This window comes from Prionailurus viverrinus, unplaced genomic scaffold (assembly GCF_022837055.1).
Source record: "Prionailurus viverrinus isolate Anna unplaced genomic scaffold, UM_Priviv_1.0 scaffold_42, whole genome shotgun sequence".
NCBI lineage: Eukaryota > Metazoa > Chordata > Mammalia > Carnivora > Felidae > Prionailurus > Prionailurus viverrinus.
In genome coordinates, this window is record NW_025927609.1 from 3,144,502 (window position 1) to 3,283,817 (window position 139,316).

At 56.1% G+C, this 139,316-nt stretch overlaps 4 protein-coding genes across 15 annotated transcripts in view; 2 read left to right on the top strand and 2 right to left on the bottom strand.

The window, feature by feature from the left end:
* Positions 1-8,324: 8,324 nt before the first annotated feature.
* Positions 8,325-36,778, top strand: CBS (cystathionine beta-synthase). 5 transcript variants are annotated; one of them, XM_047847024.1, is made up of 18 exons: positions 8,325-9,002; positions 10,314-10,551; positions 18,569-18,785; positions 21,023-21,129; positions 22,069-22,203; positions 22,553-22,632; positions 22,715-22,849; positions 23,383-23,452; positions 24,666-24,757; positions 25,532-25,657; positions 26,279-26,363; positions 27,729-27,834; positions 29,354-29,431; positions 29,578-29,712; positions 30,293-30,401; positions 34,138-34,222; positions 34,609-34,650; positions 35,954-36,778. In XM_047847024.1, exons 3-18 carry the CDS (start codon positions 18,577-18,579, stop codon positions 36,109-36,111), a joined length of 1,752 nt encoding a protein of 583 aa, XP_047702980.1. In that variant the 5' UTR covers positions 8,325-9,002; positions 10,314-10,551; positions 18,569-18,576; the 3' UTR covers positions 36,112-36,778. The 5 variants fall into 5 exon arrangements, 4 of the variants coding, with proteins under 4 accessions (XP_047702980.1, XP_047702979.1, XP_047702977.1 ...); XM_047847021.1 differs by lacking the exons at positions 8,325-9,002; positions 10,314-10,551 and adding exons at positions 14,337-14,477; positions 15,943-16,081; XM_047847023.1 differs by lacking the exons at positions 8,325-9,002; positions 10,314-10,551 and adding an exon at positions 14,327-14,477.
* A 10,628-nt stretch (positions 36,779-47,406) lies between these two features.
* PKNOX1 (PBX/knotted 1 homeobox 1) lies at positions 47,407-106,782 on the bottom strand. 7 transcript variants are annotated; one of them, XM_047846881.1, is made up of 13 exons: positions 84,036-84,836; positions 83,401-83,646; positions 81,653-81,720; positions 80,026-80,133; positions 76,744-76,871; positions 73,578-73,749; positions 71,644-71,814; positions 67,273-67,372; positions 66,239-66,336; positions 59,108-59,236; positions 55,370-55,446; positions 52,774-52,946; positions 47,407-50,542 (listed from the first exon to the last, which is right to left on the bottom strand). In XM_047846881.1, exons 4-13 carry the CDS (start codon positions 80,074-80,076, stop codon positions 50,331-50,333), a joined length of 1,311 nt encoding a protein of 436 aa, XP_047702837.1. In that variant the 5' UTR covers positions 80,077-80,133; positions 81,653-81,720; positions 83,401-83,646; positions 84,036-84,836; the 3' UTR covers positions 47,407-50,330. The 7 variants fall into 7 exon arrangements, with proteins under 7 accessions (XP_047702837.1, XP_047702836.1, XP_047702838.1 ...); XM_047846880.1 differs by lacking the exons at positions 83,401-83,646; positions 84,036-84,836 and adding an exon at positions 106,660-106,770; XM_047846882.1 differs by lacking the exon at positions 83,401-83,646.
* On the top strand, positions 82,567-84,633 carry LOC125159149 (vegetative cell wall protein gp1-like). Its single transcript, XM_047847107.1, has 3 exons — positions 82,567-82,629; positions 83,011-83,334; positions 84,064-84,633. Exons 1-3 carry the CDS (start codon positions 82,567-82,569, stop codon positions 84,631-84,633), a joined length of 957 nt encoding a protein of 318 aa, XP_047703063.1.
* Positions 106,783-137,065: 30,283 nt separating the features above from the next.
* NDUFV3 (NADH:ubiquinone oxidoreductase subunit V3) overlaps positions 137,066-139,316 on the bottom strand; it is an 11,230-nt gene continuing 8,979 nt past the window's right edge. The window contains exons 3-4 of one of the 2 annotated variants that reach the window (XM_047847067.1): positions 139,309-139,316; positions 137,066-137,296 (exon numbers count right to left, since the gene is read on the bottom strand). The exon at positions 139,309-139,316 is cut by the window's right edge and continues 1,084 nt beyond it. In XM_047847067.1, coding sequence (XP_047703023.1) covers positions 137,133-137,296; positions 139,309-139,316 — 172 coding nt within the window. In that variant the 3' untranslated portion in view covers positions 137,066-137,132. The remainder of the gene's footprint in view (positions 137,297-139,308) is intronic. The other variant, XM_047847068.1, reaches the window with a different exon arrangement.

A 139,316-nucleotide genomic window follows, 5' to 3' on the forward strand; every position in this document is an offset into this window, starting at 1 on the left:
GTGATAGACAGAACCACAGTGTTAAACTCGTAGGGTGTGAGATGAAGCGCCCCGTCCATTAAGGGAAAGAAAATTCACGCGCGCAACGGTCGTGCCCGTTCCCAGTGCCCGACGTGTGAGCGAGTAACGTGGCGTTTCTCCGCCGAGGCTGCCGGAGACCCTGCTGCGGGGAACCCGGGGTCCGCGCCCTGGACTTCCTGCAGGGTCAGTGAGTGACACTTGGACGGGACGGTGGCCGTGCCGGCGTCCGTAGGAGAGAGGGCTTTTAATCTGGTGCCGCCAGTGGCCCCGTCCGTGTCCCGTTTCTCTCACCCAGGAATCTTCTAGTCTCGTTCAAAGAGCCTCCGTGCTGTCCTGAAGCACAGGGCCTGTCCCGAGATGGGGCCTACACATGGATGTGCCCGGAGCTGCGCAAGAGCCGCCGGCCCCGTTCCCGTGTTCCACCCCAGCCACCGGCTTGTCACCAGCCTGCCAGAGTGGCTTGGGCACAGACGCCCTCTGGTGCAGGCCTGCGCCCATGTCACTGTCCCCGAACTGTAGTCACGATGCCAGCCGGCCGCCCGCATGCTGCATTTAACGTTGAGCGCCATCCGCTTGGTCTGGGTCCACCCACGCTGTGTCCTCCGAGGAGGTTGCCTCTCTGGCTCACCGCAGCTTGCTTCTCAGTGACTGTCGCCACCTCTGGGCGCCCGCGCACTGGGCTGGGAACCCGGCAGGGAGTGCGGGATGGTCCGCATGCTGGTCCGTCCGCCTGCTTGGTCTCCAGTTGCTGGGAGTGGCAGTTCGGGGAGCGAGGGACCGTCTCAGCCCTGCCCTTGGCCTAGGAGGAGACATCTTGCCACCGTGATGGCGCACGAGTATCGGAAGGAAATAGTTGACCGGCGTGGGCTTTTTTGTTTTGTTTTCCTTTTTCACGAAAGCCACTTTTTTTGTGATCAAATTTTTAATAGTGATTTTAATGATTAAACCCTAGTCTTGTTTAGGTTTGGTGTGAGTTTTCCTATTTTTTGCGTGGTAGTGAGCAGATGATTTGGGATGAATTCATGGCGGTTTTGAGTCGGCAATCCGGGAAGTTTTGTGTAAGTTCTCTCATTCTCCATACTTCCGGGCATCAGTACCAGCACTATAGTTATTCTGTCTAAATTTGGTCAATTTGTGAAGATTGTGGAGTAATTTCCACTGTATCTGAATGTGAAAATGTTTTACTTTGTATTTCTTAAATGTCAGACACCGCATGAGTGGGGAGGGACAGAGAGAGGGAGAGAGAAAATCCCAAGCAGGCTCCTGGCTGTCAGCACGGAGCCTGACGCGGGGCTTGATCTCATGACGTGTGATTTCAGGTCCTGAGCCGACATCAAGAGTCTGACGGTTAACCGAGCCACCAAGGTGCCCCTACGTTATAGTTCTTAACTGAGATTAGAATTCCCTTTTCCTGTGAAAGTGTCTGTTAAAAACACAGGAAAATCCCACCAAAGGAGCCTTTCAGTGTTGCCACTGACGTGAGAATGCTGAACTGACGGTGACCGGGAAGCCTGTACCTGTCCGTCCTCCGTGCCTGAGACTGGTCTGCAGTGGAGGGACATGGGGGGCTTCTGGTCCCGAACCCGCCGGTTCGGGTGTGCTGGGGCCGCGGTGGGCCGAGGGCAGCCCGGCACGGAGGCCTGAGCAGTCTCCCCGTGGCAGACCGCAGGTCCGTGGAGGTTTACGTGGGAAGTCATTGATCCCTTGTGATTTGTGATGAGCCCGGGCCCAGCACAGCATCACCGAGATGTTTCTTGTCCTCGACGGTCGATGCCGGATCTTCAGACTGAAGCCAGACGGGAAGCAAGAATGTAGGGGAGATAAGGTCTCACGAAAGGTGTCCACACCCCTAACTCGGCAGCTGATGGTCCGGGGGTCTGCTTGCCGTTTTGACACAGTGGGCCTAACAGACGAGGTGACTGTGCACCCGTGTTACAGTAGATAAAAGTCACTGTAAACATTTCTGACATTGGCGGCTGGGGGCAGCCGTGCCTGGTTAACTGGTGATGGTTCACTTTTCGTTTTCACACAATTCTTTGTTTTTTTTGTTTTAAGTTTATTTGAGAGAGAGTAGGGGAGGGGCAGAGAATCTCAAGCAGGCTCAGCACGGCGCAGCCCGACACAGGCCTCGAACTCACCAACTGTGAGACCGTGACCTGAGCCAAAGTCGGACGCTTGATCGACTGAGCCCCCAGGGCGCCCCGAGAGTTCACTTCTTTTGAACGAGCTCTTCTTGGAGAAATGATGGGTAACGTGGTAACTGAGGCAGCGTCCAAACCGAGTGATTAATTGTCCCTTTCAGTTCGGGATTCCTTACAAAAAGGGGCTAAAACTCCGGAGTGAGTTCTAAAAATTGGGAAAAGTCTCGATTTACAGCACACAACAATGGTATTCAAGTTGGTTTCTAGAGCCTTTGCAGCGGACAGCCTCTCGCCTGGGTGGTGCCAGGCTGTCGCTTGGCGCGCGGCTGACCCTGGTGAGGCTTCCTCGGGTCCGGGGCCCCCCGCACGCGTGGCTCCCCCCCAAGAAACAAGCCCGATCTGCGGTCTCCACTGCTGATCTGCCAGGCGGGGCTTGTACCGTCATCTCACGAGAGAGCATTTTCAGTTTTTATTATGGAAAATTTTAAACACGCAGAGAAGCCGACACTGTCGTGAGGCCCCAGGTACTTTAACCGCATATGCCTTAAAGTCTGCGTCCCTGACGTGTGGACTTGGCCACACTCCAGTCTCCGGAAAGGACGGCCCTTGGATAAGCTCACCTCTGGACAAGTCCCGCGGGGCCTTGTTTCTCGTGTTTGCTCGGGCCTGGGGTTTGGCAGCCACGGGCTTGGCCAGCACCACCTGGGTGTGCGGGCCAAGGTGAGCAAACCGGGATGGGTGCCTGGCACTGGGGAGACCGCTCTGGGCGGGAGGTAAATGGGCCAGGCTGGCCCAGTGGGAGCGGTGGGTGCTGTTCACAACTGGGAACGACGGATGGGCTGTGGAGTCAGGTGTGACCAGGCTCCTCTGGCCTCCGCCCCGCGTGGGTTCGCATCGGGCAGAGAGCGAGGCGGCAGCCTTGAGTTGGCCGTGAAGGACACCGCTGCCCCCAGAACGCCCAAGCGTCTGATGCCCCGGTGACCGGATCTGGTGCGACTTCTTTTTCTTTTTTTTTCTTGTCATGGTTCTCGTGGATGGGCCGCAGGGTGTGTACGGCAAAGCGCCAAAAACAAGGAGCAAGTGTCACCCAAGTGAGCTCCCCGCCAGCCCCCTGTCCCCCATGGGCCCTCGCGCACAAAGCTCTTCTCTTCCTAGAGGAAACCCGCTCTCGGTTGTTCTGTCGTTACGATCTCCGTAAGCTTCATCAAACATTGCTATTTTGCCAGTTTTTAAATTTTTCGCAAATGGAATCTTTATTTTTTTTTTAATGTTTATTTTTGAGAGAGAGACAGAGACAGAGCATGAGCAGGGGAGGGGCAGAGAGAGGGGGGGGACCCAGAATCCGAAGCAGGCTCCAGGCCCCGAGCTGTCAGCGCAGAGCCCGACGCGGGGCCCGAACTCACGGACCGCGAGATCATGACCTGAGCCCAAGTCGGACTCTTAGCTGACTGAGCCCCCAGGTGCCCCATGGACGGAATCTTTCTGTGTAACTTGTCCTGCCCCTGCTCGGCTCGTGTGCAGCGTTCCGTGTGTTTGGGACACAGCCGACTTGCAATTTGCAGCTTCAGGTGTCACCGCAGCGAGAAAGGGATAAAGTGGGGGCACCTCCGCCCACTTTACTGGCTGGGAGAGCAGGAGGAGGAAGGAGGGCGGTGGGAACAGCGCCTCCACGCAGAGGGAACGGTGGGGGCAGGTGCCCCCGTGGATGCTCCAGGGTCCCGTAGGCTGTAGGCTGTGCTGCTGAAACACGACCCTGACCTCTCGACTCGCCCTCCACTCACCGTCAAGTCTATCTGATAAAGCTGCCTAGAGGACACGGGTTTGGGTTTTCAGGCCCAGAGAACCTGTAACACCACCTCCCGCCATGGTGTGACCTTGGCACAGTCCCAGGACACCCAGTCTCCAGGATGGCCGCCTTCTGCCAGGCTGGCGAGGAGGGAAAAGAGGTCCCCAAGTTTGCACCTTTGAGACGGATCCGTGTTGTGTGCGGGGCCAGCACCAACAGGTCAGGGTCAGCCCGTCACCCACCGACCAGACACCGCCACGCTTCTCCCAGTAGAGGGAGGGCACAGTGAGCACAGGGGCAGGTGCGGCGGCATCCCCGGGGCTGGGGGGTGTTACTTCCCCGGGGAGACGAGATACTGGATTTTAAGGAATGTCACTCCTCCTCCCGGTATTCCTCTGTGTTCCCTCTCAGCCCACTGAGGAGGAGCCGTTGGTGGCCCAAAGTGGTCTGGGGAGGGACCAGCCCTCATCCCGGCTGCCCTTGTCTCATCCACTGCTCCCGGGGCTCCTCTTGGTTCCACAGACAGGTGGCTTCTGCCCCAAGAGGGTTTTGAACAGGCGAGCCCCGTGCAGTACTGGCCTCCAGGGCCACCCTGCAGGCAAGGCTGAGGCCACACACACACACACACACACACACACACACACAGTGTCACATGACACCCAGACCCCTGTCCAGGGGTCTTCTCTTCCTGGAGGAAGTGCCAGAGACCAAGTGAGAACAAAGCCAGGATCTAAAACTTCTGGAACCAGGAAAATACAACTCTCCTCCCACGTCAGATCCCCCAGAGAGGAATCATCCGGAGCCGAATCACCTTCCCCCTCAAAGTTCAGACACTGGAGCTCAAAGTCTCTTCCTGGCCCGGGATCCGGCAGCCCAGTTGCCCGTCCCTCGTGGTGGGTTCCGACAGGCCGGACGCCTCCTGGGCAGTGCAAGGTGGCTCTCGGGGAGGGGACCCACCGTTCGTCCCCTTGGGAGTTAACGTTACAGCACATAGAGCTCTCGTCCCCAGAACCGGGCCCCGTCCCAGGACGGACTGCATTCTTTTGCTCAGAAGATTCCAGGCACGTCCGGGTATACTTGGCTCCCTCACAGCTGGACCTTCCTTGGGGAGCACATGAGGCTCGGAACAGCCCCACCCACACCTGGGGGACAAATATTCAGGCACCTGTTTCAAATCCCACGTCTTTTTTTTTTTTTTCCAAATCACATGAAATTGCCATTGTTTATAGGTCAAATAAGATCAAACATCAGCAATTTCACGTGGTCCAGCCTGACACATCCCAAGGTCAGGTTGATTGCCGTCACATGGCCGGGGGGGGGGGGGGGCGGGCAACAAGTTCATTGGGGAAAAGCAGCAGAGATGCAAGTCCAAATCCTGGCTCTGCTTGCCACTGGAGCTAGATGTTGGGTAGGTCACTCGGCCTCTCTGTGCCTCACTTTTCTCCTCTGTGAGGTGACGATTACATTGTGAGGATTCCGTTTGTTGATTCAGGCAAAGTTCTCAAACAGTGCCCGGCACGTGCTCTGTAGGTGCTCCGTAACAGTTAGTCGTCGTTGGTTGCAATGCTGCCAGTTACCGAAGGTGGAACGCAGGTGAGTGGAGAGGACAAGTATGTGGGCCACTAGGAACCCAACCGGGTCTGCGTTACAAAGTGAAGAGCTGACAGGTGGTGTGAAAAACAGCGAGTGTAAAACTGAGACGCTGAACGTGACAGAACCTTGTGGCAAGAAGTAAGGTAGACCTAAATCGGCATCCCATGTTCATGGACCAGAAGACTTACTCCCCACATCAAAAGGAATGAAAGGATAAATTTAATCAAGGGACTACAAGACCCGTGTAGCGAAAATGACAAAACCCTGCCGAAAGGAACTAAACAAGACCCCAACGGTCTCATCCTGTGTTCACAGATTGGAATATTTAACGTTGTTAAGATGGCAATACGCCCCCATGGCAGCTGCAGATCCCCCGTAATCCCTATCACAGTCCCAACAGCCTTTTTGCAGAAATAGAAAAGCTGAGCCTAAAACTCAAAGGGAATTTTAACGGCCTCTAAATATCAGCCAAGAAAATCTCAAAGAACGAAGCTGGAAGACTTGTACTTCTTGATTTCAAAACTTAGTTACAGTAGTAAAAATGGTGTGGTGCTGGCACAAGGGGAGACATTGAAGATCGATGGAACAGAATTGAGGGCCCAGAAGGAAACCCTTACTTCTCTGGTCAGTTGATTTTGATGAGGGCACCGAGACTAGTCAACGGGAAAAGAACAGTCTTTTCAACAAATGGTGTTGGGACCACTGGTTATCTACATGCAAAAGGAGAAAGAAGTTGGATTCTTAGCCCACGCCGTCTACAAGATATTAACTCAAAATGGATCAGAAACCTACATATAAGAATTCAAATCATGGGGGCCCCCGGGTGGCTCAGTCGGTTGAGTGTCCAACTCTTGGTTTCAGCTCAGGTCAGGATCTCACGGTTGGTGAGTTCAAGCCCCACGTCGGGCAGCGTGGAGGCCTGCTTGGGATCTCTTTCTCCGTCTCTCTCTGCCCCTCCCCTTCTCTCTCTCTCTCAAAATAAATAAACTTTTAAAAAAATGGCTGATTTCTGGAGTGCCTGGGTGGCTCATCAGTTGAACGTCTGACTTTGGCTCAGGTCATGATTTCACGGTTCATGAATTCGAGCCCCACATCAGGCTCTGTGCTCACAGCACAGAGCCTGCTTCAGATTTTCTCTCTTCCTTCTCGCTCTGCCCCTACCCTGCTTGGGCACGCACGCACTCTCTCTCTAAATAAATAAACAAACTTTAGAATAAGTAAATAAATGAATAAATGGCTGATTTGTAAAAAAAAAAAAAAAAAAAAATCATGAAACCCCAAAGACAACTTAGGGAAGATCTTAATGACTTGAATCTGACCATGGTGTCTCACATATGACACCAAAAGCACGAGCAACAAAAGAAAAAACACGTGTGTATAAATTGCAGTTTATCAAAACAGATGAATCGATGCACTTTTGTGCATCAAAACACACTATCAAGAAAGTGAAAAGACACCCCACTTAATGGGAGGAAATATTTGCAAACCCTGACAAGGGCCCCAGAATATGTAAAGAACTCTTAACAACAAAAGACAACCCAGTTTAAAAGGGGGCAAAGGATGAGGTGCCTGGGTGGCTCAGTCGGTTAAGTGTCCGACTTCAGCTCAGGTCAGGATCTCATGGTTCGTAAGTTCAAGCCCCGCGTCGGGCTCTGTGCTGGCAGCTCAGAGCCTGGAGCCTGCTTCAGATTCTGTCTCCCCTCTCTCTGCCCCTCCCCTACTCGTGCTCTGTCTAATAATAAATAAACGTTAACAATTTTTTAATTAATAAAAAAACGGGGGCAAAGGATGCCAATAGACATTTCTCCAAGGAAGATGCACAAGTGGCCAATAAGGGCTTCTGCCCGTGGTGATATGAATGATCTAGAATTGACCGGTGACAGTCGCACAGCTCTGTGAATGTACCAAAAGTCACCAAACCGTACAGTTTCAATGGGTGATGACACAGTATTTGAATTGTTATCAATAAAACTTACAAATAAAAAGTTACTGGAACAACACATAGCATTTATTTTAATCGTTTAGATACCATACCCTAACCTCACGCGGCTATGGCGGAGGCGGACTGCCCAAGACGTGAAACTGGCCAAGTTTATTTTTTTTTAATTTTTAAAAATATTTTTATTTATTTTTGAGACAGGGGAGAGGCAGAGAAAGAGAGGGAGACACAGAATCTGAAGCAGGCTCCAGGCTCTGAGCTGTCAGCACAGAGCCTGATGTGGGGCTCGAACTCACAGAGTGTGAGATCATGACCTGAGCCGAAGTCGGACGCTCAACCGACTGAGCCACCCAGGCGCCCCTGGCCAAGTTTATTGAAAAAGCAGCTGCTTCTGTGTGAGCTCTTCCAAAATGCATGTCAGCCCCGGTGCACATGTTAGCTCATGTGTGTCGAAGGCAGTTCACATGACCAAATCGAGCTGTAAATTTAAGCCTTTTGGACCGTCTTGTACAATCAGCGCTGAATTACAAAATGATTACAAAATTTGAAAAAAGAAAGTACTGTCAAAAATGAAATTAAACAGGTATCATCTGAAGTTCATGACTCAAGGCAAAGAAGTGCAGGGTATTATCCACATTGTGGAGATGCACACCATAAACAAACTCAAATTTGGCCCTGAGACCTGGAACTGGGGGTGGGGAGAGGGAGACGCCGCTTCTGCCGCTGCCCTTTGCTTTGTCACCCTGGCGGGACATTTTCTCCCCGCCGCCCGGCAGGTGCCTGGAAGTCCCCGCCCCTTCCGTCCTGAATCTCCCGGAAGTGCTCACACCTTCCCTGGCGGGCCATCACCTGCCTCTTCCTGAGCTGCGAACCCTTCTGATGTCTTGTGGCCCTGCGGGACCCAGGAGCTTCCGCGGCAAACGCCCCCTCCGTGGACACCTATTCTCTCCCATTCTGGAAGTCTGAGGTCAAGGGTGTGGGCAGGGCTGGTTCCTCCGGAGCCTGTCTCCTGGGCGTGCAGACGCCGCCTTCTCCCTGTGTGAGCGAAGCCCTTTGTCTCTCCCACTTCTTAGAAGGACACCAGTCGGATTGTGCCATAGACTGAATGTTCGTGTCTCCCCCCCACCCCTGTCCCCCCAAAACCGTGTATGTTGAAGACCTGAGCCCCACCGCGAGGGTATTAGGAGGTGACGGGACGCGTGCCCTCGGAAGAAGAGACACAAAACAGTGTGTTCCCTACCCGCCCCCCACCATGTGCAGGAGGCAGGAAAAGAGCTCCTACCAGGCCTGGGCCTTATCTTGGGCCTCCGGCCTCCAGAACTATGAGACGCACATGCGTGTGGTTTGAGCCAGGGCCCCCTTCTTAAAGGAAACGATTTTTCTGACACTGGATCAAATGGGAAGAAAGGTTTCTTGTTTTTAATATTCAGTAATCTCTATGCCGAACATGGGGCTTGAACTCCCACTCGCCAGACCCCAAGATCAAGAGTCACTCTACCGACTGAGCCAGCCAGACGCCCTGGTAAGGAGGACTGTTCCTTCCAGACTCTTGCCGTGGGCATATTTCAGTAAGGAGAGAGTTGGGCCCGGTTGCAAATACAAGGACGGCTGGGGGCTGACAGCCAGGGAACAGGGGGTGTCCGTGCTGGGGCATCAGGGCTGGGGAGATGCTTGCTGGAGGCAGACCAAGGACTTGCACACAGAGGTCGGGGTGGGGGTGGCTGAGGCACCGGATCAAGTGCTGAGAGTGATTACCTGTGGGGAGGGGAGGTGTCTGTCTATAAACTGACTTAGCAGATTCCTGCTAAAACCTGCCTAGGCAGGCCCAAGCCAGGGGGCGGGGGGCTAGTGGAGAGGAGGCCCGGAGGAGCCTGACCAAAGGTTGGTCCCCCTAATGGCCTCATTTTTGCTTCGTCACCTTGTTAAAGACTACCTGCAAACACAGTTCCGTTCTTAGGTACGGGGGTTGGGACCCCAGCAGAAGAATTTGGGGAGGGTACTGTTCAGCCTGCAAAAGGAGCCCCTGGAGAAATGTCCCATCCCAGGGCTGGGGCGAAGACTCATCATGGGCCCGAAACGCCTCGTGGGACAGAAAATAGAGGCGGTGAAAGGCACAACGGGGAAACGACGAAAGGACACAGGGTCCAGCTTGATTCCTGATCTGGGGCCATTTCAGCATCAAAGCAATGATAGCGAAAGACGAATAGCCCGTGTGACAAGGCGAGGCTTCCCGAGTCCACCACCATTTCCCACCACAGTAGCCACCCAGTCGGTGGCTCAACCTGGGGCTGCCAGGCAGGTGCCAGGGGAGCGGCAGCCAGGGAGGGGCACAGGGTCTCTCTGGAGTGACACAAATGTGAAAACTGAATTGTGGGGGCGGCTGTACGGCTCTGAACGCCAAATATTAGTGCTTGGGTACTAAAAACGATTGGCTGTGCACTTTCCGTGGTAGAATGGACGCTTAAAAAAAAAAAAAAAAAAAAGGGTCCGTGAATCCAAACTGGAACAAATACATGAACAGGCACATGATATGCCGTAGTGGAATGCCACACGACAGATGCAGGAAGAGTCAGGGGTTAGAATTGCCCCTTGGCAACCATTTTCATAGAAACCGATTCAGGCAGACTATGCAGGGAAGCTTAAATCGGAGAGTGCGAGTTTGAGAAGTTTACCGGGTGTTTCCAAAGTATCTCCGTAGGGATTCTTACTAGTTGTGAAGGGGAAAAACCATTCGTTTAGAGTGGAGAATGCAAAGTGCACGTGGCCAGATGGGACACGCAGGCACCCACTCCGGCAGTCATGTCACTCACATCACTCGCTCTTGTCATTCCAGCGCCTTCCAGCAGGAGGCACCCCTCCCAACCCCCACTGGGGCCAATCCTGAGGAAACAACGTCTCACGAACCAGGGACATTCTATAAAACGTCTGGCCTGCACACTTCAAAGACACCCACGTCTCAGTCCAACAAATGGCTCTAGGGCACGGCCACTGGGTGCGGCGAGGTCCGGGATTTTGCTGTGACAGGCAAACTGAGTGAGGTCTGTTGATTAGGTCATGGATTTGTATCAATGGTAAGTTTTTTTTGGTTTTTGTTGTGTGGTTTTTGTTTGGTTGGTTGGTTGGTTTGGTTGTTTTTTAAAGACTTAATTTTTTTAGGGGTGCCTGGGTGGTTCAATCGTCGGTTGAGCATCCAACTTTGGCTCAGGTCATGATCTTGCGGTTCGTGAGTTCAGGCCCCACCTCAGGCTTACTGCTATCAGCACAGAGCCTGCTTCCTGCTTCCAATCCTCTGTCCCCCCCCCCCCCCGCCCCAGCCCCTCCCCTGCCTGCACTCTCTCTCTCTCAAAAATAAACATTTAAAAAAAACACTCAACATTCTAAAAAGACAATTTTTTTAAAGCAGTTTTAGCTTAACGTCTTGATTTTGGCAGTTGTACTATGGTTATGGAAAACAGTTCTTTGTTTTTCAGAAATAGACACAAGTCGCCAGGGGTAACGGGAAACTGTCTGCAGCTTAATCTTAACCATTCAGAAAAACCAGACAGTTAGATGATAGATAAGTGGCACAGACTTAGATTCATATTAGAGAGAGACAGGGACAGAGACAGAAGTATGAAGAAAATACAATAAAATTTTAATATTTGGGGGCACCCGACTGGCTCAGTCGGTAGAGCGGGCAACTCTTTTTTTTTTTTTTTTTTAAGTTTATTTGTTGGCGGGGGAGGGGCAGAGAGAGAGGAAGAGAGAGAATCCCAAGCAGACTCCCTGCCATCAGCGCAGAGCCTGATGTAGGGCTCCACCTCACGAACCATGAGATCATGACCTGAGCCAAAATCAAGCCAGACTCTTAACCAACTCTTAATCTTGGGGTCGTGAGTTCAAGCCCCATGTTGGGTGTAGAGATTATTTAAAAACAAATTTTTTTTTTAAAAGTTAAAATTTTGAAATCTGAATGAAGGACATCTGGGAATATTCTTATTTTTTTTTTTTTTAAAGTTTACTTATTTTTTGGGGGACAGAGAGAGACAGAGCATGAACGGGGGAGGGGCAGAGAGAGAGGGAGACACAGAATCGGAAACAGGCTCCAGGCTCTGAGCCGTCAGCCCAGAGCCTGACGCGGGGCTCGAACTCACGGACCGCGAGATTGTGACCTGGCCGAAGTCGGACGCTTAACTGACTGCGCCACCCAGGCGCCCCCATCTGGGAATATTCTTGCCACTTTTCTGACAGTCTAAAATTATGTCAAAATTAAAAAAAAATTTTTTTAATTAACTCTTTTTAATGTTTATTCTTTGAGAGAGAGAAAGAGAGAGAATGAGCAGGGAAGGGGCAGAGAGAGGGAGACACAGTATCCAAACCAGGCTCCAGGCTCCAATCTGTCAGCACAGAGCGCGTCGCGGGGCTCGAACCCACGAAATGCAAGATCATGACCTGAGCTGAAGTCGGATGCTCAACCGACTGAGCCACCCAGGTGCCCACCCCCCCAAATTTTTAGTACTTGGACCTCATAGCAAATGACCACAAACTCAGATGGCTTAAAACAACACAAATTTCTTGTCTCTCACTCCTGGAGGCTAGAAGTCTGAAATCAAGGTGCCCGAAAGCCCACGCTCTCTCTGCAGGCTCTGGGGGAGGGTCCTTCCTGCGGCCTTCAGCTCCTGGGGGCTGCACGGTCCCTCATCTTGTGCCAGAATGACTTTAATCTCTGCCTCTGTCTTCACAGAGCCTTCTGTCTGTGAATGTGCCCAAATTTCTCTCTTCTTACAAGGACACGGGTCATATTGGATTTAGCACGGCCCCTTCTCCTTATCCAGTACGACCTCTTAAGTTGGTTATATACTCAGAGAGCCTATTTCCAAATAAGATCATAGTTACAGATTGCAGGCGTTAGTAAAAGTTGAATGTTTGGGAATCTGGGCGAGTATCTGGGAATTCTTCTATTCTTGGCACTTTTATGACAGTCAGAAATTATGCCAAGATAAAATAATTCAGAGCATGATCAAAACTCCCTAGTTTGAAACCTTCCGAGGGCCCTGCAGCACGAGGCAGTAAGTTCCAGCAGAAAGTTCCGTCCTGGCCGGCCTGCAAGCCCTGGGACTCCGCCTCCCCTTCCACCCTCTGGCCACTCCTGTCCCTCGCTCTGGCCACTGCCCTTTCCTCCAGTTTTTCTCACCCCTGACTTGTTCCTGCCCCAGGCATTTGCAGTGGTTGTTTTCAGCCCAGAACATTCCTCCTTGAGAATAAGATGTGGCTCCTCGGGTCAAATGTCACCTGTCCAGAGAGACTCCACCCCCTGACCTAATGCTAGCTCCTGTTCCCGTCTTTATCCGTCTTCACTTTTGTTCTCACTAGTGGAAATCCTATTACAAAATGATGTCTCGTTGAGCCCCCTCCCCTAGAATAGAAACCCTCCAGGGACAGAGGCCCTATTGGAGTTTCCGGTTTTTTCCAGAGCCTGGCACAAAGGCCCGCCTGTGGGGAGAAGCACAAGGGTTTGCCCCAGGGTCCTCTAGGCTCTTTAAAAGCCAGGAGCACGCAAGTTTGAAATACTGATGACTGTGGCCCTCCCGGTGGCCCCAGGGTGCCCTGCTGGCCAGCAGCCTCCAGCTCCTGGATTTGGGGAGTGGGGGGAGTGGTCTGTGCAACACCTGTGTCTCTAAGCGGCTTTTGTGACTTCTGGCCGAGTGTCAGGTCTCAGGCGAGCTGTGGTTCTTTCCCAGTCTTGTGGGAGCCGTGGCCAGGCTCCGCGGAGGGGGTCTGGGAAGGTGAGCACTGTGTCTAGGGGGCACCTGCACAATGGGGGGCAGGAAGTAAATCCCGGGAAACCCCGCCGTGGGGAACCCAGAGCCAGGGTACTGGGTGCATGCTAGGTCCCCTGACCTGAGGCGGTGGGGACTGGGGGGGGGGGGGAAGGCTGGGAGGTGGGATATTTGTGGAGGGTCATCCTCACGGTCCTACAAGCCCTTCCCCGCTCCAGAGGGCACACTGTACAAGTCATCAACAAATATTCACTACACTCCCGCAGGGCTAGCAGTTAACCAAGTAAAACAGAATCGGGACATCAAGCACAGAGCTTCCGCACCCCTGGAGTCCGCGATCCTGGTGGGGGGACCTTGGGGGGCAGGGGGAGAGGAGGGCAGAGGGCCAGCGGATGCATCAAAGGGGAGTGGGAGCTGGTCCCGGGCCCGCGCGGTAGGGCAGTGGGGGCCAGGAGTTGGGGGACACGGGAACCCAGACCTGAGGCTGGGGAGTTGGATGGAGTTGGGTGGGGAGTGGGGGTGGGGGAGTTCGGGTGGGCGGGATCCGGGCGGGGCAGTGCGGGGTAGGGGGGGGGGAAGGGGGGGAGGGGGGAGGTCCTGACCTGAAGCCAGGCAGTGAGCGAGGAGTTGGTCGATGAGTGGAGGTGGGGGTGGGGAGGATGGGGGGCGGGCAGCACGGGAGGTGCGGGGTCCCCAGCCCGCGCACGCCGGGTGGGGGTGGGGGGTGGAGTTGGGTGGGATGGGGGAGGGGCAGCGCGGCAGGTCCGGGGTCCCCAGCCCGCGCGCGCCCGGGCAGCTAGCGCGGGGGTGGAGGGTGGAGGGTGGAGGGTGGAGGGTGGAGGGTGGGGGTGGGGGAGGGGCAGCGCGGGAGGTCCGGAGTCCCCAGCCCAAGCCAAGACAGCTAGCGCGGGGGTGGGGGGTGGAGGGTGGAGGGTGGAGTGGGGGAGGGGCAGCGCGGGAGGAGGGCGTCCCCAGGCCGCGCCGGGGCAGCGAGCACGGAGGTGGGGACGGGTGGGATGGGGGCGGGGACAAGCGCGGCGGCGGGCGGCACTCGGGATTGGCCGGGCGCCGGCCCCCCGCCCCCGCCTCTCGGCCAATCGCCTGCGCGCACTGTCGGCTGCCGGGTCCCGCAGGCCCCGCAGCTCCGGGGTTGCGGCTCCGAGTAGCAGCTGTCGGGGTCGCAGGTCGCGGCGCCCGGACGCGCGCAGCCCGCCGTTCTTTCCCGCGTCTCCGTCCAGGTGAGCGCCCGCCGGGCCGGGAACCGCCCCACCCCTGGGCGGCGGGGTCGGGCTGTGGTCGACCGCCTCCGGCGGGCCCCGGGTCGCCGCCACCCCTCCGCCGGAGTTGCATCATCTGCACCTGCGCGCGGCGGAGCAGGGCCGGCGTCTCGCGCCCCCCGCGCGTCCAGAAGGTTTTGAGGCCGGGGATTCAGCGCCCACGTGGCCCCGGGCCTCCCCCCGCAACCCCCGCGGCTGTGGAGCGGAGGGGGTGGGGGGGCGGGAGCCGGGGTGCGATCGTTGATTTTTCGATGTATTTTGGAGGGGAAACGGCTGTTTCGCAAATTGCTTTTTTCCGTCAACTATATGAGGTGGGAGTAAATATGTAGTTGCGCGGACGGCACGTGAGGTGGGTGCCCGCGGGGGGAGGGGCGCAGAGCACACGGGGGTCGTGCCCTGGGCACATACTCGGATGCCCGGCGACCCCCACTTCCCCGGACCCTAGGGGAAGCGGATGGTTGAGCTGAGGGGTGGGGCGGGGGGGGGGGGTGGAGGGGCGGGAACGCAAAAGTTTTAGCTTCGCCAGGATTACTTAGGGGTGTTTGTCCCGAACTGCGCCTCCCGGCCGGCCTCCAAATCTACTGTAGAATCTCGATATGCCACCTGAAAACTCACACCCTAAAACAGGAGTTTACTACCATTCGCACCCTTGACCCTGACCATCCCCGCTCCCCACACCGGGGCCAACTGGGGCGTGTGTCTGCAGGGTGCACGATGCCCTTGAGGGCGTCGTGACCCCAGGAGGGTCTTGCGCTTTAAGATGGGGGTTCAGGTGGAGCGGGAACCGGCAGGGCGGCGCCAGGTGAGCCCGTCTGCCCGGGACGCACGTGCTTGGCCCGCGGGGCGCGAGCTGAGTCTCGCGAGTGGGAACCCGCGGGTCCGGACCGGGTGCCAAGCGAGCGCCTGGCCCAGTGCTTTGGGGGTCCGCGGAGACTCGGTCGGCTTTGATCTTTGTACCCAGCGGCTCCTTACCTCGCCGGAGGCTATGCCAGGCTAGGCAAGTCGCAGAGAAGGAGGCGCGGGGTTGCCCGCGTCCTTAGAGGCCGCTTCCGCGAACGGTCAGCGATTCTGGCCGGTCCTGCGGCGGAGGAGGGTCTGTGACCCGGGCAGGGGGGGCGGTTCTTGCGCGGTGGAAGAATTACCGCCTGAGCGAGAAAAGGTGCTGGTCTCCTTAGGGCGGGGGGAGGGGGTGTTCCTAAAGTTAGAGAAGGGGTGGGGGGCATCCTGGAGTGGCCTCAGGGAAGACCTGAAGCTTCCAAAAGAAGCCGGTGATCCCAAGGCTTGAAAGAACCACCGCTCTAAGGCCGTTGGGCAGGACAGCTGGGAGGCTGGCTTCTCTGGAAAGGGGCCAGCCCCACCGGCCTGGTGAATTTCCAAAGGATGTGACTTGCAGAGTGTCCCCAGGTTTCTAACTCCCTGTTCGCAGGCTGCGGCCTGGGCGAATGTGGCCGGCCGCTGGGCACTGGGCTGCATCGGGCCACCTGCACTGGGGGAAATGGACCCAGCTGGGGCTGCCTCTGCCTTTGCTGATAACCAGCCTGGTTCTGCGTGCCCTGGAGGAGAAGGTCAGCAAGGGAACGCCCCGAAACTCTGGATTGACACCTCCGTGTGGGGAGCCCTTTACACCTCCGGCCCAGTCTGCTCGGCCACTCACCTTTTCACAGCAAAACTGCCTCACGAAGGTCTTGGGGAGCACAGATATCTGTGGGCTCAATCCCACGACCCTGGGATTATGACCTAGACCGAAATCAGTCAGACGCTCAACTGACTGAGCCACCCAGGTGCCCCAGAGCACCCCCCCCCTTTTTTTTTAAGAACTGTTTTAGTTTTAGGAAAAATTGGGAAGACGAGTTCCACATGCCTGCTTCCTAACACTTTCCCTGAGTAGCCGAGCCTGTTGCATTAGTAGGTCTTGGTTACCGTTAGTGAACGCAGCTGTTAACTGAAGTCCCTGCTGAACTCAGGTTCCCTCAGTTTCCCCTAACCCCCTTGAGCTCTTCCGGGATTCCTTGGAGGATATGCCTCGCTTGTGCTGTTGTACTGTCTCTTGTGGGCACTTGTCGGTCGTCAGTCTGTGGAGGGGTGGCCGTGTTGGAGCCGGGCTCTGTCGTCCCGGTCGCTGTGGAGACGGGAGAAGGGGGCAGAAGACAGGCTGAGTTCAGCCCCAGTCTTTCCGAAGATGAGGGTGGTCCCTGTTGGTTGTCACCCCAAAGGGGCGAGGCGGGTGTACAGCCCAGTGAGGCCTCACCTCTGATTGAGCCGGTCCCCGTCCGTCCATCTGTCCTTCCTTCCGTCAACTTGTCTTAATCTGTCTTAAGGTTATGTGTGATTTTTATTTATTTTTTTAAACTTTTTAATTTTTAAGTTCATTTATTTATTTTGAGAGTGAGAGTGAGCACAAGCAGGGGAGGGGCAGAGAGAGAGAGAGAGAGAGAGAGAGAGAGAGAGAGAATCCCAAGCAGGCTCCACATTGTCAGCACAGAGCCCGAGGCTCGAACTCACAAACTGCGTGATCATGACCTGAGCCCAAGTCGGATACGTAACCCACTGAGCCACCGAGGTGCTTAAATTCATGATATAGTTTTTGTGACATCCTCTTTATGGTTCTGCACACTCACAAGGGCACAGTTCCGTAGCATTAAGTACATTCACAGGTTGTGCAGCCATCACCAGGATCTGTATGCAAAACGTTCATCAGGTCAAACCAAAACTCCTCCCCATTCACCAGCGACGCCTCATAACCTCTGTCCTACCTGATGAGTTTCCTCTGTGAATCTGCGGATCGTAGGCTCCTCTTTCCCGCAGGTGCAGCCCTACGGGGGTTTTCCCTTCGTGTGGTTTGTTCACAAAGCGCAATGTGTCCGAGGCCCCCTCACCTCTCAGCATGTATCAAAACATCATTCCTTTTTTTTTAGGGTAAATACATCATTATCTCCATTTCTGATACCCGTCATATAAACGTAGTTTTTTCAAAACAACTCTGAGGTAACAAAAGCCATATATATAGTCGACCCTCGAGCAGTGTGGGGGCTAGGGGTGCCGACCCCACGCAGTCAAAAATCCATGTCACTTTTGACTCCCCCCAAATTTAATAGCTCACTATTGCCCGGAAGCCTTACTGATAACGTAAATAAATGGTCAGTTAACACTTGTTTTGTATATAGCATGTATTTATGCTGTACTTTCACAATAAGCTGGAGAAAAGTGTGTTAGGAAAATCGTAAGGGAGAGAAAATCCATTTACGATACTGTGTTGTATTTGTCAGAAAAATTTTTGTATAAAAAAATTTTTAACGTTTATTTATTATTGAGGAATAGAGACAGAGCATGAGCAGGGGAGGGGCAGAGAGAGAGGGAGACAGAATCGGAAGCAGGCTCCAGGCTCCGAGCTGTCAGCCCAGAGCCCGACGCGGGGCTCAGACTCACAGACCGTGACATCGTGACCTGAGCCCAAGTCGGACGCTTAACCGACTGAGCCACCCAGGGGCCCCGTTTTTGTTTTTGTTTTTCATGGAGTTGTCCTTACGTGTGATACTCACAACAGAAGCCCTTTTTACAACTTGCTGTTTTCATTTCACGTCTACGTTGTGCAAAGATTCCCCACTGTCAGATAAATTTGAAAACTTCATTACTGTTTTACGGCCAAGTAATATTCCGTCGTATGGCTGTGCCGCGTTTTGTGTGTCCCGCATCTGTGACAGGTGTCTGGTGTGTTTCCACGTTCTGCCTCTCGTGAGTCGTGTGGCTGTGAACGTGGTGCACAGATGTCTCCAGCTCTTTGGATGTGTGCCTAGGAGCGCCATGCTGGCTCCCGTGGTGGTTCTGTTTAACCTTTTGAGGAGCCGCCACACCGTGGCCACAGCAGCTGGGCCCGACATTTTTGTGCTTGTCCTTGTGCTGTTTGAATGTGTGGACGCCCCGCCCCCTGCCCTGCCCTGCCCCTGCAGAGGGACCCTGTGAGCGGGATTGCCCAGGTCCCCGGCAGCAAAGCAGACTCCTCGGCAGGTGTTTAGAGATGGCCTGAACCAAGTCTCTCCCCCTCCCTTTGCCAGATCCCAGCATGCCTTCCGAGACACCCCAAGCAGAAACGGGGTCCGCAGGGTGCCCCCACCTCTCAGGGGCACACCTAGGGAAAGGGAGCCTGGAGAAGGGACCTCCGGGGGACAAGGAAGCCAAGGAGCGCCTGTGGATCCGTCCCGATGCCCCAAGCAGGTGTTCCTGGCAGCTGGGCAGGCCGGTCACTGACTCCCCTCATCATCACACTGTCTTGTGAGTGCCGGTTTATGATTTATGATTATTATTATCATTATTATCATTATTATTATCATTATTATTATTATTATTTTAGGAGAGAGAGCATGTGCACAAGCTGGGGAGAGGGAGAAAGGGGCAGAGAGAGAGAGGGACGGAGAGAATCCCAAGCAGGCTTCTTGCTGTCAGCCTGGAGTCCGATGCGGGGCTCGATCCCACAAACCGCGAGATCATGACCTGAGCCGCAATCAAGAGTCGGACGCTTAACCGGCTGAGCCACCCAGACACCCCTGATTATGGGATTTAAAATCAGAACTCAGGGGTGGTAGGGAGGTGCAGGCCTCACTAGGGCTGGCAGAAATGAAAAACTTACAACTCCAGAATCCCCAAGCATTAAATGTGTCTGAGCACCGAGAGCTCAGGAGGCGATGAGCCCTCGCTGCCAGAACCCAGCCGAGCAGTGGGCGAAAAAAGGCCTGTGTGACCCTGAGCCCGTCACGCAGAAGGCCTGGGGCTTTTACCCGCCCCCCCCCGCCAAGCTCTCCCTTCGCCCTGCCTGCTGTGAGCTGCCCCTGGCCTGGCCGGGGGTGTCCCTTCCACTCCTTGGGAGGCTGCTGTTGGAGGCTGGATTCCAGCTTGTTCCAGGGGAGGCCTGTTTGGGCCCCCAGGGTGGACTGCAGCCTCCGGCCCCCCTGGGGAGCTGGGCGCGCTGGGCCTGAGGCCAGGAATCTGGTCTTGCCGGGTTCCTGGAGCAGAGGGCTCACTCAAGTTTGGGAACCACGGAATGTAAATTAGAAATCCGAGGGCGCAGGAAGCTAAACCCAGGTCTGTGCTGCACACCCCCGGGCGGGTGTTTGGTGAGCACATACTTGGCACGGACAGGAAGAAGGTATGCAGTTGGCATCGGGCCCTGAGGGTGAGGAGGGAACTGCCTGTGTCGTGACTGACACACCATCGGGCTGTCCGCACCCGACTGTCACCTGTCACCAGGTGGGAGAACGGGGAGAGGAAGCCAGTCTCTAGAATGCGAAGGGAGATAGCCGGTCGGTGATGAGGAATCCCACACTGAGCCTGGACGTCCACCTGGGAGTTCATGGTGACCTTGACCCCAGGGGCACCGGTGACTCCCCAAGGTCTTTGTTTTGTTTCGAGTAGGGTGCTTCAGTCACCTGTGCCTGATATTTTCTGAGTGATGCCCGGTGGCCGGTGCACCCCTTGTGGCCGCTGTCCATCCCTGGTGGACAGCCAGGTAGCCTGAGGGGGCTCAGCTCTGGAGGAGCTTTTTTCATCAGGGAAAAGCTTTTTTCCTTTTCTCATCAAGGAAAAGAAAAGGACAAGGAATCCCAGGGGTCGGGTGCCGAGAGATGGAAGGAAGTGAAGGTCCGCAGAAAAGATTTTCTGAACGGATGCACCAGGCAGGAGCTGTTGTTGAAGTCGCGTTGTCTACTCCAGCTTCCATACTTGGAAGTAATTTTTTTTTTTTCAACGTTTATTTATTTTTTGGGACAGAGAGAGACAGAGCATGAATGGGGGAGGGGCAGAGAGAGAGGGAGACACAGAATCGGAAACAGGCTCCAGGCTCCGAGCCATCGGCCCAGAGCCCGACGCGGGGCTCGAACTCACGGACCGCGAGATCGTGACCCGGCTGAAGTCGGACGCTCAACCGACTGCGCCACCCAGGCGCCCCAGAAGTAATTTTTTTTAACATTCACTCGTTTTTGAGAGAGAGAGCAAGGAGGGTAGGGCAGAGAGCGAGGGAGACACAGAATCCCAAGCAGGCTCCAGGCTCCGAGCTGTCAGCACAGAGCCCGACGTGGGGCTCGAACCCACGAACCGTGAGATCATGACCTGAGCCCAAGTCGGACGCTTAACTGACTGAGCCACCCAGGCACCCCTGTACTTGGAAATAATTTAACATAAAAAGTTGCAAAATAATACAGAGGGGTCTCACGTCCCTTCCCCAAGCTGCCCTCTGACCCCGGCCCCTGTTGCCCAGGAAACGACCTTGATGCGGCTCACCGTTAGCTACACCACAGACGGGGTTTCTGCCATCGGCTCACCCACCGGTGTCCTCACGTGTCATGTGTGCACACGTGAGCAGGAATGTGCCTGTGGCCTTTTACCCTGCGAGTAGGTTTGTGTAATTAACCACTCGGATCCCTCACCCAAGCCAGTTCTTGGATTTGTTTCTTGGTTTATGTAAAACAGCGTGCTGGTCTGCCAAGTCTGAGTGTTTGTGGACCTCCCTGTTTCAGGACCAAATCCCCCCAAATCTTGCCAGACATCCTGAAGAAAATCGGGGACACCCCCATGGTGAGAATCAATAAGATCGGAAAGAAATTTGGCCTCAAGTGCGAGCTCTGTGAGTACCTGGCCGCCTCCCTCTGTCCCGCGCCTGCCCCAGCAGCAGCTCGGTGGGCCTAGGGTTGTGGGCATAGACCCCTGGGGCCCTCTGGGGGGCAAGAGGGGCCAGGGAGTGAGCTGGCTAATGAATGTCCGGGACCCCATCGGGTAATAGCAGAAAGAAAGCACGGTAGGGGGACGTGCCGGGGTGGCGGGGCACAGCCGGCCGCTCTGGTCGGGGCCCGAATGAGGAGACAGAGTGTGGAGACCCGGGGAGCGTGTTCTGGGCCAACGTGGAAGGCAGGACCCAACCAGGAAGGAGCTTGACCTTCCCCAGACCTGAGGAGGAGGAGACGTCACAACGGGGTCCGTCTTTGTGATGCAGGGTCTCGGGCGTGGGCTGGGCAGGAAGCGGTTGTCTCTGTGTTCAGCTGGTTCTGTGGGGATAGACCGTCCGTTATGAGGCGGTGGGAATCGGGGGAGCCACGTCCGGCCTTGTCCTCGGTGAGCAGGGGGGCCACCCGCACGCAGAGCCCCGTGTCGCTGGGCGAGGGCCTCTCCCGGTGAGCAGGCTGATGGGAGGCAGGCGTGGAGCGCTGGGCAGGCCCCAGTTGGACGGGGCGAGCCGCCCTGCCTCACACCGGCCCCCTGCTGTGTGTCCGGCTCTTGGGCCCGTGCTGCCCCAAGGGGGGCTTTTCCTGGCCCACCCACCCAGCAGGGGGCTCCTCACTTCTCTCCGTCGCTCGGAGTTGCCACTCGGGCTGGACAGCGGGTGGCTGGACAGGGGGCAGTTTCCCGGTGGGCGAGCACGCTGCTCCGGGCGCAGGTGGGGGCGAGAACGGAGGGGGGTGGTTTACGGTCCCCACGTGCTGGGCGTGTCGCATAATAGGAGGTCGTGGGGATCAGCCAGGGGGCGGGGGGGAGCCTCCTCCTGTCCTGATTCGTCCTTGGCTCCCAGTGGCCAAGTGTGAGTTCTTCAACGCGGGCGGGAGCGTGAAGGACCGTATCAGCCTGCGCATGATTGAGGACGCCGAGCGGGCCGGGACCCTGAAGCCCGGGGACACCATCATTGAGCCTACGTCCGGGAACACAGGTGGGTCCCGGGACGGGCCGGGAGGGTCCCCTGGCCTGTCCGGCCGGCCTCCTCCCCCGACTCGCTTGGGCAGCACGTAATGCGTGCATTTGGAGGGCGGTCCCCAGGGGAAGCCGGAGGCGCCGGGTTCCACGTTTTCCCGCCTGCGTTGCTTCTCAGGGGGCACATCCCCTTTGCGTTTCTACCTCGGGCGTTCTCTGCCCCGACTCCCTCATTCGAGACAGAAGGGGGTGACCTCAGGCCTTTTTGGTATCTGAGTGCCCTCTCCCTGGGCCTTCCTGGCCGTGGGCACCCAGAGCGGGGTCTGTGGGGCGCCATGGCCCCCTCTCACCCCGTGCACTGTCCCCAGGGATCGGGCTGGCCCTGGCTGCCGCCGTGAAGGGTTACCGCTGCGTCATCGTGATGCCAGAGAAGATGAGCACGGAGAAGGTGGGGGCAGGGGTTGTCCCGAGGGGCCCGGGCCCGTGCACCGGGCCCGGGGGTAGACGCGGGCCTCCGTGTTCCTCCATAGGTGGATGTGTTGCGGGCCCTGGGGGCCGAGATTGTGAGGACGCCCACCACGGCCAGATTTGACTCCCCGGAGTCCCACGTGGGGGTGGCCTGGAGGCTACGGAACGAGATCCCCAATTCTCACATCCTGGACCAGGTGAGGCCGGGGTCTGGGGGCGAGCGTGCGCTCGGGGGTGTGGACCCACATCGGGGGCGCCCTGGGGGGCGTCCGTCGGGGTCGGGGGCTGCAGAGGCGGCTGGCGCGCGGTCGCCGGCCTCTCCAGGCCTGCCCGGCGCTCCGGCAGGTGGCGGCCAGGTCCGCCGAGCCTTTGGCGCCCCCGCCTCCCGGGCCGCCTCTGAAGGGCTGCGCTCAGCGCCTGGGCCGGAACGGTTTTGGCGGTGCACCCGGAAGCTGTTGTACAGGTGTAAGACACACGAAAACCTTTTCACCGGGGCTCTCGGCCTCCCCCGTCTCCCCTCTGGGTGAGTTCAGAAACCGCACCTCCCGGAGGGCCCGAGTCAACGTCTTGTGCTGGTCGAGCTTCCTAAAACCGCCCGCGCCGCCGGCCACTGGCTTGATCTGCCGGGATCCGCTCCGGCTCGCCCTGAGCCGGCGGCCTGACGCCCCGGGGCTGTTGCCCGTTCGGCGTTCCTGACCCCACTCAGCCCCTCCGCCGTCTCTCCACACAGTACCGCAACGCCAGCAACCCCCTCGCTCACTACGACACCACCGCCGAGGAGATCCTGCAGCAGTGTGACGGTGAGTCCTTGCGTCCCGCCCCTCCGTCCGCCTTCGCTGCATCTGTCCCTGCTGGCCTGGGAGCGCACGGGTCACTTACCCCCTCCTCGGTAAACTCCTGTCCGTCCTTCAAAACCCAGCCCAAGCGTCCCCTCTCCGTGAAGTGCTTTCCAGCGCATTTCCCCAGAGGGGTGTCCTTTCTCGGGCTTTGCCTGTGCGTCGCCTGGAACACCAAACGTATCACGTGGTTCTGCTCGTGCGCCCAGCAGTAGGTCCTTCCAGACCCGTGGGAGCTCCTGCGTGCGGGGAACGAAAGCGTGCCAGGCTGGTTGGTGCTGGAGCCCTCCCTGGGCTCCATGCCGTCGAAAGCCCCTGGCATCAGGCCCCGATCCGAGCGCTGAATCCAACACTTGGGTTTTCTCGTCTCCCGAGCCGGATGGTGGTGCCGGGGGTTGGTTTACTTCCTGTACGGACATGAGTGTCCCTGGAGCCTTTGCACACGTTGAGAGCCAAGTCCGGCGGGGGGGGGGGGTGGGTGGGTGGGGGCGTGTTTCCCTAAGAGGTTTCAGGGAGAAGGTGCCGGGCGATGGGCCTCGCCGCTTGGAACCTGGCGCTGGCACCGGCCCACACGCGACCTCGTTCCAGGCCTAGGAGCCAGGCGGCAAGGGTCCAAGGGTGTGCTCACCCGGGTTTTACGTGTGAGAATTCTCTCCTTTGGCAAAAACAGCCCTCTGCCTCGGCACGGGTGTCCGCACCGACTTGTCTGCAGGATGCCTGGGCCGGCCACGCGGCAGGCGGAGAGCCCAGTGACTTTCGGGCCGAGCCTGAGGGATTTATTTATTTCCTTTATAATTCAGTTCACTTAGTCCTACCTGAAGCGTAAGAGGGGCCCGGCAAAGGGCCTCCCCGGGCCCCGTCCCCGCTGCAGCCACCGCGCGGCGGGTCCTGGCAGCGCGTCCAGACGCCCTTCACGGCTTCGCACCAGATGGGGGCTGCGGTGGCCACGTGTCATCCAGCAAAGACTAAACAGAGCCCACTGGCTCGCTGTGGCTGCGGATGCTTCTTTCAAGCTCTAGAACTGTCATGAGAGGCTGTCGAAATGTGACAACAGCTTCTCTCTGAACTTCTTGAGAACCGGCCTGCGTTTTGGTTGCGTCTTTACTTACTGCTGAGCGTGGCGAGCCGGCTGAGCTGTGGCCGGAGGGTGGCCCCCTGACACAGCTTCTCCCATCAGGGAAGTTGGACATGCTGGTGGCTTCGGCGGGCACGGGTGGCACCATCACGGGCGTCGCCAGGAAGCTGAAGGAGAAATGCCCAGGGTGCAAAGTGAGTGAGCCAGGGGCTGCAGACGGGCGTCGGAGGCGGGTGGGCCCGGACGTGCGCACCTCTGTCACCTGTGGCCCCATCTGCGGTTGGAGGCGGGACCGTCGAGCTTCTGGGCCTTGGGTCCCCAGGGTGGCCTCTGCTTTAGAGCTGCAAGTTCCCCGTCCTGACATTTCTGCTTACAGCTTGTCTTGCACCTTGTGTGTCTGCCTCTTCTTGGGAGTGACCCATGACCTAGGCGCCCCGATGCTCTGGGGGTGGGACAGTCGACTTGGATGGCCTCTAAGGATCGTTCCAGAAGCTCTAAGCTCTTAGGGTCACGTCCCACATGTGCTGTGCTTGGCCGGGGGGGGGGGGGGGAAACATCTGGATTTGGAGTTAAGTGTGGACCCGGGGAGGGGCTTGTAGAAACTTCCAGCTGGGGGTCCTGAGCACTTTTCTCCTTCCGGCCATTTCTCTGCCATCCATCCCCAAAGGCTCCGGCTGCCCCCACAGGGGCAGTCAGGGCTTTCCTGGGGCGCCCTGCTCACCTGGTTCTCCCCTGGGAAGCTACCTTACCCCCACCGACCACATTGTGTCCTCTCGGAGTACCCCAGGTGAATGTGTACCTGGTAATGTCCCCAGCACTTGGGGCCTGAGGCCTGGGGACACGGCCACACCCCAGGGCAGGTCTTCTCCGGATGCTTGCTAGGGGTGGGATTGGCCACCCCCATAAAAAGCCAGGCACGGCCAGATGAGACTGTTGCCCAACTCGGGCCCTCATGCCGCCCCCTCTAGATCATCGGGGTGGATCCCGAGGGTTCCATCCTCGCAGAGCCCGAGGAGCTGAACCAGTCGGAGCAGACGGTCTACGAGGTGGAAGGGATCGGCTACGACTTCATCCCCACGGTGCTGGACCGGACGGTAGGCAGGGCCAGGGCACTCCCAGGCACGGTTCCAGCCCTCTGGGTACGAACGCCCTTGACCTGTTTTCCGACGGAGGGGCCGCGGAATGGTGGGGGCTGCATGAGCAGGCGGGCGAAGCGTGGCCTCGCCGTCAAGGGTGGGTAACAGGTGGCACCGTATCGAGTGTGTGCCAGGGCCCTGGTGGGCGGAGACGCTGAGACGGCCGTGGGCACGGGCCCGGCCCCCGCAGAGGGAGAGGGCGTGGGTGGTGAGGGCAGGGAAGCAAAGTGAACGATAAGGACCCCAGCCAGACAGGGCTCTCTTTCGGGACCCTAGAGCGTAATTCTGTCGGGGGGGGGGGGGGGGAGTTGTCTAGGGTGGACCTGTGGGGACAGAGCTGTGCGGCGGGGGCTGGCGGACAGTTTCAATGCCAGGGGCAGAATGTGTTGGACCAGGAGAGGTAGAAAGTTCTAGGGTTCTAGCCCTGAGAATCGGGTCGCAGATGTGGGGCCGGGCCACGTTCCGATGAGGGTCTTGGCCTTGGCGCACCTGTGAGGTTGCAGGCACGGCTGTGGCCACACCCCCACCACGGAAGGGCCCGGGCCCCTCCAGAGCTTTCCCTCTGGGTCCTGTCTGCAGGTGGTGGACAAGTGGTTCAAGAGCAACGATGAGGAGGCTTTTGCCTTCGCCCGGATGCTGATTGCACAGGAGGGGCTGCTGTGCGGTGAGTGCCGGACGGGCTCTGGGGTGCACTTGCCCCCCACCCACCTCCAGGCCACGTGTAAAAGACACCCTCGTTTTGAAGCCGCGGGCCGCGCCTGTCAGGTGCCGTCCGTCCGTCCGTCTGTCCCTCGGCAGGGCCGTCATGCTCCCAGCAGAGGTGCCCTTCCAGAACATGGCTGGAGCTCTGGGTCTGTGTTCCTGGGCCCCTGGGGTCCTCAGGCTTTGTCTCACTGAGGACAGGCGTGGCCCGCAGATCCGAAAGGGGATGGAGTGTGAGCTGTGAGGGGCCTGGGGACGTAGCAACCCCCCAGTAGCTCAACAGAAGAAGAAAACAGCCGCCATCTCCGCGCTCCCGGCGAAGTGGGCAGCGGGGTCCGGGTACGAGTGGGCGTCTGCCTCCTGCCGGCCCCACCTTGAGAGGCGTCCCGGCGATGCCGTCAGTGGTTTGGGGGTGAGGCCAAAGCTTTTAGGGCGCTTGTTTTTTTTTTGGTTTTTTTCTTCTTTAATATTCATTTATTTTTTTTAATTTTTTTTTTAACGTTTATTTATTTTTGGGACAGAGAGAGACAGAGCATGAATGGGGGAGGGTCAGAGAGAGAGGGAGACACAGAATCCGAAGCAGGCTCCAGGCTCTGAGCGTCAGCCCAGAGCCCGACGCGGGGCTCGAACTCATGGACCGCGAGATCGTGACCTGAGGTGAAGTTGGACGCTTAACCGACTGAGCCACCCAGGCGCCCAAAATGCTCATTTATTTTTGAGTGCTAGACAGACAGAGCATGAGCAGGGGAGGGGCAGAGAGAGAGGGAGACACAGAATCCGAAGCAGGCTCCAGGCTCCGAGCTGTCAGCACGGAGCCCGATGCAGGGCTCGAACCCACGAACCACGAGATCGTGACCTGAGCCGAAGTCAGACACGCTTAACCGACTGAGCCACCCAGGCGCCCTGTGGACACTTGTTTTCAGCCAAGTCCAGCCCTCACCTGGGGTCTGGGGCTGGCACAGGGTGCCGGGAATGCCCTGGAGAGGCTGGGGGGCATGTGTGACACGGGCCTCCAGGGTCAGAAGGAGATGGGACCATGCTCCCCACCGGCTGTCTCCGCTCGGAGCCCCAAGGCCCCCGAGGGAAGCACTGGATTTAGACCCCCAGGGACTGACGGCCGAGAGGACACGCGGCTCGCTGTGGGGTGTCTGTGCTTCCTCGGGGAGGGTTTAGTGACGAAGCCTGGGCGGACGTGGAGCTCCGTGCTGCCAGAGCGGTGCGGGTGCAGTGAGAAGTGGGGTCCTCCCCCCAGAGCCAGGCCCTGCGGGTGGCTCCCCCGGCTCGCACGCAGGTGCTCACGCCACCCCCCCCCCCCGTCCCCCCACAGGTGGCAGTGCCGGCAGCGCCATGTCGGTGGCCGTGAAGGCTGCCCAGGAGCTGCAGGAGGGCCAGCGCTGCGTGGTGATTCTGCCGGACTCGGTGCGCAACTACATGTAAGACGCGCCCGCCCCCGCCCGTGTCTCTCTGTCCTCCTGAGCCCCGCACGCCCCGGGGGCTCTCGCTGACGGGCCGCCCCGGAGATCAGACAGCAAGGAGGAGGGAGGGTGGGGGTCTGCGGGACCCCTGTGAGCTCTGCCTGCGCCTGGCCCCGGGCTCCCCGTTGGGCTCCCCATTGTGTCTCAGCCTGTCTGGTCCCCATCTTGGGGTCCTCTAGACACGCTTATGAGTCCGCGCACCTTCAGGGCGGCCGGTGCGTCTGGCAGAGCGCCCCCTGGAGGGGGTTCCTTGCCCACTTCAGCCCCTCCTGCCCCCGTCGCCCCTCCCACGGGTCTCCTGTGAGCTGCCCTCCCCCACTCGCCCCCTTGCGGCCTCCACCCTCTGACTGAGGAGATCCCTGGCTGGGCTCAGGCCGCCCTTCAGGACCTGCTGGGAAGTGTCTGGCCGGTGGCCCCCACGGCCCCTTCCGGCCCGATGGCACTGGGCGTTCGTGTGTGTTGTGTCCCAGCTCTGAGGGCCATAGGTCCAGCCGGTGGCCCCTGGGCCTACGGCTCTGCCTGTGCGCCAGGCTGCTCTGCAGCAGGCTTCCGGGGGACGGGGAGCTGAGGACCCCCCTGGCGCCCACCCGCCAAACCCTCACGATTCCCTCCATTGCCTGGGTGCTGGGGGTGCCCCGAGTTGGCTTCCCAGGGGGCGCGGGGGTTCACAAGGGTTCCCACCGCCAAGTTGCCCTGAGCTGGGCTGCGTGCCTGCCCCAGTCAGTCAGGATGCCCGTCTCCCCGTGAGCTCGACAGGCCTGCTGTGTGGACGTGTGAGCGTGTGCACGCTGGAGGGTGTGAGAAGCAGGGCAGGTCTGTGGGAGACGTGGCGGGTGGGTGAGGGAGACACGGAGCAGGGGTGCAGGTGAGAGGGCAGGTCCGCAGGGGGCAGAGAGGGTGGTGTGGTGGGGGGAGAGATGGGGTGGGGGAGGGGGGAAAGACAGGGCCAGTGGGGGGCGGGGGACAGGGTGGGGGTATGCGGGAGGTGGGGTGAACGGGAGGGAGACAGGGCGGGTGTTGGGGGGCAGAGAGATGGGGTAGCCATGAGCGGTAGACGGAACCGGTCATGCGAAGGACCGAGCGTGTCCTCCCGCGTGTCTTGGTCACCGGGTGGGAGGTTGGGGCGGGTCCCAGCCAGGCAGCCCCGAGCCGGGGCCAGTGTCCTCAGCCCCTGGGAGGGAGGCGCTCCCTCTGTTCCTCGGCCGGGAGGCCGCCCCGGAGCCGGGAGCGTACTTGCCGGCTTGGGCTCCGGGACAGACGCTGTTCTCTGCGCCCCCCGCAGACGCAGGCCAGGCTCGTGGGTCGACCAGGTGCCCCCACGGCACTCCCTGCTGGGGTCTCCGAGGCCCGGCTCCCCGGCCTCACCCTGCAGACCCCGCTGGCCGCTCGGGGTCTCGGCTGGAGCCACGGTGTCCCGCGAGTGGTGCTGGGCTCTCTCAGGACCGCCCAGGCCCCAGCGGCTTCTTGATGCCCATAGGTCCAAATTCCTGAGTGACAAATGGATGATGCAGAAGGGCTTCCTGAAGGAGGAGGACTTCACCGTGACAAAGCCGTGGTAAGGGTGTCTCTGAGCGGAGACCGTGCTCCCAAGTCCAGGCCCCTGTGCTCCGTCCTGCACCCGGCCGGCCGTCATCCCTCTGCGCTGAGCCTTGCAGTGAGTGTACTTGTCCTTCCCTCCCGCCTCCCGGTTCGCGGCCCCAGGTGGTGGCACCTGCGAGTTCAGGAGCTGAGCCTGTCGGCCCCGCTGACAGTGCTGCCCACGGTCACCTGCGAGCACACCATCGAGATCCTCCGCGAGAAGGGCTTCGACCAGGTGCCCGTGGTCGACGAATCAGGGTCAGTGTCAGCCACCCCAACCCGGGGCTCTGCCCGGAGCCGCAGGGCCAGGGCCCCAAGCTCCCGGACGGGGCGGGGCAGCGGTTGGCCCGTCGGACGACTTGCCCATGCGCACCCGCCACGCTAGCTCTTACGGCCCAAGGGCCCCTCCTGCGGCGTCCCTGCACTCTGGGCACGTGCGGGGGGCGGGGGGGGGGCGGCGGGAGAGGACCGGCCGTGCCGTGGCTCGTGGCCAGCACTGCAAGGCCGTGGCCAGCCAGCAGTCTCCCGAGACCATCCCAATTCTAGAACCGAGCCCACCACCTGGGACGCTGCCAGCTGTTTCCCCGCGATGCTGGTCAGAATGGAGGCGCCCGAGACTCGCTGGTTTGTGGTGTCCCCGCACCGGACAGGCAGCCCCCAGGGCCGGGCGTCGGTCACTCTATACCCATGCGTAGGCACCGCACTTCCTGGTTGAATTCTCAGAGAGATTCCACGTCTGGCCACGGAGCACAGCCTGAGCAGAGGGTGGCTGTGGGCATGTTCTGTCCTTGGGAGGGAAGAGGGGTGCCCGCACTGACCCCTGACCCCTGTTTCCCAGGGTGATCCTGGGGATGGTGACCCTGGGGAACATGCTGTCGTCCCTGCTCGCTGGGAAGGTTCAGCCGTCAGACCAAGTTCGAAAAGTCCTCTATAAGCAGTTCAAACAGGTACGAGCTCTGTTTCGCTCGAGACCCGGGCCTGCCCTCGAAGGCGGGGCTCAGTGCTCCCCGTGAGAGGGTGCTGGGGCCCCTGCTGCGCCCAAGCCCATAAACCCAAGGTTTTGCCCCTGCTCTGCAGGCGGCCCTCGCTGGTGGGGGCTCACCTGGGGGTCAGCATCCCGAGGCCGTCTCAGCCAAGCCGGGCGCCCGCCAGCACGGTCGTTCCGCAACGCTGGGCCTGTGCCTTCTCTGTGCACGTTCGTTAATGCCCGGCAGGCCGAGAACATTCTGGGGAGTTGCCGGGGCTGGTTGGGGCCCGTGGATGTCCTTACATGATCACGGCCCCTCGATGGGCCGGGCAGAGGCCCCAAGGTGGTGCGGTCGGGCGTCCCCTCTCCCTGGTCCCTGGCGCCGACTTCCCACCAGCTTGTCCTGCACTTGGTGAGGGAAGGCGGCCGCTGGCCGTGTTGGATTTGAGGGGCTGAGTCCAGAGCCAGGGAGGAATTTCCCACCACGCAGCTGACATGGCCCCAGAATCCGTGTTCCTTCCACTTTCGGCCATCACCTGTCTCACGGGCCCTGCAGGGCCCCTTCCGCTAGGCCCTCTGGGAGCCGCTGCCCGGCCTGGACTGTCACCCCCTCCTCCTCGTCCCCTGTCCTTCCTCCAACCTCGACGCTTCCCGCAGCTGGTGCCCCCGCCGCCCCCGCGCAAAGCGCTCACCCTCTGTGCCCCAGGCCCTGTCACCCCCTGGAGCACCGAGCGCGCGAGCGTGTTTTCTTGTGGGGAAGCTCTGTGAGGCGTCACTGAGCCCGGTGTCACGGGCGAGGGGCTGGCCAGCCAGGCCGAGCGTGGGCGCCCTTCCCGCCGGCTTCTCAGCTGTTCCCTCCGCCGAGGCGTAACTGCCACACGGGGTCGTGTCCAACCTAGCCCATTCGATGGTTCTGACGTGAATACGCACCCACGAAGCTGTCCCCACGGTCACGAGCGCACGTAACCCTTACCCCGAAGGCTTCCCCCGCCCGCCCCCCCTCCCGCCCCCGCCAACACCCCTCTCGTCGCTATAGGCGGTATGTTCTCTGCAGACCCGTGCACGCAGCGTGTGCCACTCGTGTGCCTTTCCCACAGCGTAGTGTGGTGAGACCCATCCCCCGGGGCCGTGCGCGCTGGTCCCTTCCCGCCCCGAGTGCCGCTGGCCCGCGCCGGGGCCTTCCACGAGCGGGCCTGGTCGGGGGAGCCTTCTCTCCGGTGGGGGCTCCGCTCCGTGGGTCTGTCTTCAAGCTGGCAGAGCCGCTGGCCGCCGCCCGGCGCCCGAGTCCGTATCTTGTTCCCTCCCTGAGAGGCCACGTCACACCTTCAGCCACGCCTCCGCCCCCAGAGCGCGGCCAGGCCCTCGGCCGGACCCCTCTGGGTCTCGGCGCAGGGACTTCAGTTCCCGGCGCTGAGCTGCCGGGCGGGGCCGGAGGAGCCGACCGCGTCGGGGGCCGCCGTGCACCTGCTCCCCTCTGCCCTGCGCTCCCAGGGGCGGGTGTGGGGGGAGGCGGGTGTCTTCCTTCAGCAGGGGCTCCAAGCCTCCGCGTTCCAGATCCTGTCTTGGGAGTGCAGGGGCCGCAGTAGACAGCCTGGGTGGGACCCGACATCTGGGCACCGCCGCCCTGCCGGGTGCCCCGTGGGGGCCTGGCCACCTGGGTGCGCCGTGGCTGTGGCTCCCTTACCACCTGGTTCTCCGTGACCCCCCGTGGTCTTTTGACCACATCCAGCGCGTGGCCTACAGAAAGCGTTTGGCGGAAGCTGGCTTCCGTGGACCGGCGCTGCTGTGAACACTTCAGCCTGCACTGGCGCCGGTGTGGACGTGCTGGACCCCCCCGGACCCACCCCCAGAGGCTCTTCCCCTGGTCTCCTGAGCCGTGAGCGCTGGTCTTTTCCCACGGAACCCCCCCCCAGTACCAGAGTCCAAATAGGAAGGGCGCCGGGCTAGGTTCCGGTGTGGCTGACCAGGGCTTGTCCGGCTCACGTCTGAGGAACACTCCCCTCACTGTGTCCCCAGAGAGGGTCAGCCAGCCCCTGTGACCCCTCCCGGGGCGCTGATGGCAGTGGAGGCCGTGGGGGACAGAGGGCTCTCCGGGTCAGACTTTCCCGGGAGCGTAAAGAGATGGCCGAGTGCCGTGGCTTACACCAGGTGACCCCCGCGGCTGGGCTGCTGACGCCCCATCCGTAACTAAGCTGAGAACCTTGCGGTGTGAGCAGGAGGGAAGGAGGTCCTGCGGTAGAGCCCCAGCCCATGTAGATGCCGGCGGGGGCTGGGGGCTAGGCTCACTCCATTCTCCGAATGCCCCACCTCACCGTGTTCGCCTCTCCCTGCGGGTCATTTAAAACTAGGAAGATCTTTCAAATGGAAGTATGGCCTTGGGTGAGTTCAACTTGTAGAGACGTCACCTGCGTTTACCGCACACTTGCGTTCCCAGTGCGGGGACGGGGTCTGTTCTTGGGGAGTGCTAGGCATGAGGGTAACAGCCCCCCGAGGGCCGGGGAGGCTGAACTCATTGAACAGCATCCTCCGCTGATTTTCCAAAGACAGGAGCCCTTTAGGCCTCTTGCTGACAGCAGACCTCTTCCCTCTGGACGTGTGGTCACCGTGACTTCTGGGTTCCAGGCGGTCAGCCCGAAGCCCATCTCCGGTCTTGGCTGAGGTCCGAGCCGGGCGTCGGCGATGTTGGGGGCGAGGGAACACCTGGGCGCCGGGTCGGCGGGCGGGCCACCGGGGGCCAGCCTTGCTCCCGCACGAGGGCCAGGGTCTCCGATCATGACCGCTCCTCCAGCGCCCCCATCCTGATTTTCCCTCCTGGGTCTTCTGTCCATTTTGTGTCCCCCACACTCCCTTTCCCACCTGGTGGGAGCACACTTCTCGTGAGGCACGGGTGTCGATCCTCAGAAGGTGGACCCTGTTTTTACTGTAAGTTCTCACAGTTTGTCTTGAGCAGGTGGTGCGGGGCGAGCACCCACGTCTGCCTTCTCCACACAGCTCGCCATTGTTACCACGTCTTGCACTGGTGTTTGTTGGGGCAGGTGACCGATAAGCGCTAGTTTTCATAGGGGGTCTGTCTGTGCCTTCCACGGGCCCCGGGGTTGTGGCAAATGTAGCTGTTCCAGTATCCCACAGACCGGTACTGTGTGTAAACCCCTCTCCCCCTGTATCTCCCTGCGTTTTCTTTTTTTTTTTTAATGTTTACCTTTGAGAGAGACATAGTGTGAGCGGGCGAGGGGCAGAGAGAGAGGGAGACAGAATCCGAAGCAGGCTCCAGGCTCCGAGCTGTCAGCACAGAGCCCGACGCGGGGCTCGAACTCATGAACTGCGAGATCATGACCTGAGCCGAAAGCCAAAGTTGGAGGCTTAACGGACTCAGCCACCCCGGCACCCCTCCCTGAGCTTCTCATTAGTTTTGCCTCTTCCAGAATGTCAGAGTTGGGGTCAGAGTGTGGGAAGCCTTTCTAAATGGCTCTGTCCTGTGTCTCTCCAAGGACTCAAGGTTCATCTAAGCGTCTTATGTGCACTGTGTCGCTCTCTGCGTCCTGCATTCGGTTTCTGAATCGGCAGAAGACTAGAGGAGAATGTTCTGGAGCGATGCCCAGCCTTTGCTTTGCTCCTTTCACTGTCAGGCCTGGCAGGCAGTGGCCCTCAGGCTCCACCAGCTTGAGGCCTGGCGGGACTGTCCTGGGAGCGCTGACCGACCGCACGTTCTCTTCCAGATCCGGCTGACGGACCCGCTGGGCAAGCTGTCGCACATCCTGGAAACGGACCACTTCGCCCTGGTGGTCCACGAGCAGATCCAGTGTGAGTGGGCCTGCTGTGGGCCGGGCTGGGCCGGGAGCTCCGCGGGGCGATGAGGCCCTCGTCCCTCAGAGGGTGTCGGGGGGTGGGGGAAGGGGGTGCTGACCTCCAGCCCCCACCAGCCTGTGACTTTGGATCTCGGAGGGAGCCTTCTGTGGTCCCTGCCAGAGAGGCCACAGGGCTTTTGAACTGCCGCGCACAAAGCCCCTTCTGGGCCTCTTTGGCGGGTCCCCACAGGCCGGGGGATGCGTCCGGTCCTGGGCGGGGATGAGGGCTGGAGAAGTGAGGAGGACCGGGAGGGGCCCAGAGTGCCCACCCTCCCGGCGGGGGCTGGTCTTGGGGCCCGGTCTGCCCCGACTCTAACGCCCGTCCCGTCCTTGGCTCCACAGCGCGGGACCTGGCCTTGACGGGCGTGGTGGGGGGGCCCTCAGGTATGTACGCCCTGCCCACCCCCCGCCGGAAATGGCTCTGTGGTCACAGTCGGAGCCTCCGAGGGCGGAGGAGGGCGTCTGGGGTCCTGGACCCCCAGGCCCCAGGCTCGAGTGGGAGGGTTCTTCCTCCTAGGCTGTTGACTCACATTTGAACTTGTACCAGAAAAAGGCCAGAGTCCCAAGTTCAGAGTCCGCCTGGCAGCATTTCCCCCGGCCGCCTCCTGCGGTGCTGGCAGAGGCGAGCGGTCGTGGCAGAGACCCCGTGGCCCTTTTTCCAGAAAGCCTGCACGCCGGGCTCTGGACGGGTTTCTCCTGGAGGGTCTGCAGGGCAGACTGGAGAGGCCGCTAGAGGCCGCCGTCCCCTGCGGAGGCGTGCGGCCGTCTGTCCGTCCGGTACCTCTTCCTCTCCCGAGGTTCTCCGAGCATGCCAGCTGGGTCCCCGCCCCCCCCCCCACTCGCCGGGACCTCTGCCCTCAAAGGCACGAGGGACAGCCAGCCATAGGTGTGGTGCTGGGAAAGGGGGGGCCTGGCCCTGGTACGTCCGTCACGGTCCTCGGGGGAAAGCGTCACCAGGATATGTGGACGTGGGGAAAGAGCTGTGGTATAAGGAGTTGGCTGACCAACCGGGTGACCAGGCCGGTGGGTCCCCTGCAGGGTGAGGGGGCAGGCTCAGGACCCAAGAGCCAGTGTTTCAGTCTGAGTCCAAAGACAGGAACGATGTCCTCTCGCTCGGAGAGTCAGCCTTTTTGTTCTCTTCGGGCCTTTGGCTGATTAGGTGAGGCCCACCACATTAGGGAGGATCCTCTCTCTCCTCCCTGTGCTCAAATATCACGTCTCACTCACAGATTCCCAGAGTAATGTCTGACTAAATATCTGGGCACCCCGTGACTTCGTCAAGCGGACACATAAAATTACCCGTCTCAAAAACCCTCTCTGCGCTTTGCACAGCGCGGTGGGAAGGGGCTGGTGTTCATTTAGGCCTGAGAGAAAGGCAGGGGTTTGAAGACAGGCCGGGGGTGTAGTTCACGGGTGTGGGAGATGTTGGAACTTCTCGCCAAACTCAAGCATCGGGCGCCCAGGGGGACGCTCGGATTGCTTGCTTAGTGAAACCTGGGGCGTCCGGCCGGGCAGACGCGGGGCGGAGAAGCCAGCTTCGCCCAGGCGTCTTGTGTCAGAAGACCACACGTGGTGTTGGGCCCGTGTGGACCACGGGCGGCTCCAGGGCAGGGCCTCCGGGGCGCGGCCGCCTCTCACGGACTCCGCGCGGAGACCCCTTTACACCTGCTGTCTTGTTCCTCCGCAGACCACAGCAACGGCAAGTCCAGTCAGAGGCAGACGGTGTTCGGGGTCGTCACTGCCATTGACTTGCTGAACTTCGTGGCTGCTCGGGAGCGCGACCGGAAGACCAAGTCAGGAAGCACCTCGGAGCCCAGACCTGCGGGGGCCACGGTACAGCTCTGACCGCGCCCACGCCTCACCTCGACTCGCCGGGGTCCGCGCTCTACCTTTTGTAAACACAGAACCCACACGCGTGATTTGTAACTGCCTGACGCTGGGCGTTGTCGTCAGGAGCGGGTAGCAAGCAGCGGGTGTAGGATGCTTAGCCCGGGGCCAGCGTGGACGCTAGCTTCCCTTTTACCAACACCTGGCCGCCTCGGTGAATCCGCTTACGGTTTATCGGAGTAGATGTGTGTTTCTTTACTTTTCTTCTAAAATGGCTCAGCAAGAAAATCTTATCAAACAGGATACGGCCAGGCGGGTGAGCCCTCGTGGCAAATGACCAGAGCAGGGTGGATAAAAGTGGAGGAAAGTGCTCTTCTGGAGAAGAGCCTATGATGCGGAGCAGCAGAAAGGCGGCTAGGGAAGGATGGGCCTGTTCGGAGCCCTCACACGGAGGTGCTGTCTCCTGGGTACCGGGGCTGGTTACAGTGACTTCAGTGTTTGGGGGTTTCTTCATTGAGGTGAAATTCGCATAACCTTAAATGAACGATTTAAAAGTGTAAGTTTTTGGGGCGCCTGGGTGGCTCAGTCGGTTGAGTGTCCAACTTCGGCTCAGGTCACGATCTCACGGTTTGTGGGTTCGAGCCCCGCGTCGGGCTCTGTGCTGACGGCTCGGAGCCTGGAGCCTGCTTCGGATTCTGTGTCTCCCTCTCTCTCTCTCTGCCCCTCCCCTGCTTGTGCTCTCTCTCTCTCAAAAATAACATTAAAAAAAAAACTTAAAAAGTGTATGTTCTCAGTGTCGTGCAGCCACCTCCTCGTGTAGCCAAGTCCCATGCACTTCACACCCCCCACATCCACCCCCTGGGTTTGTCTGTTGGGATGCGCCATATAAACAGAATCCTACAATCTGGCCTCTCGTCCGTCTGTGGCTTGTTTCGCTCAGCATCTGAAGTTCACCCACTCTGTAGCAGCTGTCAGTACGTCATCCCTATTTATGACCAAATAACACCCCGTCGTGTGCACGGATCACGTTTTGTGTGTCCTTTTGACAGCTGATGGACGTTTGGGTTGTTTCCACTTCTTAGCTGTTAGGAATTGTGCTGGCATGAACATGTGTGTCCAAGTATTTTGTTTAAAGGCCCGTTTTTAATTCTTTGGGTTATATGCACACGAGTGAAATTGCTGGGTCACGTGGTCATTCTGTTTCATTCTTTGAGGAGCCCCTAAACTGTTCCACAGTGGTTGTGCCGTTTCACATTCCCACCACCTGTGCACAGAGACTCTGGTTTCTCCAGGTCCTTGTCCACACTGTTGTTCTCTAGGGGGGGGGGGGGGGGGGGGGTTCTGTTTTGCTTCATGATCATGGTGGGAGGAAGTGGTTTTGATTTGCATTTCCCTGATGACAGCGATGTTGAGCATCTTTTTATGTGCTTTTTGGTCATTTGTGTGTCTTGTTTGGAGAAACGCCGATCCAAGTTCTTCGCCCATTTTTAAATTGGGTTGTCTTCTGTTGTCCGGTTGTAGGAGTTCTTCATATTTTCTAGATCCTTATCAGATACGTGATTTTTTTTCCCATTCTGTGGAGTATCTTTTCCCTTTCTTGCTAATGACTTTTAGTGCATATTTTAAGTTTTGATGAAGTTTATCTTTTTTTTTCTTTTCTTGTACCTTTGGTGGCACATAATAAGACCCCCATTACCAAATCCAAGATCATGAAGCTTTACCCCTATCTTTTCTCCTGAGACTTCTATTGGTTTTAGCTGTTATTCTGGTAAATGACGTTCAATGATCCATTTGGAGTTTTCATACATGGTGTGAGGTAGGGATCCGGCGTCCTGTTTTTAAATGTGGATACCCCGTTTGTTGAAGAGACATGGTCTCCCGTTGAATGGTCTTGGCGCTCTTGTTGAAGATCAGTTGTCCGTAGATATAAGTATTCATTTCTGGACTCCGTATTACTGGTCTCTGTATCTCTCCTTGTGCCAGTACCACACTATTTTGATGATTATGGCTTTAGAGTAAGTTTTGAAATCAGGAAGTAACTGTGGAGCCCTCCAGCTTTGTTCTTTTTCAGTATTTTGGAAATCATGATATATCTTGATATAGTTTTCTTCATGGTTCTTGTGCTTGGAATTCGTTGAGCTTCTTGGATTCCAGTATTTGATTAGAAATAGTTCCAGGGACCAGGGAAGGAAATCGCCAGTGAAACAATTCACAAAGCTGTCCCAGAACAAAAGGTTGAGAGGGTCCACCCGCAAGGGACAGGGAAAGACCCACACAGGGGACATCGCTGTGCAATGCTAGATCACCAAGGACAGGATCCAAAAGCAGCTTCCGGAGGTGGGTGGGGAAACCCAGGTTACCCAGAGCCTCGGGAATGAGAAAAGCGTCTGACTTGATCTCTAGCAGGTGGAGGCTGGGAGGCGAGGGGGCAGAGCCTGAAAACATCTGGAACGGGAAGGCAGGCAGGCCACGCTCTCCTGTAACAGCAAACTGGCCCCCTGGCCCCAGAAAGCACTAGAAGATGTGCTCCGCCCGACAGGATCCTGAAGGGCACCCCCAGAACGGTGGGAAGGCAGGTCCCTGGCAAAGGGCTGGGCAGCCATGGGATGCAGCAGGACAGAGGGCTCCCGGCGATGCTCAGAGGGGGAGGGGACGTCACAGGCCCATAAACACTCGAGTCCCAGGCCTGGTAGGTAGAAAGTGGGGTTACATTAGTACCTAGCAAACACCACAAAAAGACTGTGTGAATGAAGGCTGGACAGCTGACCCTTGAGCAGCACAGAGGTCAGGGATGCCAGCCCTTCTCCCCCTGCAGTAGAAATTCTGTTGCTTTTGTTCCTCAGAAACTTAACTGTGGGCAGCCTCCTACTGCCCAGTTGGTGCCCTCCTCCTGCATCACTTGCTGGTGATGCGTTAAATACGCTGTATTCTTACGCGTATTCTGTTGGGCACACAAATACCATAAATACTGTATTCTTACAGCAGACTAAGCTAGAGGGAAGAAGACGCTGGAACAGCAGGAAGAGAAGATACCTTTACGGTATTTACAGTACTAGGCTGTGGAGAAACATCCACGCGTGAGTGGCTCTGCGCAGTTTAAACCTGTGTCCACGGGTCGGCTGTGGAAGAAATTCAATCACAGTGCAGGATGCAACTAAGCTGGGAGGGAAGGCGGCTTAATTAAGGTCCTGAAAGCCTGAACATCAATCTGTCCAGAAGTTATAAACTACGTAGGAAGGACAGTTGTACTGGGGGGCAGGGCACGTAAGCTTCACCTCCCGACGTCACCAGTTAAAGGAGCACCACCATGAAGGCTTTGGAAATCCGTGGGCAGATCCCATGAGCGGCCGCTGGAGGCGCCGAACCTCTGGATGGCCAGACAGGCTCTGGGACCCGCTCTTTTCGTTCTAAGTCATCACCTAGAACTGTTTGACTCGTATCTGTGCATAACTGGTTAAAAAAAAATAATCTTTTTACACAAAGCTGGTAAATCCAGTCTCTGGACCAAAGGGAAAATATCTTGGGCGTGTTTCTGAAACTCAGCAGTGGCCGTATTAGGCCTCTGTGGGCCAATGAGCGGGAGGAGAAGACAGCCCTGTCTGGTGGCCCGTTCTGAAGGATCACAAGATTCCCGGACGGGCCAGTTTACTTTCCCCTCAACAGTGCTGGTATTGAACGGTTTTTAACACGACCCTTCCGTAGCCTGGTCCCCTACACCACGGAGTGGACCGCATGCCGATGCTCGGCGTGGAGCCCGGAGCCTCCCCTCCGCCGTCCGCCCCAGCCCGGGCCCGACTTGGGGTCTGCACCGGAAGGCTGGTGGGAATAAACGTCCCTGGGGGCTCCTCCACCTTGTCAGGCGCCCGCCCACCCTTGCTGCCTACTTGGTGGCAAAAGACTGTGGCCCCAAGGGGCCCGCTCCCGCCCTCCTTCCCAGCCCCAGGAGCAGACCCGGGGGACAGGGCCTGTGGCCGCAGGCGGTGGTCTTGGGGCAACTTTATGAGCTTCCCGGCTGGGTGGGGCCCCGGCGTAAGCAGCGGGTGGGCTCAGGAGCTCCCGCCTGCGTGTCCCCGGCCGTCCCCGCCGTCCCCTTCAGACGCTGCTCCTCTGGCGCCGTCCCCCGTGGAGCAGCGGGCCTTCCACCACAAGCCTCCCGTTGGCTGGCATACTTCCCCCCCCCCCACCCCGCCCCCATCCCCACATCCTCCGGCACAGAGCAGCCCGGGTGCCGCTGGGCACAGTCGCCTTGTCGTCCACACCTCGTCTCTAAGAGGAAGGCTCCTACCTGCAACCCTGGGCCTGGGCAGGGAGGGGCCACGCTCAGCGGGGCTGTGGCAGGAAGCCCCTCGCGCCGGGCACGGCCGGCAGGGGTCAGCACAGGTGGCTGCCGTGCCGACTGGACCAGACTCAGGCACGGCCACGCCTGGCTGCAGGGAAGCTGGCGTATGGGGTCTGTAGTCGGCCGCGGGCCCAGCTTAAAATGGCAGTGGGGGCGGCTAGTCCTAAGGAGAAAGAAAAATCAAACATCAATGCTGACCCCACCCCCCCCGAGGGCTCGTTTTCTGCTGGAACCCCCAAAGTGACAGACGTGCCTCGGACACTAGTGTCCCGGCGAGCGAGCCGATGGAGCTCCTCGGGTCCAAACCCAGAATCCGCCCCGCACGGCCGGCAGGCCCCTTCCTCCCACGGTCACTCCGGGCCGTGCCCAGCAGGCGTGGTTCGCCTGGTCTCTGGTGTCTCTCCCGGTGGGAGACAGAGGCCGCCTTCCGAGCTGCAGACCGCTTTGCAGCTACAGTGTGGGCACCCGACGAGCTTGGCGTCGGACGCACCACCCAGAGCCCCTGCAGGGCCTGGGCCGGTGCGTGGGGGCAGCACAGCCACATCCACGGGTGGGGGCGGCCGAGTGCCTTCCGCCCCGTTCCTGGTGCGACCAGCTGTGGACTGGCAGCCAGCCTGAGCCGGGTCCTCCGGCTTCGGCACCGCCGGAGTCTGGCCTTCCTGGCAGTTTCCTTCTTGCCGAATGAGCCACGACTGCGTCTCTTCCAGCAAGAAGCCCGGAGAGGGGACGTTTCCCCCACAGCCGCCTGGGGGTGGCCGTATTCTCGGCCCTTCTGTCACAGCTGGGTGCACGCCGGATTCCCGGAGCCCAGCCTGTGGGAGGAGGGGCCGGCTGTCCTCCACGATGGCCCGGCGGGTGCTGGAAGTAGCCTCTTCCGGGGTTTTGTCGCCTTGGCTTAAGATACCTTCAGTGACACTTCACTCCCCGGGAGGCTGGCCTGACAGCTTGCCTTCTCGTGTTCTCAGGGACATAGGCCAAAAGCAAGCTTCTTCCTGATCTACTGGATTAGTGACGATCAGGGGGAGAAAAGGCCCACGGTGGGGAGTGCTGGCCACCGCTGACCCCTAAGTGGGCAGGTATCTCCCCCTGTCCCGGGCATGGGCCTCTGCCACTCCCGGCAGGGGGACATCGGAGCAGCCTTGGGGGGGGGGGGGGGGGCGGCCTGACAGCACAGAGACACTAACGGCTCGTTCTGCGGCGCCCAGCAGACGTTACCAAGCACCCCTTCCCACCAGACACGGCTCCAGGCCCTGGAATCACAAAGGCCTCCACACCGGACCCCCGGTGGGTGGGATCAAGGACCGACTCCTGCCGAGAAATGGGCAGGTGAAACAAGCGTGGTCTAGCCACGCGGCGGAACATTGCCCAGCCTTAAGAGGGAAGGACCTTCTGACACACGATACGGGGACGAGCCTTGAGGACGTTGCGCTCCATGAAGTAAACCAGTCGCGGAAGTCACACTCACAGAGGCACCTGGAAGGGTCAGACCCATAAACACGGAAACTAGAACAGGGGCCATCAGGGGCCAAGGGGGACGGATGGCGAGTGGGCGCGTTTAATGGGGACCGAGTTTCAGTTTGGGAGAACGGAAAGTTCTGGAGACGGACGGTGGGGATGGGTTGGTTGCACAACAGTGTGAACGTACCTAATGCCACAGAACTGTATGCTTAAAAGTTTAGGTAAGATGGTGTATTTATGTTATGTGTATTTTACCACAATGACAGAAAAGAAAAAGCAGGAAAAGGGTTGCGGAGAGCGGAGAAGCAGGTTGAGCTGACGCCCACCGAAAGGGGACATTTGAGACTAGAAAGTTGTATGAGGCTGCCTAGCGGCAGATGGCAGCTAAGAATCCTATTTAGGCTTCAGGCACGGCCGGCGCAAAGGCCCCGGGGCAGAAATGTGCCGACAAAGCCACGACAGGCCCAAGGGACCAGAATGAGCAGGGGAGAACGTTCCAGAGCCGAGCCAAGGAGCTGCCCCTCACTTTGGGCTTGGTGCCTGTCTGATGCAGGAGCACTTTTGCCTGGTCACGGACAGACCGCCTCCCCAGAGCAGCGCCCTCACCAGAGGCCAGCTTTGGTGGTTATTCGGGTCAGCTCGCTGGTCTGGAGGTCACGCGTGACAAGTCCCACCCACAGACAGGTGTGCGCTAATGCTCTGCACTGGGTGAGTCCCCGGCTTCCAAGGTCCCGGCGACCGTGTCCGGGCTGTTGGCTCTTACAGCAGAGGCCACGGGGTCAGGAGAACAGAGGAGCTTTACAAGCCAGCGGGCGCGGCCAGGGTGGCCTGCCGATCCCTCTTAACCCTTTACCGGAACCACCGGGAGAGCGGGGAGAGGAGGGAGGCCTGGCCCGCTGACCGGGCAGGGTGAGGCAGACGCCAGCAGGCGATGCCCCATCAGGGCACCACCCACCCTGGCGCCCGCCGGGGTCCCCGAAAGCTGGCCTTACGGCGGGAGGCCCGCTCTGGCTGCGCGGCGTGTCCCCCGGCTACCCGGGCAGGGTGCTCGTGGGCGCTCCACCAGGGCACACGCTCACCGGTGAGCAGGGACCCTGCGTGCCGCCTGGTGGGCGAGCTCGGCGGGCAGTGTGTGTGTGCAAGCTGATGGCCTCAGGACCGTTTGAGCCGTCTAGATTTTTTAAATTTAAAATTAAGTGAGAATTTAATGTACAGTAACAAATACGTGCCAGGTATTTCTAATTTAATGAATAAAATCAAAAGTTGCATTAAAAAAATTTTTTTTAACATTTATTCATTTTTGAGAAAGAGACAGCATGAGTGGGGGAGGGGCAGAGAGAGAGGGAGACACAGAATCCGAAGCAGGCTCCAGGCTCCGAGCTGTCAGCGTAGAGCCCGACGCGGGGCTCGAACTCATGAACCGCGAGACCGTGACCTGAGCCGAAGTCGGACACCTTACTGAGCCACCGAGGTGACCCAAAAGTTGCATTTTGAAACAGGTATTTACTCCACTAAAAGCTTATACCTTTAAGGAAAGGCAAAGGCAGATGAACCACGTGTGATGACCCTGAGAGACAGTCCAAGGCCACTGACAAGACGGGAGGACTGGGGGGCACAGGGACGGGAGGCTGCTGGAAACCGCGGAGGCCGTGGTCAGACACTCTGGGTGACCCAGTTCTGACGTCACGGCGGGAACAAAACCTGGCCCAGGCTCAGAAGGGTCTCACTCAATGGCCAACGGCCCAGGAGAGCACGCGGGGCTGGAAATACCGCTGAGGCCACTGGGGAAAACTAAGCAGCCACCAGGCCCCAACACTGCAGAAAACAAACACTCCCGGGCAAAGATGCAGGATCCAAACGGTTACAGGACGTCCACTCGACGGGCAACGAACCGTGAGACAACCTCTCCAATCCCAAGTAAGGATGGTCTGCCAGCCGCATTTTCCCCTTCCGGATCCCGGCGTTAACTGCTGGGCCTCCCGAGAGCTGGTGACGGACCGCACACGCGGGGTTTGGACAAGGTTTGGACAAGGCCCCGCGTCCCTGCGTCCCTCCACCCCGGGCACCCGGCTTGGGACGTGCGTGTCCTGACAGCCTGACACAGCGGCGGGATGCACAGGCCTGCCTCTGCCTCCCTCCCCTCCCCTCCCCTCCGACCGGTCTTCCAACCTCACTGTCTGTCCTGTTGCCACCCTGCTCCTACTCCAGGCGGAGAGGCCCCGAGAACGTCGGCCTGACAACACGGGCAGCGGGTAGCCCACTGCATCCTACGTCTCCTCGTGCTCAGAGCTGCGGCTGCGGGGCTACCTGGTGACTGGATCCAGAGAGGGACAAACCCCTCCGGGCGGCCCCCCTTCAGCAGAGCACCGGGAGGGGAAAGACGACGGCCCGGACATTAGGGGCCCGCCCCCCACCAAGAGGCCGTGTTCGCTCACAGGGGTGCTGGGGGCAGGGCGGGGCCCGGGGAGACCCCCCACCTGCCAGCCCGACCCTTCCCTCACAGGGAGCAAAGGCCCTAATCCACGAGGGGAGGAGCTGCCGCCGCCCCCGACGGCCCTACTTCTGGCCCGAGGCCCCCTGCCTCCCAAGACTGTTCCCCGACGGAAGGCAACCTGCCGCAGAGGCGCGAGCGGGCAGGGCTGAGAAGGGGGGCCCTGCGCCCCGGGACGCGCCCGCAGCACAGGCTGAACCCGGAGGGCCCGGGCCTCCACCTCCGGCCTCGCCCGGGCTGGTGCTGGGGGCAGGGGCAGGGCCTCGCCGGCTGGAGGGACGTGGGGGTAAAAGGCTGCCGCGGAACTGGACTCCCCCTGCCCTGCACGGACGACCCGACAGAGGGGGAGGCCCATTCCCGGGCCCCGAGGACGACCCGCCCTGGTCCCCCTGCCCCTCCACCGCCACGCGGCCTTCCGTCCGAGTCAGGAGGCCCGATCCCCCTGTCAACCGAGCCAGACCCGAGAACACCTGCTTGCCACGCGCACCTGGCTCATCCGCCTACAGCCCTGCACCCACCACCTCTCACCTCTCCCCGGCCCGGGCGCCCAGGATGTCTCCGCAGAGGCCCTCAGGGGACCCTGTCGCGGCCCCCCGGCTGGGCCTGTGGGACGGCGCACACCGGGAGGACCCCGCGACGGCGGTCCCGGTGAGGAGGGTCCTACCCCCAGGCCACAGGCCCCCATTTCCGAGACAAAGCAGCTTCAAGCCCTAGGTCCCTGACTGTGGTGAGCCACCGGCGGGCCGGGCAGTGTTCACACTGGCCCTTCGGAGACCTGCCCACGACGTCCCCTGCCCTGCTCTGGGTTGCCAGGCCTCTTCGTCTTGACTTGCAGGACTCTCCCCTCAAACGTGAACGCGGACTCCCCGCTGGTTGTCGATGTTAGAAAAGAAAAACACTTCTCTCAGATTCCCACCTGCTCGGTGCACAGCGTCCTTCCCTGACACAAATGCTTCCTCTGGATCCGGCCAAACCCACTGGGCCGTCTACGTGTCTGGGGTCTTAAAAGGCTTCCCACGAGGTGAGAAAGACGCCCCTCATCATGTCCCACTGACCCAGCGCCGTCCCCCCGCGGCCCCCGGACCGCTGGCGTCGGCCCTCCCCCGACTTCTCTCCACCTGCCCTGATCAGCGACCTCCTGGGGGCCCAGCCCCTCGTCCTCCACACGCTCAACTTCCCCTTCTAGAAACACTCCTTCCGTGGCTGCTCTGCCTCCAGCTCCAGCCGTGTCTAACAGAACTCTGGTTTCGAGAGCTCGGGTCTACGCTGGCAGCGAGCGTAAACGGTTACAGGCCTCACCGCTTCTTTCTGACACGACCGCTGTGTTAGTATCAGAGGAAACTGAGGTGACGTAAAGCAAAATATTTTAAAACGTACCTGATTTCTTTCTACACGCCATTCTCTAAAAACGCCTAAGCGACTAAAGCCATCGACATCTTTAAAACGTGCCTTTTCAACCACACTGCAACTTAAGAATTTCTCGTTCATATTAAAGTCACCACCGGCTTTTGCAGGCTGACGTCCTGGGTTCATTTAAATGACGATGCGGGACACGGAACCACCTGTGCGAGATCCGCCTCCTAAATGCCGTCTGCGTGGAAAATACCCGTTAGTCCAGTGCGCCACCCCAGGCAGGCCTTAGCTGAGAGCAGGTGGGCCACCTCCTTGGGCGGCTGGGCCTGGGGACAGGGGACGGGACCAGGCCGGTGGGCGCCCCGGAAGGCAGCCCCGGGCCCGCCGCCTGCCCGGGGTCCTCTGTCTCCTGGTCCCACGTGCCTCGACGCTCTGCCCTGCAGCTGTGCAAACTCGAGCGTAAAAACGGTTCGGAGATCTTAGGTCTTAGTGAAGACGGCAGGGCCTGTTGTGAAAGGGCAAAAATAATTGCCACTGAGAACTGCTTCTCAGAATGTCTAGAGCACAGCACTCGGGCCAAACACCGAACGCAGAACGTGATGACCTCCGCAGAGAATAACCGCATGCAAACATTGATCCCAACGGGTTTCTGATTTTCAGGGTTCGCCACGTCATCACTCGTTTACTCATCTCTCCAGACAGACGGACAGGATTTTATTAGTTATAACATTTTCGACAGGAGGGGAGGTGGGTGGGGGGAGGGGCTGATGGGTGACGGGCGTTAAGGAGGCACCTGTTGGCACGAGCACCGGGTTTCGTATGGAAGCGATGAACCACTGGGTTCTCTTCCTGAAGCCAAGACTGCGGAGAATGTTAACTAACTTGGATTTCACTAAAACCTCGGAAGAAAATAAATGTTAATTTTTGAGCTAGAATAAACCTTATAAACCAATTTCTTCCTTTTACCAACAAAGCCCTTGAACCCTCAAGGCATCAAGGACCGGGCCAAGGTCTCACCTGGTTAACAATTCGTGTCCGCCTCTCACCTCTGACCTAGTGGAGCTGGAGACGGCACACAGGGGCTCCATTTGCCATCAAATTGCTCAGAACGTTTCCTAAAACAACAGACTTCAGAGCCGGCTCGTCGAGTCACCCGCAAGGCTTGCAATTTCAGATGCCCTTTTTAAAAATACTCGAGTCTCCTGACCTTAGCCTCTGAGCATAAACAGCGTGGGGGGGGAGTTCCAACACACTGGCCTACGAAGAAGAAACCTCGCTGAAAAGGCTTTCACGTGGCGCTCCGACGTGTCCGGGAGCGGCCGTGGGTCATTCCACAACACGCACCATGATAGGCAATATGTCACCGACGAAGCATTTTCCCATTACTGTCAAAATAATTACATTTATGATAAACCACAACAAAAAAGAAACAAAAGCTTTCCGATTCTTTCCCGGAATGCCAACAGCTAATGGAAGTGAGCAGCTGAAGAAGATTCCAGAAAATGCAAATGGACCTGAGTGCTCCAGTGCAATCCTCCTTTTCCGACAGCGTGCAGGGGTCACTACGAGCCCCGTGTCACCAGCGAAACCCGTCAACAATTTGAGTGTTTTCCTTAAAATGGAAAAACAGCTCACGGTGCCACCAGCTTTACAAAATAACACATCCACGAAGCATGTTTCTATTTTTAATTTTTTTGCTTTGATAAATCAATTGCTTCACAAAAATCCCCTTTCGAGACAACAATCCAAGAAAACATATTGTTACAGTATTCACATTTTAAAGATTGTCAGTTCGTAGACCGAACACAACTAAAACAAAGGCAGATTGCTGGGTCACTTCCGTCCCTGACCGCCAGAGGTGGGCCTCGCCCACCGTCCAGGTAGGGTTGGGTTTGTCTGAAAGGCAAGGGCCCCGAGCCGGCTCACACAGGTGAGGGCCGCACAGAAAAGGCCGCTGCGACCCGCGGGTGCGCCCTGGTACCACCTGCCGCCCCACCGTGCGTCCCGGACAGAGACTGAAACGGACGTCACTACCTGCAGCCAGAAAACAGCAAGCCGGGGCCGGCGGCGGCGGCGGCTCGTCGGGGGACGGCGAAGCCGCGGGACGGGTAACGACATTCTTACTCTGGGTCTGGGGACACATCCGGAGCGTCCTTCTGGCGGAAAGTCAGGATCGAATCTGCTCCGTGAAAATGAACGCTCGAGGGAGTCCCATTTTCAAAGGTTCTCTTGAAGGTCCGAGGGCTGGAAGATGGGGGTTTATAAAATGCAAACCGACGACAGGCACGCCGGGCAGCGGTTTTATGAACCGAAACGGCTTGCCACGCCAAGGTTGTCTCCGAGCACCTCGGTTATTCGCGGGGAGAGTGGGGGGGAAGCTCAGGCCTGTCCACGAGCGCCCTGTCTCTGGACGGCTTATCCTAGTCCTCCGAACCCGGTAAGAACTTCGAGCCTAAGGAAACCGGCTTCGGCCGCAGGGGGCGCGGTGCGTCACCGGGCACGGAAGGCCGATCTCAGGCCAGCGAGGGCAGCGGGACCCCGCACGGCCCCCATCTGTCTCCGAACGGGCAGTCTGTGCAGCCCTCGACTAACAGGCTACCGCAGCTCAGTGAACGTGACCCCTGGGGCGGGGAGGGGGGGGGCAGTGACCTGCCTGTGCGTCCACACGCACCCAAAGAGCGGGGCGACTGGAGGGACTGGGGAGGGAGGGAGGTGGCTGGCTGGTGTCCACAGCTCCTAGTTTCAAGAAGTCCAACCAAGTTAGGATTTAGGTCAAGTTAAAATGATCTACGAAACTGAAAATATTACAAATTGTTTATAAATAAGGAACGCAACTGTTGCTTAAAAATGTTGTTCTCGCTCCAAAAGAGTTTAGTCCACTTTTTCTTTTAAAGCTCCTGAAGTATTTTTCAAAGAAAATTCTATGTATTTCTTACCGCCTCCTAAGTTACCTAGGAAATAAGTCTTCTGTGATTAACTGTAATTAACCAATTTGGGGGGGGGAGGGGAATAAGTTCCAGAAAAAATCTGCCCCAGCTCCAGATGTCCTGCAATGTAACCTGGGTCCGTAACTGATGACGGCTGCTGAATCTCCAGAACTGGCGACCTTCCCCAACACCAAACCACCTTTTAGAAACACGAACACTGGGCGTCCCCTTCAAGACGACACAAAGGCTTGATGAGACAAGGTGGCTTGTTTTCTGAGCAAAAGCCCCACTTGCAAATAAATGAAAACAAAGGCAACAAAACCCAGTCTACTCTTTTGGTCTGCCTCGTCACCGGGAAACGGAAGTCCTAAAATTACTCCAAACCTCATGTGATCAAGTCGGGGGTGGGGGGGAGGGGAGCCGGGAATCCCAAAGCGACGACGTACGGGGAGAAAATACTGACCCCGGGACCGACGGCAGACGCGTGTGAGCTGAGGCCGGAGAGCCCGCCCGGGGAGCTGTGTCGCTTTGGGGACATGTTAATTGCGTAACAGCGCGGGTGCTGGTTACTGGGCCTCACTCTGAGCCGGTGGCACAGAGCACATCTTATATTAGTTTATAATAAACATTCTATGCATAACATAGGGCCGACTAAAAACTTCTAAAACAATACACAGCTAACTGGCGCAGTAACCATTTAACTGTAGTCGAATTTAAATTAGACTGACGTGTGTGGTCACAGCTTCTGACTACTGGTTACCACCTCACTTAACTCACCTAAGTCCTATTTAGCAAACACCTTTAGAGACAGGTTCAGATCAAGTGTGAGATGCAATCTGAGCTTTTACATATAAACTGAAGTCCGAAGGTGTCAAAACTGCATTAGACGCTTGTTTCTTCTACGGTACTACATGTCAATCGCTCCCCCGGGACGGTGGAGAACCGTGGAATGCTAGCTACCTTTGGGCAGGTTCACTAAATTTGGTCAGTTCAGAACATTCCAAATTGAAATAGTAAGCACGTGTGTTTCTTCTCTAGAAATTTTATCCTCAATATAGTCATAATCCAATTCATAGCGAATTTATAAAAATAGCTTTTTATCCAATAATTCCAGCAAGGTAAAAATAGGAGTTTCTTTTCATATATAGCAAATGAAACAGGCTCACCAAGTCCGTGGGGACCTCGGCGTATGTCCACCAGAGCACGCTCACCACGGGCCACACGCACTTTGCTGCCGTGGGCGTCTACCTCGCACTGGCAGTTTTAAGGTGCAGAAGCTTCTCTCCAATCCGTGGGCGACACAAATAAACCAGCCCACTGGGACCTGCTTCAACCACAGAACGAAATTAAAACTGCATAATTTTCTAGAAAATGGCAGCACTATTCCTTAACTAATTAGGGGCTCACGGGGGTGTCTGTCATTCATCACATTTTTAGCGTTAAACCTTTAAAGAATCTCCTTAAAAACCCGCGCACGCACACACGCACACACACGCACACCGGAAAGTCGCCGCGCCCGCGAGGGCGCTCTCGAAGCTCACTATGAAATACAAAAGTGCATTCTTCTCCATCTACGTATAAAACATGTCAGAAATAAAAGTGTGTAAAATGTTTGCTGTGCAAACCGTAAAAAGTCAGGCCCGCCCCGCGGTTCTGGGCTGTGCCGGCCCTACTGCAGGGAGTCACTGTTCTCCAGGACCAGCCCGCTGATGTGGGTGGGGGCGAGCGCGGCCCCGCTGTCCCCCGTGCTGTCCACAGACTCGTCCTCGCTCTGCTCCGCCATCATGACCTGCTGTACCGCCAGGGTGGCGCCGTCCGAGGACAGAGACTGCAGGCTGTCCACGTTCATGCTCACGGGCGTGGTGATCGTCACGACGGCTCCTGCGGCAGAACGTTCAGATTAGCGCCCACCCGGGGAGACACTTCGTGACCCAGCCGGGTGCCGTTCGCTCCTCCGACCTCGTGTTGGGAGCCCCACGCGAGTCTCTGGGACGATCGCCAGGGGTTAGGAGACGTCAGACCCTCCTCCGCTAATACGCGGCGCAAGTTCCTGGTCTGCAGGCGGTCCGTAAGGGGCCATACAGACGCGGGCGTGCAGGGCAGAAGCAGGAGCTGCAAGGGAACAGGAGACCGGGACGCAGGACGCAGGACAAGATGAGGAGCAAGGAGACAAAGGCAAGGGGCCAGGGTCGCAGTCGGGGAGACCGTGTGACAAGGGGAACAAGGAGGACCCTGGGACACGCTGGTCCCCAGCAGCCCAGGGGGCTCACACGCTCGTCCCTGAAGGTCTCCAGGAGCAGCGACAAGTGACGACGGCAGCGGGAGACAGTGTCGGGCGGTAGAATGTGGGAAACGCCTTTAAAGAGATTCACTCATCTGTCCTTGACCCCCACACGGTACGTCACGTCATGTCACAGATGCGCTGGGAGCATGTACGGGAGACTGGTGATAAGGACAGTTTCTGGAGAAGATCAGAAGCCAAGACGGGGCAGAAACTTACTGGTCACTGGCAAGTCTTGTTTGAACTTCTCCCCCAATACACGGGCACTGCCTTTTCCAAGGCCGGAAGGAGGGAGAGAGACCTAATACTAATCCTAAGTAATTTGGACTAAAAGACAAAACGAGAACTGAAAATATAAATTATTTAAACCTAAGGCCACCGCATATCAAAACCCAAACGATGAAGCTTCAAATGCACACACCAGCCCTCAAGAAACAGAACGAAGCGTGACGCACAGCCCGCTGCGAGGGGCCTGTCCCAACCGCGAGGCCGGCACATCTGTGGACAGCCCGGCTCGTCCGTTCGGTGGAGGGAGGTCCGCACGGGCGGCAGGAGACAGTCAAGCCTTGGGAAAGAACCAGCTGGAAAGATTGGAAGACGATGCCCAGGCCAGGCGGGTGGAGGGGCGTGGGGGTGGGGTGCTATCCGAGGTCCGGCCTTGGTTGCGGGTGGTCTGCCCAGGACTGAGCACCGCTGATCACCAAACAAGGGCCGATCACCGAGCAGGGCACGAGAGGGTCCCTTCAGGGCTGGAACAGAGCTCGGGAGCCTTGCCCCTGTGCAAAAGCACCCGCCCCCAGCAAGGTGGCATTCCCAAGGCCTGCCATCCAGTCCAGGATCACCGGGCAGGAAAACCACCCACAGTGAGCAGAAAACCGGGTCACCGGAAACCAGCCTGGGGCTGACAGATGTTAGAACCAGCAGAGGAGGCCATCAAAGCGGCTGTTGTGACTGTATGCTACGAAGGAGAGTCACGAGAGCCGCCAAAGACTGTCCCGAACTTCCGGAAACGCGCACTATGATGTCCACCCTGAGACACGCCCGTGGTGGGACCGGTGGCAGCTTAACCACGGGAGAAAAGGTTAGCGAAGCCCCAACCCCAACACAGATGTGGAAACTATCAAAGCGGAAACGAGAGACAGAATCCCAAACCTTAGAAAGAACAGCGGGACAGATGGGGACCTGGGGGCCCGGAGGGGGCAAGGCGGGGGGGGGGGGGGGGGGGGGGCGTCAGAAAGTGTTTGAAGACGTAAGGGCCGCGAACTCTCCTCAGGAACAGCAAACTGCTGCGAAAACAGGAAGACCGAGACAGTGGGGACGGGCTGGGAACACCACCTACACGCCGAGAACCACACACACCCAGACAGTCCACAGCTGGGCAAGGCGTGCCCACGGAAAGGTGCTTATGGCGCATGCGGGGACGGGGGCCTGTGATGAGGGAGAGGGACGCCGTCCGAGGGGACCAGCCGCGGGGGCTCACAGGGAAAAGGGGTGAGACGCCAGGTGGGGGGGCTGGCAGAGCCCCATCCTGAGCGCCGAGCTCCCAGGGAAAAGAAACGCGGAAAGGGGGAAAAGCACAGAACGCACAGGACACCGGGCCTCCCAGACGCACCGCGCTCCGTACACGATGCCTCCCTCCCGCGTCACGTGCGAAACACCGCAGCCGCCGCGACCCAAGGCTCACGGCCGCCACCGCGGTCAAGGCCGTCCCTGCCCATACCCCTGCTGCCCCCAAGCAGCCAGGCCCTCCCCTAGCCTCTGAGCCCCCCCCCACCACGCCCTCCCTCCCCCTCCCTGTCCCCACCGCCCCCCCAGCCCCCGCGAGGCCCACCTTCCGACATGGCCAGCTCGCTGGGCGGCGGCTGTGCAGCTCCCGAGGCGATGGAGTCGGGCCAAAACCTCTGGACCGGTCTGTTCTGAGCTGTCTTCTTCTTGGTTTTTGGAGTTTCTGAGCAACTAGAATCCAACATGGGCTGAAGAATCCGTCTTCTGGCGTTGATGAACCTGGGTGTGGAGGGCGACACCAGAAGCGGTCACTGGGACAGCAGACGTCCCTACAGGGGAGGCGTCAGAGCCAGCCTGGACCTCAGGTGGCCCGCGCACCTCTCCCCCGGCCCAGCGCACGTGGATGGCAGGTGGGGCGCCGGTGTCCCCGGGGAGGGGGCCGGGGAGCGGCCACACTGCACACCCGGGGGTCCTGTCCCGCCCTGACCTCGTGGTCACCTCCAAGCACGGCTCTGGGGCCAGACCTGCGACCCTGCACGCCGCTCACGACGGGCTAGTCCCAGAGGAACTAAGTTCCTAGGTCGCTAACCGCCCCCACCACGAAGCAGCTCAGAAGCGACTCACCACCCCCGCGGGGACCCGACCCCTGACCCCGCACGCGCACAACCACTGCTGCTGCGGGAGCCTGAGGTCGGCAGGGCAGGCGGCCCGTAAATGTGTGGATGGAAAGCCTGCACCCCTGCCGGCAACTGGGAGGGGCTCTGTCTCCCCGCGCCCCCCACCTGCTGTGACCGCAGCCTGCGGGACGCCCACGGCCGCTGGCGAGCTCGGACCGCACGCTCCGACCGGGCCACAGCTGCACCGGCCCGGCCTCCTCCAGGAGGACAGCGACAGGGGCTCAGCTCTCGCCGCAGCGGGACCCTGACAGCAAGAGAAAGACGAGCACCAGCGGACACGCGGGCTCTACTTCTGTCCCGGTGCTGCGCCACCACACGCTGCTCTCGGTGCCCCCGACACAGAGCAGAGCTGGGCCCGGACCAGTGACAAGGTCACTTCGCGTTAAAGTCCTAACGGTCCTGGGTGCCTGGCTGGCCCGCTCGTGATCTCAGGTCGTGAATTCGAACCCCACGTTGGGGGTAGAGATTAGTCAAATACCGTTTAAAAAATATAACCCTCGCATTCAAAACCATCTACAATTGCAGGAAGATTCGTTCTAAAACCAGAAACAAGCAGGAGCGCCTGGGTGGCTCAGTCGCTTGAGCGTCCGACTTCGGCTCCGGTCAGGATCCCACGGTTCGTGGGTTCGAGCCCCGCGTCGGGCTCTGTGCCGACAGCTCGGAGCCTGGAGCCTGCTTCGGATTCTGTCTGTCTGTCTGTCTTTCTCTCTCTCTCTGCCCCTCCCCTGCTCGTGCTCTGTTTCTCTCTCAAAAACAAACATTAACCAAAATTAAAAAAAAAAAAAAAAAAAAGTTGAGGTCAAACCTTCTAGACAAGACAATTCTGCTAACAGAGCTCAAGGAAGTCAACCCTGAAGAAAAGTGGGAAGGCCGGGCAGCAGCAAAAGCATCACAATGTGCAAACAAGTGTCTCTAACATTCACCCCCAACGAATCGACCACTGGTAGGACCGAACTGAGACAGGACGTGTCACACGAGGGGACAGGAGAAAACGGAGCGTGTCCTAGGCCGTCACAAACGTCACAGCGACAACACATGTGAAACCTCCGTTTCTGCTAACGACATTTCAAGATTCCACAGGAGACAGTTCAAGGAGTATGGTCTATCACCGGTTCCCAAAACCAAAACAATGGCCCACAGCAGGATACCGGAGATGTTTGGTGCGGTACCTGAGCACCCGTCCCGCACAGACGACTGCGTGTGCCGGGAGACCCCGTCACGTACCCTGGAGCCCACCTGACCTTCAGGTGTAAGCTCTAACGGTATTTCCGACTGATGGGACGTGTGCTCTCTTCTCTTCTACACGGGCCCGTTCCGTAAGCTGGACTCGCGTCCACACGGGCACACGTGAACACAAAGGACACAAGTGACAGCCGCACAAAAATGCAAGTGCGCCCCTGGACCCCAGCACCATTACTGACGGGCGCAGCCCTGATTTCCGGGGCACGCGGTCAGGGTTCAGGCGTCCACGACAGTACGTGACACCGGAGTTAGAACAGGAGGACGTTTCATCCACGAAGTCAACCCTGTCCCAGGCGTGTCCCTCGTAGGGCCCCGAGGTCCCCACAGGACCCCGCCGTGGGTGGGACCACCACCTGGACCCCCACTCAGAGCTGAACAAAGTGGCACAAGGTTCCCAAAGGTGGGAGAGCCACGGGGGGTGCCCCCGAGGTCAGGATGCCTCATGGCGGCCGTCACCACCCGGAGAAGGTTACCCACGAAAACAGGCCATCGGCACTGAGCGTGGGGGCTCGGGGCTAGAAACACGGCGGAGACACGCAAGTCTAACTGCACAGGCAGCGTGTGGGCAGAGAGTCCACCGCGAGGGCCACTGATCCCCGAAAGCTGAAAGCGTGTGCTGATCTCTTCTCAAGCCTCCCGCCACCGATCCCCGTCCTGACGACAGTGCTGCTGGTTAAAAGAACTCAGGAATCTTCAGCCAAATTCCGCTATTGATTAGCGTCCGTGCTTTCAAGGGTTCTATCGCGCTGACCGGCACGACCTCGGGGAGCGGGCGCATCTTACCAGTTGTTAACTTGGAGTAGTGTCAAATTTGTCTGAGCAGCGATCTGTTTTTTCTCATCCTCTGTCGGGTAGGGATGCTACAAACAAGAAGAAAAGTTACCGTGAACCTCGGTGTTTACACAGGAACTCCGGCTTCTCTGGGTAGACGAGAAACGCGTGAACAGTCCTTAGTAAGAACCGCTAAGTAGTGGGGCGCCTGGGCGGGCGGGTCAATGGGTTCAGCGTCCAACTCCCGATTTTGGCTCAGGTCGTGATCTCACGGTTTGTGAGCCTGAGCCCCGAGTCAGGCTGACGCTGTGGAGCCCGCATGCAATTCTCTCTCTGTCCCTCCCTCTCTGCCCCTCCCCCTGCGTGCATGCTCGCTCTCTCTCTCTCTCTCTCTCTCTCTCTGAAAATAAATAAACATTAACAAAAAGACTGGTGAGCAGCGATAGTGTTCTGCTAAAACGCCTTCAGCCTCACAAACTTGTTTTAGAAACGTCCCGCACAGAATGTAGCGTCTCCCCGAGCCGCTCAGCGCCAACGCGGCAGTTGGGGCCCAGACAAAGGCGGGGCTGCGACAGCCGGAGGCTCACAGACGGCACAAGTGGTGCCACCACCGCCAGGAGCTGCTGCCACCGCGGGGGTCACTGTCCCAACCACGTGATACAGCCGGTAATTTAGGGACCGCCCCGCCGAGGGTACGTTAGGAGCACACGCTGTGGACAGAGGCTTGAGCTCTGACCCGGCCAGACATCAGGCTGCACGTCCTACGGTGAACCGCTTTCCTCGGTCATTTCTGAGACACGGCGGTCATCCCCATCCTACAGATGAGGAAACTGAGGCAGGAGGGCACACGCGCTCCCCATCCGACAGCTGGGTAAACGGGAGGGCGCGGGGAAGGGGCAGGGCAGGCTGTTCCAGGCCCGTCCCACGGGGTGACACGTTTCTGTCACGGGTATCGTGAGGAGACACCGACAAGGGGCCGCGCGGACGGCTTTTCGGGAGCCGCCCCGCTAGGTCAGCGTGCGCGGTCAGCGGACCGAGCCACCGCTGGGGATGCGCGTGTCTGCTACGTCACTCCTTCCCTTGTGATTAGTACCTTTCACTTAAAAAAAAACAGCATTAAACCAGAAGTACGTATCAAAAGTCACAGAAGTCCCAAAGGAAGGTAATTCTCACCTACGGCATAAACGGTTTCTCCAAGACTGATTACCGTCCGCACGCAGAAACCGTGAAGACGTTTACTCTCAGACCTACGCGCACCCACGTCCCTTGTGGACGCCCCGGGGCCCCGGAGAGCACACGGGGGCAGAGGCTCCCGTGAGTATCACTCGGTGGGCGGGAGTCACGCCGGTGGGGCGCCACGCTCACCCCCGCAGCGTGCCTGCTCCCTCAGACGACGGCGGTTCCATCGGTCTGCCCACAGCACACGGCCGGAGGTAGAGGCCCTCAAATGCAAATACCGTGCTTGCGGGGCGCCTGGGGGGTTCGGTGAGTTAAAGGCCCGACTCTTGATTTCAGCTCGGGTCATGATCTCAGGGTTCGTGGGTTCGAGTCCCGCGTTGGGCTCTGAGCTGAAAGAGCAGAGCCTGCTTGGGACTGACTCTCTCTCTCTCTCTCTCAAAATAAATAAACTTAAAAAAATAATAAATATAAGCTCATAAAATCCAAGGGGGCAGGAAACCTAAGTGCTTTCACCAAAAACAAAACAAAAAACAAAGAAAGCCATCATACAGCAGAAAACGCTATCCTAGCGTATTGGGACCACCACCGGAGAGGATGCGATTTCCGAGACACGAGGGCAAGAGAGACAGAAAATGCTTCATGGGGGGAATAAAGGAACATTTTACTTCGACCTTGTCACAGGGTTTACTGCTTCACAAATCATCACGACGTTAAAGGAAACTTAAAAGAAAAATGCCGATCCTACCACCTGTCTGTAGCGTGACGACCACGCATCGGCTGTGAGATCACAGGGGCTCAGACGCGGGTACGTCCCACCCTCGGTCCCTGCCACCTGCCCGAACCTTCCTGGCGCCCCAGCCCTCGCTGCCGAGTTGACCAGCTGTGTGACGGTCCGGCAGACGGGTGTGTCCTAAACCCCACGCCCAGTCTTGGCGTCGGGACGCCCAACATCGCTGTGCCCGTCATCCATAAAACCTCTCCTCTTGACGTGAAACCTCTCGGGACACGTTTCCAGGTGTGGCCACGCCGCTCAGAGACAGCACCGTCCTCTCTGACACGTGTTGCCGTGTCCTGCAGGCGGGGGTGGCTTGCGGGGAACAGGACAGCAGAGCAGGAGGGAAGCGGGGGCCCGGCTCCCTCAGGGCCTTCCCTCCAGGAAAGGGAGAGGGGTCCTGCCCCCCTCCCCGCCCCGACTGCTCAGCGACATCACATGCCGGTTCAAAGCCTCCAGCCGGCTGCTACTTTGGACCGTCACCTCCCGGGCAGGGAGCCTGACGCCAGTCAGAGAAAAGGGGGTGCCACCCGGCCGCGGCAAGGGCCAAACCCCGGAAGACGCGGGATGACCGAGATGGACGCTGGCCTCGTGGCTCACAGCCGGGGTGAGGACGGAGACCGGTCCCGGGAACAAACGCAGGCGGCGGGCCCAGGCAGCGGGCTTCCCGAACGGTGGATGCGGGGTAAGGGCGCGAGGAGCCCTGGGTCCGACAGGCACCTCGCGGACAAGCACGGCGCACTGGGATGCGGACGGGGAGCGCGGGGCAGGGAGGAAGAGGCCGCGGCAGCCAAAGGCACGAGCAGGCGCCCATGGCAGTGACGGAGAGGGGCAGAGCCAGACCAGGGCCACGGCTCCGTGTGGTCGCGTGGAGGCCGGGGCCGCAGGGGCGGGGGGCGCGTGCACCAGAGAAAACAAGCTGGGATGAAGGCACCCGGCTGCGAAGCCGGTTCCCGAGGCTTCCGGGCAGCTCCCCGCGGGGCCTCCCGACCGCCTGTCCCTCCTCACTACACAAAGGCCCCTCCTTCCGCCGGACGTGGCTGTAACGCAGCACGTGGTGTCCACTCTCCCACCTCGGTCTCGCCACACGCTCCCCCGAAAGCCAACCTGGTCACTCCTGGTCCCGGCCAGCAGGCTGGGCGGTCACTCCTGGAAGCTGCCCCGGGCCACACGCCTCCCGCAGGTTCAGGGGCACGCGGACTGAGGGTGTCCCCCGCTGAACGGAGCAGCAAGTATATGCTTCCCGGGAGGGGACACCTTGCGGAGACGACGTGGCCGTGACCCAGGGGAGGAAACAGGCGCACACACACAACGTGGATGGGCTGGTGCTGCCTGTGGGCCCCACTCTGTGTCACGTGCTCCCCCCTCCGTCCACATCGCGATCTTCGACCTTCCCACCTCTTCCTTTCAAGTCCAATACGTGCGACATCGCGCTGTCTGCCCAGGCTCTGCCCCGACCCAGCCTCTGCCTGCCCGCCTCCCTAACTGACCTCACCCCACCTCACCCCGTCATCACTCACGGGGAGCTGGCGCTCACGCACGCACGGGATTGACGTGAGCTGGAAGTATGCCCTTTTCACCAGGGGTGCCCTCCTGTTTAAGTCACTTGAGGGGGTGGCCTCCGGGTTTTGGTAACCCTCCTTCCGCCCCGTACTCCAGCCCGACGTTTAGACGGTCGACAAAAGACCGATACTTCACGCCGGGCCTGCTCGCGCAGACCAGCACATCTTTCGCGGGAAGCGCGCCAGAAAGCAAGCAGCTCGGGGTGCGGCTAGCGGCGCGGTCACTTGCGTTCTTACCCCTATGTGCTGAAAGAGCCAAGATCTCATCACGTTGGTGGCATGCTTCGGCAAAACGCCCCTTTTGTTCTTAGCTGAGCCGTCATCTTGCTGCAAGATGCTGAGATCTTGGTTTAACTGTAACTGGAGCTTTGAAACAATTGAAAAGAAAATGTTAGCACAGAAAATTATGACACATCCAAGCGGCTCAGGACTTCAGATGGAGACGATACCCAAAGATCTACGGATAAATGACTTGTCGATAGCAGGGGCACGTGCACTGGAGCGGGTGCAGGCTATTCGGGGCGGGAGGAGGATCCCGGGGCATCGTCGCCACGGGCACGGCTGTCTCGCTGTCAGTGGCCCCTCATCTGGCGAGGCAGGTGACACGGGCACCGACAGGTCCCCGGGGTCACTCCCCTGTCGACATGCCAACCCCACGGCCCTCTCATCCACTGCCCGTTTTCACCTTGCGTCCTCTGGCGAGGGACGTGATAAAACACCGCTCTCCCAGCCGAGAGAGCTGTCAGGCAATCAACAAGAACGGGCAGGAAGGCTTGAGGGCTGGAGACCGCCCGTGGGCTGAGCAGGGGGCAAAGGCACACACAGGAGCAGACAGAAGCATCACAGAGCAAGGACGAGGGACCGCTGGTGGCCCAGACGCCTCCGCAGCCACGACAGATGCCCCCACCCCCCGCGGAGAGCAGGGAACACGCTCTGTCCGTTGCCTTTCAAAAGGAAGGACGGGCAGGGCACCGCGAATGTCCTGCACACAAACGAAAGAGAGATCTGATGTCTGTAAGGACAGGCCTCAGGCCCCGGCAGGTCCCAGGCGTCGCACCTGATGCCCGGCACGCCCGTGGTGACAGTGTCATCAGTGTTCACGACATGGGCAGGAGACGAAAGCGATCACCACTCACCAGGGCCTCACACACACACAGCAGAGACCTCTCTACTGTTACACTTGAATTGAGAACTTATGTATGAAACGGACTCCACAAGAAAAGGAACATCAACTTCAATATGATGCATTCATAGACACAGTTGATTTACCATGACCTGAGCCGAAGTTAGATGCTTAACTGACTGGGGCACCCAGGCACCCCCACAGACACAGTTTAAAGGATTTGGAACTCGGGGCGCCTGGGTGGCTCAGTCGGTTAAGTGTCCAACTTCGGTTCAAATCCTGATCTCACTGTTCATGAGTTCAAGCCCCGCGTTGGGCTCTGTGCTGACAGCTCAGAGCCGGGAGCCTGCTTTGCATTCTATGTCTCCCTTTCTCTCTCTGCTTCTGCTCTGCTCATGCTCTCTCTCTCTCTCAAAAATAAACAAACATTAAAAATTTTTGCGGGGCGCCTGGGTGGCGCAGTCGGTTAAGCGTCCGACTTCAGCCAGGTCACGATCTCGCGGTCCGGGAGTTCGAGCCCCGCGTCGGGCTCTGGGCTGATGGCTCAGAGCCTGGAGCCTGTTTCCGATTCTGTGTCTCCCTCTCTCTCTGCCCCTCCCCCGTTCATGCTCTGTCTCTCTCTGTCCCAAAAATAAATAAACGTTGAAAAAAAAAATTTTTTTTTTTAATTTTTTTTTTGAAAAAAAAAGAAAGGATCTGGAACTTTATTTTGGAGAGGTCACCGTATTATCTGTGCTTCCTCTGAATTTATATCATTTTGGATACATTCTTTAAAAGCCTCAACAATATCATCTAAACAGAATTAAAGGAGACGTTAAGACACTGACTACCTAAAATATTTTAAAACCAAAGATTATGGGGCGCCTGGGTGGCTCAGTCGGTTGAGCGGCCGACTTCGGCTCAAGTCATGATCTTACGGTCTGTGAGTTCAAGCCCCGTGTCGGGCTCTGTGCTGACAGCTCAGAGCCTGGAGCCTGTTTCAGATTCTGTGTCTCCCTCTCTCTGACCCTCCCCCATTCATGCTCTGTCTCCCTCTGTCTCAAAAATAAATTAAAAAAAAAATTTTTTTTTTAATTTTGGGGGCGCCTGGGTGGCGCAGTCGGTTAAGCGTCCGACTTCAGCCAGGTCACAATCTCGCGGTCCGTGAGTTCAAGCCCCGCGTCAGGCTCTGGGCTGATGGCTCAGAGCCTGGAGCCTGGTTCCGATTCTGTGTCTCCCTCTCTCTCTGCCCCTCCCCTGTTCATGCTCTGTCTCTCTCTGTCCCAAAAATAAATAAACGTTGAAAAAAAAAATTAAAAAACAAAAAAAAAATTAAAAAAAAAAAATAAACCCAAAGATTATTATCCAGGCCACAAGAGTTTTCGGAAACCGGTTTCCTTGTCGGGGGCTGAAAGCGGGTGGTGTCGAGCGCCCTCTCCGTGCTCCTACGTGTGCACGGGGAAGAGTGGGAAATGAACTTCCAGTAGGAGTTCCCAGGCACCAGGGGCCAAACTTTAGCTTGTCTGCCTTATTTGTCTCAATTAACGTGTAATGTTCCTCACGAAGCTTGACATGGGCTCAGTGTCGCTTTTCTTGTGCAGGGCTGAAGCAACTGTGGGCTCAAAAATAGGCCAAGTGACGGCTGGCCGTGTGACTGGACCCCACGGATGGCGTCAACGGGGTCTGAGAGGGCCGGCGAGGCTGCGTGAGGAAGCAGACCGAGGGCCTCGGAACAGAGCAGCCGCTGGCCCTGCGGGGCTCCAGCAAGGCCAGGGACTGGACAGGAGGGGGTGAAAAGCCTAGGAAACTGGCCGGAAGTTTGCTCAAGAAGCAGAGAGAGCCCCGGACCCTCCCCGTCATTCTCCGCAGATGACCCATCTGTCCCCCGGCCCGCAGGAGACGGAGGACGTGTTGAGCGCAGCTGGACGGTGGGAGTGAGGGGCAAGGAAAGCCTCCACACGACACGGGAGACCCCAGCCCGTCCCCGCCCCTGCCGCCAGGCCTGTGCCCCGAGCGAGAAATCTGAGAGTCCTTCTCTGGAGTCACCGAGTGAAGAGGACGCTCCGAGGCCGGCCAACGGAGAGCCCCGCCTGCCGCGGCCCGCGCCCGACGCGCACCCAGTGGCTTCCTAGCGGCTCAGGTTCCGAGGACAGGCAACTGTCCCCAAATATCTGAAATCCTCCATCTCACGGAACTGGACAGGGCTGGGCTGACGAAATTAGTCGGGCAGAGAAAGACAGACATCGGATGACCTCACCCGTATGAGGACTTTAAGAGACAAAACAGGTGAACCGAAGGGAAGCCAGAATAACATAAAAATAGGAAGGGGGACAAAACAGAAGAGACTCTTAAATACAGAGGACAAACAGAGGGCTGCCGCAGGGGCTGTGGGAGGGGCGATGGGCTAAATGGGGAGGGGCCATTAGGGAATCTCCTCCTGAAATCACCGCTGCACCACATGCTAACTAACTTGGATGTAAATTAAACATAAAATAATATTGATAATAATTTTAAAAATAAATGAGAGTCTCCATCACAAAAAGCAGACACCAGCGGGAACGAACGTTGAGGCACAGAGGGAAGAGCGAGAACACAGAAGCTAAAGACAACTGCAGCCACCCTTGGGCCAAAAACGGGAGCTTCGACGCAAAGCACAGAGGCCCAGGAAGGGTCTGGAAAATCCCCGCTCTGCTGAACACTTTGAACTTCGAGGACGGGGCGGAAGGCGGTGGGGGGAGGGGGCGCGGAGAGAAAAGTAAGTCTCTGAGAACGAGACAATGGGAGCACAAACACACGGAAGTCCAGAGACTCTGTTCGGAGGGTCCGATGCTCAGTTAGCAAAGGCTCTAGAAAGAGACTGTGCGGGCCGGGGAGGGGGCAGGGCCGTCTCGGGAGACTCCGAGCACACGTCCCCGACTCAAGGACACGAGGTTGTGGGACTGCGCTGCAGCAGCACGGAGGAGAGAAGCATCCGACAGGAGACAGAAGACGCTGGCCTCCTCGCCAGGCGATGTGGCCACGAGGGCACAGAGACACCGTGGCCTCCAGCCCCGGTGACAGTCACCTGCGTCCCGGAGCGGCACTTGGACACAGATTGCATCACGAGACCGAAACGAAGTCATTCTCAGGTTTGCAAAGTCTCAACAAAATGTACCTCCCGGCATATCTCCTCTGGACGTTTTCAAAGTGGGGAGTAAAGGTAAGAAAGCAGAGGGTATACGCTGCAAGAGAGGGGAGTCCTGAAGGTGAAGTCAAAGGAAAGTTCAAGAACATGCCCTGTGCCTGGCCCAGAGAGAGACGAGCCCCTGCGAGCAGGAGACGGAGAGCTTCTGGGGGCACACAGCTCCGACGTGCCTTCTGGAAGGCAGGGCGTAGGGGGATCAGCACGAGGGTGTCAGCCACGGCCCCACGAGCACTCGGCCAGGGGACTCAGCAAGGCAGCGGTTCACTCGGGCAGAAGCAAACACGTGACCCAGAAAAGTGCTGTGATCACAGTTACACACTCAGCTCGGCACAGACCCGTGTTTACACAGTCAGGGTAACATGAACACCGAGCAGGGGTGTGGCCACAAGGCCAAACACACAGGGAAGATGGGGCAAAGCCAGAGCGAGCAGGGGCTCCTGCCACGACAGCGAGCCCAAAGCAGGTGTGTAAGGGGTGACTTAGTGCTTAGAAACGGGGAGGAAGACAGCAGAAGGAACGACTGTAAGATCAGGAAGCAGGTGCCTGACACGAGAGGCGGGAACAGCGGGCGGGAAAGGTGGCGGTTTGCTCCAAGCCTCTCAGCACCCCTGACGCTGAGCTGGGCACGCAGCTCGGTATAAACTTGATTTATATCAAAGCAAAGTGAGTTAGAGAGTAGAATGGAGGCAAAAAACCTGGTCACAGGGCAACCACCAGCAAAACCCTAAAATACACAAATAACGATCGTACAAATAGACTCTCCCAGGAAAGGAGAGGAGATCAATGAAACCCCCTGGTTACTTCTCTTTTCTCAAAAAAATGTTTTTAGGGGCGCCTGGGCGGCTCAGTCGGTTAAGCATCCGACTTCGGCTCAGGTCATGATCTCGCGGTTCGTGGGTCGAGCCCCGCGTCGGGCTCTGTGCTGACAGCTCGGAGCCTGGAGCCCGTTTCGGATTCTGTGTCTCCCTCTCTCCCTGCCCCTCCCCTGTTCATACTCTGTCTCACTCTGTCTCTCTCTGTCTCTCAAAAACAAATAAATGTTAAAAAATTAAAAAAAAAAAACCACTTTTAGAAGCATAAACACCTTTCCATAGAGACGCCCTACGAAGAGGGCAAATCCCACCTCCTGACGGGCATTAAGTCAGAACGCAGCCCATGGTGGCGGACTCTCTCCTGGGCGAGTGTGGCCGTGTTAAAATCCCCCGTGTGTGCACCCGAGACCCAGCCAGACACTGGGCAGGACGGGGCGTAGGGGGCAGCACGGGGGCGAGCGTTACGAGGGCTCAGCCGTGACGGCCACCGCACTGCCGCTGAGATTCACCTGGGGGTCACAGAGCAACCACGTGAGCCGTGACAGTGACCGAACGGACCGTGACAGTTTCCGACACAAGAACAGACCCCGTCATCGGTAAGTTGTCACCCTGATTATCTGCAGCCCAGAAAGAACCAGCCCCACCCCCCCAAAAAAGGAAAAAGAAAGAAGACAGCCCAGAGCAGCCCAAATAGCTACAAAAAGAAAATCGTATGCACCACCTCATCCAAAGCACCTGCACCCAAGCCCTCGGTCAATCTGGTCACTCTTCCGTCAGAAACCCGGGCAGCCCGTGTCTCTGGCCTCCCAGCCCTGCTGACCTAGAAGCCATACATGGAGGAGGGTGACGGGGAGGGGACAGGCGCACGGTGGGCTGCAGGGCCACGAGGACCGGAGCAGAAACAGCTCACAGGCAGCAAGAAAGGGGGCTGCGTTCGCCAGCCCGCCTCATGGGGCTGGGGGGCATCACAGGCGAGTCTGTGTGAGAAGGGGCTGCGCTGAAACACACATTTGCTAGTTAAACTAGTCCTCGGTGTGTCTAAGAAAATTCAGTTAAGCAGCAACTTCCTCCTTAAGCATCAGGACAAATAAATCTCTTCTCCAGAAGGGAGGCAGCGACTCTAAGGTGTCTTTCTCTAAGAGCGGTTCACGCTGGCACTGGGACACGCTCTGCCGACCAGGCTCCGCCCGCATTCACGGCTATGGCACATGGGGAGCTCCAGGGACAGTGGGCTGGATGGGGAGCCCAGGGACAATGCTGCTGGGGTCTAGCTCCTCCTCTACCCCTCACGGGCCCAGATGACAAGGCCCCCAAGCGCAGCCCAGCTCTGCCCGTGAAGTGAGAGGCGGTAAGTCCTGGATGGGCCGGGCCCAGGCCCTCTTGCATCTGCTACCTGAGTAAGGGAAACACGAACGTCCCCAAGGCTGGGCTGCCAGTTGTCAGTAAGGCTGCAGGAAACATCCGTGCTTCCAGGAAACAACGAATCTACGTTCTTAGTGTGAGCTGCTAACAGAAACGTGGTCTTTCTGATTTAAACCGAGCTGCGTGTAAATAACAAGACTGTACGTGTACGTGTGTGTGCGTGTCTCCACAACTTAAAGGGGGCGGGCAGTCCACCAAGTTCAGCCTCTCCTACCACAAAGGCATGGAGGGCGTAGGTCGACTGCAAGGTCACAGCGCGTAACAGCATTTCCACCTGCTGCTTCTGCCCCTGAGGCGGCCTCCTGTGCTCTCGAAGCTGGTGTTCCCCAGGAGGCGGGGGGGGGGGGGGGCAAGTGGGGGGTGGTGCCTCACTGGGCGCCTTGGAGCGGGGGAGGGGCAGCCCCGGCTCAGCTCTCCCCTCCGGTGGGTGGGCGGATGTGAAGCAGGCACCCCGGCCACCCCACCGGCCACCCAAGGGCGAGCCTGAAGCGGTGCTCTGGCCCATCAGGTGCTCCGCAGGAAGGCCTCCGCAGGGTCTGAAAGACCTGCCTGCTGGGTCCGCTGTGAACCTCCACGGGGGCGGGAAGAGGGCGTCTACGCTGCCTCAAGTCTCCGCACCCAGAGACAACTACACCACCCGACGCTAAACTGGACAACGGGGTTGCTCCGGGGAAGGGGTTATGGAGGACCCTTCTGCCGCTCCTTCGGACTTTCTGGACTTGGGGCTGACACTGAGCTGAACTGGGGACTGGCACGGGCTTCAGGCAGAGGAGCACCCACGCCTGGCTCTCCCGTGCCCGCACGGCCCCGCTCGCCCCCAAGCCCTCCCCCAGGAATGGCACACGCACCTGGGAGTTCTGGATCCTGATGGTGCCGGGCGACAGGGCTTGTGTCACCACCTGGCCTTGAGGAGTGACAACCGTGACAGGCTGATACACCGTGCCACCTCAGGAAGGAAGAGATCAAAACGCTCTTGAGTCTCGGTGATAGAAAACCACATTCTCAATACGCTCAACGTACATCATGAAAGGAAAACAAATCTCTGGTCTGACGAGGTTTTTAAGCCACGTCGAATGATCAGTACCCCGCTGGCGGACCTGTCACTATAAACTATTAAAACGACCCTCCCGGATGAGCCGCGCCCCGGGAGGGGGGCGGGGGGCAGGGCACCGGGCAAGGGGCAGCGAGGCGTCCCATCGCCAGGGCGCCGTCAGCCGGGGTGGACGCTGCAATTCCCTTTCTGTTGCTCCATTTCCCCCACAATCAGCACATGTTAAAGGACTTGGCCAAGGGGGCTAAGTAGTTTTCATCGCAGTATTTTGTTGCTCGAACGTGCTTCCATCCTCCTTTGGAAGCTTCCCTTCGCACTATCGTGTGAGGGTTTCTCCCCGCCCTGCGTGCCCCGATTCCGTCCTCACGATGGCTTTGTATCTGCGATGCGGGAGACGCACCAGGGACCTGCAGACTCTGTCCCCTTCCCGCGATGACTTCTGCCGTGCAAGTAACACCAAGGCTAAAAGGGAGTTTTGTTTGTTTGTCGAACATTAAGGGCACGACTTAAGGTTTCCCCGATGCTGCCAAGAGTACAATTAAAAACTACGTTACCTGCAAATTACAACTCAGTTTTTGCTATATATTTTCAGCTCCCACATAAAACCCTTCTTCCCCAAAGTTTTTGGTAGGGACGCACAACCTGCATAAAATATCTGTTACTGAGAATGAAAACAAGAGACGGGCCTTCAATTCTGAGAGGTCTGGTCTTGCCACCCGTCTCAGGAACTGGCGTTAATCAGCAACTGCACTGACGGGCTCCTCCGTTCTCATATAAAGGACTTCTGCGCAAAAGCTCAAGGAAAGAGTGTCCTTTCCTCCGTCGGCATACCTGCCACTGTTGCCATGGTGACGTTCCCCTGCTGCAGCGCGGATGCGGGCACCACGATTCCTTGGGGGCTGAGGGTGCCTGAGATGGCACTCTGAATCTGCTGTGAGTCAAAAACACACGGTGAGCAGTGAGCGGAAACACAAAAGCCACGTTTAAAACTTTAAACCAAGTGGCATGGTGCCACCACCAGTGAAGGCCAGGTGCTCGAGACACAGACGCAGAGGACAAGCCTTCCGGAAGGCGCGCCTTCCTTATCTGCGAACCAAGAGACCCCAGACTGACCCGCTGTTAAATACGACCGTCAGCACCGAGATTCCAGCTTCGACCTGGCTCCCAAACGGTCATCTTTCGCCTCATCATATCAGACTCGCCTCGAAGCCCTGGAGGCGTGACGAGGAAGGCCGGGAGGACCTAAGGTCATCGCACAGCCTTCCCACTCCGTTGGCTCACTCTAGAGCTTTCCAAGAACCAGAGTCCCCGTACAGAGGACGCCACAGGCTCAGGAGGCTCCATGTGGTGCCAGAGAGTCACCTGCGGCCGCGGCCAGCTCTGTCCCCTCACCAGAGCACAGAGCACATCGGCGTCCCCCTGCCCCCTGCCCCCTGCCCCCGCCCCCGCCCCGGGTGTTCAGGTCCGTAGAGTGCTAGGTCTGGGCCTGGCCTGCAGCCAGTTCCACAGAAAGAGCCTAAGACCACATCAAGATCCCAGCCATCCCAAGTCAGGTACAAATGGGCAGGTGGCCGGGAAGGGGGCTCTGTGCCGGGCGTCGAGGCACAGGGTCTGGCACACCACCGGCACGCAGGTATTTGAGCAATTAGATGGCATCGGTGCGAAAACCCGAAGACGATTACTCTGCAGGCTGCCGCACCGATCCGAGTGCGTGTCCGAGCTTTGGTAGGGACACACAGCATCTGCCACATGAACTTGGCCAGAATAAAAATTAATTCATCCAAATCAAATATCCAAGCTCCCACATGAAGGACCTAGAAGAAGAGGGACAAAATGAAACCAAAGCAAGCAGAAAGAAGGGAATAATAAAGATCAAAGCAGAAATCGATGAAACTGAAAACAGAAAAACAACAGAGAAGAGCCAATGAAAAAAAGAGCTGGTTCCCCGAAAAGATCAATATACTGACAAACCTGCTAAGACAGGAAAAAAGGGAGGTGACAAGTTACCAGTACCAGGAAGGGGACGGCGGGGGGGGGGGGGGGGGGGGGCGCCACAGGGCCTGCAGACGCCGACGGCGGGAGGGGCTCTGGCGACAACTGGGCACAAACACATGTGACGTCTGGACAGAAGCCAACACGAAACACACCATCCCAACAGCCCGGTAACTGTTGCGGACGCGGAATTTGTAGCTCGAAAACTCAGAAAAGAAACCTCCAGCTCCAAGTACCGTCACTGGAGAATTCTATCAAACACGCGACGAAGAATTCACACCAATTCTACATAATCACTTCCAGAGAACAGAAAAGGAGGGAATGCTCTTCATCTCATTTTGTAAAGTCGTATTATTCTGATACGAAACCTTGGCAAAGACCGTAACAAAAAGGAAACCACAATCAGTATGGACACACAAACGTCTCACAACATACAGCAAACAGAATTCGGGAACCTATATAAAAAGAATTAATGTGCTGCGACCAAGGGGTATTTATTCCAGGAATGTGAGGCTTGTTCCATATTCGAAAAATCAAGTAACGTGATCTACCTCCATGTTAACAGAAGAAAGGAGAAAAACCACATAATCACATCAATTCATGCAGGGAAAGCATTTGAAAAAATTCAACATAATAAAAAAAAAACTCTCCGGAAAAAAAAAAAAAAAAAAAAAAAAACAGGAATAGAGGAGAACTTCCTCAACTTGATGAAAAGCATCGAGAAAAAATCTTCCAGTAAAATTATAATTAACAGTGAAAGGCGGGGGCACCTGAGTGGCTCAGTCGGTTGAGTGTCGGACTTCAGCTCAGGTCATGATCTCATGGTTCGTGGGTTCAAGGCCCACATCAGGCTCTGTGCTGACAGCTCGGAGCCAGAGCCTGGAGCCTGCTTCAGAGTCTGTGTCTCCCTCTCTCTCTGCCCCTCCCTCACCCGCACTCTGTCTCTCAAAAATGAATAAATGTTAAGAAAAAATTTTAAAAACAAACAAACAAACAAACAAAAAACAACATTGGAAGGCAGAATGCTTTCCCCCTAAGACTGGGAACAGGGCAGGACATCCACTCCCACCAACTGTATTCAAGATAGCACTGGATGTTCCAGACAATGCAGCAAGGTAAGACAAGGACACAAAAAGCATATAGATCAAGAAGGAAGGAACGGACTATTCCTGTCTGCAGATGATACAACTTAACCAGTAGGAAATCCTAAGGAATCTATGAGAAGGACCTCCTAGAACTAACAAGTGAGTTCCGCAAGGTGGCAGGATACGAGACAGACACACAAAAATCAACTATATTTCTAAATACTAGCCGGGACACTGAAGTCAAAGCTAGAATACCATTTATGATTGCTCAAAAAAATACTCAGGTGTAATTCTAAAAACACACGTGTAGGACTTATAAGACAAACTTACAAAACACTGATGAAAAAGACTAAATAAATGGAGAGACATATCATGTCTGTGGACCAGAAGAGCCAACACAGGAAAGATGTCGATTCGCCCCAAAACGATACACGGGCTTAATGCCATTCCTGTCAAAATCTCAGTAACGTTGTTTTGTAGATACAGGCAAGATCACTTCAAAATTTATACACGGAGAGGAACTAGAATAACTAAAACCATTTTGAGAAAGAAGAATAAAGGGGGACGATACAGTCCACCCCGATCTGAGACTTACCAAGTAGCTCCAGTAACCACGGCTACACGGTGGGAATACATCCAGCAGTGTGACAACAGAGGGGACAGAAACAGACAGACACAAACAGACCGGCATTGTGACAGTGTCACAAAAGCAACTCAACGGAGGAACTTCCGGAAGCAGCCTCCACCTAAACCCTCACACTGCGTACAAGAGTTAACTCAAGATGGGTCGTGGACCTGAGTGCGAAACACCCAGCTTGCAGAGAAAGGACTGGAGGAAATCTTGGGGCTCCAGGGCTCGGCAGAGTTCTCAGACTCACCAAAGGAAGAGCTGATACGTGGGACTTGATCAAAATTTAAAATGTTTGTTCTGCAAAAGACCCTGTGAAGAGGATGAAAAGATCAGCCACGGACTTGGGAGAAAATATTTACAAACCACATAGCCAGTAAGAGACTCGGATCTAGAATACTCTCAAAACAACAGTTAAAAAAAACCTAGAAAACGGGCAAAAGACACGAGCAGACGTTCTACCAGAGAGGATCTCCAGATGGCAACTAAGCCCACGGAAAGATGTCGGCGCCATCAGCCATCAGGGAAGTGCAGATTACGGCCACACGGACCACCGCCTGCCACCAGAACGGCTCAAGGGCACCAGGGCTTCCTGTGGGTGGACCTTGAGGCCACTGCGCTCCGCAAAATACGCCAAACACAGAAGGACAAATACTGTAGGATTTCCCTTACATCAGGTGCCCAGACGAATCAAATCCATACACACAGAAAGTCGAATGGTGGGAGCCAGGGACTGCGGAGGGGAGAAGGGGGAGTCAGTCGTTAACAGGGACAGGCTTCCAGTTTGAGAACGTGGGAAGTTCTGGAGACGGAGGGCGGGGACGGTGGCGCGACAGTGTGGACGTGCTTCAGCCACGGACCTGTGCGCGTAAAAACGGTTACGATGAGGGGCACCTGGGGGGCTCGGCCGGTTGAGGGCCGACTTCGGCTCAGGTCGTGAGCTTACGGTTCACGAGTTCGAGCCCCGCGTCGGGCTCTGTGCTGACAGCTCGGGGCCTGGAGCCCGCTTGGGATTCTGGGTCTCCCTCTCTCTCTCTCTGCCCCTCCCCCACTCATACTCTGTCTCTGTCTCAAAAATAAATTAAAACGTCAAAACAAATTTTTAAATGGTTAAGATGGCACATTCATGACACGTGTACCTTACCACAATTTTAGGAAATAATCAACAAAAAACATATTTTAAAAAAGAAGGAAAGAAGTGAACGGTACTCTATCCCCCAGAAGGACGGGATCCGGGGCACGGTACACAGACCGAGGCCTCACTTCAGTGGCTGCGTGATGCCCGGAGGGACTGTCTTTCGGGCTTGAGGGAATTCACTGCCAGCCCAGGCCAGGCTCAGAGATCTAGAAACCTCTCTGGGCAGGACGGCCGTAGACAGCCCAGACGTTCTGAAAGGGCTGTCGGTCTCCGGACTGACGGTGACGAGCAGCCGTCCGTCCCCTTGTGGACAGGACGGTAACCGAGGAGCAGAGCGGGGCCCAAACGTACGTAAATACCTGGGACTGGGCGGGGGAGTACGGGCTTCCAGGCTCCCCGCTCAGGAGGGTCTCGCTGTTCATTTTCGTCTTTAGACAAGCGATATAGCGACTGCAGAAGTCTTTGCAGAGCTCGTTAACCTTTTCCAGCTCAAGAAGATGAATGCGCAAAACCTGGATTGCTTTCACCATCTAGAAGCAGAGACAACGAAGGCTCTCAGACGAGCAGGCAGGAGCACAGCGGCCGTTGGTGTCACCAGCACAGGACCGCTCCGTGACCGGCCCGAGCCGCGTCGCCACGACCGTCTGCACCGCCGGGGACACAAGGGGAGCGACGTCAGAAATCGGGCCAAACAGTAAGTCACCCCGGCGCCGCCGACCTTCCGTACTTCAGCTGCATCCGGTGTGTGGGGACCCAGATGGTCCCAGGGCCGCCCTCGGGGAGTCGCTGCAGCGGGAGACGGCAGGGCCTCGGCCCGGCCCCACGGCCGACCCGCATCACAGCCAGGGAGGTGCTTACCTCCCGCTTCTTCGTCTGCAAACGGGGAGGAGTGCGTGCCCACCGCATGGGCAGCTCTTCATTTGGACAAAACCCCAGTTAACCGACTCTGCCCTTTACGGATTGTGCTTTCGGTGTCGAGCCCGAGAACTCCCCGCCCAGTGCCAGATGCGGGCTTTTACGATTTTCCCAAAAGTTTTACAGTGACTGTGTTAAGTCACTAAGTTCCGGAGTCACCTGCCCCACAGCGGTAGACAGCGGCCTCGGATGGAAAGCACCACTTGCCGGGAATCCACAACCCGGAGCCCAGCCCCTCCCCCTGTGACCTGGGTGGCAGTAATTCACAGGCATTTGTGGACCGAGAGTGACCACGAACCAAACCCTGCCAGGCCCTGTGCTCGAACACCGGTCAGGAGAGCCCGGGGCCACTCTGGCTGTACCCACGGCCCACGCACTGATGGCTGCATGACAGAGATTCAGAGGCGGAGAGAGCTTCTGAGTCTCACCCCAGAGGGCGGGCGCTGCTAGTCCCATTTCAAAGATGAGGAGACTTACTCGAGGTCGGACAACTCATCACAAAATCCATTAGGCAGTGAGGGCTGGATGTATAATGAGAAACTTAAAGAGCAACAAAGCTGTGGGCAATTTATTCAGGGAAAACTTTTCTAAGGATGCTTTTCTGCTGCTCAGGGCCCTGACTAGGGCTCGGGGCTGGGAGTTAGCGTGCTCTAAGGAAACCCGGTGAAGGGGCAGGCCCCCGGCCACAGGCAAACGGTTCTCCACCAGCACGGACGGGCCCCGCCCCCTCCGGGTCCGGCACTGACGTTCACTCCAACAAAGTGTCCGCTCCCTTGAGAAAGCACACACAACCCTGAACCTCGGGGCCGGAGCTGGAGGGAGGGCGCCAAGGTAAGACCAACTGGCTTCGAGCAGAAAGGCCGAGGGAAGCAGCGGGGAGCCTGGGAGCCCTCTGGTAAGCCTGCCTCGCTCCGTTCACGGGCCTCCCCGAGCGCACGTACAGCCCTGCCTCCCGCCACAAATACCAGCCTCAAGACTGAGCATGAGGTCCGTCTGTCTCGGAGAAGAAGGTCGTGTGTCCGTGACCAGGGAGAGGCCAAGAACTGAAGCGGGGCCCAGACACGCTGCCCGAGCAGCCCAGCGCGTGAGCACGCCGACTCCGGGGGACGTTACAAATGCTGAGGAGAGAAGTGGGTCCCCGGCCCCTTGCGATGCAGGCTCAGGTCCTCTCCTCGGGTTCTTACGTGAGGTCACTGGAGAAGCTGGACGACGTGGGGACAGTGAGGTCACAGGTACGGGAAGCTATTTCACGAACTGTATGATGCTCCCCTTTAGCAGAACTACATCCTAAAGTTCTAAGTGGAAGCTTAAGATTTATTGGTCACATTTGAAACTGGGAAGCAATAAGACGTAAGAATAAAACGTTTCTTTTACTTACTAAATTGTCGGTTTCCGGGTCTTCGCAAAAGAAGGGTTTTCCTTCTTTCTCTTGCTTTCTTACAAAATTTTCAATATCTACATCAAAACTGGCAGAGGTCGTGCCTTCTGAGCCCTGGGTAGACTGTTCGCATTTTTCGAACAACAAAGCTAGTAGTGGAAATAGTGGATGCCTGGGGGGAGAAAAATTTTAAATGTACGTTCCACATTTTCAGGAGAATATTTTAGTATGTACGTATGCACTGGCTTATATAACAGCGCGGCCGAGAGACAGTTCCTGTACGAAACAACATCCACTCTAAAGCGGACAATTCAGTGGTGTTTACTATACTCACCACCAAGGCAATTTTATAACATTCTCATCGTCCCCCAAAGAAACCCTATCGTCATTAGCAGCCACTCTCCATTTTCCCCCAAACCCCAGTCCCAAGCCACTGCTAATCTACTGTCTGTCTCTATGGATTCGCCAGTTCTGGACATTTCATATAAAAAGAATCACGGGGGCGCCTGGGTGGCGTAGTCGGTTAAGCGGCCGACTTCAGCCAGGTCACGATCTCGCGCTCCGTGAGTTCGAGCCCCGCGTCGGGCTCTGGGCTGATGGCTCGGAGCCTGGAGCCTGTTTCCGATTCTGTGTCTCCCTCTCTCTGCCCCTCCCCCGTTCATGCTCTGTCTCTCTCTGTCCCAAAAATAAATAAACGTTGAAAAAAAAAAAAATTAAAAAAAAAAAAAAAAAAAAAAAGAATCACGGATGGGAATGCAAACTGGTGCAGCCACTCTGGAAAACAGTGTGGAGGTTCCTCAAAAAACTAAAAATAGAACTACCCTACGACCCAGCAACTGCACTACTAGGCATTTATCCCCGGGATACAGGTGTGCTGTTTCGAAGGGACACAGGCACCCCCATGTTTATAGCAGCACTTTCAACAATAGCCAAAGTATGGAGAGAGCCCACATGTCCATCGAGGGATGAATGGATAAAGGAGATGTGGTATATATATTCAATGGAGTATTACTCGGCAATCAAAAAAGAATGAAATCTTGTCATTTGCAACTACGTGGATGGAACTGGAGGGTATTATGCTAAGAGAAATTAGTCAGAGAAAGACAAAAATCATATGACTTCACTCCTATGAGGACTTTTAAGAGACAAAACAGATGAACATAAGGGAAGGGAAGCAAAAATAATACAAAAACAGGGAGGGGGACAAAACAGAAGAGACTCCTAAACATGGAGAACAAACTGAGGGTTGATGGAGGGGTTGTGGGAGGGGGGATGGGCTAAATGGGGGAGGGGCACGAAGGAATCTACTCCTGAAATCATTGCTGCACTATATGCTAGCTAATTTGGGTGTAAACTTTAAAAAATAAAAAATTAAATAAACAGACAGATAGATAGGTAAAAGGAATCACAGGATACGTGCCCTTTGGCCTCTAGCCTCCTTCACTTAGTGACACCGTTTTCAAGGACCATCAGTGCTGTACCGCGTATTGGTACGTCATTCCTCTTTATGGCTGCATGATGCTCCGCTGTGTGGAGAGACCAGTTCTCCAGTTGCAAGTTTTACACTGAGATCTATGCTCCATCTTGAGGCAACTTCTGTATAAAACGTGAGATGAGGTCAAGGGTCTTCTTCCAGCAGGTGAACGTCTAACTGTTCCAACACCGTTTGTGGGAGGGGCTACCTCCACTCCACCGGACTGTGTTGGCACCTTTGCAAAGGTCACATAAATCATGTTTTTGTACACCTACTTCTGGACTATCAGTGACGCTGATCCCAGCCCTTCACCAGCATCACGACATCGTCATTACCGTAACACCCGAGTCAGCCTCGAAGCCCGACTGTAGTCTTCCTCTTCAACACTGTCTTAGCTGGCCTAGTTCCTTCATCTGCCATGTAAAATTTAGAACTGGCTTACCTATATGTACAAAAATATCCCGCTGAGACCTTAATCGCAATTGTGCTCACCCTGCAAATGGATTTCAGGGGAAATGACATCTGTGCTGTGCCGACTCTTGCAATCCATGAGTATGGTATGCCCCACCACCTGGGTTCTCTCTGATTGCTTGCGTCAGCATTTACAGTTTCCAGCATCAAGGGTCTGTGTTTTGTTAGGTTTACACCTGATTTGGTGCTCTTGTAAACGGTATTGTCTTTCTAATTTCCGTTTCCAAGTGTATATTACTGGTATAGAAAGAGGATTTGTTTCTGTGTGTTGCCCTTGTAACCTGTGACCTTATTAAACTCAGTCCTGGACATTTTTTGGTGGAGTCTTTGGCATTTTTGATGTAGACGATCGTGTTGTTGGTGCACAAAGCCAGTTTTCTCTCTTCCTTTCTCAGCTGGTATGCCTTTTCTTTCTTTTTCTTGCCTTACTGCACTGGCTATGACTTCCATTACAGTACTGAACAGGGGGAGGCCGAGTGGACATCTCTGCCTTATTCCCAATCTTACAGAAAACAGTCACTGGCCACTAAACATAATGAGAACTGTCGATTTTTGGAGGTTGCCCTTCATCAGGTTAGGAAAGTTTCCCTCTATTACCACCTCGCTGACAGCTTTCAACCATAATTAGCTGTTGACTTTTCTGTGTCAACCGATACGAGCGTGTTGTGGGTCTCACTGGTTGAACTTTGACTAGTGAATCAGTCTTGAGTTCCTGGGATAAACTCTACTTGGTCACTGCAGGTGATTCTTTTCATACGTCACTGAATTTCATTCGTTAATACTGGATTAACTATTTTTACGTGCAAGTTCGTGAGGCGCGCTGGTGTGTACTTTTCCTTTCTGTGTTGTCTGTGGCTTTAGTATCACGGTGATGCTCAATTCATAAGCTGAGTTGGAAAGCCTCCCCTCTTCCTTTTTCTGGAAGAGACTGTGTAGACTTGCTGTTTTTTTCTTCTTTATTTTTGGTAGGATTCCCCAGTAGAATTGTCTGGGCTTGAAGGTTTCTTCTTGCAGGGTTGACTAAAATATAGATTTAGATTCCAAAACTTTTTTTTAAGGTAGTAGGAATAACGTCTTAATTCGAGAAACTGCTCACCCTAGTGGTTATCACACCATACCTAATGCTCTGCCTAGCTGCCAGCTCCAGCATATTCCATTTAACAAGTTTCTCTGCTCCTCTTACCCCTACTAAAACCCACGCGCATCGCATCTCATCGCTACCTATAAATGGCCTGCTTGTCTGCGTCCATCGGCGTCTGGGAGCCCGGCGGGGGAGGGCTCGCTCCGTCCACATCCGGTTCAGAGCAGTTGGGATCTTGCTCCGTTTTTAACTCTGTTACTACTTGCATCTGCGAAAGGAGGAGGAGGAGAGGTTTTGTTACTAAACACAAAGTGAACTGCTACTAAGTATTCTCTCCTCAAGCAGAAACAAGAGGACTGGTAAAGTGGGAGACAGCTGGATGGCTGGCGAGAATCCATCAGAATTACCACCAACAAAACTCCTCTGAGTCTGACACGTTTTGCAAATGGCTAAAACAAAGGTTGAGTTTCCAAATCATCTTGAAAACTGAGGGCCGATATCTGTGAACTGCGTGTGATTTTCAAAAAATATGCCACCTCCAGAGTGCCGAGGGGATTAAGTCACCTTACTGTGTGTGTCTCTTCCTGCCCTAAACCCTCACACTGAGCAACATCACAGCTTGAGAGGTAGAAACAAACAGTCCAAACTCTTCCTATCTTGTCACGAAAACGAACGTAGTCATGGCAGGGCTGAAACTCTCCCCTATCTATTCTTAAATTTCAGGAATACATCATCTATAAACATTTTGAAAAAAAAGGCACTGTATTTAGAAAGTAAAGACTGGCGGTGTTTAAAGAAATAGCGTCTAGATATTATCATTTAAATTGCTTTAAACTAAGGGGCGCCTGGGTGGGTCAATTGTTTGAGCCTCCAACTTCGGCTCAGGTCACGATCCCACGGTTTGTGAGTTCGAGCCCCGCGTCGGGCTCTGTGCTGATGGCTCAGAGCCTGGAGCCTGCTTTGGATTCTGTGTCTCCTTCTCTCTCTGCCCCTCCCCGCTTGCACTGTCTCTTTCTGTCTCTCAAAAGTAAATAAATAAATGTAAATTGCTTTAAACTAGCTATTTTGGTTTGTAACTTAGGTGAAAAGTCTTTAAATCCTTAAACATAAAGAATTCAGTTTACAGAAAAAAATTCCAACTTGCTGGGGGGCTCTGGGGGGCTCGGTCAGTTAAGCATCCGACTCCTGCTTTCGGCTCAGGTCATGATCTCAGTTGTTAGATGGAGTCCCAAGCCCGGCTCTGTGCTGACAGCACGGAGCCTGCTTAGGATTCTCTGCGTCTCTCTCCCTCTCTGCTCCTCCCCGTCTCCCCACCCCCACCCCCGCCACCCCGCACCATGCACTCACTTGCTCTCAAAATAAACATTAAAAAAAAACCCTAAATTGCTGCAGTAAACTTGTAATTGTCCAGGAGCAGATTGCCAGTGCCCTCAGCTGCTTCAGGACCGGAACCCACCTGCCCTGCCGCCAGTTGCCATGACTCCCCGCCCCGGGGAAGCAGCTGGTGGGGGCACTCGGGGAAGGGGCTTGTCCCCAGGCAGGGAGAGAGCCTGCTCCCTGCCATGCGACCCCCCCTGACAGCCGGGGGTAGTCGCCCGCCCGGCGGCGAGGGAGCCCCTGTCCTGCGGTGCAGGCTCTAGTCTGTCAGCCCAGATGTGCAGGGAGACCTCCGTCCCACTGCCTTCAGATGGCGCAGCGCGCCTGGGAAATTGTTTCTCTCTTGAAAACACGAAGCAGTAAAGCAACTAACAAGCCCAATCGAACACAACCTTTCTGGAGGGAGATCCGACAGTATTATAAACAAGCGTCAAAAGATGTATTTCAGGTCTTTGGGTTTGTTTCTTTCTTTCTTTAATGGTCGCGGAGGAAGGGAAAGCTCGCTGTCCAAGTGTGGAGGGGAGGCAGAGCCACACCGTGGGACCGTCAACGCGTAACATAACGTTCACGAGTTTTGCGTGTCGTGGGAAAGAGCTTGGCTGTTAAAAGCGAGGCTCTGTCCCTCCCCGTGCCTGGCACTGCACAGGACACGACCCCATCAGGGCACCAGGACGCCTGCCTGCCCTGCGGGGGGAGGGGACTCCGAACAGGATCTGCCAGCAGGTGATCAGTGCCACAAAGGAGAACCAGGTGCAAGCAGGGAGGGAGCAGGGGGCAGGCTTGGGGGGGGGGGGGGTGCCGGGGCGGGCAGGGGAGTCTTCCCAGGAAGGATTTGTGCAAAGACCTGCCAGACAGGGAGGCACTGGCCCCCCTGCTGCTTGAGGAAGAGCCAGGGCCAGGCCCAGGGCCACGGGGCAGGGATGCGTGGGAAAGAGGGGCAGAGGTGAGTGCGAGGGCGATGCGGGGGTGCGAGGGTGATGCAGAATCCCCCCCTCCCCCCACTGCAGGGTTCAGCAGCGGGAGAGGAAGGGACAACCCCAGCTTGGCGTTTTAGAAACAAAATCACTTGGAAATATCGCGGGGCTTCCAGATGCAGAGAGCAGGCTGAAAGGGACCCCCCAACTCAATTCCTGTAAGAAGCTCAGACCCCGAGACGTTTTTCAAAAGCCCACAAAAACCAAGTCTGTGCCACAGGAACCAAGCCAGGAAGGGCACGAGACCGGCCACCAAGGAGAGACACGAGGGAGGCCGCCTCAGGTCCTGGGCGCCCACCTGGAGCCTCACTGAGGCAGGGCTGTGACCTCATCTGGGAGAGGCCACCGAGCCTGATCAGTTGGTCGGGCCCACTAACTAGGATCTTCAAGTAGGGAGAAAAGAGAGCCTCTGGGCATCCCCGCACCGCCTCCTGAGCGCAGGAAGCAGGGGCAAAGGCAGGCTGGGAGGCCTTCGCTGCACGGAGCTCCAGGGCTCGAGGGAGACGGGGGTGGCCCCCACCCCCTCCTCCCGAGCGCTTCGGGGCACACAACCCAAAACCCGGCCTTCCCGCAGCTGCAGCTGCGAAGGCAAGCCAAGGCCACGGACAGTGGGAGGGCGGTCAGGACACCACCCACGCGGTGCCAGAGCCAGCCGTCCGGGCACAGCCGTGCGACGTGAGCAGACGGCACGGCATCCGCGCCGCGCCGTCCATCGGGACGGTGCCCTCTGCCGCCCGCACCACGCCGCCCGCTGGGCTCAGCCACCGGGGGCCCGGCTTTTAGCAACAGCACCCCGCTTTTCTTTGAAGGCAACAGGCCTCGCCAACACAGACACTAACAGGGCAAACCCCCGAGAAACCGTGACTCGGGGAGTCAAAAGCACTGGCGGCCTGCCGTCCCCGGGGGAAGCGACGCCAACAGCTCCATGGCCGGCCTCTCCGGGCAGCAACACGTACGAGCCGCGGGGTGCACTTGAAACTGGACCTGCAGCCCGATGAAACTGAACGAAACCACACAAGGCGCCGGTCCCCTGGCGGCACTGAGAATGCAGAATAAAGCCCCAGCTCTCACTTGTTGCCCGTCTTGGTAGCTGTCTATGCTTAGCGTCTGTGTAGCCATCATGGTTCACGGGTCTCATAGGAAAGCATCAAATCACCTTGCGTCAAAAGCAAATGGCGTCTGGGGAAACAAAAGCAGAAGAGCGTCAGTTAGTAACTGCAGGGCACTCTGGCCCCCCCCCCCCCCCCCCCCGGCACCCGGGCACTTCTCAAGAACACGTGCTTGCGCAGAGAGGGAAACGCCACCCGGCGTTGTCGTGAGCCGACCCCCCTCAGCACCACCCCACTCACTTAGCGGTCACGTGTTTGTCCCTGCCCCGGGCCCTGACTGGCTTTCAGGTTTTAGCCACCTGGGTTCATTCATCCGCTCAGCCAACAAGCATCAAGTAACCGTCTACACACGCAGGACAGCGCTGTGGGTCCTGGGGCACCACAGCGAGTCGGTGAGGCTCAGCTTCCCTGGGGCAGCCAAGGCCGCAGGGATGGGGGGGGGGGGGGGGGCGGGGCCACAAATACAGGGAATGTCAGGGACCACACGTGCAGCGGGGGGCAGGATGCAGGGCCAGCTCTCCCAGCCGGGTGACGGGGCGCCCTTCTGGCCACGCGCCCCGGACACAGAGCCCAGCGACCGGGGGTCCGGAGACCGGACCTCAGACGGGAGCGGTGAAGGGCTCTCCCCTAACACAGGTGTGATACACAGGCGGAAAGACGGTTCATTTAACTTGAGGACAACGTAAAGTGACTCATTACAGCAGCAGGGGTGGGGGCGGGGGGCTAGGAGCACCTGCACTGTGTCATGGGAACCGATAATGTCCTGGGGCGGCCAGAGAGGCTCCGACAGCCCAGGCTGTGCCGCCAAGGTCACGAGGTCAAGGGCAGTTATTCCGCTTGCTCTGCCCTAGCTCGGCCACTGAAGGTCACCGGGGGAAGCAACGCTCTGGGAGACTGTGCTCACTAGAAAAAATCCAGTCGAAGACCAGCAAGCCGGGGGCGGGGTGAGAAGCACGTCCCGAGGCCCAGCCAGAAGGAGCAGGGTGTCCAGCCCACAGCCCACCCCGGGGGACGCTCTCCCGGGGGGCCGTGCTACCCCGAGGAGCCCGAGTAACAGGGCCTCCCCCCTGCCCAGGGAGCCGGCATGAGGTGGGGGCTCACGACGTGACCTCACGAAAAGCCAAGGGGCAAACGAGGTTACCCTCCTTCCTTCAGCAAAGGCTCCTGTCTCAAGCCCTGTCCTGTGCACTGGCAGAGCGTGGGTCCGGGGCAGACAGGCACAAACCGGTCACCGTGCACACAGGCATCAGGAGGTGATGAGGTGAGGGCGACCAGGCAGGGACACGGAATACTTGGGGGAGGACCGCTACAAGTGCCCGTGGGAGACACCCAGAGGCAGGGGGACGGGAAGGAGCCGGGTGCAGTGTGTCTGGAGGACAGCTAGCGTGGCTGGGCGGCGTGACAAAGGAGAAGGGGAAGGCAAGGGAGCGGGAGGCACAGGACCAGGTCCCACACACCCTCATGGGTCACAGTCCCCCGTGTCAGGGGGACAGGGACCCACGGGAAGGTCTGAGCAGCAGGGTGACGACACAGGGGCACAAGGACAGGTGTGCAGCCACAGACAGGCTGGGGGCCATGGGGATTCCCACCTGAGCAACTGGCCGAGCAGAGCCACATGTCCCGGACTCAGCAGTTGGATCAGAGCAGGTTGTGTGGCCTGGGAGGAGAGAGCAAGAGTCGGGACATTTTAGGTTTGAGATGCTGCTCCTACAGGTTCTCAATAAATGAGTCTGTGCCAGAAACGCAGACTTGGTGGGGCGCCTGGGTGGCTCAGTCGGTTGAGCCTCTGACTTCGGCTCAGGTCATGATCTCACCATCTATGCGTTCAAGCCCCGCGTCGGGCTCCGTGCTAACGGCTCGGAGCCTGGAGCCTGCTTCGGATTCTGTGTTTCCCTCTCTCTCTGCCCCTCCTCTGCTCATGCTCTGTCTCTCTCTCTCAGAAATAAACATTAAAAAAAAAGAAAAAAAAAAGAAATGCAGACTTAGTGACCATCAAGCATGGCTGGTGCGTGCAGGGGCTGAACAGCGTCCTCCAGGAGATGGCCAAATCCCAGCCCCTGGGCCCTGCGAATGGGACCTTCTCTAGGAAATAGGGTCCTTATGTATGGAATTATGTGAAGGATCTTAAGAGGAGATCATCCCGGATTTAGGGGAGCCCTAAATCCAGTGACTGGTGCCCTTTAAGGGTGGGAGTGGGGAGAACAAGACCCGAGGCATACAGGGGGGACGCCACGTGAAGACAGGGTGACACTGGAGGGACACGGCCACAAGCCAAGAACGCCTGGGGCCACCAGGAGCTGAAAGAGGCAGGAGGGACCCTCCCCTAGAGCCTTCAGGTTGCAGGTTGATTTCAGAGCTGCAAGAAAATACGTTTCTGTGGCTTTCATCTACCCGGGTGGTGGGACTTTGTTTCGGCAGGACACCGAGGCAGTCTGGAGAGCCCCCCAGATTGGGTGAGTCCGCCCAGGGGGGACGGGGTGGGAATGTGGGGCACCAGCCCAGAATGGGAGCCGCGGCCAGCGGGACAAGAGCAGAACCAAGTGGTGCCGCTGACGCCGTGGAGGAGGTGGGTGGGGTAAGGGGCGTCGGCCATGTCATCTGTCATCGCAGCTGAGCACCTGAGCACGGCCACCTGCAGAGTGGACCTGCAGGGGTGTGTCCGTGGGCCGGGGAGGGCAGGAGAGAAGGGCGGGATGTGGCAAGCCCACGGCTAGACCAGGAACTCCTGTGGAGCCGCCGCTGAAGTTGCCCTCTGTGCCCCTGGCACCCCCGATCCTGAGACACGGGCACACCTGTCACTGAGCACCTCCCAACCGTCTGTGCCTTGACCAAAGGCTGGCCCTCCCCCTGGACTCTCGCCTCCCCCTCCACCCCAGGCCGCTGGCCCCAACCTTGATCACCGGCAGGGCTCAGGTGAACCTCTGGCCTTCCCCCTCCTCCCCTCCAGAGTCCACCTTTCAGAAACGCAGTCCTGGTGAAAACCCCCCTGCAGGGCAAGTCCCTGGCCAGCCCTCCCCTACTCGGAGCTGTGTCCATGTCAGGGAGCACCCGCCTCGTCCTCAGGCAGTACAGTGCTCCCCCCGTGCACTTCTGCCCCGCGCTCCGGCCTCCTGGGGACCTGGCCGGTGCCCGCACGCGCCCCGTCACCACGTCACCGTCCCCAGGCGGCCCTGCCAGTGCCTCGCCCTCGCCTGCCGTGCACAGCCCTCCGGGGCCCCGCCGTCCACCCCGGGCTCGGCCCGCGGTGCCTCGTGGTTTCTCCCGCTACACGGTAAGGCCCGTCCTGCCGCATCCCCCACGACCGGCACGGCGTCTGGTCCCGCCCCGAAGCGCTCACCGTTGACGGGGCGCGCGTTGGACACGTGAGTCACCCCAGCTCCGCGGGCCCCGACACCCACGTGTCCTCGCTGCGCTTCTGAGCCCTTTCTCCTGTCACCGTTACTTCCGTGGCCGCCGGAACGAGAGCAGCTCGCGGCGCTGCTCCGACGGAGGCTCAAAGAACAGCTCTGGGGGGGTCCACGTCCTCAGCGCACTTCCCGCGAGACAGACAGTCGACGCCAGAGCCACCCTCCCTAGGGAACACCTGTAGGACGGGGCAGACGTGGCGAGTAACCCCCTGGTCACACAGCTTCACCCTCCCGGCCACGGAGACATCGGGTGAGGCCGAGCGGAAACGTGCGTCCGTGTCGGGGCCTCCTCCACGCCTGTGGTTTCACGCAACCCCACACGCACGCGGCGAGGGGGCGCAGGCGTCGCCTCACAGACGAGCCGACCGAGACCAGGAGACTCGGCCGGCGGGTGTCGGGGCCAGCACGGGCCCGGCCCGGGTCCCCGGGGGCCCGTCTTCTCGGAGCTGCGCAGCCACAGCGGGGAGGGAGGCAGCCCCCCCACCCCCCAGCCATCTGGACGTCTGGCGCTATTCACGGCGGAGAAGGAGGTGGTCCGCAAACGTCCGTCTAAAGAATAGCTAACCTGAAAGCGACACCACCCTCCTCTCCAGGCCGGGCCGAGCCGGGAGCGGCCTCCGTCAAACGTCACCGAGGCACGTCCGCCAGGACGCGGTCCGGCGCCGAGCTTGGCCGACAGCGCGCAGCCCTCCATCAGAGTCCGGGGCCAGCTGTGTCGGGAGGCCTGCACATACGCGTCCACGGGACGGCGTCAGAACGGCCCCTGGCTTTTATGCAGGGACACCGTACTCCCGAAAGAGGGTGCAGGGCCCCGCCTGGGCTCCCAGCTCCGTCGGAGGGTCCTCCCCTGGGCGAGCCCCGCCGCGCATGCAGGTGAACACGGGGCCCTCGGTGCGCCGCCCACGGGGACTCAGGCACAGGAAGTGGCGCCGATCCGAGGCCCTGCGTCCCTGCGCCGCCCGCTCCTCTCGTTCAGCGGCGAGGACGCGGGGCAGCCCTGCTTCCACCCGCGGCACTCCCCGCACAGGCCGGTGGCGCCCTGCCCTCAGCTCTGGAAGCGCCCTCCCTCACTGGGCCTGGAGGAGGCCGCCCCCCCTCGGGCACGGAGCCACGACACAGCGGATGGACAAGCCTCTTCCTGCAACACCCCACTGACTTCCTGACTTAAAAGGTACACTTCCTTGGGTTTGATAAACAGGCAGATGCTTCGTGAGACTGGGAAGACACACGAATACACGGGGAATAAGCACAGGACGGTCGGTGACAGAGAAGGGGCCCCAAACACAGACAGAGAACGGCTCGTGGGGACCCCACCCTGCTGGAACGGAAGTGGAGCTGTCGGTGTGAGTTCCCGTGCGTTCAACACACACACACACACACACACACACACACACACACACGTGTGCACCTGCTTCAGCCCTGTCCCCCGAGACGGTGAAGCAGCGACACCCGGTACCACCCAGACCCTGGGTGATAAATGTCACTCCCCAGAACAAAGAATCGGGGCTCCGGAGAGCAGTGGCTGACGTGATCCCAGGGCTGGGGCAGGGTGGGCACAAGGTGACCCGGAGCCTGTGCTCAAAAATTACGGGGACACGCCAGAAGGAGTCAAAGCAGCTTGCAGAAGCTCTCACGGGCCAAACGTGGGACAACGGGCGACGAGGTATGACAGTACTCAAAGTAAAACAACCATCGGTGAGTCCAATGAGGTGCCCAGGAATAAAGCCAACCAAAGAGGCGAAAGGCCTGACTCTGAAAACCAGAGGAAGCTTTCACAGGAAATCGGAGGTGACTCAAAGAAGCAGGAAGACCTTCCGCGCTCACGCGCTCCAAGAACAAGCACTGTGAAAACGTCGACGCTGCCCAGAGCCGTCCGTGTTGATACGCGCACGTAAATGAAGGACAAAGTGGGGGAAGGCACAGCTCTGAATTATAGCGCGGTCCATCCAGTAGGTAGGGGCGGATGCAATGCCATCGCGCTGGCAACACGCACAGTAACCCAAGCCTCAGGCGGGACTCCTCGGGGAGGCCCGTACGAGGCCCGGAAGAGGAAACGCACCTGATGTCAGCACACCTGCCCTAACGTACCACTGATTACACGGGAAAACAGCAGCTTTGCAGTGAAGACACCCGGCAGACAACATGTAACCAGACGGTGAACATTCCGATGATCAGTAAGGAGACAAAGGAACCTCACAGCCCTCCCGAGAAGGACACCTAAGACTTGGGAGGAGTCCTGCCCGATCCCGAGGCTGCGCTCACCATCCGAAACTGAGGGGCAATCTACGAAGTGACTGGCCCGTAAGCTTCCAAAGCGGGAACGTGCAAGAGGCCGATAGACTTCTCCAGTAAGTGAAGCGACAGGTGTGTGTGGTCCTCAACGGGGGCCTGGGCCCCCCAAATGCTCTTTCCTTTTTGCCGGTAGCGAGACAGTCGCTCATTCGTGAGACGACCGGCAAAGTTTACACAGTCAGAGTAGGTAAGAGTATTTTACCAGTCACTTTCCTGATTTTGGTAACTGTGCTGTGGTTAATGAAGACAGCATCCTTGCTTTGGGATGCATACGGAAATACTGGGGGGCATCACATCTACAACTTACTCTCTCAAATGTACGCACACACATACGTGTATATGTGTATATGCACACATGTGCATGCACACACAGTGAGAGAGAGGTGGAGAGAGTGGGCATACGTTTGGTAAAATGTGAACACTGGGGAAGGCACGTGGCAAGTCGGTACAGTTTTTGCAACGTCTCTGCAAGACTGAGATTCAAAGAAGTTTTTAAGTTTAACACTTATAGGGGCACCCGGGTGGCTCAGTGAGTTAAGTGTCCAACTTCAACTCAGGTCACGATCTCGCGGTCCGTGAGTTCGAGCCCCGCGTCGGGCTCTGTGCTGACAGCTCGGAGCCTGGAGCCTGCTTCGGATTCCGTGTCTCCCTCTCTCTGCCCCTCCCCCGCTCTTGCTGTGTCTCTGTCTCGAAAATAAATAAACATTAAAAAAAATTTCGTCTTTCAGTTTAACACTTGTAGGGTTATAAAAAGGATGAGGGACTGTTCCGGGCTCAAAGAGACTGAAGGAGCGACAACCAATTGAACACATGACGAAAGCTGTGAGAGGCGACGGAGGGGCTCTGGGGGGCCACACGGAGCGGACAGGAGCCGACCCCGGAGACAGGGCTGCTGCCCACATGGCAGTGCTGCTCCTTCCCAGGAAGCACCTGTCAGCAAGGGCTGCGATGTTTAGGGGTGTGGTCACGAGACCCACACCTTTGAATGGTCACCAGGCGCTCCCATGCGGCCAAACACGCTGTGGCCAGAGTCAACAACTGATGAGTCCCGGTGGCGAGGTATCCCCCTGCCACTCGTTCAGCCCTTTGGTTTCAAAACAGGGGCACCGGGGCGGCTCAGTCGGTTAAGCGTCGGGAGTCTTGAGCTCAGCTCAGCTCTTGATCTCCGGGTCATCGTGTTCAAGCCCCGTGTCGGGGTCTGCGCTGGGTCTGGAGCCTAGTCGGTTAAGAAAATGAAAAAACAGGAGCGCCTGGGTGGCGCAGTCGGTTAAGCGTCCGACTTCAGCCAGGTCACGATCTCGCGGTCCGGGAGTTCGAGCCCCGCGTCGGGCTCTGGGCTGATGGCTCAGAGCCTGGAGCCTGTTTCCGATTCTGTGTCTCCCTCTCTCTCTGCCCCTCCCCCGTTCATGCTCTGTCTCTCTCTGTCCCCAAAATAAATAAACGTTGAAAAAAATAAAAAAAGAAAAAAAGAAAATGAAAAAACGTCCATAACAAATACTGGGGGAAAGTCAGGATTTTATTTCAAAACCGTCTAGATTTACGGTCCTTCTATCAGACCTTGTTAAGACTACAATGTCTGATGTAAGTAGTGCAGCCAGTCTGAAGGGAAAATCGGGAATCTGTGCCAAAAGCTTGAAAATACGTGCCCTACAATAGAATACTATGCGAGGAACTTTTTTTAATGTCTTCATTTTGAGAGAGAGAGAGAGAGAGAGAGAGAGAGGGAAGGAGAGAGAGAGCAGGAACAAGCGAGGGAGGGGGCAGCGAGAGAGGGGGAGAGAGAATCCCAAGCAGGCTGCGTACTGTGCTCGAGGAGCCTGATGCAGGCCCGAACCCACGAATCGTGAGATCCCGACCCGGGCCGAGATCATGATGGGACGCTTCACCGACGAGCCCCCCAGGCGCCCCTACGCAAGGAATTGTTCACAAAGGGTCACTCTCTCCGACTGACACACTGCTGGGTGAAACCAGGGGCGGGGCAGAGTAGCGAGGTCACCCACAGGTCACCCACGGGACAGGACACCACAGGGTGGCAGGAAGGTGCCAGCAGGTGGCGCCATTTGCCCAAGAGGTTGAAAGCGGCCTCGGACGTGGGGCGGGAGCCTCGTGCCAACGTGTTGCTCATAATTTTCGGAGCCCCCTTCCAAATTCCACTCCCCAGCAAAATGCCCCACCACCCCCGGGCAGCGGGGCCGACTGGCACCTGCACGCGGGCAGGCCAACAGCCCCCAGCAGAGTTCAGGCCTCGGTGGTTCAGGAGGGGGCAGTCTGCTGGCTGCAAGCCGGCTCTGCGGCCGGCCGCACCAGGCCCAGGACGGAGTCTGAGTGCCCAAGTGAAAGCTGTCATTACCCGCGAAATAACTAAAGCATCCAACCCCAGGACGGACAGTCAGCAAGGCTCCTTTTTATCAAAAGCTGGTTTTGCTAGGCATTTTGCAGAAACCAAGGCTAGCCGGAGATTTAGAAACAATCGACGAATCCCTATTTCTTCCCTCCATTACACAGAAAGGGAAGTTCCTATCAGGTTCACACTCAACACTGCCTTAACTCCTTAACGCACAGAGCTCCAAAATCCAAGTTGAAGAATGGCCAGCCCAACGTACGTATGATATCGTGGCGCTGAGCCGTTGGAATAGCTTTGCCTGGTTTATTTCTGGAAATTTCATCCCATAAAAAAAGGACACGTCACGTACTGAAGCTGTCACTTTGGTGCCCGCTCAAGAGATCTGGCCGGACTAAGACAAACGAGGAAAACACAGCCTTCTGATTCTCACGTACAGAAATATTACAACTCACTAGTCACGAAAGAGATACAATCTCTCAACGAGTAATCCTTTTTCATCTAGTGATTTAAATTTAAAACAAGAGTGCTACACTATGTTGGCAAAGACGAATGAAACCCGGGGCCCAAAGGGGTCCTGAGCCTCCCGAGCCGTGTGACTGGTGTGCAGAGAAACCTGACCACGTGCACAGTTGGCCACAGAACACGGTACACTCTTCTCAACGCGGTGTAAATGCTGCACAACACGCAACGTGGCCCAAATCCACAGGGAGGCATTTTCGTGTTTGCATACATTCCCATCCAGGCTGACGGGATGAAGGGGTTTAGTCTTTCAGAAAAGAACAGGTATAAACAGATTCGTTGAATCCCACCGAGTGTTGAAGTCCTCGGTGGATGGGTCTGGGAAGGGTCCTGCGGGCTGGGAGGTCTGCAGAGGCCAGAAGCGAAGACGGGGGGTGGGGGGCAGAGGGCAGGCCCTAACAGGGCCGTAGCCTGTCCCCTGGCATCCAAGCCACAACCCCCCCTTCCCCCCCCGCCGCCGATGTGTGTCCCACAGGGGAGCCCCTGCCAGGCTGGGAGACTCAGTTACTGCCAGGGAGGTGGCCGTGAGGCCTGTGGAAGATTTAGATTTGAATATTTTTATGTTAAGTCTCAGAATAAACTATGTATTTAACCTTTAGGGTGTCTGTAGTATTTAAGAAAATTTGGCAAATTAATGTTACATATCAGCCGGGACTCCAATACAAATGTATAATTAAGCTTCTAATTTTACACACAATTTTTCTTTTTTACTTTATTGAAAAGGTATAAAAGACACATTTATAGGGATTATCAACATTCTTTAATATTTTTTACCATTTATTTTTGAAGGAGAGACTGAACAGGGGAGGGGCAGAGAGAAAGGGAGACACAGAATCCGAAGCAGGCTCCAGGCTCCGAGCTGTCAGCACAGAGCCCGACGTGGGGCTCTAACTCACGACCTGCGAGATCATGACCTGAGCCGAAGTCGGATGCTCAAATGACTGAGCCACCCAGGCGCCCCGAGAACATTCTTGATGTACGCAAGCACATGGATTGCTGGGCACTCTTGTAGCCACTGGGAATACAGCAGAGAGCAAAGCCAAGTTCCTCACCCCACAAAGCTCACTTCCGGACAGCCAGGTTTGGAAAGAACTTGACATTCACTACATAGGTAACTTTAAATTATTAGACCTACTTGAGAAAGTTTTACTTGTTTGGTCAGATATTCCCTGTGCCTAAAATGACAATTAAATCCAGTACACTTAACACCACAGGGGCGCCTGGGAGGCTCGGTCGGTTGAGCACCCCTCGACTTCAGCTCCGATCATGATCTCAGGGTTTGTGACAGGACTGAGCCTTGTGTTGGGCTCCGCATTGGGTGTGGAGACTGCTTAAGAATCTCTCTCTCTCTCTCTCTCTCTCTCTCTCTCTCTCTGTCTCTCTCTCTCTCTCCCCCTCCCTCTGCCCCTCCCCTGCTTTCTTTCTCTCTCTCTCTCAAATAAATAAGCTTAAAAAAAAAAAAAAAAACAAGAATGAAAACGATGGCTCAGAATGTACAAGGGAAGTTAAAGGCTCGGTCAGGTTAAGCATCCAACCTTGGCTCAGGTCATGATCCCGTGGTTCGTGAGTTGGAGCCTCTGTGCCGACAGTGCAGAGCCTGCTTGGGATTCTCCTCTCTCTCTGCCCCTCCCCTGCTCATGCTTTTTCACTTTCAAAATAAATAAATAAAAACTTTAAAAAATTAACCTCAAATAATCTTTTCTATGCTGAAAAGCCTCATTTCAAAGGGCATTCAAAACTTAGAGCAAGAAATGCTAGGTGCTGACAATGTTTTTAAGCCACCTTAATAAAAAATGGAAACACTGGGAATGCAAGCTGGTGCAGCCACTCTGGGAAACAGTACAGAAGTGCCTCAAAAAACTAAAAATAGATCTACCCTACGACTCAGCAATTGCACTACTAGGCATTTATCCCCGGGATACAGGTGTGCTATTTCAAAGGGACACATGCACCCCCATGTTTATAGCAGCACTATCAACAATAGCCAGGGTATGGAAAGAGCCCAAATGTCCATCGAGGGATGAATGGATAAAGAAGATGTGGTATATATATTCAATGGAGTATTACTCGGCAATCAAAACGAGTGAAATCTTGCCATTTGCAACTACATGGATGGAACTGGAGGGTATTTTGCTAAGCGAAATTAGTCAGAGAAAGACAAATATCGTATGACTTCACTCATATGAGGACTTTAAGGGACAAAACAGATGAACGTAAGGGAAGGGATACAAAAGTAATTTAAAAATAGGGAGGGGGATAAAACAGAAGAGACTCTTAAATACAGGGAACAAACTGAGGGTGGCTGGAAGGGCTGTGGGAGGGGGACGGGCTAAATGGGCAAGGGACATCAAGGAGGACACTTGGGATGAGCACTGGGTGTTATACGTAGGGGATGAATCACTGGAATCTACTCCTGAAATCACTGTTGCACTAGATGCTGACTAACTTGGATGTAAATTTTAAAAAGTTACAAATAAAATTAAAAACAAAAGATGGAAACAGAACCTTCATGTCCTCCCAAGGGATGGTGAAATCAACTACAGTCACCCGTCATTGATCATCAACAGGATGGTTACATCCCAGAGCAGCCTGGAAAGGGCTCCCAGCAACCCGTCCGACGGGAAGGCAGGGCACACGTTTGCTGTGCGCTTGACCGTGCCCTTCCTTCCGTCCGCAAATATTTCCCGGAGCTCTTCTCGGTGCCAGGCTCTGCTCTGAGTGCTGGGGGTGGAAGGTCCTGGCTGTCAAGAAACCACCTGATAACTGTGTCAAGCGGGTATCTACGGGTCAACGTGGGGAGAAGAGACGTCTCTCAAGCACCAGGTCACCCCATCCAGGAGCACATCTCTTATGATGTTTGACGGTCTCTGTGGAGGTCTTCTGGACTCTTGGGGAGGCTGACTCCTAAGTAGCTCACGTTTTCCTCGTGCTGCCCAAAGTACCTCATTGTCCTTGTGCCTCCTGGCAGGCTGCTGGACGGGAAGGAAGCACGCCCGGAGTGCGCAGGCTAACCTTGCAGCCGCCCACTTGGCCAGCGGCTTTCCCTCCAGTAGCTCGCGGAGAGTCTGCTCCCTGTTCTTGGAACACGTCGGTGTCCCAGCCAAGATTCGCGGTGCCTTTCAGAAACTCAAGGGACCTGTTCTCACATGCGTGCAGAATGAAAGTCCGCGAGGAGCTGTACCACCCTTAAGAGGTCTGAGAAACACCAACTGTCGGAATACCCTACTCGGCCACAGCAAGAGCAGAACGTGCAAACACACAGGCCAGCGGAACAGAAGCAGTAAGACATCAGACTTGCCGGGGCCTGAAGAAAAAGCACCCCCCAGAAGGCACAGAGCTTTGCGGCTTTGACGCTCTTACAAAAATCCCGGAACTCGCTCAGTCCTGCAAGGCGCTGGTGAAAGGGGCCGCCGTCCAGGTGCCCGTGCACACGCACAGGGCGCACGCCAGCGGCACGCTCTCCCGTCCGGCCCCGGCACGTGGCCCCTTGACGACCGAGCCGGTTGCGCAGAAGCACCGAAAGAGCCACTCTGCACACGGCTGCAAGAACGGGGCTCGAGCCTCCGCGCGACGGTCCTACTTGTGCAGCCCGTGCCAGCGCACACGCGCGCGGAGAACTCGTTCTCAGAAGCTCGCCACTCGTTTTGTGCCAAGACGACAGGGAAACGGAGAGGAGAAACGTCATCTCGAGTCTGCTCTGCGTTGCGGCCAATGTGAGGCACTGTCTTATTTTTTAATGTTTGTTTATCTTTGAGGGAGAGACAGAATGTGAGCGGGGGAGGGGCAGAGAGAGAGGGAGACGCAGAATCCCGAGCAGGCTCCAGGCTCGGAGCTGTCGGCACAGAGCCCGACGCGGGGCTCGAACCCACGGACCGTGAGATCGTGACCACGAGAGCCAAAGTTGGACGCTTAACCGACTGAGCCACCCTGGAGCCCCTAGACCGACGTGAGGCACTTTTTTTTTTTAATGTTTATTTTTTACAGAGAGACAGTACGCGCAGGGGAGGGGTAGACAGAGAGGGAGACGCAGAATCCAAAGCAGGCTCCAGCCTCCTAACTGTCAGCACAGAGCCCGACACGGGGCTCAAACCCATGAGCCGTGAGATCGTGACCTGAGCCGAAGTCTGATGCTTCACCGACCCAGCCACCCAGGTGCCCCTATGTGAGGCCCTTTTAAAACACATCCCCAAATTCACTGATTCCTCCCGATGAGTGTGGGGTTCTGTCCCCTGCTCTTGAATCTGGGCTGACCTTAGTGACTCACTTGGAACCCCGAGAAGGCAGTAGAAATGCTTTGAGGAAACTCCCCAAGACTCCAGCCCTCAGCCATCAGGCCGCCACGGGCCTGGGTCGTCCTAGCTGAGGACCCCAACACTGTGGGACGGAGACAGGCCGTTTCCACTGGACCCTTTCCAAATTCCCGACCCACGCAGCCACGGGCATAACCAAATGGTTGTTTTGCCCCCACCGACAGGGCGATCGGCTTCACGCTAGTCGTTAACCAGAACGCTCTCGCAGATCATTCGTAGCAGGGTCCTCAGAGGTTGCCTACTTCCCTGAGGTCGGTCTCTGTGGCTCTGAAGCCCCGCTGTGTCGTTGACATGTCATCTCTGAGAACACAGTGACCCTGTGTCTAACACAGATATAGAACCCGCAGGGAAATCGGTACAGGAGCGGGCAATCTTACAACTTGGATGCAACAATGTGAATGTTAATTCATTAATGCCGTGAATTCAACCTATGAATTATGGTGTCCGTCAAAATGGGAAACGCCGAGAGCGGATGAAGGCGGCGGTCCGTGGGCAAACAGGGGTGCCTTTCAGTGACAAGCAAGGATGTCACGCGGGATGCCGCCCACCCATGTAGCTGCTCCGTGAACACGAACCAGAGTCCAAAGGAGAGGAGAGCTCGGGTGCAGAGGCCACGTCTCCCACAGCCCAGGCTTGAGAGTCCGCCAGCCCCAAAATACCACAACGCCAATGGCTACAGAGGACAGAACTCCTACCTCATGTTTCATCAACACGTGGAAGAAATGCACAACGTAGCAAATGCACGTGGATAGCATGGGAAGGATTCTGGGTACTACTCACGAGCACGTGAGGGTTAAACTGTGGGGTGTCACAGACTCCAGCTGCAGCCATGAAGGTTATTCTCCAGAATTTCACTTTGGAGAAGAATCATCTAGCGTGTATTCACCAAGTTGACAGAAACGATCACCTCACGGAAGAGGGGGCGAAGGACCCCCCTCGAGTCTCCACTTCCTGACCTCCAGCCACGCCTCCAGATCTTCCTCCCAGGGCCACTCTTCCCAAGCCCCACGCCAAAGCCCATTCTCCTCACCGCAGCCCCGGTGATGGGCTTCCTTAAGGCTTGCTTCTTTCCCTCTGGTTGCCAATTTTCAGAATAACGTGTGCTTCCCCGGTGGTTTCCACCGGTGACCGGTGAGGCTGTTTGCAGCACATGAGGACGTCGGTGGTTTGAACAGGGAGAGTAAGTACAACCTTACATAAACGTATCTATGTTTTGATGTTACAAATGGCCCCGTCTTTGGCCAATGCAAGCCCCCTTAGTAACCTCCTAGAGCCCTTAACACACCCTACGAATTCCCGACAGCTCTTCTGCTTTCGGGTAAGACAAGCTACTCCAGGCTCATCTTGTCCATTTTCGGCACCAGACTCTGACTTTGCCGTTCGTTCGAGGGGCTCTGATTCCCTTCGGTGAGAAATGATACGTAGAGACCACAATCCAGGTGCTCTGGGTGCTCACTGTGTCCAGGCCTCTGCAGGAGACACAGGAGATGTTTTCCCATTAAAAAATTTTCAGGGGTGCCTGGGGGGCTCAGTTGTTTAAGCATCCAATTTTGGCTCAGGTTCGTGGGTTCGATCCCCGCGTCAGGCTCCACACTGACAGCTCGGAGCCTGGAGCCTGCTTCAGCTTCTCTCAACTCGCTCTCTCTCTGCCTCTCCCCTGCTTGCACATATGTGCACACACTCTCCCTCCCTCTCTCTCAAAAATAAACATTAAAAAAAAAAAGAAAATCTTAAATTTTTTTTTTTTTCAAAACAAGTTAACACTGATTCAAATTCAATTCAAATTTGGGATTACAGGGTATTTGCCTAACAGCTTTAATTTCATATTTGTGTATCTTTTATTTGCCCTGAAAACCTTGACCATGTGACATAATAACGTACAAATTTTTGTTTCCCCGATGGTTGCTACAATTTAAACACAAACTTTGATCTAACTCACACAATGGTTCCTAGTGCCTTTTAAACAGATACATCTTTGGCTACTTTCTCAACTTCATCTAAAGTTGCTGGTCTGTACAGGTTTTCTACCTCCAAGGTCAATTCTGGTCTCTTATACCTTCTGCATAAGCCATCCACAGTTCTTCAAACTTATTGCCATCAAATTGTACGCGGTGCATACTTATTTAGAGATCTTCACACGTGTCGTTATATCCCTTTTGAAAGTACTGCGCTCTCATTTCTTTTTAATCAGATTTGCAAAACGCAAACATAGATTTGCCTCTATTGTCTTTGACCTATCTTGTTCTCCTGGTTTCTTGAGTTGGAAGCTGACTTCATTTACTTCTCTTGTTCTCTAACACATTAGGTCATGCATTTTCTTTCTCCTGAGAACTGTTTTTCCTCATCCTAGGATTTTGGCATGCAGCCCTCCACCATTCCCTTACACAGAGTCTGAAAGGAGTTTCTGATCTCCTCTTTAACCCAAGGGATACAACGAGGGGGCTCTTAACATTGTCGGGGAGACGTTCTTAGCTGCCCTTTCACTGTCAAGCTCTAACTGGGCTGCATTATGGTCTGAGAATCTGGCCTACAGGATTTACTTTCTGAACACTTGGGATTTTTCTTTGTGGCCCGTATGTAGCCAGTTTTGTTAAACGTTCCACATAAAGGAAGAAAATCTCTATTTGGGGGCACCTGGGTGGCTCAGTGGGTTGAGTGTCTGCCTCTTAATTTCGGCTCAGGTCCTGACTCCGGGGTCGTGGGACTGAGCCCCGTGTTGGGCTCTACCATGAGTGTGCAGCCTGCTTAAGATTCTCTCTTGGGGCGCCTGGGTGGCTCAGTTAGTTGTCTGACTCTTTATTTCGGCTCAGGTCACGATCTCACGGTTCGTGGGTTGGAGCCCCGTGTCGGGCTCTGGGCTGCTGGTGCGGAGCCTGCTTGGGATTCTCCTCCCTCTCTCTCCGCTCTATCACTGCTCATGCTCTCGCTCTCTCACTCTCAAAAATAAACTTTATTTTTTAAATTTTTATTTATTTTTGAGGAAGAGCGGAGGAGGGGGCAGAGAGAGAGAGGGACAGAGGATCCAAAGTGGGCTCTGTGCTGACAGCAGACAGCCCGACGTGGGGCTCGAACTCACAAACCACGAGATCACGACCTGAGCCAAAGTCCGTTCGTTGTTTAACCAACTGAGCCACCCAGGCTCCCCTCAATATTTTTTTTTTTTAATTTTTATTTATTTTTGAGACAGAGAGAGACAGAGCATGAGCAAGGAAGGGGCAGAGAGAGAAAGGGAGACACAGAATCGGAAGCAGGCTCCGGGCTCCGAGCTGTCAGCACACAGCCTGATGCGGGGCTCAAACTCATGAACTGCGAGATCATGACCTGAGCTGAAGCCGGACGCTTACCCGACTGAGCCCTCCAGGCGCCCCAACATTTTGTTTTTAAAGATTGTCAAAGTCCAGAACTCTGGCTATCACAAGGAGGGGGATGGGTGGCCACTGGCGTCTAGTGAGTGCAGGCCAGGGCTTCTGTGAAACACCCTACAGTGCACAGGTGCAAAGAATGATCTGGCCCCAAACGTCACCGGGACCAGGTTAAGAGCCCCCTCCACACCCCTTCTTCTTCCTGGGTCCTTGGCTTGCAACTCGCAGTCCCTTTACAGCCTTCCCCTGTACACGTAGATGGTCCGCTTCTCCGGTTTTGGAGAGTAGGACTCTGTTTCACTGTCACATTAAGTGTGCGATCATTAACCGTGCCTTTGAGTGACAAGACGTGCTCAGAGCTCTGTCACTTGAGCCTAAGTATGTCTGGTTCAAAGTTACTAAACCTGCTTTCTTTCTGTTAGGACTCATATACATTCCCATCCCTGTTTCCTACCTTCTTGTGTTCTGGGTGTATCACTTGCACACAGTATTTTTTTAATGTTTATTTTTGAGAGAGACAGAGCAGGGGAGAGGCAGAGAGGGGGAGACACAGAATCGGAAGCAGTCTCCAGGCTCCGAGCCGTCAGCACAGAGCCCGACGCGGGGCTCGAACTCACGGACCGCGAGATCACGACCGGAGCCGAAGTCAGACGCTTAATCGACTGAGCCCCCCAGGAGTCTTCACTCATACGCAGCATGTAGCTAGATTTCCACATTTCTCCTAAATCTGGAGTCATCATCACGTGGGAGGTCTAAACCCACTGACATGACCTGCAGTTACTGACACGTTGCGGACTTCCCCACGCCAGCTCGGGTCGGTTGTTTCTCAACCAAGTAAGCTTCCTTGTCGTCATCTTCTTTTTCCCATGCTCCTGTCTAAGTACACCCAACGTGGGGCTCCAACTCACGACCCTGAGGTCAAACATCACACGTTCCGGCAACTGAGCCGGCCAGGCGCCCCTCTTTCCTCTCCGTTGAGCGAAGCTCTCCCTCTGGCGCTTTGGGAATTACGTCCCTACCTCAGTCCTCCGCTTCCCCTCCCCCTTCCTCCGATCCGCACTAACCCACAGGCCCCGCTTCGCCAACAGCCCTCACTCCACCGAGGACGGAAGCGCCCGCTCCCCGGACTCCCACACCGCAATCTGCCCTCGGTACCGCAGGGACTGTGGCTGTTTGTCCTTCGAGGCTCAGGGCTGGCTGCGCACACACAACAGTCTGGGAAGGCAAACACACCCAGGATCATCTTCCAGGGTTTAGCCCCTTGAAATGAATTCCAGGGCGTTAGCGGTTAAACTTTATCGCGGCTGTGTTCCTCTTAGCCGTAAATGCTTCATTCCCAGTTAACGCCACAGAACCTGAATTACAGCACGTTTACACTGACAGTTAGTACTCTGCACACTCACCAGTACCTCGATGCCCCCTTCGAATGAGCAACCACATCACACATCGCAGAGCACAGTTCATACCTACTTTTCAACACCTGATTATCCTGACTAGTCTAGACAGATTTCAGATCGTTTTAATGACACCCTGCCAAGAGTACACAAAGGGAAAATATTTAAATGTTTTATTTGTACCGTAATCATCACTTTTGGTATTATTCCCTACACGGAAAAAAATCACATTAGGAAAACATTCTCTTAAGCTTGGAAGACAGAGATACCGGGAACGTTCCGCTATGTGCATTCCACTCCATGCAAATTCTATGAACTGAATTATCCACTTGGAGAACAGTTCACATAGAATAATTTTTTAGGGGCGCCTGGTGGCTCAGTCGGCTGAGTGTCCGACTTCGGCTCAGGTCATGATCTCACAGTTCGTGGGTTCGAGCCCCGCATCAGGCTCTGTGATGATGGCTCAGAGCCTGGAGCCTGCTTTGGATTCTGTGTGTGTGTGTCTCTCTCTCTCTCTGCCCCTCCCCTGCTCATGTTCTCTCTCTCTCTCTCTCTCTCTCTCTCTCCCTCCCTCCCTCTCTCTCAAAAATAAACATTTAAAAAATAAAAAAAATAAAATAAAAAACAGGAAATCTTCTGGGTCTAAGGGGAAGAGTTTTCAGACTTGCCACCAAAAATCACACCCATCAAAGGAAAAATTGTTAGAGGTGAAAATTGTCAGAGGAAAAATTAGCTGAGGTCATGATCTCACGGTTTGTGGGTTTGAGCCCCGCGTCGGGCTCTGTGCTGACAGTTAGGAGGCTGGAGCCTGCTTTGGATTCTGTGTCTCTCTCTCTCTGTCTACCCCTCCCCTGCACGTACTGTCTCTCTGTAAAAAATAAATAAACATTAAAAAAAAAAAAGTGCCTCACATAGGTCTAGGGGCTCCAGGGTGGCTCAGTTGGTTAAGCATCCAACTTTGGCTCTCGTGGTCATGATCTCATGGGTCCGTGGGTTCGAGCCCCATGGCGGGCCCTGTGCTGACAGCTCGGAGCCTGGAGCCTGCTTCGGGTTTCTGTGCCTCCCTCTCTCTCTGCCCCTCCCTTGCTCGCACTCTTCCTCTCTCTCAAAAATAAACATTAAAAAAATCTTTAAAAAAAAAAAAAGAGTAACTTTTTAAAACAGGGAAAATAACAGACACAACGAGAGAGATTTTTAAAGTTCAAAACAGTTACGGGGAACGTAAGGACGTCCTGGGCTGACGCGACAACTGAAACAGAAACCCAAACTCGAAATAACAACAGGGCGGGTGTACCCTCAGGCAGGCTGACCTCAGGGTATCCAGAGGGTCAAAGGGTCCAGGAGAAAAACAACCGTCTTAAAAGAGGTGAGGATTGGGGCGCCTGGGTGGCGCAGTCGGTTAAGCGTCGGACTTCAGCCAGGTCACGATCTCGCGGTCCGTGGGTTTGAGCCCCGCGTCAGGCTCTGGGCTGAGGGCTCGGAGCCTGGAGCCTGTTTCCGATTCTGTGTCTCCCTCTCTCTCTGCCCCTCCCCCATTCATGCTCTGTCTCTCTCTGTCCCAAAAATAAATAAACGTTGAAAAAAAAATTTTTTTTAAATAAATAAAAAAAAAGAGGTGAGGATCATTCAGTCCCTTTTCTTATTCCTTTTACGAAAGAAGAAACCCTGAAAGAGATGTGAAGACAAAAAAGCAGGCGGAGATTCTAGGAGGAAAACAGCAGCCCCTACAGACCGAAGCGAGGGCGTCCGGGCCCAGGCCCCGGCCCCCTGCCCTCGGCCCCCTCGCCTGGTGCTCCTGAGCCCGGCGGGCCGTCGCCGGGAGCGCCGCCCCACCAGGGAACCTTCCTTGCTCCCCCAGGGGCATCGGGGGTCTCGGAACAAGCGCTCCTGGGCCAGGCGGCGGCGGCCGGCAGGAGAGAGAATCCGACACCGTCTCCTGACTTCATCAGCGACGCGAGGTTCCCCAGGGCTCAGATGCCAAGGAGAGAAAAACAAGGGAGCCCGGAAGCGACAGGAACTCGTCCTGAAAGCAGGCTTCTAGATTTAGCTTCCAGCGCGTGGTCACGTGGAGGCCTTCGCGATTCTAATTCTGGCCGGGGAGCTATTTACACAGGCCGGGTTTTCACAGGGTGACGTCGTCGCAGACCGGCCCCAGCAGGGCCCAGTCCCCCGCGGGGAGCTAGCCCGCCCCCTCCCTTTCCTCGCTCGTCTTTCCCCGACGGTTATGCAACCCGATCGCCTGCACCCAGATCGGCCTCCACGTGGTCCGGCCGTGAACTGAGGGAGGTCAGCAAACGTGTTCCGCGGGGGCCACGTGGTGCTCTCTTGGCTTTGCGGGCGACCCACCTTCTCTGTCACACAGTCTCCTTTCTTCTCGTGTGACCCTCAAAATGCAGAGCGCGCGGCCCCAGGGCCACTTGGCCAGCGGCCTGTCGTTTGCCAGCCCTGGCCTAAGGCCCAGCTGTCCGAAGAGACACACGTGACGCTTCAGAAATCGAGCCGTCCTCTTTGTGACCCGTCTAAAAGCGGCGAGAGCAGCCTGGGGGACATCCAGTGTTTTGCGTTTTCCGGTTAATCCGCAAACAGGCCTGTGGCAGGGGCCGCCGCCGCCACCCCCCACCCCGGCTCCCACGCGTCCTACAGGGTCCACTCTCCCGGCAGGACAGGTGCGCCTGCTGCAACTAACGACCACGAGGAACACGATCGAGTCCACCGACAGAGACCAGACGTTCTAGGGGGACCTTAGCTTTGTTGTCTCCGGGAGCGACGGTCTCAAAGCCAGAGACACTCGCGAACTGCGGGTCCCTTTTGCTCGTTTTTCTGCTTACTACTATTTTCCAGAAACTGAGTGTCACTGAGGATCCCCTTTCAAACCAGACCTATTTGTTCAGAAAGCTCAGAAAGTTCTCAAGGAATCCGAGACAACTGTCAGATCTTTTCCCAGATCTCTTTCAGGAAACTAACTGTATGTCGCTCCAGTTCAAGGCATCTTAATTGTGTGTGTGTGGGGGGGGGGGGGGGGAGGGGTCTTCAGGGACCGCGGCTCGGCCACCTGTCCATGTCCACGGTCTTCCACACTGGCTCACATCCCCCCCGACCCCCACCCCCGGGAGGTATTCAGTCAATAACTCATTCTGAAGAAAACATCTGTCAAGAGATCACTTTATTTTTCACACAAGTTTTGGGGAGATACCTCTTTAACATTCAAATAAAATCAGGGGCGCCTGGGGGGCTCAGTCGGTTGAGCGTCCGACTTGAGCTCAGGTCATGATCTCACACACAGTCCGTGAGTTCGAGCCCCGCGCCGGGCTCTGCACTGACAGCTCAGAGCCTGGAGCCTGCTTCAGACTCTGTGTCTCCCTCGTTCTCTGCCCCTCCCCTGCTCCTGTTCTGTCTCTCTCTGTCTCAAAAATAAACAAAAACATTTGAAAAAAAAATTTTTTTTAATCAGAGAGTAAATACATCCTGTTAAAACAAACTGTCCGAAAACAAGACATTTCTAAGCCAAAGATCCACATAAGTCCATTAAAGTCACAGCAAAATTCTAACAATGAAGGTGTTTTAATGGAATCAGAATCTGTTTTAGCAAATTCTGAACTGCGATGTCTTAGTGGGCTTTGCTTTTCAGACCGTGACCATCACTGGCATCACTAAAACCCCACACTCAAAACTTTCATGATGGACTTGTTATCAAGAATTAATGAGGGCGCCTGGGGGGCCCAGTCGGTCAAGCGTTCGACTTCGGCTCAGGTCATGATCTGTCTCATGGTTCATGAGTTCGAGCCCCATGTCGGGCTCTGTGCTGACAGCTCGGAGCCTGGAGCCTGCTTCGGATTCTGCGTCTCCCTCTCTGTCCCTCCCCCGCTCCCTCTCTCAAAAATGAATGTTAAAAAAGAATTTTTTTTTAAAGAGTTAATGTTTTATGAAAAACAAGAACCCCAACTGTTCAAGGCCAGGACCCTTTCACGTGGACAAGCCTTTGCCCGGGGCACCGTATGCTCCAGGACAGGGCACCGCAGAAAGGGACCCGGGGGCGTTACCCCGCCTACTCAGTGCCCTGCCATCTGGCTAGCACTGAGCTTGGTAGGCCAGAGGATGATGGAAGAAACATAGAGAAATGCTCAAAGGCTCCACAACACCAGCCACAGCCATAAAGCAATACACGGGGGGGGGGGGGGGGGGGGACAAAAAACGAGAATTGGGGGCTCCTGGGTGGCTCAGTGGGTTAAGCGTCCCACCCGGGATTTTAAATCAGGTCATGATCTCAGGGGTCATGAGTCCGAGCCCCAAGTCGGGTTCTATGCCGGCAGCCTGGAGCCTGCTTGGGATTCTCTCTCTCTCCCTCTCTCTTTGCCCCTCCCCTGCTCTCTATCAAAATAAATAAACTTTAAAGAAAAAAACCAGAATCACAAAACTGTGTGAAGATGTTAGCTAAATATTTTAAGTGAAAAATATGTGAGTTATATAGGTAGAAACATACATAATAATACCGACGAAAACTCAACCACAAAATAACTAATAACATGAAAATGGACACACAGCCCATTAAACTCAAGTTCCACAATATACATTTTGGGGAATGCCGTTTTAGATCAGTTCTCACCCAGGGGTGACTTCTGTCCATATTTGTGACTTTTGTGACATTGGCAATATCTGCAGACATTTTTGGTTGTCACAGCTGGGAGTGGGGGTCCCAGTGGCATCCAGTGTGTAGAGACCAGGAATGCTGCTGACAGCCTACAGTGCACAGGACAGCCTCCACGATACAGAAGTGTCCGGCCCCGAGGGTCAACAGTCCCGCAGTGTCACAGAAGTGTCTGTGCTTGTGCTGCAAGAAATTCTGCCGAAGTACATCCTGGGGGGTTGGGGGGAGGTATCCATAAACACACACTTTAGAAGAACACAAAGCTGGGCGCCTGGGGGTGGGGATCAGTCTGTTAAGCGTCCGACTTCGGCTCAGGTCATGATCTCCCGGGTTTGTGGGTTCAAGCCCCACATGGGGCTCTGTGCTGACAGCTCAGAGCCTGGAATCTGCTTCAGATTTTGGATCTCCCTCTCCACTCGTACTCTGTCTCTCCCTTTTTCTCAAAAATAAATATTTAAAAAAAATTTTAAACATGCAAAGCTAAATTTGTAAATTTTTTAATGCAAAAAAAAAAAAAAACAAAAAAACAAAACCTCGATCAACTATCTCAAACAACATGAAACAAGGTATATTGAGAACTTACCAAGCTCTCATTAAGGCAATTATTTTTGCAAAAGTCTGGCCAGACTGTTCTAGGTGGAATCTGCATCACAGTACCTACCAGCTCATGGTCCCTTTAGAGGGACCTGGCCCCACTGCAGTTGTGGGAAGGCAAGAGCCCAGCCCTCCCAAGGACCGGAGGTGGGGGGGGGGGGGGGTGGGCAGCACCCAGCCCGTGGGGCAGCGTCTGCAAGGTGGCGGAGGGAAAGAGCTCAGTCACTCTCCCCGTGTACCCTGGGGAACAGGAAGAGCACGAGGCGGGTAGGCTGTGGGGAGAGAACTTGCAATCAACAGTGTGCAGGGCCGGCAGACAGTGGGGAGCGACAGTCTAGCTGAACCGAGAAAGGCCCAGACTCGCGCCCAGAGTTCAAGCTGTACTTCTGTGAGCCCCAAAGCCCAGCACTAGAGCTTCCTGGGGTCCCGCCAGATTCCTCTTTTCCTTATTCCTGTGTAACCCCCTAAGCCCCCCGGGCTCGGGGGCAGCCCGGTCCCTGCCACCTGGGGACCCGACCAAAACAGCTACTCATTCTGGGTCAGTCACAGCTGGCAAACAATTACAGCACCTGCAGTGAGCGTGCCCTGCGGCCTCTCACCTGCACAGGGGTGCTCGTTCGGCCACAGAGGGCACAGAGGGCACATGCCTGCCGGGTGACGGGGAATCACACCCTCCCCCCAGACGCACCAGCGCCCCGTGCTGAGCAGCTGACCGTGCAGGCAGAGAAGGCAGGGCAGGCCGTGGCGGCTGACCTGGCGGACGGCTGGGTCCTATCATTTAAAGGGAAGACCCGCGACCCTAAGATGAGTGCAAAATTTTACTCCCAGACTCTCAGGCGTGCAACCTGGGAGCCCAGTTGCTTTCAAGATTTTTGAAAACACCGCAGAACCTTCTCCCTACAGAATCCAGCACAGAACGAAGAAGCTGTTGTGTCCCCTCAACGCCTGCCCCCGCCTCCCACAGAACCACCGAGCTTTGGAGCCACTGGTTTCCAACTACCTTGTCAGACAGCACGTTTGCTGTGACACCACACAGCCTTCTGTGCACGAACTTTCCAGAAACAGCGGTGGGGCTGACACGCCACAAGGGGCGGCTGTTGCTATGGCAGGGGCGGCCTCATGTTCCCGGCTTTGCAGCCAGGCCTTTCCAGCAAACGGCCAGGCTCCCCGGCCCTTCAGCGTTGATTCTAACAATTTCCAGGCTGAACTCTCCCTACCCGGTGCTTCCACCGTCCGAGACAAAATGGTAACTTATCACAGTTGCGAGCCCTCACAACCCGTGTAGACGGCACTCCCCACGTGGCTGCTGCAGCTCCCGGCCCGTAGGATGCCCCCCCCCCCGCCCCCAGACGGTTAAGCCTGGCGTCCCCTTCCCGCACCCTTACTTCCTCATCCCCTTTGCCAACAGTGCAGCCACTTCAGGAAGGAAAACAAGGACACTGTGAACCTGAGTGAGAAAGTGCATCACATCTTCGTTTGCAGTACCCTCCGGCTGAAGTTTAGCCCCCGCTCAATTACGAAGAGAGACAAGAAATCCTGGGGTTTTAGCACCACCTGTCTTTTCCACCAACAGAAACTACAGACATGCTCACAAAGCACCAGAATTGCTACAGAAATGCCAGACTACTCCGAAAGTCACTAACGCCGGGGCCCCGCCTGGTACTAAGTGAGGCAACGAAGGGCACATCAGCAAGACAAGCATCAATTTGGCTCAGTATCTTGGTAACTATTTCGATATGATATATGGGCTCCGTTCTGGGTCCTCTTTTCTCTAGGAGGAGCCCGGGGGGGGGGGGGGGGGGGGAGCCCGGAAAAGGCCCCAGGGCACATTCTCCCCCCTGCCCCCCTCCAGTGGCTTCAAGGTTTCTTCTCAACAGTTTCAAATGCTTCAACAATTTGCAACAAAAGTGAAAGTCACAGCTACAATGTTACTATTCAAATGCAGAGTTCTTATGTTGTTACTTTCGGGGGGGGGGGGGGGGGGGAAGTTACAATGTGCTACACACAAATGCAAATGTGTGGAAACCAGTGGTCAAGATCCAACAAAATGTGTCAGTATTCCTATCCTTAACCACGCAACCCGCTGACACTGAAATCTTAAGCGCTGAATGTTAATCTCTCAAGTCCGTTTTCACCCACACATCTCATCAATTCCAATTTCCACTTTTAAATCTCTGAAGCGGGAAGCATCCTACCTCTGCCTAAGAATGCACCCGGTTAAGTGACGTCCTGCAATGGTGCACTGTGGACTCAATCAAATATTCTAGATGACCCCCAGATCGCTCTCCACCTCAATAAGCTAAAGACATGAAAGGCAGATTTGAGGCCGGCGGCCACCCTCCAAATAATATGCCCACAACTACCTTTGAGTGCATCACCGATCACTGCACTGGCAAACGGTTCCCTTTCGCTTCAATTCTCCCTGAGAATATTTAGAATGTACCATACAAAGCATTATATAATTTGCCAAAAAGGATGTGTTACATAAATGTATTAAATATTTCCTTTTTCAGAATACTCCAGAAAAAAATCATAAACTCACGCCCAACTAAAACTCAGGATTTTATTCACCCCGAAGTGGAACGTACTCCCTTCCTAAGGGGAAAAAAAAACCAAAACCCAGTTGCTGTTACAAAAAGCGAACTCTTACAGTGCAAGTAACTACTTTCCCCTTATCCACGCCGACCACATCCCGGTGCTTTCGAGTCTGCGATCCAAGCCACAGATGCACGTGTGCTGGTGCACAGGTTCCCCCCCCCCGCCCCCCAGCCACGCGGAGCCGGCTCCAGACGCGACAGCACGCACGCGGGCCGCACTGGTGGGGTCTGGGGACCACCGACAGAACGGGGCACTCCAACAGCCACGGCGATGAAATAAGGCAGACTCAACTTTTCCTAATTCCTCTCGAGTGACTCACGATCTCTGGCTGAAGGAATGTGAGCGCCAGCGAGCGGCCTCACCGAGCCCCGCACCTCCAGGCATCCACTTCCCCCCGTCCGACCACTACCAGCCACACATCTGGAGCACCCTGCCCTGGGGCAGGAGGGCGCCCGCCCCGGCTGCCCCCGACGTCCGCCTCCAGGGGGCTCCAGGGGGCTCCAGGGGGCTCGGCGCCCCCGCCCCTCGCACCCCGGCGCCGCTCCCTGCGGGCGCCCCCCCCCCGCCTGCCCCCGCCGCCAGCCCCGCCCAGCACCCCCGGTGGCCGCGGCACCGAGAGCGGGGCGCGCGCCCCCATCCCGGCCCCGCGAGCGCGCCCCCCGGCCGCCCTCCCCCCCCACCCCGCCCCGCGCGCGCCCCCGCGCCCCCCCCGCCGCCGGCCCCGCCCCCGCGCGCCCCCGCGCCCCCGCCCGCGCAGGGGCGCGCGCCGCGCTCCGAGAGGGACGGTTAGGAGCGCGCGCCTCGCAGCGGGCCCCGCGCGGCACCGGCGGCGCCTTCCAGAAATTTCCGCGTCCCTCAACCCACACCGAAAAACAAGCGGGGCGCGCCCCCGCGCCGGCCCGGCGGGCAGCGCCCCTCCCCGCGGCCTCGGCTCCCCTCCCCCACCCGCGCCCCCTCCCCGCCCCCTGCCCCGGGCGGCGGGTCCGGCGCGGCCCTCCCGGGCGGCGGCGGCCCGCGGAGACCCGGGCGGCGGCGGCGGGGCGGCGGCCGCGGCGCCTGCGGGCCGGCGTGATTGATAGGGACGGGGCGGCGGAGCGGCGGCGGTGGCGGAGCGGTTGAGTGACAGCTTACCTGGGTGCCAATCTTCATCACACTGACAAGCGGCTGCAGCAATCGGGACCCGCAGTGCCGCGCCCGCGTCCAACCGTCACGCCGACGCTGGGCCACGCGACACAGCCTCGCTCAATGGGAGGAGGGCGACGCCGACGCGCGCCGCATCAATATTCAGGGAGGGGGCGGGGCCTGCCGCACCCGGGCCCCGCCCCGCCCCTGCGCGGCGGCGGCGCGGGGCGGGGCCCGCGCACCGGGGGCGGGGAGCGAGGCGGGGGCGGGCGGCGGCCGGCCCCGCCCCCGCCTCGCGCCCGCGCCGGGCCCCGCCCCCCAGCAGGGCGCGCCGGCGAGCGAGGAAGAGCGGCCCGCCCCGCCGCGCGGGCCCAGAGCGCCGCCTCATGACTATGCATCGAGGGGCGTGGCCAGGCGCGCGCGCACGCCACGCCCCCTCCGCCGGCCGTCGGGAGGGGCGAGGTGTGTGGAGCGGGCTGGGGTGGGCGGAACCATCCGCCGCAGTGCCGCGGGGAGGGCGGGCCGAACCATCGCGGGAGGAGGCGCGGGCCGCTCCGGGCGCGACCCGCGGCAGGTGGGCCCCCGCCGCCGGGCACCCTGCGCGCGCCCCTTTGTGTGCGGTGCCCGGGTGGACGCGGGCGCGGGCGCTGCCCCGGGGACGGGGCCCCCTTCTGCTCCCGCGTTCCGCCTTGGGTCCACCTGTCCCGCCTCCCCTCCCCCGCCGCCCCGGGCGACCCGCGCAGGCCGGAGTGCGGGTGAAGTGGCCTCCCTTAGGGGGACACGAAAGTTGTGTGTGTTGGGGGTGGGCTTTCGGGGTCGGGTGCGGGGCGCCCGCAGACCCCGCGGGCGGAAGGGCAGCGCCTGCCCGCGTGCAGGCGGGGGGGTTCATTGTTGCGGAAACAGTCCCGGCGAGCGGGGAGCGCCGTGCCCACCCAGACCCGGCTCGGAGCAGGGCCGCGCACCGGCGCCCGCGCTGCCCGGGGAGCACGCCAGCCCCGGGCTGCGAACGTGTGGCTGGAGGGCGCCTGGGCCCGGGCACCGCTAACGGCGCGCGGCCCGGGGCCAAATGCCGTGTGGCTCGGTGGGACCGCGTTTTACAGAGAGAGGGTTGTGGCCGGGCCCGCGCCGCAGGGCGGCCAGCGAGGGGACCCCGGGCCAGCTAGGCAGTGTGCGGGGCCCAATGCAGAGCGGAAACGCAGGGTCCCTCGCCCAGCAGTCACCGAGGACTTGAGGACAGGGGCAGGAAGAACTTCACACCACGTGGGCCCGGCTGGGCGCAGGCCTGTGCGGCTGTGCGGGTCCCACCAGCCGCCAGACTAGCCCTGGCCTCTCCCTTCCCCCTCCCCCTCGTCCCGGTCCCGGTCCCGGTCCCGGTCCCGGTCCGAAACTTTGTGTTCTCCTCGTGGTTTTGTTTTTAGTTACCCTGGAGTTTATTTAAACTAAGAAGGAGGAAAGGTCATAATGTTTTCATGCAATGCACATTTGGTTCTTTAAATAACAATCGTGACAAAGAAGGAGTTATGGAAGGCTGCGCTTGTGGTCCCTACAAAACAGCAACATTTTGGATTGTATGTAATGTAAGGAAACGCCTCAAACACTGTTTGAAATGCTGTAGCCAATACCTAGAGGCATGCCTTAGGCGGGCCTAAAAAAGAGAAATACCACACTGGAGCTACTCAATTTCTTCAAAGTCACTGAGCAAGAAAAACGACATTGAACTCCCCTACTGATCTGACACAACTTCTGTACAGTATCTTGGCTTCAATCCAAGAGCAGGGTAAAGTTAGATGACTCCCCCCCACCCCCACCCCCCATTTTACGTGGGAGTGACCTTTTTAATTTAAAAGCAGGCAAGTTTGGGGTGCCTGGTTCAGAGTTGTGCTGCCGGCTCAGCCTGGAGCCTCTTCGGATTCTGTCTTTCTCGCTCTCTGCCCCTCCCCCACTCAGGCCTCTGTCTCTCTCTCTCTCAAAAAAAAAAAAATTTAGGCAGGTTTGACACTTTTATCCTGATGTCACCAATGTTAGTCTTTCTTGGGGTCTCGGGAAGACTCCTGTTCTGTGCGGCTGATACAGCACGGGTTGGAGCGCCCGCTGGCCATGGCCAGAGTGCTGTGTGCTTCCCTCTAAGTCCCAGACATTGGTCTCCAATCCCATTCCCCCAGCCACCATTTCTGCAACGATATTGTGGACTTTGTGGCACCTGGGTGGCTTGGGGCACGTGGGTTAAGCGACCGACTCTTCATTTCAGCCCAGGTCATGATCTCCCGGTTCTGGGGTTTGAGGCCCACATTGGGCTCCACACGGCGATGGCACAAGGCCTGCCTGGGATTCTCCCTCCGTCTCTGCCTCTCCCATGCGCGCTGTCTCTGAAAGTAAATAATAAAAAGAATACCGTCAGCCTCGTCTACGTGGAAAATGAAATCCAGCTCCCATTTTCAAAACACTTGTCTAATGTTTCCACAAATATTTGAATAAGATCTAAAATGCCAAGTTCGCTTTCTGAAGAATCTACACAGAAAGAATACAGTGTTACATAATGTCTATAAATCCGTTTGCCTTCAGATCCTCCAACTGACTAGGGCGGGGGGAACTTGGAGAGACACGCTTCCCCTGGTTGGTGAAGGTGAGAGTCACCTTGATCCAGCGGAGGAGCCGGGTGCAACTAGTGGGCGCTCGGGGGCCAGGGAGGGGCCGGCCTTTCTCCCCACCTGTCCCCACCCCCTGGCGGACAAGTTCAGCCGGGGTCCCGGGACCTGGAGGGAGGAGCTGGGTGTGTGGGGTCACGTGAGAGCCCATACCAGTCACAACGTCCACGAGGCCCAGGCCAGGCCCACCCACCACCTGGCCTCTGTGCCCCGGCCTTTTCACCTGTACCCCCTTGATCTGCTGGCCTTTCCTCGTCTCACCGGCGCTATCTCCAGGGAAAATACGGCAAGAGCTGGGAGCGCCATCGGTGATCACCTCCAGTTTCTGTGGCCTTGTGGCTCACACATTTGGGAGTGGGAGAGGGGTCTTCAGGCAGAATAAAATCAGGCCTGGGGCTTTGGGGGACAAAACTTCCTTCCCTTCGCCTCCACCCACGGCTTCCACCGTAATGTTGAGGGCCAGGTGGTTTCCAAACAAGAACGTTCGCAGGTAAGCGGCCATTCCGGCTATTTTTCCATTTTTTTTTCCTCTTTTTAAGTTTTTACTTTATTATTTATTTTTGAGAAAGACAGCGCGAGCAGGAGAGGGGCAGAGAGAGAGGGAGAATCTCAAGCAGGTTCCACGTTGTCAGCACAGAGCCCAATGTGGGGCTCGAACTTGAGAAACCACGAGATCATGACCTGAGCCCAAAACAAGAGTTGAATGCTTAACCGACTGAGCCACCCAGGAGCCCCTCAACTTTTTTCTTTTTTTTTTTTTTCTTAATGTTTTTTATTTATTTTTGAGAGAGAGAGAGAGAGAGACAGAGTGCAAGTAGGGGAGGGGTAGAGAGGGAGAGAGGGAGACACAGAATCTGAAGGAGGCTCCAGGTTCCAAGCTGTCAGCACAGAGCCCGACGCGGGGCTCGAACTCACAGACCTTGCGATCATGACCTGAGCAAACATGAAGAGTTGGAATCTTCAGGAACTGAGCCACCCAGGTGCCCCTCCATTTTTTTCTACAGGTTTGTTACTATTATTCAGTAACAGTAACAGATATTAGTAACAAATACTAACATTTGTAACTATTACCAAGGACCATGTTTAAGCGTGTGAAATGAAAAGCCACCTGTAATTGCTCGCGGAAGTAGTCACGTGACTGGGGCGCCTGGGTGGCTCAGTCGGTAGAGCGTCCGACTCGATTTTAGCTCAGATCACGACCTCGCAGCCTCCAGATCGAGCCCCGCTTCGAGCTCGCCGCTGGATGTGGAGACTGCTTAAGATTCCCTCCCTCTCCCTCGGCGCCTCCCTCTCCCTGCTCTCAAAGAAAGAGCGAAGGGGCGCCTGGGTGGCGCAGTCGGTTAAGCGTCCGACTTCAGCCAGGTCACGATCTCGCGGTCCGGGAGTTCGAGCCCCGTGTCAGGCTCTGGGCTGATGGCTCGGAGCCTGGAGCCTGTTTCCGATTCTGTGTCTCCCTCTCTCTCTGCCCCTCCCCCGTTCATGCTCTGTCTCTCTCTGTCCCAAAAATAAATAAAAAACGTTGGGAAAAAAAAAAAAGAGCGAAACCTGCAGGTGGGGAGCAGGACGCGGTAGGGGAGGGTGGTGGGGGGGGTGGAGCAGTGCTTTGAGAAAAGCCACACGGAGAGGCAGAAAGAACCGTGCCAAGGTGCCGGCCAGCCTGCCGAAGCGGTGTCCAGGCTCGGTAGGGACACGTAGGAGAGAGGCAAGACTCGGGCCCTGCCGGGCAGAACCCGTAGTCCAGTGTGGAAAGCAAACAGCAACGCTAGGAGGGCACAGAGGTACCCGCTGCATCGCGTGGGGAAGGGTTTGAGGTTCAGGCTGGAGGGGGGGGGGGCAGGGCTTGAGCTGTCCTTACGGAAGGGCCAGGATCTGGAGACACCGGTAGGACACACGAGCTCGAAAGCCACTCAGAAACACAGGCAAGTCTCTTGGCTTGTTAAGGCGGCCAGTGTGAGCTGTCTGAGCTGCCTGGGTTCGCATGGGCGGGCAGGGGCGGGAGGTCACCAGCGATGATGGGATGCGGCCATGGGGACAAGCCTTTATAAATCAGGGGCGGGCGCCTGGGGGGCCCAGTCGGTTAAGCGTCCGCCTCTTGGTTTTGGCTCAGGTCGTGATCTCACAGTACGTGGGATTGAGCCCCGCGTCGGGCTCTGTGCTGACGGTTTGGAGCCTGCTTGGGATTCCCTCTCTCTCTCTCTCTCTCTCTCTCTCTCTCTCTCTCTGTCTCAAAATAAATAAGTCAGATCACATCACTGCTCCGCTCCACCCCTCTAAGAGCTCCATCAGATCCAGAGTAAAAGCGAGTCCTTACAGGAGCCCAAGGGGGTCGACACAGTCCTCTCTCCCTGCACCTCTGACCTCAGCTCCCTTCACCCTCCCCTTCACCCCAGCTGTTCCTCTCACTCCCCTGGCCTAATTCAGCTTCCGGGCATTTGGGCTGTTGCCTCCGCCCTAAGCTCTTTCCAAAGATATCTGCTTGGCTTTCTCCCTCACCTCCCTGAAGCATTTCTCAAAATCCCTTTCTCATGAGAAGTTTAAAAGTGCAAACGCCCAGCTCACTCCCTACCCACCCCGCCCGGCTTCCTTCTCCAGCACACTTGTGTAGCTACATGCAACGTACTGTGTGACTGTATTAACTATGCAACTCATTCACTGTGTCTACGGTTCAACACACACTCCACCCCACACGTATATACAAACTCTAGAAGGTATACTTCAGAAGAGCAAGAATTTTGCTCTGTTTTGGTCACCGATGCGTGCTGAGCACCTAGACTGGTGCTCGGCAAATCGATATTGACGGAATGCTTGAAGGAATGTTTCTGGGACAAGATGTATTGGAAATCTGTTGCTTTGTAAAAGATCGTCACAAAACTCAGTGGCTACAAACAGCACACATTTATCATCTCACAATCTCTGCGGGTCAGGAATCCAGACATGACTTGACTGGGCCCGCTAGGACTGTGGTCTCATTTGACGGCTCGACTGGGGATGGATCTGTTTCCTGGCTCACATGGTTGTTGTCGGGATTCAGTTCCTGGTGGGCAGATGGACTGAGGGTCTCGGCTCCTTGCTGGCTTTTGGCTGGAGGCCACCTTTGGTTTCTTGCCACTTGGACGTCTTCATGAAGGAAATCAGGACCTGGCAGCTTGGGTCATCAAAGCCAGCAAGGAATAGAATCTGCTAGGAAGACAGAATTTGCATTCTTGGAGACAGTGATCCCAGAGGTGACATCCCATCACCTGTGCTGTAGGTTATTGGTTCGAAACAAGTGGCAGGCCCTGCCCATGCTCAGGGGGAGGAGATCACACCAGAGATGAACAGAGGAGAGGATCCCTGGGGCATGTGAAAGGCTGCTCAAAAGAGCCCAGGGCTCACAGCCCCAAGTCCAGGGTGGATAGCCTGGCTTTGCCACTTACCACGTGGATTCCAAGGAGGCCGTTTCATTCCCCGAGATCACTTACCTCCGTCTTCAGTGGGGACAGCAGTGCCTCTCAGAGGATCACACAGAGGAGGAGTCAAGGCTGCCTCTGGAAAGTGGGGTGCCCAAGCTGAGAGGAGCCCGTGAAGAGCTCAGGCCAGGATGCGGTGGAGGGGGGCGACCCACAGATGTTTGTTCCTAAGCTTTGGTTTTTCTCAAGAGAACAATTCCAACGATGAGGTCCTAAAAGGTTAAGCGTCACTGTCCTCACCACCAGCACGTCCCCCTCAAGGATCCCAGCAAAACGTCCCAGGGAAGTGGCAGCCACAGCCAGATTTGGGGCCGATCGGTGTTTTAAAAAATAAAAAAGTGATGTTGGCCGAAGAAGGAATCGTGAGTCTCATGCACACACACCATCAGCATGTGCCAAACGCTTTACTGAACGAGGGAACTGGTGAGACAGGACAACCAGCTCACAGGAAGGCGTGAAGGACGGACACATTGATGGGTCAGGAATATCGGAGTGGATCTGCAAATTGCGCAGAACTGCCTCCAGAGGGGAGCACGGGGTGAGAGGGTCGCCCCCACCACTCCATCGCTTTCGTGTCCACGGGCAAAAGCCATGTCCGTTGTCGTCTACCCTCGGCAACTGGGACTGCAGAACAGCACAGAGGCAACGAAAAGCGAGGACGAGGGGACGTCTGGGTGGCTCAGTCGGTTAAGCATCTGACTCTTGATTTCAGCTCGGGTCATGATGTCACGGTTTCGTGACTTCAAGCCCCACGTGGGCTCTGCCCACAGCACGGAGCCCACGTGGGATTCTCTCCCCCCTCTCTCTGCCCCTCCCCTGCTCACTCCCTCTGTCTCTCTCAAAATACATAAATATATTTTTAAAAAACAATTAAAAAACTAAAAGCTAGAAAGAGGGTGGGGGCGCATCTGGGTGGCTCAGTCGGTTAAGCATCTGCCTTCAGCTCAGGTCATGATCTTTCAGTTTGTGAGTTCGAGCCCCACATCGGGCTCTGTGCTGTCAGCACAGACCCTGCATCAGGTTTTCTGTCCTCTCTCTGCCCCTGCCCCATTCACACTCTCTCTCTCTTAAGAATAAGTAAATAAACTTAAAAAAAAATTATTAAAAAGAAAAGAAAAAAAAAAGCTAGAAGCAGATAAGCCAGAGGCTGAGCTTCACAGGATGCAACCTCCCACCGGAGACACCCAAGTCTCCCGATGCCTGGCACAGGGCCTTGGGAGGGCAGCCGTGACGGAGTGCCACAAACACGGCCGCTGAAACAACAGAAATGCATCCTCTCTGGTCGTTCTGCAGGCCAGCCGCCCAAGATCAAGGTGTCAGGTCAGGAACTTCCAATCTGCTCCCTGGGAAAATGTCTGCGGAGGACGCGCTCCAGAGAGGAGCGGTGCTGGGCCCTGGCCTCCAGGGCTCACGTCTGGCAAGGCCTGCTCGCCCGTGGTGCCAGCCAGGCCAGTCCTCCCGCACACCAACCCCGGGCCCCAGCCAGTGAAGAGCCTGTGTCCGTCCCTGCCACCTGCCCCGCAGCCACCCCGTCCACGTCCAGACGCCCCTCCCCTGTGTCTCCTATTTCACAACAGTTGTATCTTCCTGGTGGCCTCGGGGTCACGTCGCGGCGGCTGCCCAAACCTCAGAAAGCTGATGGCCTGGAGCCCGCTCCCGGGAGGGCTGGGCTTTTCTCCTCGGAGCCAGACTAGAGCTGGCCTGCTCATCCAGAGCGACCCTGATGCTTTCTTGCAACCAGTGCCTCCCTGAGACAGCTTCAATGCCCCCTACGTTTGGGCCGCTTTTTCTTTTCTTTTCTTTTTTTTATGTTTATTCATTTTTGAGAAACAGACAGACAGATAGAGTGAGAGCAGGGGAGGGGCAGAGAGAGAGGGAGACCCAGAATCCGAAGCAGGCTCCAGGCTCCGAGCCGTCAGCAAAGAGCCCGACGCGGGGCTTGAACCCTGTGAGATCATGACCTGAGCTGTAGTCGGACACTTAACAGACTGAGCCACCCAGACGCCCCAGGGCCGCTTTCTAAATTAGGTTCATAGTCAAGGGGCATCGTCTGATGTCATTTTTGCAAAAATCTGCTTCTCGTTGAAATTACAAAACAAATAACACAAAAGCCTTCGCGGGGCCTGCAAAATGGAACCAAAAAGCAGAAAGGAGCTTCTCTTTGTTGTTTGTTATGAAGACTGATCCAACGTAGACATTTCTCGAAGGCCTCTGGCTTCTTCACCCAAGTTTCCTCCGAGTTCTAGCACGGGACAGGACAGCCTTTTTTAAAGAAATTTTTTCTTACTATTTTTTTCTTTCAATGTTTATTTTTGAGACAGAGCATGAGCAGGGGAGGGGCAGAGAGAGAGGGAGATACAGGATCCGAAGCAGGCTCCAGGCTCCGAGCCGTCAGCACAGCCTGACGCGGGGCTCGAACTCACAGACTGCGAGATCACGACCTGAGCCGAAGTTGGACGCTTCAGCGGCTGAGCCACCCAGGCGCCCCTGCATTTCGCTGATTATTAATGATGTCAAGCAACTTTTCATGTGTTTGTATATCTTCTTTAGAAAAATGTTCAGATCATCTCTCCATTTTTTAACTAGATTGTGTGGGTTTTTTGTTTGTTTGTTTGTTATTGTGTCTTATGAGTTCTTTCTATATTTTGGGGTGTTAACCCCTTATCAGATATATGACTTGCAAATATCTTCTCCCATTCAGTGGGTTGTCTTCTTATTTCGGTAATGGTTTCCTTTGCTGTGCAGAAGCTTTTGTAGTTTGATATCGCCCGACCCGTTTATCCTTGCTTTTGCTTTTGGTGTGAGATCCAAATATTTATTGCCAAGACTGATGGCAAGTAGCTCACCACCTATGTTTTCTTCTAGGAGTTTCATGGCTTCAGGGATTGTATTCAAGTCTTTATTTCGTTTTTAGTGAATTTTTGTGCAGGGTGTAAGATAGTGGTCTGGTTTCGTGTCCTTTTCTTTCTTTTTCCTTTCTTTCTTTCCTTCCTTCCTTCCTTCATTTCTTTCTTTCTTTCTTTTCTTTCTTTCTTTCTTTTCCTTCCTTCCTTCCTTCCTTCCATTTCTCTTTCTTTCTTTCTTTCTCTTTCTTTCTTTCTTTCTTTCTTGCATGTGGCCATCCATCTTTCCCAGCACCATTTATTGAAGACACTGTCTTTTCCCCACTGTGTATTCTTGTCTCCTTTGCCATACATTAATTGATCTCCTAGGCACGATCTTATTTCTCGGTTCTCTGTTCTGTTCTACTGATCTGTGTGTCTGTTTTTATGCCACTACCATTCTATTTTGATGAGTATAACGTTGCAATAGTTTGAAATCAGACAGGATAATATCTTTCAGTTTGCGCTTTCTCAAGATTTCTTTGGCTATTCAAGACCACCTGTGGTTCCATACACATTTTAAGATTGTTTGTTCTCTAGGCGCCAGGGTGGCTCAGTCGGCTAAGGGTACGACTTTGGCTCAGGTCATGATCTCGCGGTTCGTGGGTTCAAGTCCCAGGTCGGGCTCTGTGCTGACAGCTCAGAGCCTGGAGCTTGCTTCGATTCTGTCTCTCTCTCTCTCTCTCTCTCTCTCTCTTTCTCTCTCCCTCACCCCTGCTTGTGCTCTGTCTCTGTCTCTGTCTCTCAAAAAAAATGGATAAAAATTAAAAACATAAAATACAATAATTTGTTCAAAAAAAAGATTGTTCTCTTCCATGAAAAATATTATTGGGATATGGAGGGGCTTGCACCTGATGGGGCACGAATGTGTAGATTGCTTTGGGTAGTGTGGGCACTTTAACAATACTAACTTCCAATCCACGAGCACAGTGTGTCTTTCTATATCTTTGTGGCTTCTACAATTTCTCTCATCCCTGACCTATAGTTTTCAGTATGGATTTCCTTCCTTTCTTCGGCTGAATAGTATTCCATCGTCTGGATATTCTATATTTTGCTTATTCCATGGACACTCGGGTTATCTTCACCCCTGACTATTGTGCATAATGTTGCCACGAACACGGGTGTACAAAAAAAATTTGCTTTTAATTTTAAGTTTTATTTATTTTATTTTGAAACAGAGAGAGAGTGCATGCACTCGAGAGCAGGGGAGGGGCAGAGAGGGAGGGAGAGAGAAAGAATCCCAAGCAGGCTCCGTGCTGTCAGCACAGAGCCCGACGCAGGGCTGGATCTCACAAACTGTGAGATCATGACCTGAACCGAAACCAAGAGTCTGGTGCCCAGCCGACTGAGCCACCCAGGCACACCAGGAGGTTAAGTTTATAATGTAAGAAATGTCCTAAATATGAGGAATTGGGAAATTTAGACTTGTGTTTCCCCAAGACTGGCACGAGTCCCGCCCCGTGCCAGGCTGCCCTGTCACGCTTCCCAGCTGGTTTTCAGTTCGTGAAAGCGTATGGTATTAGAGAGTAAAACCAAAGATTTGCTTTTAAAAGGTTATTTATTTAAAATTGCAGGGACACCTGGGTGGCTCAGTCAGTCAAGCATCCGGCTCTGGGTTTTGGCTCAGGTTGTGATCTCACAGTTCATGCGTCTGAGCCCCGACTTGGCTCTGCACTGACAGTGTGGAGTCTGCTTGGGATTCCTTCTCTCCCTCTCTCTCTCTCTCTCTCTCTCTCTCTCTGCCGCTCCCTGACTCACTTGTGCGCACACTTTCTCTCTCAAAAGAAATTAACTAACTAAATAAATAGAACAAAATAAAATTGCATTAAGAGGGGCGCCTGGGTGGCTCAGTCAGTTGAGCATCTGACTCTTGATTTCAGCTCAGGTCACGATCCCAGAGTTGTGGGATCGAGCCCCACATTCAGCTCAGTGCTGCGGGTGGAGCCTGCTTAAGATTCTCTCTTCCTCCGCCCCGCTCCCCCACTCACACTCTTTCTCTCGAAAACAGAAACTAAAATAAAAAATAAAGTAAAAAGAACGTCATAAAATTTGCATTAGGAAACCTATTCCAGGGGCCCTGGGTGGCTCAGTTGGTTAAGCGTCTGATTTCGGCTCAGGCCATGATCTGGTGGTTTATGGGTTCGAGCCCCGCGGGGGGCTCCGTGCTGACAGCTGGGAGCCTGGAGCCTGCTTCACATTCTGTGTCTCTGCTGCTCCCCGACTCATGCTCTGTCTTTGTCTCCCCAAAATAAATAAACGTTAAAAAAAAAAAGAAACCTATTGCATATTATTCTACGATCACACGAATAGTGTATTTTATGAAAAATAATTCTCAAAATTAGTCAGAAGAATGAAATTGTTTCACACTTTTGCAAATCCCCTTCATGTGTCGCTTAAGAGAAGCGGGCTGGACTGTCATGTCTGTTTCTGTGCTCAGTCGGTCGTGATACATTGTTTCAGTTGACCCCACCCAAGAAACTTTGGCCTCGGAGGCGGGGGCCTGAAGTTGGACTCGGGAGGAGTATTTACATAGATACTCCACTAAAACCCACTAAAACCACAGGTAGACATTTCTGAGAGGTCTGTGACCAAGGGGAGCCTGACGCCACATCGACGAACGTTTTGTGCCATTGGCCTGAAATCCATTGCTCTCTCTGGCACTTCCAATGGATGTGTTGCCCACACATGATCTTGTCACGCGGCCACTGGGTCATCTGAAAAGTATTCATCCTTCGACATACACATACAAGTGTTGATATACACCTCATAAGGCAGCGTAAGAAACCCACAGCTGTGAACGTCCCCACCCGCCTCACGGAAAAGTCCCCAAGGACTCACAGGTGATCACAGCGGGGAAGTCAGCTCAAACCATCAAAGTTTTCCCCCAGGTGATCACTGCATTGGGGCGGGGGACCCTGCCCCCAAAGGGACTTGGAGGGCACCCCCCCTTCCTCACATGGATATTAAAGATTTTTTTTTAACGTTTATTTATTTTTGAGACAGAGACAGAGCATGAACGGGGGAGGGTCAGAGAGAGAGGGAGACACAGAATCGGAAGCAGGCTCCAGGCTCCAAGCTGTCAGCACAGAGCCCGACACGGGGCTCGAACTCACGGACCGGGAGATCGCGACCTGAGCCAAAGTCGGACGCTTAACCGACCGAGCCACCCAGGCGCCCCTCTCACACGGATATTAAAAGCTGCTTATTCAGTGGTCAAGACTTAATAAAATTAATCAATACATTCTGCCCCATCAAGGACACCTGTCCTGTTTTGACAGCGAGTGGGCCCGGGTACAGAGCGCGGTGACCAGCAGTGGGTTTTGGTGCCATGCCTGGATGCTCCGCGCTGACGAGGCGCATGTGACGGGGGAAAGGCAGGTGGCATCTCGGTGCTGTTCTGGTCACAGTTCTGACCACACTGACTCCCCCAAACGGCTCCTGGGGGCTCCTGGTTGGACTCTAATGTCGCACAGGAGAGTCACGCTCTTTGAATTGATTTCCCATCGGTTATTCAGCAGGAGCTCTTTGTAGAGTTTTCTCTTCCTCAAGGACATCTCTCAACTTGCCTGTTGGTCTGTGATTGAAAGCCTCCGAGCTGCAGGGTCCCGAGCTGGGTGTTGCATGCTCGGGGCAATCTTGCCTGCTTTTTATTCTAATTGGAGCTCAGTTTTGATCCTCTCCTCCAGGGTCACACACACCACATCCAGGCACTGCTCAAATACCGCAACACCGTGTATGCTGCAGCAACTCTCCAAATGACTCGATTTCGATTCTATAATCTGACAGAGGCCGGTTCTTCCAGGAGAGCATTTCTTGATGGAATCAGTGAACAGTCGAAACGCGATCGACGTGAGGACAGACGAGGCCGGCGCGTGCGCTCAGGTCTCGAGGGATTCAAGAGGATCTGAAGTCCTTCGAAGCGTGTCCTCGCCCTGCAATGGAACTAAAGTACCAGTCAGTGATAGAAACATGACTAAAAATCCCCACGTTTGGGGGAACTATGTAACACGCTTGTGATAAAACACGCGTAACAGAAAGTTTGCCGTTTTTGACGACTTGTAAGTGAGCGGCGACCTCGGGCGCTCACTGCCGAGCTCCGGTCCCCCCGCTGTCCCACCGCTGTCCGCAAGGTGCTTCCGTCTGGGGAAGCAGGGGCCCTGTGACCCCTGAGCAGCAGCCCCCGGGCCCCGGGCCCCTGGCGCCCACAGCTCTCTCCTTGCTGTCTCTGACGCCTTCCAGGCTCCTCCCACGAGAGGAATCACAGCCTTTGTGCTGGTGTGACCGGCTTATTTCAGTCGCTGCGGTGTCCTCTGGGTTCATCCGTGTTGTGGCACAGCTCAGAACTTCCTTCCCCTTTAAGGCTGAATCATATTCTACTGTATGTTTAGAAAGAGAGAAGTGGGGAGAAAGAGAATTTCTTGACCGGGTCAATGATCCGTCAAAACGTAATCACCAGCAGCAGGCAAAAGCGGGCCAGCAGTGGATGAGGCCACACTACAGAACAGAACAGAAGCAGGCTGGGGTCACAGACGCACAGCGGACCGCGCGGGGGCCAGGTGCGTGTGCCCCCGCCTTAAGGGAGTCTGCTAGCATGCACCGACAGGTTGAAGGAAGCACAACGAGCAGGAACCGTGAAATGTCCCCAGTGTGTGCAGCTGGCTCTGGGCGTGGGCTCTAAACCCAGGCAGGCTGATGAGTCCTGAGCTTTGGAACCCGTGATGGTCGGTTTTATATGTCAGCTCGGCTGGGCCGTGGTGTCCGGATGTGTGACCAAACACCAGTCCGGAGGTGGCTGTGAAGGTATCTTTTAGATGGGATTAACATTTAAGGCAGTAGACTTTGAGTGGAGTAGATTACCCTGCAAGGTGTGGGTGGGCCTCGTCTCATCAGGTGAAGGTCTTGAGAGCAAAGACAGGTCCCCCAGGAGGAAGGAATTCTACCAGCAGACGGACATTGGTCTCGGACTCAAGCTGCACCAACTCTTACCAGAGTTTCTAGCCTGCTGGCCTGCCCTGCAAGTTTCAGACTTGCCAGCCCTTGCAATGGCATGAGCCAACTGCTTAAAACCTGTCTACTTTATCTATCTATCTATCTATCTATCTACCTCTCTATCATCTAAAATCTCCGTCTTATCAGCTCTGTTTCTCTGGAAAGCCCAAACTAACAGTGCCCCTTTTCATTTCTATTTAGGTCTTAATGGCACATTGAGGCCATCGGGAGAGACCTGCATTTATTTATTGCCCCGTGGCCGCCAAAGCTGCTGGGAGATGGGCCTGGAAGGTCTGTTACCCATTCACCCCTGGTTCTTCCTGGAGGGATTATGTGGTTGAGACTCAGCTTCAGAAAATGTGCCTTCAGGGGCCCCTGGCTGGCTCGAGTCAGTAGAGCGTGTGACTCTTGATCTCAGGGTTGTGAGTTCAAGCCCCACGTAGGGTGTAGAGATTACTTACAAATAAAATCCTGAAGGAAAGAAACAAAGAGAGAAAGAAGGAAAGGAAATGTGTCTTCAAATCCTACCTCCTGCTTCCTGTCTGCCCACAGCGGGAAGGTTGCCCTCCCGCTCGTGGAAGTCCCCAGGACTTCGACGCTCCTGTCTGGAGGGGAGTGCGGGGCAGAGGGGGTGGCTGCAGCCGTCTCCTGCCTCCCTGCCCACCAGCTGGCCCACTGGCCCCTGCAGGGACCCAGATCTGCTCTCGCTCGTCTGGGTGGGGGCGGCTACAGATGGGTGTCCGGGGGGTGGAGCTGGCCCACCACCCTCCTGTGCTCGGGGCGGCACAGAGTTAGCACAAAAACACACATCATGCCAAAAAATGTTTCTTTTTCTTCTTGCCCCTCCTTCCTGGCTGTTTTCCTAATCTTGCCAAAATGATTACCATCTCTCGAGACATCAGGGAGCAGAGCTGCTGTTTCTGCAACATCCTCTCAATGAGGGGAAAAAGAGAGAACAAAGCCTGGGCCGGACCCTGTGGGCCGGGTCAACAGCGTGCCTTCCGTGGCGGCTGTGTGTCTGTCTTGCTTGCCACCGGTCACACGAGACACACACTCTTCTTCCGTGGCCTCCACGACATTACATTTGTTTGCAGAAACAAATGTACTTGGGTTCTGCGCAAATCCTAGTCGCGATGCACGGAGAGATTAGACAACAGACTTGTTTCTGGAAAACGGAACGTGCCTAATCTGGGTCTTTGGAAGGTTGTTTAACAACGGGATGGAGGGGCGCCTGGGTGGCTCAGTCGGTTGAGCGGCTGACTTTGGCTCGGGTCATGATCTCGCGGCTCATGAGTTCGAGCCCCGCGTCGGGCTCTGTGCTGATGGCTCGGAGCCTGGAGCCTGCTTCACATTCTGTGTCTTTTTCTCTCTCTCTGCCCCTCCCCCGCTCACACTCTGTCTCTCAAAAATAAATAAACGTTAAAAAAAAAAAATTAAGGGGGCGCCTGGGTGGCTCACGTTGGTTAAGCGTCCGACTCTTGGTTTCAGCTCAGGTCATGATCTCAGTCTCCGTGCTGACAGTGTGGACCCTGCTCGGGATTCTTTCTCTCTCTCCGCCCCTCCCCCACACGCTCTCTTTCTCAAAATAAATAAACTTAAGACATTTTTTTAATGAAAAGTTTTTTTTTAAGTTGAGGTCTTGAGCTGCAGAATAGTTTTGCATACATTTGCCCGCTAGTTTTAGCAAGACCCATATGGCCTTTCTTGGTGGCTGTCCTTTCTGGAAGCAGTTCTAGACCCCTGCTGAGCACATGTGTGCTGCCCCCCCCCCCCCCCCCGCAGGTCTTTGAGGAAGCCTTCTCTTCCTTCCAGGGGGTTTCACACCAGATAACTCTCTTTACACTATTCTAGAAAGCTCAGGGGGTTGTCAGAGGCCAACAGCCATGTCTTTGCAAGCACCCTCCTTCCACGGAGGGACGCGTGTGTTCATCTCTACTAACGTGCAAACCTCAGCAGCCCGCTTTACGTGGCTCTGTCTGCCACCCTGCGCCCCAGATGCTCTCCTCCCAGTCTCCACCTCGCGTTACGGGGGCCACGGCCTTTCTCATCGGCTCGCTAATTCCCCAAACCGGGTAAACCACCACCTGGCGACGGGAGTCGCGTTGCTGGAAATTAACCAGCTTCTCCGGCGGCTTCTTTCCATTCGGTGTGTGCATCTGCCTCTGGGAACCGGTGATTTATAAATAAAAATTTATTATTTATCATTTATGAGCCTGGAAATGTGACACATATGGAGCTCCGGAAATAAATTGTCAGCTACTGGGCAACATATTTTTGATATATTGCGAATTTATTTCCTACATCACCGATCTGCCCAGATGGGCTTTCGGTTTGTCATACTCAGATGAAATCCTCCGTGCAGCCTCCGACACTTTGAAAGTTTTATCTTTGTGTTTCATAGCCGGTCTTCCCAGGGGCCCCAATCTACTTTCTGGCTCCCTGTCAACGATACCTCCAGGGGTGATACAACAATTTGAGGGCCACAGAGTAATAACTCAACGTGTTTATGTGGCATCCTTCTCCGAGAGGCAAAGGTACTCCGAGGACAGTGCTGAACGTTAAGGCATTCCTGCGTGGCAGACAGGGGCAGGTGTTATTGTTGTGGGGTTTTCTAACTTATTATTTTGGAGATTTTCACATGCACAAAAGCAGGGAGAAAAGTGTAACAAACCTCTGTGTGCCCATCGTTCAGCTGTCAAATCATTAACGTTTCCCACATCTCACTTCCTCTCCGTCTCGTTCTCTTTTCCCCCTTGAGTAGCTTAAAACAAATCCCAGATATGCCGTGCCACTGGTGCAGGAGAAAGTGTCATCAATCCCATCTTATGGCGAAGCAGGGGCACCATGAACCTTAAGGATCTCACCGGAAACCTTACGTCGAGTCTACAGGGAAGACAGGCACCAGAAGTAGGTCTCGGGGTGCCTGGGGGGCTCAGTGGGTTACGCGTCTGACTCTAGATTCGGCTCAGGTCACGATCTCGCGGTTTGTGGGTTCGAGCCCCGCGTCGGGCTCTGTGCTGACAGTTCGGAGCCTGGAGCCTGCTTCGGATTCCGTGTCTCCCTCTCTCTCTGCCCCTCCTCCACTGTCTCCCTCAAAATAAATAAACATTAAACATTAAAAAAAAAAAAGTCAGTATATCAGATTGTGTATTCAAAATATTTAACAGGGGCACCTGGGCAGTTCAGTCGGGTAAGCGTCCGACTTCGGCTCAGGTCATGATCTCGTGGTTCAGGGTTCGAGCCCCACAGAGCTGCTTCGGATTCTGTGTCTCCCTCTCTCCGCCCCTCCCCAGCTTGTACTCTGTCTCTGTCTCTCTCAAAAATAAATACACGTTAACACAGAAGTTTTTTTTAATTAAACGAACAAACTAACAACAGAAGTAGGTCTCCCTGCATCCCGACACCGCGTTCCTCAGAACAGAAGCAGGCTGTCCCTCACAATGATGTGCTTGGTTACATACGAAGCATCTACTACACACTGTCAGCTGTGGCAAAGATGTTCGAACAGATTAAGAACACAGACGGATTTATCTCAGTCCATAAATATTTAAATACGTTAGAAGAGTTTACTTCCTGAAACTATCAGAGTCCCTGTAAAGAATTAACGACAAGCTAAATCCCCCCAAGTTCATACACTTAGTCAGAGAGCCATTTGAAAACCCAGACATATGGAGTCATAAGGAATAAACGTGTGACCTCTTGGTCACTCGCAGCTCGGAACATATTGCACGTGTCTCGTGCTGTTGCGTTGGCGAGGCCGACGTGCCCGCCAAGAGAGTTCACGGCAAACGCCATCTCCCGTGAGGACATCTTAGATGTCTGGCTTCTCTCCTGGGCACCTGGGGCCATCAGGGGAGCCTTGCCAGACGCTTCGGCATCCTCTGGTTTCCCCCACAGGAGAGCGGCTTCCAGGTGGCTCCGTGGGTCCCCTGCTGTGCCACTGGGAAGCCTGAAGAATTTGGCAGGTTTTTGCGGCTGGTTCCTGGGAGGGGGGCCTCTAAACCGTCAGACCGCATCCAGGTGTAGGCCAGTGGGGTGGCTGATGGCCCCTACACAGCTTCCGGACGGGCGCCCTTCATGCCACAAAGACCAACATGGGTTAGAGGGTTGGGACTTTGGGTCAAGTGATATCAGGCTGAACTTTGGATCTCCAGGGAGGGCAGGGGGCTGGAGACGGAGCTCCTGTGCAGGGGCTCGGCGTGCCTGTGTCCTAGCCCGTCACAGGAACTCCAGACCCAGACGCTCAGGTGAGCCTCCTGGCTGGGGACACAGGGATGTGCTGAGAAGACAGCGCACCCAACGGTGCGAGTCCCGCCCGGACTTCACCTTGAGGTCTCTTGAGGCAGAACCTGATCTGTACCCTTTATGGGAAACCTAGAACCATTATTCTAGTGCTTTCCTGAGCTCTGTGAGTCGTCCTAGCACATGATTGAACCAGAGCAGGTGCTAGGAGTTCCCGAGTTTGCAAACAGTTGGTCAGAAGCAGGAGCGGCCTATGGGCCCCCGGGTGGCTCAGTCAGTTAAGCAGTCAACTTTGGCTGAGGTCATGATCTTGCTGTTCGTGGGTTCGAGCCCCGTGTCGGGCTCTCTGCTGACCGCTCAGAGCCTGGAACCTGTTTCGGATTCTGTGTCTCCGTCTCTCTCTGCCCCTCCCCTGCTCCTGCTCTATCTCTCTCTGTCTCCCAAAAATAAATAAACGTTAAAAAAATAAAAATATAAAAAACAAGCACGAGTGGCCTGGAACCCCCAAAGTGCTGCTGGCAGCTGGAGTGAGGGCAGTCTTGTGGGGCCTGCGGGGTCAGCACTAGCCCCGGGAGCTGGTGGCAGCCTCGTACCGCCTGTCCCAGTGCGATCACCCCGAGTGTGCACCTCGGGCTGGTCAGCGACCAGCCCCGGACCTCAGCACCTGAGCCCCTGACCTCAGAGCCTGAGGGGCCCGGCCAGGGCTGCAGGGTGGATTGGGGATGGGCCACCTGTGATAGCCTTTCTCCCTGTGCTACTGCTTTCTGCTTTCAAACAGCTGTGTTAGATTTTATTCTCGAATAGCACACACATTGTTAGAAGATCAAATACAGACGCAGATAAATAAAAATATAGAAGCCGAGACGCGAAGACACTCGGTGTCCCTGCAGGCGCCCACTACGCCCTGGAAGAGGTTCCCTTCCAGACTCTTCACAGCTCTCCAGCGGTTTGTTTGGGTTTTTTTTTTTGTTTTTTTTTTGTTTTTTTTTTTCAACGTTTATTTATTTTTGGGACAGAGAGAGACAGAGCATGAACGGGGGAGGGGCAGAGAGAGAGGGAGACACAGAATCGGAAACAGGCTCCAGGCTCTGAGCCGTCAGCCCAGAGCCTGACGCGGGGCTCGAACTCCCGGACCGCGAGATCGTGACCTGGCTGAAGTCGGACGCTTAACCGACTGCGCCACCCAGGCGCCCCTCTCCAGCGGTTTGAAGGGGGAAGGCACTGGCCCTCTGTTCCCCCTTCTCCCTCCTGCTCTGTGCCCTGGGGGCCACCTGCACGCCTCCTCCTGCCTCCTCCCGGGCTCCCTCCTCTGGCTTCCCAGTGGGTTGGCCAATGAGAGAGTAGGAGGAGGAGAGGGGGGCAGGGCTCAGGCTAGGTCCCTGTGCTGGGGGGGGGGGGGGTCCCCTGCTTCACTGCCACACTTGCAGTATTCACCTGCCTCCTCCACCTCTGGGAACCGCTCCCTCCCTCTGCCCTCTCTCCATGGGCTCCCAGCTCTCGACAACCCCACGTTAGGGTGCTAGGGTCGAACACCGTGGCACCCTGTGCCCGCAGCTCGGAGCCAGCGCCTGGATGAAGTGTCTTCAGATCCCTCAGCTCGAGTGGCCTCTGTGTCCCGCGGGCCCAGCCAGCACAGGGAATGGGGAGGGGGTGGCAGAAAGCCACCAGGGGAGAGCGGGGAGAGGCGGCTGGGGCCCTTCGGGAGCAGCGGCCACCTGCCCAGCACTCAGGGCTGTCACAGAGAGGCCCGGGGTGGTTCTGGTCAGACGACAGGCCAGGTGAGAGGACAGGTTGGCGAAGGCTACTGAGGAGAGAAGGCAGGGACCAGACCCTCGGCTGGGCAGGCCGGGCCATCCTTGGACAGACTCTCCGTGCGATGGGTGCCCCTCATTCGTCGTGGGGAACGTATGGGCCTCAGGCCTCTGAAGTTTGAGACGTGGAAAATCAGCATCCATGAACAGACATACTAGCAAATGCTGCAGAGGGCTTGGGTGGCTGGCCGCATCTCAGCATCTCGGTCACCTCACGACAGGCGAAGGTGCGGGGTAACATGGCGCCTGCGTCCCTCCAACACCCCAGAGCAGAGTTTCTCAAAGATCCCAGATCCCAGACCTTCTCAAAGTCTGGGCATTTGTCACAATGCACATTTTTTTTTTCCCCAAGGAGGCTTCATGCTCTGTGCAGAGCCCAGCGTGGGGCTTGAACTCAGCACCCAGGTATCGAGACCTGGGCTGAGATCGAGTCTGACGCTTAACCGACTGAGCCACCCAGGTGCCCCCCGAAACGCAGATTATCGATGCTGACGACAGTGAGCTTCAGCTGATCCCCCAGAAAGCCGCGACCTTGAGAACGTCCGCTTCCCCTGCCTCTGCCTCAGGTAAGACTCCCCGTCGGGCCTTTCCCTCCCTCCCACGTGACCCACGAAGATGCCCGTTTATACACAGACTCTGCTATTTCCTGTCCTGTGTCTCGTCAGTGGTTGGCTGAGATTAGACCCGACCCGCCCCGACCAGTTACAGCTGGACAGGGACACATTTCCACCCCGCGCACTGCGTGGGCCCTAGACCTCAGACCCACGAGTCCCACACCTGTAACTAGTGAGACCACCCTGCCCAGACTCTCCGTTCCTGCACCGGGCCCCCTCCTTGTGGCGGCGGCCGCAGAACGTCAGCCTGCTTCCTTGTATGTTTCGTGCTGGCAGTGCGCTCCCCGGGCCCAGGAATCAGCATTTCCACATGCGCCTTTGGGTGCTTCCTACAGCATCACGCTTGAGCAGCTGGGCTCTGGAGCCCTGGGCACCCAGGGAGCACCGTGAGGGCGGTGTGGCCAGGCCCACACTCTCTGCATCGGCAGGTGAGGGTGCCGCGGACACCACCCCGAGGGACTCAGCTGTCCACACCGCTGGCGGTTCTCCAGCCTGCATCCAGGGGCCACTTTGATTTGCCCCGGTGTGGGGGGAGGGGGGGGGGAAGAGCGGACTTTGTAAATGGAAAGAGACCAAAGTTAAGTCGATGGGAAGAATCTTGAAGTCAATAGTTGGTTTCTGAAAGCAGCTCACAGGCCGGGGTCCAGTGTCCTTTCTTAACCAGCAACTCCCGGCTCGGCGTTTTCTTGGTTGGTCATCGTCGCCCCTGCTGACAGTGAATGATTCCCTCCCTGGGAATATCACAACAACTGTAGTGGCTGCCAGAACCCTTTGTCACAAAATTCCTCTGTGAGTCAGAGCCCGAGGCCATTAGTGAGAAAGGGACAGCTGCGGGCCGCACATCTGTGAGTCATTTGAAAATTTTATGAATAATAAAAACTATCCATTACACAGACTTACACATTATATATTAACCCGATACCTCCACGATTGCCCTATCAGCGGTCTCCTCCGGCACGCATGTTGTTTTCTAACGACACTCTAGCTCCAATAATAAATTCAAATACCTAGAACGTTGCTCTCCAGTAACACGACATAAAATTTCCCACTCTGCATCGTCAACACTCCAAGAACAATAATAAGAATAAATACGGCAGTCACTGAACAGAGAAGGGAGACATGGAAACCCCCCAGAATCCTACGAGCATAGAAAGAGAATTATGGTTTTAGGTTAAATAACCAGGAGGCTGAAAAATTAAAAAAATAAAAAATAAAAAAACCCCAGAGAACATCGAAAGATGCTGAAAAATAAGCCTTAAAGATAGTTGAACTGCCGGGAGCCCCGTAAGCTGCCCCCTGAGTGTAGGTGACCTTCATTTGGGACTGTGTGTCTGGCGATATGTCGGGGTGCTTTAGAGGACCCAGCAGCCCAGTGAAAGGACGGAGGGTGGGAACCGGAAGCCGCGGGAAAGAAAAGGAGCCCCTTTAAGTACCATTCAGGGCAGGCAGGGGCTCATTGTGTGTGGGGCGGTGGGGGGGATCTCGCGGAGAGATCCCTCAGCCATGGGACCTGCTCGCGGGCCCTTCCGGTGTGCGGGTCTCCACCCCCCTCACCCCTGTGTCTGGGTCAGTTTTCAGGAATGCCTTTTCCCCCATTTCTTTTTCTCATAAACTCTGTAGTTAACATTTTCTCCCTCGGAAAACAGCTTTTGGTGGTACAAAGCGTTGCCTATTTCCATGCATTAAACCTACATTTTTATTCTATACCAGAACATCCTTTCTTTTCTGCTTTCTCCCTCATTCCGGCGGCAGTGACTTGCCATATGTTCCAAAGAAGATGGTGTTTTATTTTGGCTTCCCCTGGCTGGCCCAGAGCTGAGGAGGATGTATTTTAAGGCCCACACTTAAAAATAAAAGGCTTGGCAAGGCTTCTGATGAACTAAAAACATCAAGATATACTTGTAACTTGGGCCCTGATTAGTTTAGATTTCGTAAGATTTCAAAACCAGTGCTTAGAAGAAAGAACGAAAGGCTAGCGGGTGCCAGTGTGGAGGGATTGGTCCTGCTCCTGGGGGGCAGGGCTGGTGTCCCGGGACAGAGCGTGGCCCTCAGCCACTTGGTGCCCTTGCCAAGGGGATCCAGGTGCCGTCGGGCCTCGACTGCCGAGGACAGTGCAGAGAAGCTTGCCCCTTCGATGCATTTGCAAGCTGCTGGTTGCTTGTTTTAAACTTTTTTTTTTTTTTTTAAAGTAAGCTCCAGGTCCAGCACAGAGCCCAATTGGGGCTCGAACTCAAGACCCCAAGATCAAGACCTGAGCTGAGATCAGGAGTCAGACGCTTAGCCGACTGAGCCACCCAGGAGTCCCAGCTGGTTGCCTGTTTTAGACGTAAGACTGGCATGGCTGTCTCTGGTCATGTTCTGTCCCCGGTCTCCCCCCCAATTTGTCCCATCGGCTACGTCCCCGCTGGACTGGGGATCTAGCGGGTGGGGACAACAGAAGAGACATTTCAGCCTCTTTGGGTAGGAAGAGCGGCTTCTTTGTGGAGCCCAAGAGCCCAGTTCTGGGCTGCCCATTCCACCCACAGTGGCCAAGGACGGCGGTTCATCCCCAACATCCCGGTTTCGTTCCCGGCCTGACTTCGGAGAATACTTGATTTGTAAGTGCCAAATCCCATGTAAGCGATTTGAGAGGCTGCACGAGGCACACAGTACAGGTGGTTCGCAGGGGACGAGTCTGTGCCCCTCCTGCACAGTGATGTTCCCGAGGGCCCGCAGCTCTCTCCCCAGCAGCCTACTCCCGCCGCGGGAGGCGGCCTTGACTTCTCACCCACCCGGAAGCCTACCCGGCTGTGTTGGCCCAGAGACGCACGAATTTCCAGGGCACCATGCAAAGAAGCAGCTCACGATGTTGGAGGAAGCGTCTGTCATGAAGGCACCGTGACCCCGCGGGGGGAGCTCTGTCTTCCCTGGTCTTAGGTACGCATTTCTGTTAAGACTAGGATGTGGTGTCACACCCCTGCGTCGGGGTGCCGCGCATCTGGGGCCGGGGCAGTGAGAGGAGCCGTCAGAGGCGGCCGGGGCTCTGGCACCTCGCGTTAGGGAGAAGGAGGGGGTCCTCAGACAGCAGAGCAGACAAGGAAGAACCCCCGAGGCCGCGGTGCCCTCGCGGCGCTGTCCGGCTATCACAGAACTCGACCGGTACTCGACATTTGCAGCAAGTGCGCTGGGAACGCCGGCCTCTCCTGCAAGTTTCACCACGAGGAAGCACGTGACGAGCGCACGCGCCGGCCGGGTCTCAGCTGCACGTTCTCTGGGGTTTCGGGGAGACGGGCTGAAGTCCACGCTGACTTCTGACAGGTCGAGGGAACATCCTCAAGTAAAGAAACACGCTGGAGACGACTGACCGTTTTGTGGGTTCTCTGGACTTGTGGGGAAAACACGGGCAGCGGTTTTTGCCAACCGAGGACTGGATGCCATCAACCCACACTCGCTTTTTGGGTGGGCGATCTTGCCTGCTGTCACTCGTCAGTGGTGTCGCTCGCTCCCGCCTGCAGGTCCCGGTTAGACTTAGGTCAACGTCGTGGGGAAGTGCGGTGGCTTTTAGTGTGTCGACGTACTTGGCCACCGCGAAGGCCAATCACTAAGCGGGGACACTTAACTCCTGCCCAGTGGGGGGGAGCTCCTATGGGGCCACAGGGACAAGCTTCAGGCCCCTCCCTGGGGATCCAGGGCCAGGTGGGGATCCAGCTAGGGATCCCCACTTGTGGTCACAAGGTGTCAAATTTGCAAAAGTGAGACATTTGAATACAATAGCTTCAGACCACAGCCTCTTTCCACCCCAGCTCGTCTCTCACAGGCGCTGGAGTGGCTGGGAGCACGTCGGGACCCGCCCCAGGGGTATGCTTAGTTTGGGTTTGGTGGGATGTGGTTGGGGGTTCACAGTGACTTCCCTGGTCGGTGCTGTCTGGTGTGGACCGGCTTCCGGGCACACTCCTGCTTTCCACTGAGCGGAATCGCCAGGCACTCTGATGTGCAGGTGGCGACAGAGGGGATCCCGTGGTATGGACACCATGAGATTGCGGACATTGCTGTGCTGATGTCACGTGGCCAGGAACGCGTGGCCTAGCTGTGAACGTGCGGTGTGGCCACAAACACGTGACGCGGCCAGGTCCGGAGGGGTTTGGCACTGAGTCGCTGTGGGTGAGGGCGGGTTTTGAAGTGCATGGAACAGAAGCTACTCGGGGGGAAATCCTTTCTTTCTTTTATTAATTTTGAGACAGCGACAGAGAGAGCGAGCTGGGAAGAGGCAGAGAGAGAGAGAGAGAAAGAGAGAGAGAGAGAGAATCCACTTGGGATTCTCTGCTGTCAGTGCAGATCCCGATGCGCGGCTCGATCCCACGAGCTGGGAGATCGTGACCTGTGCTGAGACCGGAGTCGGACGCTTAACCAACTGAGCCACCTGGTGCCCTAGAAAATCCTTTCAATCAGGAAAACTCCCATCAGAGGATTCAGTTTCCATCCGTAACGGGACAGATGGAATTCTGTCGAGAGCGTCCTCCTCGCATAGCAGAAGCAGCTAAACATGGGCCTTACTTTCCCCTTTTTGATGGGAGCACGTGAAATAAAGTTTATCAGCATTCACTGCAAACAGCAGAGACATCTGTGTGTGGTCACACGTCTATGCATCCAAACCACCAAAAAACCATATTTCAACCAACCGCGCAGGAGGAAAGATGGCATTATCTTCATAGCCAGCAAAATAGTGCTATGAAATTCTCATAAGAAGCAATCAAACGTAGCAGCCTAATGTTATTTTTCTATTAGCTGCCTGACACATAGAGGCATGTCAAGTGGTTAATTAAAATCTGTTATCTTTCTGGATTTTGTGAGGTTTATAGTATCCACCAACTTTTAAAATTTGTAAGCAATTTTTTTCATTCTCTATAATATCCACTTTCATGTTTGATTTTGAATTCTTTTAAAAAAAGTTTTTTTAATGTTTGAGAGAGAGAGAGAGAGAGAGAGAGAGAGTGTGTGTGTGTGTGTGTGTGTGTGTGTGAGAGAGAGAGAGTGGGGGAGGGGCAGAAAGAGGGGGACACAGAATCCGAAGCAGGCTCCAGGCTCTGAGCTGTCAGCACAGAGCCTGACACAGGGCTCAAACTCATGAACTGTGAGATCACGACCTGAGCCAAAGTCAAACGCTTTAACTGACCCACCCAGGTGCCCCTTGATTTTGAGTTAAGTCTACATTATTTTTATGAAAAGAGCTTGCCAAATTTCATAGCTTCAGGCCCCATGAAACCTGAATCTATCCTCAAAAATTGGTTTATACTCTTTCCTTTTTTTTTTTTTCTGTTAATTTTCATTGAACACCTTCTAGACTTAAATAATATTCGTTCATGGATTTAGGAACTGAAAAAAAAAAAAGTTTCACTACACTTCACTAAGAAATTCATGTCCAGGGGCCCCTGGGTGGCTCAAAGTGTCTGACTTCAGCTCAGGTCATGATCTCTCGGTTTATGAGTTCAAGCCCCGCGTCGGGCTCTGTGCTGACAACTCAGAGCCTGGAGCCTACTTTGCATTCTGTGTCTCCCTCTCTCTGTGTGCCCCTTCCCTGCTCACACTCTGTCTCTCAGAAATAAGCATTAAAAAAACTTAGAAATGCATGTCCAATAACATTTACTTTTTAAGTTTAGAAGCGTTCATTAAGGGGTGCCTAGATGCCTCAGATGGTTAAGTGTGGGACTCCTGATTTTGGCTGAGGTCGTGATCTCACAGGTTTGTGAGATCAAGCCCCAAATTGGGCTCTATGCTCAGAGTGCGGAACCTGCTTCGGATTCTTGCTCTCCCTCTCTCCGCCCTTCTCCTACTCATGCTCTCTCTCTAAATAAACTTTAAAACTTTTTGATTTTTTTTTTAATGTTTATTTTTGACAGAGAGAGCATGAGCGGGGGGGGGGACCCTCAAGCTGGGGTTAGGGTCCTATTAAGAGACTCCAGAGAACTCGCTCGCCCCCTCTCTGCAGTGTGAGGACACAGCGAGAAGGTGGTCATCGGCAAGCCAGGAAGAACCTTACCCGCTGCATCAGCCAGTACCTTGATCTTGGACGTCCGCCTCCAGAACCGAGAGATGGACACTTCTGTTGTTTAAGCACCCCCAGCTGTGGTGTTTTGTTATGGTGGCTGAGCCGCCTAACACAGAGCCTAAGCCCCATCCTCGCTACGCGTCCCCTCCCAAACCGTGACCTCCAGCGATGTCCTTGTCCGGGCCTTTGCATGGACGCACCCACCCTGACACCTCGAAGACCACGCCGAGGGTCTCCCCACCATTGCCCTGTGCACCTGGGGGCTTCCTGGTCACCTGGCAATATCTGGGCTAAACATCTTGCCCCACGGAGCTCTCTCGGGTCAACACCCAGCCCCAAACAGCCCCTCTGCTACCAGACGTGGCTCATCGCCTTGCCAGGCCTTCCACGTGCCTCGTTCCCAAGGCTGGAAACTTGGGAGAGGTCGTCCGTCCCCACCGTCTCTGACCCCACGGCCCAGATGCAGGCCTGGCATACGGTGGGCATCTAGACCCGTGTTGACTATAGGCTCGCGAGAGTGACATTGCTCTGAAAGGAACGCCATTTTAACTGTTAATTTTTATACCCTAGTCTTTGTTTCAACTCCTTGCTGGAATAAAGGTAGGAGAGGAGGGCAGGAGGACGTAGAACCGAGGGTGGTGAGCACCTGAAACAGCCCTTGTTACTTTTGTTATTTGAGAGACAGAGAGTGTGCGAGCAGCAGGGAGAGGGACAGAGACAGAGACAGAGGGAATCTTCAGCAAATTCCACACTCAGTGCAGATCTGGACACAGGGCCCGATCCCATGACCACGGATCATGATCCGAGCCCAAATCAAAGAGTTGGACACTCAACTCACTGAGCCACCCAGGTGCCCCTAGTCAGCCTTTTTATTTTTTTTTTCAATTTTTTTTAACGTTTATTTATTTTTGAGATAGAGACAGAGCATGAACGGGGGAGGGTCAGAGAGAGAGGGAGACACAGAATCTGAAACAGGCTCCAGGCTGAGCGGTCAGCACAGAGCCTGACGTGGGGCTCGAACCCACGGACCTGAGCCGAAGTCGGACGCTTAACCGAGCCACCCAGGCGCCCCATCAGCCTTTTTATTAAATGATCTATGGCAACCCCTTCAATCTGGGGCCCCTCAGGGAACCCTGCTCTCTGCCATTGCATAAGGCCCACAGCCAAGAACAGGTTAAACATTTTTTCTTTTTTTTTTTTCAACGTTTATTTATTTTTGGGACAGAGAGAGACAGAGCATGAACGGGGGAGGGGCAGAGAGAGAGGGAGACACAGAATCGGAAACAGGCTCCAGGCTCCGAGCCATCAGCCCAGAGCCTGATGCAGGGCTCGAACTCACGGACCGCGAGATCGTGACCTGGCTGAAGTCGGACGCTTAACCGACTGCGCCACCCAGGCGCCCCTAAACATTTTTTCTTAATGTCTATTCATTTTTGAGAGACAGAGCATGAGTGGGGGAGGGGCAGAGAGAGAGGGAGACCCAGACTCCAAAGCAGGCTCCCGGCTCCGAGCTGTCAGCACAGAGCCCGACGTGGGACTTGAACCCACAAACCACGGGATCGTGACCTGAGCCGAAATCACACGCTTAACTGACTGAGCCACCCAGCGACCCCCAGGTTTAACATTTTTTAAAGGGATGTAAAAGAAAAAGACTGTTCAACGCTGCATGTGGCAAACCCTGAAATATTTCCTATCTGGCCCTTCGCAGGGAGTGTGTTAATGCTGCTTTAATGGAAGAAATGGCTTTGTACTGTTTATGTGTCACACTTCATCCCCTAGGGCACAGGAAGTTCTGTGGTGCTGGTAAACTCTTTTTATAAACCTTCCATTGCTTCCTACGTGCAAGGTATGGGACGCTCCCAGAAGGCACTGGGTGCGAGTCCTGAGCCGAGGGGCACTTTCTTGGGTCTCGGATGCCAGTTGAGATGGGTGGGAGGACTCCGACTGTTAAAACTCAAAGCACATACTTGGAGGAAAAATCAGAAAGGCCACACTGTAATTCGCTGGGTTTCAGTTATTAACCAGCTGCCAGTAAACATTAGGACAAGAATTCACAACAAGGACTGGACTTCTGCTTTGTGTATAATGCCCTCCAGTCTGAGGGTGTTTATTTGTTAACAGGTGTAAGAGAACAAATGTCTAGAAAGATGCCAGGGTTCAGGTGACAGGGAAAATACAAAAGGAAATGGGATAATTGCTTTAACTTGAACCTATTAAACTGGTTTAAAAACCTTGTGGAAGCGGAAGCAATACCAATGTTTGTGAATCACGTGCGATTCATCAGACAGGTTTCTGGAAATCCATCTTAAGGAAACAATACAACACACGGCAGGAGTTACAGCCGCCCAGATGTTTCTGGCAGCGCTAGGAGAGAGCACAGGGACGAGCTCAGGTCCCAAACCACACTCGGTGGGGAACCGCCCCCATCGGCTCGCGAGGGCTTTGGGGGTCAGAGAGGATAATTTAACAGGGCTGGTTCCCAGGGGAAAACTTCATGCAGACGAAAATTTCTTCATCCAGATCGTTCCGTCGGGAGAATCCCCAGCCCCTGCGGCACGTGCGGTCCAGGAAACGCAGTGGTTGTGCCCCCCCCCCCCCCCCCGCCGCACAGGTTCTGCGGGCCACGGTTTGCAAAGCCAGGTATCACATGGGCACAGCTGGCAGGAGAGAGAACCGTCTGCATGTCGTGGGACGACCTCTCTGAAGCCACCACCACCGGGAGGTGTGTGACACATCAGTGACTGCGGGGCTGGCACCGTGGCCCTAGGGGTTTTCCATTTTCTCCCTTTTGGGTAATGTGGCTTTGGTACTTTTCTGATAAAACAATGCGATCAGGAGAAGCTCGCGGAGTCGCCAAGCGTCTCCCTCGGCGGTAATAAACTCGGAGGTGGATGATGACAATACTAGGGTGACAGACACGTGGAACAGAATTCCATGCACCACACTGTGTGCTGCAGACTCGAGGCCGGGGACCAGAATGCAAATGAAGGGAGGTGATGCCCTGGGGTCCGGGCACAGGAACAAGGGCCATGTGAGAACGGAGCAAACCACGGCCGTGACACCAGCAGGTAGACAGACTTCTGCCCTGACAAACGGACGCATCTCCCACCTCCGCTCTCGTGGTCGGGCGTAACCTCACCTCCACTGGTCCCCGCAGGGTGCGAGTGCAAACACACAGCCCGACACACCCCGCTTACGCCCCGGGGGCGTAAGCAACGCTATCCCGAGCCCTGGCCGACCCAGAAACCCTTCGTAGCAGAGGAGTCCGGAGCCCGCTGCGGCCATCGGGGACGGAGCTGCTGATGGGCCCCACAAAAGTTCAACCCCCCATCCCGCCTGAGTTTACATCAAACACCGGATTCTGGCGAACGAAAAGGATTCCATTCCTTCTCTAACGATAAAGTGCTAGAACCTAATGTTTTAGTCTCTGCAGTACAGGAGATAAAATCAGTGAAACCCTATCTTCGATGATCAGAAGCTAGGTCTACCAAATCAGAAGTCCTCAGCACACGTATGGGCACCTGGCTGGCAAGCAGACGGACGTTAGACTGACCAGGGACTCGGCACAGCGGACACACGCTGATGGAAAGCCCCTACGGCTCTCTAATGCTACGATCTGTGCGGCGGACCCCAGCTTTACAATGAGAGGAAAACCCCTTGTGCACAGACGTTTCTGATGCCCGTCGAACCAATGGTCAGAGAGCAGGGTCGCTAGCTCAGCGTTCACCGTACGAGGGACACCGATCACACACGAGGCCTCACGACCGGGGCGGATTTTATTTCTGTAGCCCAGACAACGGGGAAGTTACTCTCTGAAGGGGGCGCTCAGTGGCGAGGGGACTCCCGTCCTGACGAGGGCTGGGGCATCCTGAACTTGGACAGGTCCAGGTTGAGGTCTAAGAAGGTGTACGGGGTATAGTCGTGGTGCTGCAGGTTCTTGTAGGTGGCGCTGTCCAGTGGCTCGGAGGCGCTGGCGGCGTGAGCGGACTCTGTGGGGGGAAACGCAAGGCCCGTGAGAACGTGGGACAGGCGGCGTTCCCGCGGGGCTCAGCTCTCAGACACCGCGCGCCCCGCATCCTGAGATAAACTGTCTAACTAGGGAAGCCAGTGAAAGCTACAGGATCCTCAGACGCGAAATAAAGGAATTAGCGGAAGACGTACTCTAAACCTCGCAGCCGCCGCGGTGGGAGCGGCTGGTTCTTACGAGGCGTCTGAACAGCCTACTCTGTCCGCTCCCCGGCCCGTGCTGTGCAGAGCTGTGAAAACGCCTACGACAAGGATGCAGGGACTTTCAGGACTTGAGGGAGCAAGAGAGACAAGTAGATCTACAGGAGTAGGAATGAACTATTTGCAGAAAAAAATGTTCAAAAGCAGAAGCCAGGTGAGCCCTCTAAGTCTCTGGATACGCGAAACTAGACTCTGTCTGAACAACGTAACAAAGCTAAGGGAAACTGGAAGTGAGATGCAAAGTTTTCAACTTTTTTAGAAAAAGCTGCTGGAATACTTTCGATTCAGGCTAAAACGTACAAGCTAAGTTGTATTTCTTCACGTGGAAAAAGGACATTCGGTGATCTAAAACTCAAAGTGCACAGCTGAAGCAAAAGAACGCAGCTCTCCTGCCCTGGGACGTCCGCACGAGGGCACACGGCGGAGCCTGCCGGGAGGCCCCTGCACGGCTACCCAGGCTGCACAGGAAATCACCTAAGCACACTTTCCACCATTTGAATTCACACCCAAAGCTCTGTTTGTCACGTCTTCGGCTGTGTTACACAAAAGCGAGGACTTATGCAGAGCTGACACCTTCCCGATCTCGAGCAGAGACTCCCCATGTGGTGCAGGCACATTGGCGGATACAGGGAAGGTGTTAGCTGGAGGGAAACGTGGGTGCAGGAACCTCGGGGCAGGAACCCGAGCAGAGGACTGCTCAGCGACACCACACGGGGGCTGTGCTCCTGGGCGGCCTCCTTACCCCCCAAAGGGCAAAGGGAGTACGAGAAAAACAACAATGGTTTGCTGTCATCATCCTAAGTTTTGGTTTTCGTCTCCAATTTGTAGCATCAGGAACTGCATTCTCCAAGTCTGGACAAGGCTGGCACTTTGTGTATTAATGAAAGAGGGAGAGAACGGAAGGGAGAAAACACACAAATTCTGTCAACGGAACGCAACCAATAACGATTAGCACATAATGGACATCAGGCAAAGGCGGAGGCTTTAGGAAGACTAAGGAGCAAATAAGGGGCCAGGTTTGTTAGCAACGCAGCATTTTACAGACACCCTGCGGGGCCCGGCTCTGAACCCGGGGACGGCCCTGCTGGCTTCGCCACCACCCGGCTACAGCATGTGCCTTCATAAAGTTCGATGCACAAGTCAGGAGCATAATAGGAATAAAACCCTAAAAATCTGTGATGGCAAATAGCCCTTCATAAAAATTCAATATGGAAAAACAAAGCAGCCCATTGTGTTTTTGGGTAAATCAGAGAAGGAAACGTCACCCAGCGGAAAGAAGACTAAAGCCGCCCCAGGCTGCCCCAGTGTCACTTACTGCGGGACTTCCCAAAATGGGGACTTCCCCTCCGGTCTAAGAAACCTAAAAGCAACACCCCTCGTATCCCCCCAAACCCCACGTCAGGGATAAGCACGGCTCTTCGCTGTGGGAGTGAATCAGGACCCCCTTCCCGCTGACCAGAGGCCCTGAAAGTTCATGGACACCTTCCAAAGCGAAGGGGGCCGTGAAACCACTAGAGTTGAAACATCACCCTGGCCGTGGGACAGCCAGGAGGGCCAAGCGCACGCTGTTTCACCACAAAATAAACAGGAAATGCCCCAGGGATGCCGCGCACAAGGCGTGGGTCCCTCAGGAGCCCGGCACAGTCCTCTGCCCGCCGGAGGCCGCGCTGCAGGTGCCTGACTACCTGGACCCCTCCTCGGGGCGCACAGGCCTCCGAAGGCCCACCACCCGCCCGGGAAAGCAGAGATCTCGAGGGCGCAAGTGAAGGTATACCCTGGGTG

Excerpts from the sequence above, each read along its gene's own strand:
- CBS (XM_047847021.1), top strand. The coding sequence starts at position 16,012 with ATGGACCCAGCTGGGGCTGCCTCTGCCTTTGCTGATAACCAGCCTGGT. Across the intron at positions 30,402-34,137 it reads TCTATAAGCAGTTCAAACAG|ATCCGGCTGACGGACCCGCT; the intron begins GTACGAGCTCTG and ends GTTCTCTTCCAG. Across the intron at positions 34,223-34,608 it reads GGTCCACGAGCAGATCCAGT|CGCGGGACCTGGCCTTGACG; the intron begins GTGAGTGGGCCT and ends TTGGCTCCACAG.
- PKNOX1 (XM_047846883.1), bottom strand. The coding sequence starts at position 80,076 with ATGATGGCTACACAGACGCTAAGCATAGACAGCTACCAAGACGGGCAA. Across the intron at positions 76,872-80,025 it reads GCTACCAAGACGGGCAACAA|ATGCAAGTAGTAACAGAGTT; the intron begins GTGAGAGCTGGG and ends CTCCTTTCGCAG. Across the intron at positions 50,543-52,773 it reads CGAGCTGGCCATGTCGGAAG|GAGCCGTCGTGACGATCACC; the intron begins GTGGGCCTCGCG and ends GTTCTGCCGCAG.
- LOC125159149 (XM_047847107.1), top strand. The coding sequence starts at position 82,567 with ATGGGAGCCGCGGCCAGCGGGACAAGAGCAGAACCAAGTGGTGCCGCT. Across the intron at positions 82,630-83,010 it reads CCGCTGACGCCGTGGAGGAG|AGTCCACCTTTCAGAAACGC; the intron begins GTGGGTGGGGTA and ends CCTCCCCTCCAG. Across the intron at positions 83,335-84,063 it reads GTGGTTTCTCCCGCTACACG|GCCGGGCCGAGCCGGGAGCG; the intron begins GTAAGGCCCGTC and ends CCTCCTCTCCAG.